This window comes from Paralichthys olivaceus, chromosome 7 (assembly GCF_024713975.1).
Source record: "Paralichthys olivaceus isolate ysfri-2021 chromosome 7, ASM2471397v2, whole genome shotgun sequence".
Lineage (NCBI taxonomy): Eukaryota > Metazoa > Chordata > Actinopteri > Pleuronectiformes > Paralichthyidae > Paralichthys > Paralichthys olivaceus.
In genome coordinates this window covers 4,134,386-4,254,050 of record NC_091099.1, presented here as the reverse complement: position 1 = coordinate 4,254,050, position 119,665 = coordinate 4,134,386, and the positions used below count along the sequence as shown (strand labels likewise).

The 119,665-nt window shown below is 41.8% G+C and overlaps 8 protein-coding genes and 6 non-coding genes across 41 annotated transcripts in view; 5 read left to right on the top strand and 9 right to left on the bottom strand.

Moving 5' to 3' along the window:
* Positions 1-3,465: 3,465 nt before the first annotated feature.
* Positions 3,466-34,598, top strand: cbfb (core-binding factor subunit beta). 11 transcript variants are annotated; one of them, XM_069528705.1, is made up of 9 exons: positions 3,466-3,618; positions 3,823-3,959; positions 4,491-4,577; positions 10,814-10,930; positions 11,919-11,948; positions 22,378-22,494; positions 23,067-23,162; positions 24,398-24,467; positions 30,085-32,577. In XM_069528705.1, exons 2-8 carry the CDS (start codon positions 3,882-3,884, stop codon positions 24,425-24,427), a joined length of 555 nt encoding a protein of 184 aa, XP_069384806.1. In that variant the 5' UTR covers positions 3,466-3,618; positions 3,823-3,881; the 3' UTR covers positions 24,428-24,467; positions 30,085-32,577. The 11 variants fall into 11 exon arrangements, with proteins under 11 accessions (XP_069384806.1, XP_069384804.1, XP_069384803.1 ...); XM_069528703.1 differs by lacking the exon at positions 24,398-24,467 and having other exon boundaries at positions 30,090-34,598; XM_069528702.1 differs by lacking the exon at positions 24,398-24,467 and having other exon boundaries at positions 30,085-34,598.
* A 1,112-nt stretch (positions 34,599-35,710) lies between these two features.
* Positions 35,711-49,518, top strand: phaf1 (phagosome assembly factor 1). 2 transcript variants are annotated; one of them, XM_020102175.2, is made up of 16 exons: positions 35,711-37,057; positions 37,534-37,616; positions 38,170-38,253; positions 38,441-38,484; positions 38,870-38,949; positions 39,049-39,143; positions 40,839-40,903; positions 41,209-41,321; positions 41,579-41,712; positions 41,924-42,007; positions 42,639-42,721; positions 42,902-42,945; positions 43,112-43,161; positions 43,566-43,624; positions 43,762-43,834; positions 44,137-49,518. In XM_020102175.2, the coding sequence occupies exons 1-16, from the start codon at positions 36,994-36,996 to the stop codon at positions 44,230-44,232; spliced, it is 1,251 nt and encodes a 416-aa protein (XP_019957734.1). In that variant the 5' UTR covers positions 35,711-36,993; the 3' UTR covers positions 44,233-49,518. The 2 variants fall into 2 exon arrangements, with proteins under 2 accessions (XP_019957734.1, XP_019957733.1); XM_020102174.2 differs by having other exon boundaries at positions 35,887-37,057; positions 40,806-40,903.
* A 1,946-nt stretch (positions 49,519-51,464) lies between these two features.
* Positions 51,465-55,545, bottom strand: b3gnt9 (UDP-GlcNAc:betaGal beta-1,3-N-acetylglucosaminyltransferase 9). The gene is made up of 8 exons (XM_069528701.1): positions 55,407-55,545; positions 54,100-54,213; positions 53,852-53,965; positions 53,655-53,774; positions 53,000-53,341; positions 52,373-52,614; positions 52,029-52,284; positions 51,465-51,936 (listed from the first exon to the last, which is right to left on the bottom strand). The coding sequence occupies exons 3-8, from the start codon at positions 53,963-53,965 to the stop codon at positions 51,604-51,606; spliced, it is 1,407 nt and encodes a 468-aa protein (XP_069384802.1). The 5' UTR covers positions 54,100-54,213; positions 55,407-55,545; the 3' UTR covers positions 51,465-51,603.
* A 1,560-nt stretch (positions 55,546-57,105) lies between these two features.
* Positions 57,106-66,114, bottom strand: bbs2 (Bardet-Biedl syndrome 2). Of its 3 annotated transcripts, none has more exons than XM_020110869.2 (18): positions 65,978-66,114; positions 65,038-65,172; positions 64,641-64,868; positions 64,421-64,546; positions 63,930-63,992; positions 62,733-62,810; positions 62,471-62,575; positions 62,195-62,281; positions 61,912-62,047; positions 61,305-61,444; positions 60,987-61,116; positions 60,720-60,891; positions 60,373-60,502; positions 60,087-60,206; positions 59,650-59,787; positions 59,254-59,366; positions 58,596-58,744; positions 57,106-58,102 (listed from the first exon to the last, which is right to left on the bottom strand). In XM_020110869.2, exons 2-18 carry the CDS (start codon positions 65,152-65,154, stop codon positions 57,996-57,998), a joined length of 2,139 nt encoding a protein of 712 aa, XP_019966428.2. In that variant the 5' UTR covers positions 65,155-65,172; positions 65,978-66,114; the 3' UTR covers positions 57,106-57,995. The 3 variants fall into 3 exon arrangements, with proteins under 3 accessions (XP_019966428.2, XP_019966429.2, XP_069384858.1); XM_020110870.2 differs by lacking the exon at positions 65,978-66,114 and adding an exon at positions 65,592-65,612; XM_069528757.1 differs by lacking the exon at positions 65,978-66,114 and having other exon boundaries at positions 65,038-65,485.
* Positions 63,090-63,161, bottom strand: trnap-agg (transfer RNA proline (anticodon AGG)). The gene has a single exon. It is a non-coding gene; the product is annotated as a tRNA-Pro (tRNA).
* A 1,144-nt stretch (positions 66,115-67,258) lies between the features above and the next one.
* Positions 67,259-67,330, bottom strand: trnap-agg (transfer RNA proline (anticodon AGG)). The gene has a single exon. It is a non-coding gene; the product is annotated as a tRNA-Pro (tRNA).
* Positions 67,331-68,846: 1,516 nt separating this feature from the next.
* On the bottom strand, positions 68,847-68,918 carry trnap-agg (transfer RNA proline (anticodon AGG)). Its single transcript has one exon. It is a non-coding gene; the product is annotated as a tRNA-Pro (tRNA).
* A 1,160-nt stretch (positions 68,919-70,078) lies between these two features.
* Positions 70,079-70,150, bottom strand: trnap-agg (transfer RNA proline (anticodon AGG)). Its single transcript has one exon. It is a non-coding gene; the product is annotated as a tRNA-Pro (tRNA).
* An 851-nt stretch (positions 70,151-71,001) lies between these two features.
* Positions 71,002-71,073, bottom strand: trnap-agg (transfer RNA proline (anticodon AGG)). The gene has a single exon. It is a non-coding gene; the product is annotated as a tRNA-Pro (tRNA).
* Positions 71,074-72,133: 1,060 nt separating this feature from the next.
* trnap-ugg (transfer RNA proline (anticodon UGG)) lies at positions 72,134-72,205 on the bottom strand. Its single transcript has one exon. It is a non-coding gene; the product is annotated as a tRNA-Pro (tRNA).
* A 50-nt stretch (positions 72,206-72,255) lies between these two features.
* setd6 (SET domain containing 6, protein lysine methyltransferase) lies at positions 72,256-75,105 on the top strand. Its single transcript, XM_020102153.2, has 9 exons — positions 72,256-72,461; positions 72,954-73,034; positions 73,182-73,326; positions 73,415-73,556; positions 73,644-73,838; positions 73,945-74,086; positions 74,180-74,360; positions 74,448-74,584; positions 74,676-75,105. The coding sequence occupies exons 1-9, from the start codon at positions 72,435-72,437 to the stop codon at positions 75,012-75,014; spliced, it is 1,389 nt and encodes a 462-aa protein (XP_019957712.2). The 5' UTR covers positions 72,256-72,434; the 3' UTR covers positions 75,015-75,105.
* A 1,257-nt stretch (positions 75,106-76,362) lies between these two features.
* Positions 76,363-97,539, bottom strand: cnot1 (CCR4-NOT transcription complex, subunit 1). Of its 14 annotated transcripts, none has more exons than XM_069527774.1 (49): positions 97,389-97,539; positions 95,487-95,784; positions 95,266-95,373; positions 93,709-93,801; positions 93,344-93,412; positions 92,208-92,262; positions 91,562-91,765; positions 91,290-91,458; positions 90,988-91,114; positions 90,601-90,711; positions 90,178-90,348; positions 89,842-89,969; positions 89,256-89,496; positions 89,003-89,122; positions 88,561-88,683; positions 88,293-88,444; positions 87,968-88,118; positions 87,478-87,691; positions 87,225-87,365; positions 86,628-86,752; positions 86,184-86,470; positions 86,029-86,106; positions 85,646-85,901; positions 85,389-85,529; positions 85,119-85,298; positions 84,873-84,989; positions 84,671-84,781; positions 84,434-84,511; positions 83,937-84,114; positions 83,476-83,645; positions 83,057-83,353; positions 82,754-82,894; positions 82,362-82,466; positions 82,090-82,209; positions 81,654-81,848; positions 81,416-81,558; positions 81,185-81,293; positions 80,859-81,028; positions 80,428-80,659; positions 80,092-80,340; positions 79,802-79,965; positions 79,557-79,674; positions 79,323-79,424; positions 79,024-79,197; positions 78,608-78,757; positions 78,325-78,505; positions 77,878-78,010; positions 77,660-77,794; positions 76,363-77,315 (listed from the first exon to the last, which is right to left on the bottom strand). In XM_069527774.1, exons 2-49 carry the CDS (start codon positions 95,586-95,588, stop codon positions 77,237-77,239), a joined length of 7,197 nt encoding a protein of 2,398 aa, XP_069383875.1. In that variant the 5' UTR covers positions 95,589-95,784; positions 97,389-97,539; the 3' UTR covers positions 76,363-77,236. The 14 variants fall into 14 exon arrangements, with proteins under 14 accessions (XP_069383875.1, XP_019957711.1, XP_069383870.1 ...); XM_020102152.2 differs by having other exon boundaries at positions 85,646-85,891; positions 86,028-86,106; positions 87,240-87,365; XM_069527769.1 differs by having other exon boundaries at positions 85,646-85,891; positions 86,028-86,106; positions 87,956-88,118; positions 93,709-93,807; positions 97,389-97,530.
* A 1,581-nt stretch (positions 97,540-99,120) lies between these two features.
* Positions 99,121-107,390, top strand: LOC109638917 (nuclear receptor coactivator 5). Its single transcript, XM_020102099.2, has 9 exons — positions 99,121-99,314; positions 99,480-99,566; positions 100,694-100,767; positions 101,011-101,134; positions 103,107-103,306; positions 104,607-104,885; positions 105,031-105,192; positions 105,294-105,539; positions 105,715-107,390. The coding sequence occupies exons 1-9, from the start codon at positions 99,253-99,255 to the stop codon at positions 105,750-105,752; spliced, it is 1,272 nt and encodes a 423-aa protein (XP_019957658.1). The 5' UTR covers positions 99,121-99,252; the 3' UTR covers positions 105,753-107,390.
* A 12,241-nt stretch (positions 107,391-119,631) lies between these two features.
* znf423 (zinc finger protein 423) overlaps positions 119,632-119,665 on the top strand; it is a 128,726-nt gene continuing 128,692 nt past the window's right edge. The window contains exon 1 of one of the 2 annotated variants that reach the window (XM_069527954.1): positions 119,632-119,665. This exon is cut by the window's right edge and continues 1,141 nt beyond it. The gene's annotated coding sequence lies outside the window, so the exon portion shown is untranslated. The other variant, XM_069527955.1, reaches the window with a different exon arrangement.

Here is a 119,665-nt window from a genome sequence, read left to right as displayed (position 1 = left end):
ACGAGAAGAGACTTGAAAAGGAAAAGACACGATTTCAAAGGAGCCGTGCGCAGTGAGCTGTGCGGAGATGAGACCAGACTGCATGTCAGAACTCATCGCCATGGCAACCACAGATTATCTGATTAATTAATGAACCTTTTACTGCTTCACGTCACCAGCTACTGTTGTTAATCACTCACACAATGTTTGGCCTGCAGCTAGCACACACACACACACACACACTCACACACACACTCACACACACACACACACACACACTCACACACACACACACACAGTTTGAGGCAGGAGCTCTGTGTGTGTCTGAATGGGACATGATTTGGTGGAAATCAATGACACGGCATCATAAAAGGATTCAGAGCATATGCTGCAGCCTGAGGCCTCGTTTCCAACACTGGGAACCAAAAGTAATGATTAAAACACGGATCCTCTCATCCTGCAGAGACGCTTCACAACCAGGACACCAATATATTTGTTAAGTTTTATTAACTTTAAAGCAACACTGTGTAACTTTTACTGAGCAACAGCGCCCTCTTTCATCAGAGAACAAATAAATTGAGTTGAGCTCTGACTGAGCTTCTAGATGTTAGAAACTAACCAGACGTCTTCAGTTCTCCTCTGTTAGCTCGTGTGTGTGTGTGTGTGTGTGTGTGTGTGTGTGTGTGTGTGTGTGTGTGTGTGTGTGTAGGGGGGTATTTTATTAAAGCCCCATCATGTGTGTTTTATTTTCTCTCTCTTTGTCTCAGGGGATCTTGTCTATTCACAAACAGCAACAAAGCAAACAACTCGTCAAGACAGAACTACACTTGCGTGAGAATGCACACACACACACACACACAAACACTCCACACATAGACACACACACAAACACACACACACGGATGCACACACACCTTCAACCTGACGGTTCTTGTTCGTAGTTTAATTAGGATCTGTGTGTTTGATTATGAAACTCCCCTTGGATGATAGTCATATTTACTTTGTGTGTGTGTGTGTGTGTGTGTGTGTGTGTGTGTGTGTGTGTGTGTGTGTGTGTGTGTGTGTGTGTGTGTGTGTAGGTGCAATGTCACAAAAGGTGCTGTGCTACATTTCAGGGGCGTGTTTTTATCTGCCTGTTCATTGCATATCCAAACATTCAGTCCTTTTTATGTTGTAGTGCCAAAACGTCTCAGCTGCAGTAAATATAAATTATCTGTCTCTGAATGTTTTGCTTCCTTACATAATAATATATATTAAAACTTTACTCTACTACACTGTGAGGTATTTGTAGCTGCAGATAGGCAGATACTTACACAAACTCAGTTTGAGATGTGACAGTGGGAGGTGGCACATGTGGACATGATAATATGAACGATGATTCAGAGCTGGTTTGTCAGAGCTGGTCCTTTTTTCACAAGTGTCACAGCAGGAAAACCATCAATCATCAATCATCAATGCTCAGTTTGGCAGAAGTGCACAAAAAACAGGTAAAACTAGAGAAGGGAGCAAACCTCCGCCAGGGCCAACTGTTTCCTTAGATTCAGTCAAACTGCACTAAATTACACGCACTCACAGCTCTCAGTCCCAGTCCGTCCACTATGTTCATAAATATCAGTTCCCTAAATATCGCAGATTTTCTTCCATCAAGTTCCATAAATTTTATCTCTGGGAAATTCATAGAAATGTCAAAAAAAACAGCAAGTCTTGAAATGTTAAAGACGGCGCTAAAACAAATTCATGGATCTGCCCTTTAGTCCAGATCTGCTCCGAAATGAAAATGGGTTCTTCCCGAACCCGTGTGCCATCCTTCCACCAAGTTTAGTGCTAATCTGTTTTCACGTAATCAAACCAACAGACAAAACAAATCTCCGTCAACAGTGTTTCAGTTCTATGACGAGTCCCAGTTCATCGTGACAGTGAGTCGCAGTCCAGTCCTGAAGCATTTTGACATTTGCACCTGTGCTTTTCTAAATGCCATGGCTGTGAAGGAGGTCGTCATGTCTCACTGTCACAGGTCAAAGGTTACAGAGACGTCTTTAATGTAATCAGCACCATGCAGTGTTCCTGCAGCAGGATGTCAAGGGAAAATGGCGGCTGTGAAAAGGCAATAACATGCCATTCCATGCATGTCTGAGCTCCTCTGAAGGTCCAGTATCCCCGATTGTGAAGTCATTGTTCCAACTGATGTGTTCATGTGTCTGAAGGTGGAAATAACATGGTCGCTCTAAACAACATTATCTATACCCCTTCTCCTTTGGGGGTCACAGGAGCTGGAGGTGGGTACATCCTGGACGGGTCGCCACCTTATCACAGGGCAAACCTTAATGTCGGGTTCCATTACACCTCAGAGCTCGGCCCTCAGAACGACGTCACACCCGAATAACCCGAGTTCCAATAATGTGATGCATTACACGGCATTTCACTCACACTAACAGTAACGGTGAAACGTCCACAGAAAGTAACTGGACAGTTCTATGTGTACGACACATTAATGACAGAAGTGTTGATTAACATTAAAAACTACAGCCACTGTTACTTTACTACTCTTCATATATACGGAGCGGCTATCTTGGATTTCGAAGTTCTGTGGGAACAAAACTGACTTGAGTGAGTGAAGTGAACATTAATCATCCATGAAGGTTTTTCTGTATCTCACTCAAACATCCACAAACACTTACTGAGGATTTAAGGATTTTTATTTTATCACAGGATCACACACACACACACACTCTTCCTCCCTGAGGCCTTTTTCCTGTTTCCTCCTCCCTCCATACACATGCTTCATCTATGTCTCACTCCTCTTCCTCCACCCCCTCCTCTTCTCCTCACATAAGGATCCTATAAAGTTGAGGTCCCAAACTTTGACGCGTGCGCAGTGGCGACTCCGAGTAACGCGTGTGTGTAGTAGTATTATTATTGTGAATGGGGGAGGGGAGGAGGGGGAGGAATAGGAGGAGGGAGGAGGGAGTGGGGGGGGGGGGGCGGTATTTTGGGTGTACAGTCACAAGAGCGACTCGACGGAGCCAGGAAGTAGACTGTTGATGCCTTCAAGTGCTTCTCCAAAGTGCCGAAATTTTAGCTTTTCATCAAAGGCATCGAGCGGAACGAGGAAACAGATCAAAGAGACTTTTGAGAGTGATGCAAAAGATTTAAAAAAAAAAGATACATATAAAAATATAAACAAACATTTAAGAATATTCTAGTTTGGTTGTTAACATTTTTTTATTTGTGCCCTTTATCCATTTTTCTTTACTTATTAAACTATGTCCCCTTTGTTTTACGGAATCATGCGCATTTAAAAACGCGAAGCCCTAAGCCCTTTTTCCTCATGGAACATTTCTGTTTAGGCACAGTCTCCTTCCACGAGGACCTGGAAGTTGCAGGTAGACGCAGGCGGAGCGCGCACTCGTTTGTGGCCACTTGCTTTGAGATCACACGCGCGTCAGGGACGAGAGAGAGAGAGAGGGAGGGAGGGAGGGAGGGAGGAGAGAAACACACACACACAAACACACACACACACACACATTGAGCTTCATCTATCGCGGTGGGTCACTTAATCTGAGCCATTTGGAGCCAGAGGCGACCCGGAGCGCACAGGAGCCGCAGCCAAGGATCAGATCATCACAATAAAGATCAGCGGTGATAATCACACAGAGCAGCAGCAGCACATTGCTCCACACAGGGAACACACACACTCACACACACACACACACTAACACTCACACACACACACACTCACACACACGCTCAGACACGGAAGAGGGTTGAGTGAGAGAGGAGGCTGAGTGAGCGGAGGACGCACAGAAAAGTTCAACTTCTTCTTCTCACCGGATCGTTTTTTAGAGACACAACCAAACAGGACAGAGAGAAGCGGAGGTGAAGACTGAACCAGGCTGGAGACGATGCCGCGGGTAGTTCCGGACCAGAGGAGCAAGTTTGAGAATGAGGAGTTTTTCCGCAAGTTGAGCAGAGAGTGTGAGGTGAGTCTGTCTCCAACACACTGGCTCCATTCACTCACACAGACACACACACACACACACACACACGGCGGAAATAAAGAGAGAAGAAGCAGAGAAACATGCGGACTGAAGTCTGCTTATAATTCACTTCGTCCATTTTTATTCTAACAGATAAATAAAACCCTAAAAATCAATAATCCAAAATAAAAGTTTGTTTCCGGTGAAATCTCCTGATGAGAAACGCACCTTTCATCCTGATTCTTTGTTTGACTCTTTTTTTCTTTTCTTTTTTTTAAAAAAAAACCTTCTTCAATTGAGTTTTTCTGTCACTACTTTGCTGCTGTGTGTATTTTTCTAAGAAGGTTCCACTAAAAGCACAAACGCAGGATGATGCCTTTGGCCTGAAACATTGAAATTCTTGTGGCTCATCTTTCAAATTACACATCACAGCATCCACTCACTGTCACACAGCCTCAGTCCACAAACACACGTTGTTCAACTCTCTATACAACTGTGTGTAAAAGTGTTTTCCTTTGTGTCTTTTCCGTGTAGATTAAATACACGGGGTTCAGAGACAGGCCCCATGAGGAGAGACAAGCTCGCTTCCAGAACGCCTGCAGGGACGGACGGTCAGAAATAGTGAGTCCACTCTGCTTTGTCTTTTTGAAGTTTCCAAAGAGAAGACTGATCACTGATCAGTTACTCTGCACAAAGACAGAAGTCCAGTCATTGTGTGCATGTGTGTGTTCATGAGGATGTCCACAATGACACAGACAGACCTCACACGTCTAATCCCCTCTGTCCTCTTTGTTGTGGGAACTTCTTGGCTTCTCTATGATTGTGTAAGCTCTCGACCTTATGTAAATGAGATAATGCATGTTGTGATTTGATGCTGTACATTTTACGAATGGAATCAGATTTATCGATTTATCGGTTGGGCGATAAAAATCGACCGGTATGAGGCTTTAAGGGACGCATCGGTATCTATGATTATGTTTGCTGAGGTGAAAACTTGTATTTTATAGAATAAACAATGCAGAAAAGATGTGAGGATATTTTAATATTTCCGGTTAAAAAATGTGGTTATTTTCTTAATTTAAGTTCTATATATTTGCTGGTATTTGTGTTTTCTTTTTATTTATATTGATTTATAATGAAGTTTAATGTTAAACTGGAAAGTATTATATAATTTCTCTGTCATAAGTGTTTGATAACAACATTTAAGGAATAATCACCTATTTTTAATCGGACAATTCGTCCGTATTAGGAGTATTTTACTTAGTGTCAGCCCTCAGAAATCCTGATCGGTGAGGTAGTAGTACAGATATTTTGTGAGAAGTAACATCACTGAAGGAAAATAATGAAACAAACTTCTCCTCAAGGTTGTCTCATTTCTATCATGAGAACAGAGCAATCAGCTCAGTTTGTGCAGCACTACAGTGTGTGTGTGTGTGTGTGTGTGTGTGTGTGTGTGTGTGTGTGTGTGTGTGTGTGTGTGTGTGTGTGTGTGTGTGTGTGTGTGTGTGTGTGTGTGTGTGTGTGCGCAGCAGGAAGTAGACGTGTTATCAGACAAGCAGACCCACCAGGCTTAACTTCACTCACAGACTCATCACTTCTTCCCTGTAGATTGTGCAGCTGCCGTCATCATCATCACTTTGTTTTGCAGTAACACACATTAACATGTGTTAAACCGTCTGTGCTGACAACAAACTCTGTCAGAGCTGTAATTTGGGGCCTAAATTTGTTCACCTGAAGTAAATATCACCCGTCACGTCTAATTTTGGTAAATTGACAACATGTCATAGGAACGATCAACAACGGATTTCTTTAAAGTGAACAGATTAAGACAAAACAACACCCCTGCAATAAACACCATGAACTGTTACCATCCTATTTTCTTCAGTATTAAAAATACCGAACCTTTATGCTGAGCTGTGTTTTTCATACGTGATTTATCGGACACATGATTGACTGATTAATAATCGAGGGAAAAACCACAACACCACCCGATAATTAAAATAATCGTTATTTTGCAGCCAGATTTTTTGCTTGGGCTGCGAGATGCTTCGGTGTTGACTCAGAGCTGAGGTCTGACTCTGCGCCGCGTCACACCACATATATGAAGGAGCAGCCATGTTGCGGCAGGAGATAGTTTGTTGTCACGCAGCTTAATCGTCTCCCTTCAGTTCCAAACCACACTCGTGTGCAGCCACGTTTTTCAAGCGCAACCGGTCGCTCGAGCCCGAGGTGGATGTGAAGAAATTAAACTGAGCTTTTATGTCCAATAAAAACACGATGGTGTAAAATATATTCAGGAATTTCTCTAAGGTCCATGAATGATATCAGCAATACGAACAGCCGTGTTTATCATTAGCTGCTCCACAGAGGTTATGTTGTCATCACTGTTTGACGGTTCGTCTTTCTGTCAGCAGGATTGTGCAAAAAATGATTTTGTTGAAACTTGGTGGAAGGATTGGTCAGAAAATAACTTATTATCTTTTAATGTTGATCTGGATCAGGAGGCAGATCCAAGATTTCTTTCACTTTCTTTCACATTGAGAGATTCAAAGCACAAACTTCCACCAAAGCCCAACAGTCTTCTTATCAAACCACATTTAAAGTCACCGGATCTGGATCTTTATTTGTCTGAGGACCAAATATCAGTTTCCTAAATATTTCTTTAATGAGGAAATTGTGAAAATGTTGAAAAAAAGCCTTTTATCACAACGTTAAAGAAGGTGAAGAAAATCCTTCATCGGTTCCCTGACCCGGATCTGCACTTTAATTTCATCTGTCCTCTCCTGACCAATTTGTCCTGTAATATTTACGTAATCTTTACAATCGAGCTGACAGAAGCTGATTCCTACACATTTTCTTTCACTTAAGTTTGTCTGATTTGAACAATACATCATCCAACGTCAATAAAAGTAGTTCAGAAAACTACTTCTTATTATGTATTTGACTTATTTCCACCACTGATGAAAAGAAGCATTTGTGTTCAAAACATTTTAATATAACGTGTGTGTGTGTGTGTGTGTGTGTGTGTGTGTGTGTGTGTGTGTGTGTGTGTGTGTGTGTGTGTGTGTGTGTGTGTGTGTGTGTGTGTGTGTGTGTTTATTCACTGACCTCCACAAGTGCGGCTGAACCTGTTTGACCTTTTTTTTGTTTTGTTGCAAAAAAAAAAAAAAACCCAAACCGCTGGGTGCAGTGTTTGCGATGAGCAGTGTATAACTTTAAAGCGAGTCCGTACACATTCATATTATCATTATGTAATTACTGTAGGCTCACAGTGTTTGTTTGAAACTTCCTAAATCATGTCCTTGACAAAGGGTGAGGCCGGGCGAGAAGCCTCCAGGCTCCTGGCACAGACGCACACAAACACATGGCAACTTCTGCCGTCTTAGTCACCCGCGAGGTATTTTTCACAAACATGCTGTCATCATCGCCGGAGGGGGGAGGAGGGGGGGAGGGGGAGGCTACATCTAGATTTACCATCTTTTAGTGGGACATGATGCGTCTGTGTGTCTGTGTGTCCGTCCATCTGTCTGTCTGTCCTCACTGTATTTATAAGCCTCCTCTGCTGTGAGAATGGAGATTTTAATGGTTTGACGGCAGCTGTGACATCATGTCGCTGATTTAACCATCGGCCAGACGCCGCTAAAAGTCCTTCTGCTATTTTCATGGCCGGCGCGAACAAGTATCAGACACAATGAGACTCACACACGCAGCTCTCAAGGATCACTTCTGTTTTTATAGACGAGACAGACTGACACAAAAACAAACAAGCAGCGAATTGCGGTTGGCTTATCGACCGAACGCTGAATTTATCCGATGTTTTTAAAGTCGTCCTTCACTCAAAGATGTTTTCTGTTTATTAATGAGTCAGTTCGACGTTCGTGCAGAGACTGACACTAACGGGACGTTTCCACATTCCACCTGGACGAAGACTGAGAGTTTCTCTGTGCTCACCTAAAATCTGACATCAAAGCCAGTTTGGAGGAAGTGATGGTCGGAAGTATTTGCACAGAGATTTGAGTTTTAATGATGTAGGAGGCGTCTCGAGTCGAGAAGTTAAACTTTTTTATAAATGAAAACTATTTGCACCTTTAGCGAATCTGGATTTTTCATGGGGGGAATGGAGTGAGTGTGACTTTGAAGTAGTTAATTGAACTTTTATTGTGAGAAAAAAAAAAACAATGCAGACACTAATTAGCATGTATTTTTATATATATATATATATATATATGCCATAAAAGACGTCTGGACATCTTTCTTGTCCCCATAGACAAAACTTATTTAAAGTTATGATGACAGATGACTAACACAATTTTAATCATATAACTTTATTTCTTGTCTGTAGAAATAGCAGATGTGCAAGTTAAGGACAAATGATTTGCAGGTGAAACCCGTTAAGTAAATAACTTAAAGAGCTCAGGGAAAAAAGACTGAACACTGAGTCTTAAATAGTCTTTAAACACTTAATACTGTCAACATATTTATTTTCCGCCTTCGTTAGTTAAAGCAAAAATGCTGTAAAAATAAATAGATGCACTTTACGTCTTCATACTGAATATGCTGCATGGTTTTTGCACGTTAAATATAAATAACATGTGGTATGTCTCGTTTTAGAATAAATGTATTAAATATATAAACCTTGTATTTCAGTCTTATCCTCTGCATTATATTGTTATGCGGTTGTGTTAGTACTTTATCACGTAAAATGAAAGTATTCTCCAGTTTCTAGGAATCTGGAAACATCGCACACACATATTTGTGGCTGGAATCACAGGGCGACTCTAAAATGCTCAGGATTGATTTGATAAATGAGACAATAATTCAAAGTAAATTTTCTTCTGCTCAGCTCATTAGAGATGAGTCACTTTCTAAACTACTATTGATTTTCATGCTGCGCTGTGTCTCCCTCTCTCTCTCTCTCTCTCTCCCTGTCTCTCTTTTTACTTCCTTTTATTTCATTTCCTTTCCTTCTTTTCTTTGTCTTCTCTTCATCTCACTTCCATTGCCTTTCTCTCTCTCTCTCTCTCTCTCTGCACTTTCTTTACATTCATCATGCCGTCTTTACCGATATTGTCCGGTTTCCCCTGGTCCCTCTTCCTCTTTTTTAGTTTCTCTCTGCTTCACTCACTTTTGCTTTCTCCTCCTTTGTCTCTCTGTTTCCCTCCATCTCTCTCTCTCTCTCTCTCTCTCTCTCTCTCTCTCTCCTCCCTCAGACTCTCCTTCCCTCTCTTTCTTTTCCAGCAGTAGTAGGCAGCAAATTGGTATCAGATGGTTGTAATCCAATACTTCAAATACAGCAGAAACGATGACTCGGTTGTTCTCTGAGCTCTCCTTTCAGTGTGTGTGTGATCGTGTGTGCTCATGTGTGTGTGATCGTGTGTGCTCATGTGTGTACGTGTGTGTGAGACGTTTTCTTCTTTGTGTGTCCATGTACACACTTAATAATTTTCAGCTTTCTCCCTCCCCTTTATTCCTCTCTTCTTCCGCTCTGTGTTGCTCTCTCCTTCATCCAGTGTTTCTCTTGCATGCTCTCTCTCTCTCTCTCTCTCTCTCTCTCTCTCTCTCTCTCTCTCTCTGATGGGGAACAGATTTGACAGGGTGCATAATTCATATGCTTCTAGCTTCAGTCGCGGCCCTAATGCCCTTAGTATTGATCTGTCCCAGCAAAGACAACACAAAACACACACACACACACACACACACACAACACAAAGACACACATGCATTAAAAAAACAGCCATTTCTAACTTGATTTTCTGTCTCTCTGTAATTCATTGCTTTCTGACTGTAATAGAGAAATGCATTCTATTGATTTTATTTATGTTTCTCTGTGTGTGCTGCACAGACGTTTGTGTGTGTGTGTGTGTGTGTGTGTGTGTGTGTGTGTGTGTGTGTGTGTGTGTGTGTGTGTGTGTGTGTGTGTGTGTGTGTGTGTGTGTGTGTTTATCTTGAGAGAGTCATTTTACAGAAATCAGAAAGCGAGTAAAAGCTCCATTATGATGTGATTACATGTGTGTGACGGGAGCAGGGCAGGAGTTCACTCTGAGCTTTTGTTTTAAGAAGAGAGCGGTGAGACCGAGAAGAGACTGAGGGCGGTCGGTTTGGAGAAAGGAGGGAAAAAAAACAACATTTATGTCAACTTTGTCAAATTTAAACCATTCCAGACCCATTTAAGATATTTAAACTTATTCAAACATTCAGTCAGGTTTGCAGCAACCATCTGAAAACGTTTATTTGAAAGCAGTATTTCAGAATCTTGAAGTTCTGCTGCAACTTATAGCTTCTATCAGTTCAGTATATTATCTCCATAAAGATGGATGACCTTGCGAAACAGAACATTTCTAAAAATAATTTTTCAGATCGAAGCGGTTGAGTTTACTTTTACGGAAGTTTGAGTCAAACGCCCCAAAATTGGATATTTCCCATAATGCAATTCCACTATAATACTTCATTAGTCCTTTATGAAGCCAAAATACTCAGTGTGGGTGCGGCCATCTTTGTGGGCTTGACCAGTCGTGAGTCATTCTCAGCTGTCAATCATAATGTTTCACCCTGTTTTTAAAGCAACAAAAAAACATCAGTGTGATAAGAACTCATTTAAATGACAGAAACCAGCTTGTGGAAAACTTTGACGTCTATTTTGACAAATGTCCCATCTGTTAATGTGGAGGAGGTGACGTTCATGACCCTTTACTGCAGCCAGCCACCAGGGGGGTGGTACATATATTTTGTTTTAAACATTGACTTTTATTTGTCTAGTGACTAAAAATACACTAATGGGATTGCGATGATGTCACGCTTGTGTTTGTTTTGGAATAACTGACTTGTACGCTTCCCCCCCCCTCTCTCTCTTTCTCCAGGCCTTTGTAGCTACAGGTACCAACCTCTCGCTCCAGTTCTTTCCAGCCAACGTGCATGGAGATCAGCGACAGGTTCCCACAAGGGAATATGTTGACTTTGAAAGAGAGACAGGAAAGGTAGGACGAGTGCAAGACATCCACACACCCTCTCAAAGACACACACACGTGACGCACACACACATTGCTCTCTGTTTCCCCTCAACTGTTGCAAAGGCCACGCAGCCTGAGTCGCAGCAGACAGACGGTGAAAAGAGCTATTGTGGTTAAAATCAAAAAACATCTTCCGTCAGTCATGTGACCTTGGTTCATTCCAACTCGATGTTTGACAGAAAATAGCATTTGCAGAAACACGTCCGTCTCTTCCTACTCTTTTGCTTTCTGTTCCTCTTTCATTTCAAGAAATGAAAACGAGTCCAACACAGAGACAAAAAAAAAACTTTGTGTGTGTGAGTTTAAGAGTAAAAAATCGTGAGCGTCATTCTCCTGATCACACGTGTGAGTCCGACATGTACGTCTCTCATTAAAGCTCACAGCTCTGGACAGAAGGCAGATTATTGTCGGGGGGGGGGGGGGGCATGTTGAAGTAAAGGGTGCAATTAATCTTGATCACTTCTCGTTCTGCATTTAGTGTCATATGAGTGTGACGCTATTACAACACACAATCGTACAGAACCACATGAAATCACTGCTGAACGGATCCAGGATTTTAAAAAAAACATTTCAAAACAAAGTGAAACAACTCAAAGAGCTCAGAGGATGTTAGTTTGCTGCTGTTGTCACAGTGATGTCCACAATACAGTGGAGCTGCTGCTGTGTTTATGTGTATGTTAATTGTCTCCCCTGGCGCTAAGTGTGTGCCTGTGTGTGTGTCTGTGTGTTTGTGTGTGTGTGTGTGTGTGTGTGTGTGTGTGTGTGTCAGACGGCCCTCCACGGACACTGGCCAGCTGAAATGAATGCCGGCTGGCAGCTCATTAAAAATGCATTCTGGGAGAATCAATAGACCTCCGTGGCCCAAGGCTGACGGACTAATCTCTCACACTGTTAATTATTTAACACAAGTGCTCTGATAGTTGGTAAAGGTGTGTGTCTGTGTGTGTGTTTATAGGTGTCAGACAAAGACAAAAAGAATGCGCGTGTGAGTATGTTCGACAACATCATCTTCTTTGTCACCTCAATTATGCTAGTTTTAATGAGGCTAGCAGTTACACACACACACACACACACACACACACACATCTGATGATTCTTATAAACATCTCTGTCATGTGCTCTTTTCATCCACAATCATCTATTGAACTGAAAAACAAAAGTCATGCTCCTCACATGTTTTTTCAATCCTCCTCCAAACACTGAGTCACAAGTGTAATGTTTCACTCGTACTTCTTTGTGATATTTTTTTAAATCCTTCTTGCATGAAACATGAAACATGACAGGCGAGTGCAGGATGTTTTTTCATGAGTGCGCTGCACTGTGAAAAGAAGTTGAGACAAATTCACTCAGCAGCAGAGCCAGTGCAGAGCCTCTAATTGTTTGTTTAGTGTATATTTTTAACACACACACACACACGCCCTGCTACTGCCACCTCTGGACCTCCCTGCAGAATACAACTGTCAGACCAGGGCAGAAATCTTGTGTACGTTGCAACTTCTTCTCTTAATTACTGTCGCTGCGCACACACACACACACACACACACACACACACACACACACCTCATGCATGGGGATAGTTTGAGCTTCTGCAACACAAAACAAGTTTTTATTGTGTATTCTATAGAACCTAAAACTGTTTAATGTAATGTTAAAAGTAATACGTTTTCCCTGTTTGAATTTTTCGCTATAAATATGATTAAATGACCATAACTGAGAGATAAACTGACGAGGGACAGAGAAGGATGAGACGGTAGCTCATGAGCTGTGATTCAGACCCAAGCTTTAGTCCTGGCCCCGTCTTTCTTTATTTTTATTACTTTCCCCCCACATGTTTTCTCTCTCTCAGATTCCCCTGCTTCTTCCTCTGTTTATTATTCTTGTGGCATTTAATGTGCACGTCCATGCTGCACGTCTCTCTCCTCCATCCCTCCCTTCTTCCCTCTTTCCACTCCTTGTGTTTTTCTGCACGCATCCTCGTTCCCACCGTGCATCCCCCTGCTCCCTCCATCTATCGTCTCCTCCCTTGTTCATTCTCATCCCCCCCTCCTTCCGTCCCTCTCTCCCGCCTTCGTTTTCCAAACACAGACGGTGCCAAACCAAAAGGGTAGCGCAGCCAGGTTGAACTTGGCGGCTAAATATACTGTGTGTGTGTGTGTGTGTGTGTGTGTGTGTGTGTGTGTGTGTGTGTGTGTGTGTGTGTGTGTGTGTGTGTGTGTGGAGGAGGGGGGTAGAGTAGAAGCACAGTGCTAATGGGAGCCAGCTGTGGTGAAGGTTAATTTTAGTGCTAGCTGCTAACTTGCTAGCAAGCATTAACCCTGTACTGGACGTGAATTGTTGCATCGACGGCCTTAGATCCAACAGACTGAGGTTGTGTTGTTGTGTGTGTCTGCGATGACCCTTTATTTGGGTCAAAGAACCTCACGTTAACACAATAACACAATCAAACCGACCGACTGAGCTTGTGAGACCAGCAGCTCTTTGTTCTGTGAACTAGAACTACTGTCTTTACTCGATGGGCAAAAAGGTCATTTATGTTAAAATCGCACCAATGATGTCTTTTATTTGCCACTGACAGGTTCAGACACTTATTAGACAAGTGTCCATTTAGTTTTCGCCAAATCAAACTGGTGATACCCTTCATTACAAAATTATGGCGGCACGCCATTTTCTACTTTGTCCCGCCACAGTTTAATAATGAACCAAAAACATTTCATAACAACATAAGAGCACCCTGGTGGTTGAACTAGTTTCTGCATCTAATAGCTGTGTGCAGAGCTATGTGCCGCATGCTCACACTATCGTCCATAAACTTTTACCCATCCACGCAGACGGTCACACCTCAGGGTTTCAAAGAGCAGTTGTGCATATACCCGTTCATTTATCTCTCTCACATTTAAGTAAGTTTACCATTTCACTCTGACATTCATGCGCATGCACGTGCACTGCCCCGCTACCACCGTAAATCATAAATAATTTCATGCAGTTAGTTTATTATATTAATAAAACATTTTCTTTAGTGAGTCACTTTTGTCATCACTCATATGCGTTTTCCTGTAGTTCTTATAAAAGTTTGTTCACTCTTCGTGGCCACTCTCCCTGTGTCCTGAAGGAAGAACTGATACTGGTCACTCTCACTCTCTTCAGACGTTAACCACTGATGCTGCGCCTAATGCACCACAGCTTTTTTAAATAGGTCCAAATAAAGTGAAGTGAACTTGAGCGTGGAGCGCTTCTGGTGAAACATGTTCAACTGATTAACATGTCAGCAGCAGCTACTGCTGATTTTCATTATGCTCCCATTACATTTTCACTTAAGTGTCAAAGTGAAGGGAACTTAACCGAGCCGACTGTTCTGGGCACAAACGTTTTTTTTAACCAGGAAAACACGTCGAGATGTGGTTTGGAAACTGTCTCCGTTCAAATCGTCTGCTGCTGGAAAACTCAAATCTGAGGATGTGACTTTGGACAGTGAGATTAATAATAATAACAATACTGGTAACCCACAGGAATCAGGTTTGGAAGGTAGTCTCTATGCATATGTGTGTGTCTCTGTGTGTGCATGATGGTGTGTGTGTAAGTGTGTGTGTGCAGCACCGCCCCTGCATGCCGATGAGACGACGGCGCCAGACTGACACATGCAAGTCTACACACAAACATATAAACAGTAAACAAGAGCGAACACAGAGAGAAACGAGTGAAAAGAGGCAGAAAGAGACAAAGAGACATTAGTGGTCATGTGGAGGAGGAGTGAATGTGAAGCAGATGACGGTCTTTCAACTATATGATGGAGGAGGGGAGACTGCGGGGGGGGGGGGGGGAGTTCAAAAAGCAGAACCGAGAACAGAAACACACACGTGCAGAGATTCATTCATTCTCAATGGTCGGTATCTACAACGTTTATCATCTGCTTGTCAATTTTTCTTTTAGAGTTTTTATCTTGACCATTAAACAGCTTCAATAATCTGCAAGAACAAAACATGATGTGAATTTTTTTTAATCCATCATCCGGTAAAAACCCTCACGCACAGAGACCTTAGCATTGTTGATTGATTATATTGGTTAAACCTGAAATTATACATTTTGGTGATTTACATTTTGTCATTTCAAAAAGTTGTTAGGCCAAACAAAGTTTTCTTGGCGTAGTTCATTCTTCACACATTTAAATGCACATAAATATAAGTGACTGATGTTTCTGGCACCTGAAGAGTCTAAATCTCAACCTCCCTCTGGCAGCTAGTTGCTAACATTGGGCCCAAGATCAATGCAGCCTCAGCTCACAGAATCAAACTAATTCAAAACAACTAACTTAAGTCCAGTAATCATGTTCTGTCATTTAAATAATTGAATCCACTGTTAATATAATCACTCTGAGTTTGATCACTTTAAGGGCTTGATAATCATGAAGTCTTTTAAACCATATTTTCGGTTTGTTGCCTTCAAATTGATTTGTCATTTCCCAGCTTCTATTTGCTCTCCACAGCATATGATTAGATACCGTCATTGTCCTGGTGGATGAAATAAATTAGAGTTAAAGAATTGGCAAATATGGACACAGCTGGGAACTGGGTAAATATGTTACTGTACAGTGCAGCTCCACACCTAGAACAAACTTTACTCTACAGGTCGGATCAAACACTAACAAGAAGTTAGTAAAAACTATGGTTCATCTATTCAACCACCTGTACAACACTAGACCCTGAGTGTTCAGTGTCATAGGATTAAGTTGTTCCTGTTTGCAGTCTAGCAGGTTATGATGTTGTGTTTAAACATGGCGGCAATTTCTTCATTCTTTATTAATGTTCATTAAAATTCTTCAAAACTTTGACGGCAGTGAAATCTCTCTCTCTCTCTCTGTCTCTGTCGAACACACAAGCTCTAAAATGATTCCTTATCTGACGTCTGTATTACCCTCTAATGTATTCATCAGCTTCAACCCTCCTCCTCTGTCACATGCATATCCACTTCAAGTGTGTGTCTGTGTTGGTGAGTGTGTGTCTGTGTGCGCTGTGCAGTGTGTGGTGTTATGTTTCCCTTTGAACGGAAGCTATGCCATTAGTGCGTGATTTGTCAGTGACATCATCAAAGCCAGGCCACTAATTGGTTCCCTCTGCTTCTGCTGCTGTTCTGCATTCGACCGCCTGTGTGTTTGTGTGAGTGTGCACGTGTGTGTGTTTGTCTTGTGGATTGTGATTTTCATCTTGTGTGTTCTGAGTGATTGTTTGCTACATTTCAGTGCTGCGTTTCTAATTTAAATAAGTATACATTTCTTTTCCTAGTCTCCCTGAAGGGACGTTCATGAACGACAAAACTTCTTCCCTGTAACACACACACACACACACACACACACACACACACACACACACACACACATTGTCTGTCTCCTCCCACAGAGTCATATTTACTGCTCCAGGCCTCAATTACCACACCCACTCCCATAATGCACTGCAGCAAACATACAGACAGGGTGCTCTGTTTATATGCTCTATGTGTTGGCATCATTTTATGTCCGTGTGTGTGTGTGTGTGTGTGTGTGTGTGTGTGTGTGTGTGTGTGTGTGTGTGTGTGTCAGTATTGTGAAGAAAACTCGAGCCACAAGATTCAGACAGAAGCCTGCCGAGCCGTCAGTCCGGTGTGAAATCCTGCATGTGTGTGTCAACTTCATTCCTCTATTCTTAGTCCGTCTCTTCCAGTAACTGTTTGCTGAACTGCACCAAAGTACACAACACAGTTCACCTGTGAGGACGTGGACGTGTGTGTGTGTGTGTGTGTGTGTGTGTGTGTGTGTGTGTGTGTGTGTGTGTGTGTGTGTGTGTGTGTGTGTGTGTGTGTGTCTGTTCGTGGGTTTAAAAGGCCAAATCATGTTTCTCTCCCCTCGTATGTCTCAACAGCCGTAATGGCCGTCCCTCCCTGAACCTTGATGGTGTTTTAATGAGTCAAAGTGAACAACATATGAGACATGAAGATTTGAGCTCCCGTCTCCAGCGTTAAAGTCCTGCTCTTTGTCCATACGACAATTTGGGGTTTGACCTCTTCTGTGAAAATTATAGTGAGTGCCACAAAAGTCAGCAGTAATTTACAAACAAAATCAAAAACAATTTAAGATTGTTAACTTTAATTTCATTGAGTTTTGTGTATTTTGGAGCTTACATTCGATCTTTAGTGCAACTGTCTTCTGTGTGTCTCTCTCTGACTCTCTGGCTGCAGACAGAGCTACCAAACCAATGTGTGGATTTGCATGATATTTCCATGTTCGTGAATGTCACGGGAACAAACTGTGGCTATTGGTCCTCCTGCGCTCACAGAAACTTTGCATGGCAAAAACTCACATTATGTGTCTGCAGGCAGTTAGAGGCTCAGACGAGGCAATGGAAACACGAACTGCCAGTGAATAAAATATTTTTACAAAAAGAAAACACGTGACACGACAAAAGTTTTTCAAAAGTCTGAACAAAATTAGTCTGTCTCATTGCGACACCGTCATGAGGCTTTGTTTCTGTTCAGTTTGACACCTGTGTGTTTCATGTTGATTTGCAGCCATTCTAATTACAGGGTGGGACGTTAGAAGAAGAGAGAGTGATCATGCAAAAGGAGAGCACCGTGCTATTATACTTGCTCCGAGCAGGTGGTGTGTGTGTGTGTGTGTGTGTGTGTGTCAGACAATAGGCCAGAGGAGAGGACGTTTGGCTGCATTCATTCTGGGATTAGGAACAGAAGGCCGGTAACGTGCTTTACCTCCACCTGCTGCTGTCACACCTGACACACACACACACACACACTGATTATAGCTTCACACTCTGACCCTCTTTTTTCTAGTGATTACTAGTTATTTGTCTGCTTCAGGAACAACTACTTTTATTCAGGGTTTTAATGTGTTTTTCATGTTGCACCAACAGACTATTAAGTAAATTGTTCAAATGTGACTGGGACCACATGAGAGTGGTGTTGCAAAATAATATTTTCCCCCGTGATGTGGTCACAGTGACTGATACTGTAATCTATGTCCTCCTGCTCTTTTCTCTCTTCTCTGTTCCCAACAGAGACAGACAGACAGAACGACAGACAGACAGACAGAAGGACAGACAGGCAGGAAGAAAGAAAGAACGAAAGAAAGAGTATGAGTTGTCTGTGACTGGCTTCTGACTCAGACACATGCACAGAGATTTATTGTGTGAATATCACACACCCAGATTTTAAGAGATAGATTTCATCTTTAATCTAAATAATCCACACACACACACACACACACACACACACACACACACACAGTTACTGTGACATTCATTGATGTAACATTCTTATGGATAATAACATAATTACTGCTCTAAATCATTTGGTGTCTCCAGCTGAGAAACACACACTCACACAAACAAGAAAGAAAGAGGGAGGAATTTAAAAAGAAGAATACTGACATCTTTTGACGTCTTAGCTTTTAATTTGAGTGTGTGTGTGTGTGTGTGTGTGTGTGTGTGTGTGTGTGTGTGTGTGTGTGTGTGTGGGAGAGACAGACTGTCACATTTCACAAGGGTGAAAACACAGATGCCCATTGTGATGGTACACCTCACGGGTGCTTGTGTGTGTCTGTGTGTGTGTCTTTGTCTGTGTGTCTGTACATGTGTGTCTGTGTGTGTGTGTGTGTGTGTGTGTGTGTGTGTGTGTGTGTGTGTGTGTGTGTGTGTCGCAGTGGGCGGTTGTGCTGACTAGATGGTTGGCAAGAGCCTGAATGAGAGTCACTGTGCCAAACCATCCCTTTACATCTGTGTCACAAAGTCTCTGCCAACACACACTCTGCCTCTCTCTCTCGCTCTCAAACACACACACACACACACACACACAGACACACACACAGTGCAGGAAGCCCTCACAGTCGCTCTGAGAGTTTCACATCAGAAGGGAGAGATTTGATTTGCTGACACTCTGGAGCGTATCAGTGTGTGTTTATGTCTCGAATTGAAGAAAATAAGATCAAGCTGACAATTCGAAAAAATCCCAATTCACAAAAGTGCAAACACTCACTCTTCAGTGTATAAGAGTAATTCACAGTGATCCACAGGCTGCAGCAGGCCAGACATTTGCAATCGACAAAATTCGATTTTGCCATTTTAGTATAATTTCACCTGGTTTAGCTCGAACAGTGAAACAACTCGGTTGGGAAAAAAAATCCTCCAAATTTAGGCCGTGATGTTTTGCAACACTCGCATTGTGTTTGTCACGGAACCTCGGAAACATGTGACGCACAAGACTGTCGACAAAAACACGATCTAAGTGTTCGGAGCAGAATCACAGGACAAACTGACGTGAGGACACACAACGTGCACGACAGATATGTGATGAAATGAAACATGAAGTGTCACAGCGAGCTGCTGCCGGGTCACCACGAGGTGGTCGTTAGGCGTTAACTTCTCTACTGCACTCAGTTTTAAAGTGAGTCTAAATTTCCACTGCATTTCACCCGGCTTGTGTTTCTCATTCACTCACTGTGTGTGTGTGTGTGTGTGTGTGTGGGTGTGTGTGTGTGTGTGTGTGGGTGGGTGGGTGTGTGTGTGTGTGTGTGTGTGTGTGTGTGTGCGCAACCCCCTGGTAAATGGATGTGGGGGTTGACATGGTTCTCTCTCAGAGGAAGTCTGTGGTTGGGCCATTTCTACATATTTTCCCCTCTCTCTCTCTCTCTCTCTCTCTCTCTCTCGCTCTCTTCCTTCTCACACACACACACACACACACTCACAGAAAAACATTCATGCGAATAAACACAAAAAACCCACAGTCTCTTGGGGTGCGGTCTCCCCTGCAACCCCGGTGCAGTGTGGGTAGCTGTGGTAAAAAAGAGAGACTGTCCAAAAATAGCCTGAGTAAAAATGCAGGAACGTGGCGATCGGCCGGTGTCACACAGAAAATTCTACTCATCTCTGTGTGTTTGTGTGTGTGTGTGTGTTTTGGGGGGAAGTGTTAGACTTTGTTAATTAACTCCTAAATACTTGTTTGCTCTGATAAAAATACCTAAAACTTTTTACCCTGGGAAAAAAATGGAGTGTCTCATCTTCACGGAAATTAGTGTCGTGGGAAAGAAGAAGACTGAGAGAGAAAGAGAAGAAGAAAAACAGCAGATTACATTTTTAGTTATTCCCTCAACATTTAGTCTTAAATCACAAATGGAATGCAACTAAATGAAAAAGTCTCTTTACTACTTTTTGGCCATTTCAGACAAAATACTAATTTATTATATATCACCTTAAAAACTAATTTGGAAAATGTGTTTGCAGATAGTTGCTCATTTAAACATCCAGCAGATCTGGAACAATGTCTCTGTATGTATTTGGAGTCATATACTGATACTGTAATATTGATTAATTGATTGATTATTAAAATATTGGATGCAAAACAGTGCTTTTTGAGTTACCTGGATAAGACTCAATTACCCAGGTAACTATAAGTAGAGATACGTTTTCAATAACTAGAATATCACTCAGTAGAGCGCGTACCTCCGGCAATCAGTCTCCTCATCAAACCATTTAGATTTGGATATTTCACACACTCAGACACGTCAAATCAAGATTTTAAAAAATTGGCAGAATTAAATAATTGTTTGGCCTCCCCCTGCATGCTGCTTATGAACAAATAAGATGGTCGTTCAGATGTTAGATACTGGACTGTCAAGGTCACGGTTGAGATATCTTTAAATAAAACAGAGCTATGCTGCCACAAGCTGTGTGGAAGTTGATTTAAGGGCATTTTATGTATTTTGAAATTGTTCTAAGACTGGTGTGTTACCTCCGGAGAACATTCAATCGCAGCTTCTCTCCCAGAACAAAATATAATTTATTGTCCCGACAGTTAAGTTAAATCCACATTGCACCAGCGTGGATTAACCTCCAGACGTTCTGGCAAATCTAAACAGAGGAACAGTTCTGTGATCCCACTCATGAACACATTCCCCTCGGCTCAGGAAAACACACACAGACATGTACACACTCACATACTTGGTGGTTACACTGCAGCCGTCCTGGCAAAGAGCCACAGCCATGTAACATAACCAGGAGAGCAGAGGGAGACAAAGTACGCCCGACCCTCCTCCGTCTGTCTGACTGAGCTGCTCTTTGTGCTCGAGGAGTTGAAGGTTGTTCATAGAATATAAGTGAAATCCTTTTTCTCCCTGTTGTCTCTCACACACAAGACAAAATAGACGCCACACAAGGTCAAAGAAGACAAACACGGCTTCTGACCGATAGTGATGCCGTCCTCTTTTTGTTATTGTCAGATTTAACCGAAGTAAGAAGAGAACCGAAACTATAAACACATGTATTTTCAATTAATCACAAAGTGAAAAACGGGAACGACAGGATCATTATCCAAGGATAAGAAGATAATCGTCTTATATTTCTTGGAAATATTTCCACCACCGTATCAGACCCTGAGCAATGGCTATAAAAATGAAGGCGCACATACAAGAAGTAAATTGGTCTGAGGCACATGATATTTAATTTTGATCACTTTGCCTCGACCCAGTCCAACACACACTCTCACATCTTCACTCCAGCAATCGATTGTGCCGGGCGAGGTTCTGACGTAGTTGGTGGTTTTTCTCATTCTTAGCAGTCACAGCGAGGGGGGGGCACACAGAGCCTCGTATTATTCTGGAGGAAGAGCCGAGCGTCTCTCACAAACTCTGTGTCATATAATTAAGCTGCTGCTCCTGCTTTAGGCGAATGTATGATCAATGTACGGACAGTGTGTGTTTTTGTTTTTTTTTTACCCGGGGTCATGAGAAGCAGAGAAAAAGTCCCAGTGTGATTCTGAACAAGTCAAACATCAGATTTATTTTCAACAGAAATCATATTAACACTTTAGATTAAAAAGAAAAAAAAGAAAAGAGGAGCAGGATTCTCAAACCTACAAAAACAGCAACTTCATTTAGAATCAACAGAACAAATGTCTCACACAGGATCATAAGACTGATAAACAAAGATGGACGAATTGACAGTTTCCCAAAAGTGAAGCCAACATGTCACGCACCACCTAGTGGATGGCAGCACTATAGGTCATTTAGCCCTGCCTCCTCCATGTTAGTGGATGGTAGTTGTTATTATACTGACGTTTGCTCAAGTGTTCATTTGTACTGTAACTTAGTTATTTGATGTTATTAAAACTGTGGCTCCAAATGAGCAAGATAGCAGCGTTTGTATCTGGGATATGTTGTTGATATCTGGATGGTGAGATGAAGTAGAAGAAGACAAGTCGTCCATCTTGACACACACAGTCTTTGCTTAGTGCCGTTTTTTTAAATGTGTTGCAGTACTGACAATAAAGTACAGCGCTGCAGGGATGTAAAAAATAACTGTAGCTGGCATCTCTCTCTCTCTCTCTCTCTCTCTCTCTCTCTCTCTCTCTCTCTCTCTCTCTCTCTCTCTCTCTCTCTGCAGGTCTACTTAAAAGCCCCTATGATCTTGAATGGGGTGTGTGTGATGTGGAGAGGCTGGATCGACCTACAGAGGCTGGATGGGATGGGATACCTGGAGTACGATGATGAGAGGGCACAGGTAACACGTCTTCTCACATTATGTGTACGCTCAAGAGACAGAGCAAAATATACTCAACGTCATCCTGTCGCCTCGGTTTCCTCTTAACAGCTTGGTTGTTTCCAGAGCGTAACAGAAATACGTTTGTGGTTTTAAATCTCACAAACGGCCGCACCTTAGTTTCACATCTCATTGAGAAAGAACAGGTCAGTACGCCAATGTTCAGGAAAGCTGTGAGTGAGCTGGTGTGAGATTCATCACTGGAGATTTGGTCCTTGGTGCAAACCCCTGGATCATCTGGCGGCATCGGGGTGATCGCCTGCACCCGCCAGCTCACTCTTCTCAAACTCTAGAAAAGTACGATTCCAGTGTCCAAGTGTGAACGAAGATACGGAAAATGATTTAAGCTAAAAAGATCATTGGAAATGTCGACCTGGTGCATTTCCCTGTGGATTGAGCTTTTTGATGCTGTCGCATTCTTTATAAAACACCTGAATCATTTAACGATCAAAAAGACATGGAAATCTCACTTTGTAAAATAAATTGTGTGCTTGTATCTTTGTGTGTGTGTGTGTGTGTGTGTGTGTGCGCAGCATGAGGACGCTTTGGCTCAGGCAGCTTTCGAGGAGGCTCGACGCAGAACCAGAGACTTTGAAGACAGAGACCGATCACACAGAGAGGATCTGGAGGTGAGCGGGCCTGGGACTGTTCTCTCCTCCAAACCCAGTGGAGTGTTTCTGTGTAGCTCCAACTGAAACTGGACAGATCCGTCACGGACTTGCAAAGCCAACCTCAAACTGTATTTCAATTTTGCTGCAATATTCTGATATAGGAAAAATACACTGAGACCTGAGGAGCAGAATTTCACTTCAAGTCAAAGTGTAATGACAAAAGACTGAACTCTTCTCTCTAACCACACCCAGCAGTGACGATTCAGTGTTGCTCTGAACACACTCTGATATTCTGCATCACTGGAGGTCAAAAATAACAGGAACATGAAATGAATGAATAATTAATGCATTATTTCACATTTCTGGGACATTTTTTATGTTTAACAAATGGGAACCGACGACAGTTCAGCTCATTTTTCATTTAAATGTAGAAATCGGTTATATAAAGTTATTCCTGTCACAAATGTCTATGAGCCTTGGCAGACCACTGTAAGCAGAGGAAATTGTAGGTTTGCAGGTTGGCTTTGCAAGACTTGATTTAACCAACTGGAAATGTATTATTCTCTGATTTACAGAGAAATAAAAGAACATAGCATCACATATGCAGCTTGTCTGCAGTTTGTAACTTGCAGCCAATAAGGAAAATGGTTTTAAATGAATTTAGCTGATGGAAATATATATGGTTTAATGGTAAATATAATATATTTAAACAAGACTCAACAGTGTTTTATTAAAGCCACAGAGTCAGATTTCCAGTTTGATCTTCTTTCCTTAGTGCTTAGGGTTGTGTGATGTGTGGTTGTGTGCATCAGTAATTAAATGGTAGGTTTAGTGCATGATCAGTTTGACGATAAATCTAATTTGATAATTGATTTGATTTCAGTTTAATAAGCTACTGAATGACTGGTTCAGTTTTTGTCAGGTGTCCCAGAAGCCTCGAGGGGACGTAGTTTACTGACTTTGTGCCAGATTTAAGTGGAAAAGTGAAATAATGATTGTTCAAATGAGGAATTTGTTCTAATTTCAGTTTCTAAATTGCATGTTTGCAATGATCATTTACCAGTGATACTGTTTGCAGTGTCTTATATATAGATTCAGTAATTTACATGCTATATATACGTTTGAAATTTATAACCGTCCCATGTGCATTTCAATACTCGAGACAAACTTCCCAGCGAGGCTTCTGGGAGATCAGTGACCTCCTTCCTAAGACGACGCCCAACGAATGAACCCCAAATTGTTTATTTTTTTAGGACCCTGTGGTTTCTAAAATCTGGGACTGATGACACACAGACAGACAGACAGCCAGCAGAAAGGAACAGGGTCTGTTTCCTTCATTTCTCATCATCTGTCACACTTTCATGCACTAAACCACCCTGTGTGTGTGTGTGTGTGTGTGTGTGTGTGTGTGTGTGTGTGTGTGTGTGCGTGCGTGTGTGTGTCTGAGAGGGAGTGAACAAGTGTGTGTCCACCTGTTTGATTTATATGCGTACATTCTTGTGTTTGTCTATTATTTTCTGTCTGTGACCACAAGTATTTTCACAAATGAGGTGCGTGTTTGTTACCGTGCGTGTGTGTGTCAGTGTGAGTGTGTGTGTTTGTACATGTTTGTGAACGTGCATGCTTTTCTAATGTATTCAATGACATAATATCCACTCCCGCGTATTGTAATGCGTGTGACAGAATCAAAGGGACGAGATGATTTCATAGCTCACTTGGGCAGTTTGCACAGTTACACACACACACACACACACACACAAACACACACACACACACACACACATCAAGACCTACCACAGCTTTGCAGCACATGGTCCTGCTGAAATTAGAGAGTGAAAGAAAGGCAGCACATGAAGAGCAGAGGGGGGGGGGGGGGGAGAACTTTCATCTGACTAATCTCATGTTTCCTCCCCGAGGCTCTCGGAGGAAAAAAGGAGAAAGAAAGAAAACCTTGTGTCTCCTGCTGAATCAATATTAGCGCCGCCACCGCTATCTTTTAAAAAATCACATCGCTTTATCTCACATGTAAAAATACATCAAAGGATGGAAACCACCCGTCAGTTCAGGTTGTAGTCTGGTCCCGTGCATCACAGACATGACTTAACTAAAGTTCACCTGAACGTCAAGGTACCAGAACAGGTCCATTTTTATACGTATTTGATTTCTTCTTGAGATATTGAGCTATTTTGAAGGATGACTCTACAGCGCCCCCTACATGTATATTCAAGGTGTAGAAAGTCATTAAAAGTCTTTTACTTTCAGAATTTTGAGTTATGACAGATTAACTCCCCGTGAGTTGAAAATAGTTTTGTTTGGCGTCATCAGAGCCAGATGTTCTTAATTAAAATCCATATTTAATCTTCAATCTTAAGCTGTTGTCTGACCTTTAATAAACAGAGGCCGTGAACTTGTTGTGTATTTGACCACAGAAATAAACAATGACAAAATAATCAGCAGAAATATTCATGTTGTCTTGCAGATAGTTAGACGTGTTACTGTGATATTTGTCTCATGAGGAGAAGCTTCTTTGGGTGTGACTGAAGATCTTCGCTAAATTACTGCTCAGATTCAGCCTCAGCATTTCTGTGGTCTGAGCTCCATCTCTCCTCCTGCCTCTCCTTCTCCCTGACTCTCTTCATCTATCTATTTATCTCTCCATAATTCAGAGGAGCAGCGAACATCCTCTGTCTGTTTGATAGAAGTCACAACCTCACGACCAAATCTGCGTCGTCTTCGTTCCATCAGTTATTTTCCTACTCTACAGTTTAAATGTGTCACATGTGATCTGTTATAAATTAAATATAATAATCAGGTTGAGAAGAAGAAATGCAGCAAAAATAGCAGAGACAGTAAGATGATTTTTCTTTATATTTCAAAAAATACTATAGCATCATCATTTTAGTATAGTTTATTCTTCTGCACATAAAAGGCTTTCACTGATATACAGCTTGCGGAGTCTCATATTCAGATTTAACATTTTGAGCCGACATTTGTGTAGCAACACTCAGAGGTCATGATTTAGCAGCCAACAACCGTTGTCTTTAAAAAGGTATAGTGCCGTATAATGGCGTCCTGCAGTAACAGAAGTCACACTTCCTCTGCGTGTGTAGTACTGATCTGCACGTCGATCTACACGTCCTGTTCATTGACCCGTGACTTGGGCAGGTTTGAGTCAGCTTTCTAGAAAACAATGAGGTTTGCTTTCAAAGTATGCAATAGGCTGAACTGCATGCAACAGTGATAACTAGTCCCCTCAAAGGACTTATTCAGAGAAGAATTATAAATGGGCAAGAATGCAAAGTGAACCATAGAAGTGAGTTATGTGAGCGATGCATGTGTTGTGAGGCATTGCACAAATGTGATGGTGGGCGGAGAAGTGGACTCTGACACAAATTTGCAAATGAGACCCGACATTTTCTAGTCTGCATGGTCGGTACCTGGATCTTTTTTTGGTGATGCATTTGATTCTTATGTAAATAAAGATGGACGATGTGTCTCTACTTCCTCCCGCTGCACAAACGTGAAGCAAAATGGCTTCACACTAATCAAGGAGTGGATCCGCAGAATCAAGGTCCCGGCAATACACGTGTTTGACCAATCACGAGTCAGCTGTCGATTAGGTTTCAGAATCACATAACAAACCATAAATACACCGAAAACACTTGAACCGACGTCAGTGGATAAGAAGGAAATGATGGAAAAAATGTATTTGACGAATATTTAGCTTTTTGTTTTGGCCCATTCACTAACATGGAGGAGACACAATTTAATTTACTTTCACGTCAAAGCATTTTATTTTATTCCGAGATGCTGTTGCTTGTGCGACCCCTAGTGGCAGGGAATATTGTGTATTGATAACCTCGCTCTCTAATCCACATTTAAAACACTGATAGGAAGATTCCATCACTCTTGACATGTAGCGGCACATGTAGGTTTTCTTTAAGATATATTTATGTTGTTTTTTCCGTGTGGCTGTTGAATGAATATAAAGATGTTTCCCTCTCGATTCCTGAAGCCTTGTCATTGTGGCAGATAGAACATTTTTCATCCAAAAGCAGCAGATATTCCAGTCACTGAAGGTCAGAAGGTGCCTGTCAGAGTGATGGATGGAAAAGCGATAGATCAAGAAGAAATGTGCCTTTTAACTCTCTCTCTGTCTCACACACACACACACACACACACACACACTCCAAAGTGCTCCGCAGTAAGAGATTTGGTGGTGAATGATGAGCTGGCACTGAAAGCATTAATATATCATTAGTATTGATCGCAATCAGACCCCCTGCTTTGAGAGACACACACACACACACACACACACACACACACATACACACGCACATACACATGCACATGCACACACACATTCACAGACACTTTCAGATACTCTACAGGCACATATGAGCACAAAATCGCAGATAAGCAAATCTGGTCTACATCACACACACACACACACACACACACACACACACACACACACACACTCTTCTCCAGTATTGAGTTGTGGTGAGGAGCCCTATAGTGGCCCTGCAAGCTTCCATCTGTGTGTGGATCGATACTGAAAGCTCCTCTGTCCTTATGATTAGCAAAGACCACTCCCTTCATTTCTGCAGAAAACTTGGATTCTGTCTTGTCCGTCTCAAAATAGCATGTAATCGAGAGAGTATAATGTAAACTGACAAATTACCATTTGCTAAAACAAGCAAGTGAAGTTGTAAATCTTCTGGTGTGCAGAAGCGGAGCACGTGATCCGAGGGAGAAAAGCGTGAAGTGAAACTGAAGAGTCCTTTTTCTCAGCAGTTAGTTTAACTCGTCAAACGTGGGTGTAGCTAATCACATCATTATCACTTGTTAATGTTATTAGTTCCACCAGGAAAAAAAAAAGCTCTGACGCTGACAAAGATATAACTTAGAAACATTTGTTCCGAAAACAAATTCAGTTAAAATCATCATTATAACATTTAAATTGTTAGTTTTTTCCAAGGCTAAAAAAAGAGAATAGCTAAATCAAACTATTTACCCATGAAAATATTTAGTCGTTTTTCAGTTCACTTAAAGCAACACTATGTAATTTTACTGAGCAAGAGCGCCCTCTTCAGCCACATGTGGTGATTCATTTAGTGTCTGTAACGGAGCTCGGACACTGAAACATAACTGAATGGTGGATATTACCCATGATCCCCAGCTTTCTTGAACCAGAAGTCAGAATCCACCAAACTCTGCTGGTTTCCTGCAGAATATTGGAAATAAACTCTGGTTTTCAATGACTTCTACATCGTTTTAACTGATCTATGGTTCAGCTTTACTCTTCAACTTGCTGGACCTGATTCTGACAATTGAAGCTGCTGATCAGTCAGTTGCACACTTCTCACAGCAGATTACCCACTCACCAAAGTGACATAGAACAAGAACAGACATTCAGGGTGAAGGAAGTGGCTCCATTCTCCATATTCCACATCACTAAACTCTCAAACTAATCTTGAAGCTGCTATTTTAAGGTGAAAAAGTTGCATCGTTTTTCTTTCTTTCTTCTTGCACCGGCTCTGAAATTTGCCCGCGAACATGCTGCAGAATCATCCATTATGAGCGCAGGCACACGGGGAGGACCACAAATGGTGCTGTACTGAGGAAACTCATTGTGACGCCACTTTCATCCAAAATCCAGTCGCTCTAATTGAGCCACACATGAATATTTGATGGCAGCAGTTTTGATAAAGCTACAGAAAGCTTTCCAGAGGAGGCAGACAGAAACTGGAGTCAGTCTGGCTGCGAGGAGTCAAAATGGTAGCATGACATACTGTACGTGTGTCTGTGTGTCTGTGTGTGCGTGTGCATGTGACTGTGTGTACGTTGCTATTACCGTGAGTCATTGAGATGACACAAACTACATTCCAGTTGAACTAAGCAACCCCTTTACTATCTCTGTCTGCATTTCTGTCTGCTCTGCTCTCCGCTTCACCTCTGCCCACACTCTCTCACCTCTCCCTCCGTTTCTCACCCCGTTCCCCCTTTTGCTAAATTCTCCCAGCTATCACTTAAGTGTAAACACATAACCACAAGTATTTTTTACAGCAGCAGGGGGTCGTGCCAGGAGCTCACACAAATACACGCACACTATACCCAGTCATGAAATATATTTAAAGTCTTGTCATGCTGATGGCCTCTAATGATGACCTAACGTGTGTGTGCATGTGTGTGTGTGTGTGTGTGTGTGTTTGTGTGTTTGTGTGTGTTTGTGTCAGACAGCCTGCGTGTCTGCCAGTTTATATGTCTGCCTGTATGTCTGCCAGCTACCTTGACGAAAATATCAGCAACAGTTAAAGAGTGTAAACAGTCGCACGTACCTTACTGTAAAGCGCTCTGGCTTCCTCTAGTGTCACTTTGAGGAACTGCAACCTCTGTGTTGTCGTAGCCTCAAACAAACCTGAGCTTTTTTTAAAACCCAGGAACCAAACTGTCGTGTGCACAGTTATTCTTACCTGTGGGTTCTAGTTGTTTACTGTCCAAACTCTCAGCGGTAAAACCGGCATCAACACAAACAAGTGCTGGTGAAAACGCAGCCTCCTTGGTGGAGGTGATAAAACACAAACAGGCGTGTGTATTTATTTTAGCCGTCAGTCAGTGGCACTGTTATGAAAGAGTGAAAGAGATTCAGCAGGTGCCACAGATGATTCTTTAATGTGTAGAGAGATTCTGACACGTAGACGCCGGCACATCGAAAAACAACTCAGGAAATCAAAATGTATCTATAAATTATTATTACCTAAGAATTATACTTAATTTATTGTATTTTTCTCTCTCATCCCTTTCTTATATCCTTTGCTTCTCCTCCCTCCTTTATCTCTCATCTGTCTTACATCACCTTCCGCCTCCTTCCCTCTTTTTGTCCCTCCTCCTCTCTTCTCCTCCCTCCTTTCATACTTCCATCCCTCTCTCTCCCCAGTCCAGACGACAGCAGGACCCCAGCCCTGGCTCAAACATGGCCAACGCTGACGTAGAGCACAAGATGCGCTGAGGAGGAGGGCGAAGATGAGGAAGGAGCGGAAGGAGGAAGAGGAGGAAACCGGGTGCTGGCAGTCTGTTCACTTTCAACACAATCAATAGAAAAGAAAAGCTTTAGACCAATTGCTCATCATTATTCTAAAAAAAGGTTTTCACATGCCAAGATTATTTTGAATATTTGAATGTAGAGGGAAACAAACTTCCTGAATTGATTTGAATTGAAAGTGAATAAAAGCTACAGACAAGACAGATTAAAAGGCCACCACAGACCTGGACAAAAAGTAGTCGAATGTAATTTAATACAGAGGAAGGAACATGAGCATATTGTAATTGTGACACATCCAGAGTCTGAGTTGTTTCTCCAGTTAGACGAGAGTTTCAGACATATAACAGAAAGTTCAGATATTCTTTGTCCAGGTCTAAAAGGATTTGATAGGTGTGTGTATGTGTGGGGGGGGGGGTGAGTTTGGAGTACCAAAGGTATATTTTCTATTAATACGAGACGTTGAAAATAGAAGGAGAGGAATTTCAAGAGGTCATTAACAGGAGGAGGTGGAGGAGATACAGAGGCTTTATTTGGCTCAGGGTCATGATCAGGGCTTATTGGTCAGGATTACAAGTCGAGCACGTATCAAAAGTGAAGTGTTGACTGACTAAACACTCAGCGTTGTGCAACACTTCACATTCGTGAACGTGCCCTTGTCAACCCCCCCCCCCACCCCACTATACCCAGTTCACTTCCTGAAACCTGCTGTTTTCTGAGACCAAAGTTCACTTTGCTGGAGAGGGGAGGGGGGGGAGGGGATTATAGACGGGAGGAGAGCATCCAGAGAGAAGTTTGTGTTTGCTGTATTATAATTTGAATTATTTCTTCTTGCCGTCGCTGCGGTGAGACAACAAAATGGCACGTTCCGTCACAACGACCTCGAGGCGGCAGGGTTAACAAAGAAAACTGCTGCAAACTCCCGATATCTGCAGCTCTGGAAGCAATCGTGGAAATGATGAGGTGTTTATAGTGTTGAGGGAGGGTGGTGGTGGGGGGGGGGGGCTCAATTCAAAATGTCCTTTGTCTTCCAAGGGGTTTTGCACTATGTGATACAATCAGTCTTGCTCTCCACATGGATTTTCTTTATATGCATGAAACCAAACACAGGCCTGCTCCTGTGTTCTTTGTCGTTCCCTATGCAGCTTATTTATCTTCAGAGTACGCTCTGTGCAGCGCTTTGGTCAGGAAGACGTGGGTGATTCAAGGCTTTTGCGCTCAGGTTCATTTTAACATGACATTGCTGTAATCTGGATTTACTTTACTGACTTTGGGGATTTTGAATTTCTTAGAAAGCTGGAGGAATGATTGCTCCTTTATAGGCTGTGAAAAATATCAGACTTCAGAAGCCAAATAACCAATTTGTTAAAGAAGATTGCATTTTTTAAAAAGCTGAAAACATGTCTTTTTCTTATTTTATAATTACAATGGCACTCTGAGAGCATAGACCTCCAACAAGGCCCAACAGTTCAGTTATGAAACCACATTTAAACTCACTAGATCTGCATTTGAGATCGGCACCAGATTTCACATAATCATAAATATAATTTTATTAAGATCCTTGAATTATTCCCTGGGAATCTAAAAAAAGAAATATCCTGGATCCGCCTAAATTTATTTGAATCTTCTCTAACTCATACCACTTCATTCCACCACATGCTCATAACGACTTCAAAAACACACTCTAATCAATAAACGTTAATAACCAATCATCTCAGATCGAATAGACTACACCATCTATGGAACAGATCTGATTCAGTTATCGATCGATCACCCACAGATTCCTCATCACTGAAGGACTGGAAAAAGCCTCTGAATACGATTCCCTGTCCTGTTACAGCACTAGTGTAATGAAATGCTATGTTTTCTTCTCTTATTGTTTTTTTTTTTTTTCGTGTGAAAGTCATGATGTTTACTTTTTATATTACTTCTCCTTCTGTACATGTACTCATTATTTTGTCCATCTTTTGGCTTCGTTATGAACCTGTAGTATCAGCAGTAGGCTGTTTTATGTTAAGTTGAAAATAAGAAAATGTCTCCAGGCGTTTGGGAGTTTTAAGGACTTTTGTTGTCGTTTTTTTTCATGTTTTCTTTTTATCAATTGTCTTTTTATTGTTTGTTTTTTTTGTTAGATTTTTCTCTCAAGGAAATCCACTTCCTGGGGTTAAATACATTGAATGTGGATTGACTCAAGCCCTGTTATTAGGCGACATTTGTGTTTTTTATATTGTGCAACGAGAAGCTCATTTCATTTTTCCATTGTGTTTTACAGTTACAGCACTCAACGGTTTTGTTATAATTATTATAACCAAGAAATCTCTTTTGTTCATCCTTTTCTTTCTCGTCAGTATGACTTATAAAGAAGTTTAAGCTTTACATGAACTAAGAAAATTGTTGTACATTGTGTTTGTAAGAAACAAAGAAATGTTGTTTTTGCTGGAAACAACCATTAGAATTCAAATTAAAAAGTGAAAAATGTATTGAAAACTCAAACAATATGATGGATATGATGATACTACCCCAGCGTGAAAGGCTACAGAGAGGTTTAATTATTTTTTTCAAGAACTCAGAAAGTAGAACTGAAGGAAACTTGCAAAAATAACAAATTTGTTAGATTCCTGTACAGCCTCATTAACATCAACACACTAACAAGGTCTCCTCCGGTTTCCCTGCATCTGCAACTAAATCATCGAGCCCAGAGTTCAACAATAACAATGCAGAGTTGTCATCCTCACATTCGGATGCTACAGGAGGATATAATTGGGGTAACCACAGGTCAGGAAGTTAGGTTTCTCATCGGCTTGATGTCCTTCCCACTGAGACTTAAGAAAAAAAAGCTGTTATGTTCCCATTTTTCTTCTATTATAAAGTCAGCTGACCTTGTGACCTGCTGCTTCATTAAGGTGAAGAAAGTGGAAAACATACTTTCTGTCTAAAAGCTCAGTCAGTGGGATAAAGAGTGGATTTTTTGTGGCCAGGTCAAGTGTGTATTGTTAAGTAAAGTCCAGCAGGTGAGAAGTGAAGGGACGTGAATGACGGTGAATGAGGTGAACAGTTTGAAGGAAGCATGAAATATGTTGTGAGGCCCGAGATGAGTCTCAGATCAAGTTGGTGGAAGCTGTCGTAGATTCATATTTACAGTGGCTGTTTCCATAAGACTGAATCCTGTGTGCAAAATGTTCAAGAACCTACAAGCAGTGCAGGACAGCTGGGCTCTGACATCGACAGTAGTACAAACTACATATTTATATATTACTGGTCTATCGGTGTTAACATCAGTGGACGCTGTCAGAGTGTATAAGGTACAGTAGGTGTCAGAAAAAAAAAGTTTGGGGCTTTTATAAGTCATGAGTTAAAGGTTCAGTTTGTAATATTTTGTGACATCTAGTGGTGAAGTTGCATGTTGCAGCTGAATACCCCTCACCTCCCCCTCCCCCTCCACAAATGAAGGAGAACCTTCAGTTGTCATAGGAACTGTAAAAACATGGCTGCCTCTGTAGCGAGGACCCTCTCCTGATGTAAATATAAAGTATTTGAATATAAAGAGCCTGCTCTTGGGTACAGAAAACAACAATTTAGATGAAACACACTAGTGAAAACATCACTAGGATTATTTTATATATTTAATTTCTGCTGATAGATCTCTTTCACCTAAATCTTACACACTGAACCTTTAAGTTTATTCAAAGAAAAGTTAAGTTATACTTACACAACTCATCATTTTGATTTGAAAAAAGAGTTGAGGTCATTTTTTAAGTTGGTAAACTATTGTATTATTTCAGTGTGAAGGCGGGGTGACACAAATGCGAGGCGAATATCGCAGGTCAAAGTTCACCAGAGTTGAACTGCACATGAAGCCGCACTGCGATTTTCTTGCCTTCTCGCTCACACAGGTTGAAAGTGATCCATTAAGACAATGGGCTCAGCTGTACACCTGCCACATGACTTAGTGCAGCAGCCATCACTCTGTGATAAATCCTAGAAACAACATCAATACTAATCTGTCATTAGGAAGTGACCACAATGTCCCCAATAAACCCGCCAAGTGTAATATTATTATTATTATTAATATACTATTATTTCAATGATTATCCACCATAGTTGATACTCCATCCTTCAATTTTCTTAATGCAGGCATTAAGGCAAAAAATAAACCACGGTAACTTCTCTTTCTTTTTTTTTTTACTGTTTATCTTCTTATTTGTGTAAGTTATTTATACTTTGGCTTCATTTAGAGATCTAAGAAGAACTCTGTGATATCTCTTGGCTTCTAAACACTCTCTTTTCTCTGTGTGTGCGGTCTGTCTTCTCCTCTGTTTTAGGGTTGAGCTTGTCCTCTCAGAGGAATTTCAAATATGAGAAATTCAGTTCGAAATGTTAGATGTTTTTCTTAATAAACTTGTATGAATTTGTGTATTTGTTTCATTTTTGTACATTCAAAATGGTGCTTCGCTGACATCTATATATTTGTTGTTGTTTCTCCGAGTAGAGCTGGAAAAAACATCACACTTTTTAAATTCCTTTTACTATTTGCAGTTCGTTGTTCTTAGAAAGACGTGTTTTAAAGCTTTGAGTGCAACAAGTGACAAACTATTTTTCACAGATATGTCAAAACTGTGAGATTCTTTAAGGTTCTAGGCATTTGGATGAGAACAGAGTGAAATAAGGGTAAATCTCCTTCCAAGTATATTCATATACATAATGAAGTTTCAATTAATATTTGGAGAAGATGAGCTCAAAGTCTCACATGGTTTATGTGAATCATTAGACACTGAATAGCTTACATACAAATTCACAAAAATATATAATTTAGGAGAGGAAATACATCTGTATAGCTGAGGATGATAAGTATATTAGTAAACTGCCAAAATAAAATTCAAATTAGTAATAAAAATGCACTACGATAAAAATGTAATAAGAAAGAGGAAGGCGATGATTTCAATTTCCCCCCAAAATAATCATACTACTCGTACAGTATGTGTGCAGGTTTGATTGTCATTGCATTGAATAGACTCAGAATGAATAATTCATTGATTATACGATGACATTTTTTATTTTTAGTATCATAATATAATAAAACATATTTATGTTCCAATTTTAAGGTTCAGCAAGTAAGATTAAGTTGAAAGGGATCCATTGGCAGAAATTAAATATAAAATAATCCTAGTGATGTTTACACTATTGTGTTTCATCTAAATCGTACAAATTGTTGTTTTCTCCACCCTAGAGTTGTCGCTTTATATTTACATCTGGAGCGTGTCCTTATATGGAGGCCGCCATGTTTTTTTACAGTCGTCCAAACTGGACAAACTAAACAGCTTTTGAGTTTTTATGACAACTGAAGGTTTCCACTGTTTCTCTGTTGTGTTCGGAGGGGGAGGGTGAGGTGAGGATGTATTCCACTGCAATGTGCAACTCCACCACTAGATGTCAGTAAATTCTACACACTGATCCTTTAAGTGAGTGGTTGGCTAAATAATAAATAAAAGCTGTTGCGTACAAACAGATGTTTTAAAAGCTTCAGTTTTTTTTTTATGATTCACATTTATCATCAATAACCATAAATATTAATTAAAAAAATAAAAATAATGTGTTTGTTTTCCCGCCGTTCCTTTCGTCCACAGTGTCAGCTGACCGCGACGTCATCACGCAAACCTCCGAGGCGCCGCGTGTCGTACACAGGAAGTAGAATCGTCAGCTGATCGCTCGGCTGTTGTTGATGCCCGAAGTTGCTGCGGCTCGGAGCCTGTGTCGCTCGTCTCCGCTGCGGACATCGAGGACGTGAGACGGGGGACACGGTGGACATTGTTGCACCAGTCGACGACTCTAGGGGGACGAGAGGCGTCCAGTCGCGAGGGCTGTGAGTTAGCCGAGGTAGCAGCTAAGCTCCCGGGGGCTGGAAAGCTTGTCGGTGGAAGGAAGGCAGAAAGAAAAACAGCAGCTTGACGGGTTCTCTTTGTTTGTGTGGTGCCGGCTCTGAAGCGCAGTGTTCACCCCCTCCTCCCTCCCCTGGTGTCTGTGGTTCTCCTTCCCCAGCACAGACGTTATCTATGTTTACACTTCGTTAGCATCAGGCTAAAAAAAAAAAAAAGGCAGCAGCTAGCTCGCCAGCTAACGTTAGCACATAGCGCTGTGTTGCTTTCGTAACCGTGTGACAGTGTCAGATAAGGAGCCGAGGGGAGCAGCCTGGTTCTCAGGGGGCGATATACTTGTGCCTCTGTGTTTTTTCCTCATCTGTTTATCAGCGGATCAGGTCGGTGGACACGCGGGACTGTGGTTCAACGAGCTGGCTGTCGGGTTATTACTTTGAAATCTCGATTGTTGTTGTCCTTAACTTTGAATTTAAAGTTGTGTAATAAGTTGATTTCAACTCAAAACAAGCTGCAGGTTAAGTGACAGCTGGCTCTCCTGGTTGCGTCATTTGTTTATGTGCACGCTTGTCAGTCTCTGTTGGGTAACCTGTTACTTGTGATTTAATGGTTCTGTAATTGAAATCCGGTGTTTTTCTGTCAGGCTCAGTCAGAGCTGTGGATATCATTCCAAATATTTAACCTCGTCGTTCAGTTTTAATGTCAGCAACATGACGTGTGATTGAAGAGGCCAGTGTTTTTCCGCTGTAACTCATAGATTGAGTTTGGTGTCTTTAGAGCAGTGAGTAGATTAGAGTTTATCAATTGAAGTGGCCACCTTGATATAAGTGTGAGACAGTGCTGTGACCAGAGGACGAGCAGAGAGAGAGAGAGGAAGGGAGGGTCCCTCAGTCCCACTGTGTCTTGAGGTGAGCTGTCCCCCCCTCACTACTTGCCAATGCTGGATCTGGAGGTGGTGCCTGAGAGATCACTAGGAAATGAGCAATGGGAATTCGCCTTAGGTGCGTATTACAACCTTCTACCTTGCCATCCATTACGTTTAGAAACAAGAGGCCGATGAATGCAGATGTGATACTGATATACGGTGTGAACAATGTCTCATAATGATAAATCGACAAAGAAATGTAATTGAGGCTTGATGTTTTAACCAAAAACTGTATCTCAAATAAAACAACACAATTACAAAACTTTTTTTTAAATGTAAAACGTGAATATAAATGCACAACCTTCTGCATTCTTAATGTTGTAAAATAAAAGGTTTTCATCTGAGCACACACTGGCTGACACCATTATGACCGTGAAAGGCTCATATCATATTTTTTATCAGCCAAACCATATATCGGTTGGGCTCTATTAGAAACCTCTTTTTTGTTATCATCTTTGCATGTTAGTTTTGTTTTTTACAACGGGCTTAATCAGAAATCATGTAGCTTTCCTTCATTTGTGTGTGTGTGTGTTTACATGTCTGTGTTTTCAGGGATGCCATTGGCCCAGGCCATCTCTATTCTACAGAAGCACTGCCGCATCATCAAAAACGTCCAGGTGCTATACAGTGAGCAGGTAAGATGGACAAACTATTGCATGCTCTCTCTCCCTCTCCCTCCCTTTCCCTCTCTCTCTCTCTCACACACACACACACAACTGTTGATCAGCTTGTGCAAGAATCCTATTTTGGGCAACAGTGCAAGATTTCTGTTTGGTACCAGTAATTCCAGCTGTTTAATAATACCAAATATTTTCTGTTAAATTGCCATACATCGTGTTATATATAGTGACATCCCTGTTTACATGACCTCACGAAAACTATAGTCATAATTATATAGTAGATGTGAAAGATTGATTCTCTAAACTCGAATGCCAATCTTAACATTACTGCATTAATCAGTCAATATTTATATTAATTTTCCAGATTCAATAACTTTAAAAAAGAAAGCACTTGTTCATATTAACAAACAGTAAAGGTAATAAATGCTGCTGTCCATTTTTTGTGTGATGAAATATACATGTGTCTGCTGTTATATAGTTGGTGTGTCCTCCTCACGAGCAGCTGATAGTGATTGTCAACAAGCCTCTCTGTGTAATTAATTGGTTTGTTTATCTCTTTGTTATTCAGACACCACTCAGCCATGACCTTATACTGAACCTGACTCAGGATGGGATTAAACTGCTGTTTGATGCCACAAACCAGAGACTCAAGGTGAAAACTGTTGATTTAAACTGGTGGGAAAAGAGAAAGAAACTTGGGGGAAAAAATTGTATTCCTCCAGAGGAATTTAGCAGCAGCAGCTTTAGCAAAGATATTTAAACTTCCCGGACCTTGCTCATTAATATTTAACTAACATTTTGTTTTGTGTCCTAATGTTTCTCATCTTTGTGGGTGACAGGTGATCGAAGTGTATGACCTCAGCAAAGTCAAGTTGAAATACTGGTGAGTAGAAATACAATAATGTCACCCAAATGAAGTTATAGGAGTTAACCTGTTGAAAAACAGCCGGTTATATCCACTGGGGAAACCATGTCAGACTCTTGTTATATGTTATATGTCTATTTGTATTATTGGTGTTTTACTTTGCCATAGAGACCAGTTCCAAGTGAGATATGTCAACAGCTAATGGAGTCTGCTTGCTTTAATGGTATAGTGGGGTCCAAAAGTCTGAGACCACTCTCACAGTGGGGAAGTGCATATGTGTAAGATTATATTTCTTTTAGTGGAACCCATTTGACATCAGTGGCAGTAGCTGCTCAGCTAATGCAGCACAGCCTGTATGAATGTTAATAGATTTTACGCTGACTCTGTGTGTATTGTGTTTCAGTGGAGTCCATTTCAACTCTCAGGCCATTGCCCCCACAATAGAACAAATAGACCAGTCGTTTGGAGCCACGCACCCTGGAGGTACTTTACAAAGCAAAAACACACTTTTTAATGAAGCTACATTTTGATCGTACTTTTCTGTTTTATGACATGTTGTCCTCTCCACCTCTCACCCTCCAGTTTACAATGCCGCAGAGCAGTTGTTCCACCTCAACTTTCGGGGACTGTCCTTCTCCTTCCAGCTGGACTCTTGGAATGAAGCTCCGAAATACGAGGTGAGATTGCTGTGATAGATTTGCCCATCGGCCAGTTAAAGAAAAGCTGAGTGGACATTTCTTCGTGTCCAAGGGGAATTGGGGCGGCCTTGTGAATTTAAGTGATTACCCTTCACACAGACAGGCTGAGGTCAAGAGCTGTGTTTGCTTTGAGCACGTCTCTGAAATCCTATCAGCTCACTTGCATTGTACTGTGATCATAAATATCGTGGGATGCAGACACCTAAAGCATACGGATTTCCTTGGGTGTCAGTGAGACACCCCCCCCCCCCGGTGCGTCATGTCCAACATCATGAACACAACAACAACTTAGGCTCTCTCACCTCACCGTCTAGCCAAATTAGCCCTCTCACCCAGATGTCAGGATTCCATCGCTGCCGATTAGAGCCAGCACCGATAGAATCCTGCGTCTGCTGCTGAGTCATTTGACCTGGGAGTGAATGCCGATTATATCTTTTCGCATTGCAGACAGATAGTGAGTTTTTTTGGAACGGAAAAGGGGCTAATGACTCATTGCAGTGTAAATTAAGCAGTAAAGATTCTGACTGCAGTTGGGAGTTATGGGACTTGAGCTGGTGCAGGCAACATTAATTTATTGTTAAATTCTCCGAGACAAAGCAGATATTCAGCAGTTACATCGTGAAGTCTAATGCATGTTTGTTTTTACTGCTGAATAGAGAAAAGTGTCAGATTTGAGCCTGTGTGGCTTTATATTGATGTTTGAATAGGTGGACAGAGCCTGTTGTGGATGTCGTACTCTCTGTGTTGTGCAGCTTTGGAAGTCTTGGCTCACGCGTGTCATTAACCAGCTGTTCTGTCGTCTGCCAATTTCGTCTGCTCCTCTGAAAGCACAGATCACGTAGAAATGTTTTTACTGCTCCTGTTCACACATTTAGTTCATTTCAGTTGACTTCATACTTCAACCTGCTGCTCCAACCATAGACTGTCTATGGCTCCATCATATCTGCACATATTATTGATTATTTCATTAACCAATACTGTGCATCCTGCGCTCCATGTTGAGGAGCAGGTTGATTGGATTTGTTTTGATTCCTGCTCGTTTGTGGCCTGTATTTGTGTTCAGGCACAAACATGATGCGTTCAGCTTCTAGTAATATATAATATATTTATATAAAATATTAGCTTTTCTCAACACTCAGCGGTTTCCTGTGTGTATGACGACAAATAAAGGTCTGAGGTTATTTGTAAAATGAGCATATGATGATCAAACTGGCCCAGTGTAGACGCCTTATAATGCTGAGCAGATTTCTTTATTTATTCAACATTCCAAGTTTTTACTTTCATTTGATATGAGAATAAATCATCTACTGGTGTTTTTCATCTCTGCTGCTTTGTGCTGATGAATGCAACCTGGAAATACACAGACAATTGTGCACATTAATTAACCACTGTCGAGTCACAATGAATGTTGATTGGCTGTCAGACCTCTTGGATTGAAGGTTGCGAGTTGATAGAGACCGGAGGCGGAATGAAATGTAATGATACACATCAGTGAAAGGATGAAACGGTGGAGTCAGTCAGTCTCTCACTTCTTTCTTTCAATTCACTGTATCTTCTCTAAATGTATGTTAAGCTGGACACACAAACACAATACACCGGATTCCAGTTGCTTTACTAGTCCCAGTTGTTTTGCCTTGGCAGCCTAACTATGCCCTGGGTTTGGCCTCCCTGCAGATTCCCCACGGGGCCATGGTCAAGAGGATGCACATCTACACTGGCAACAACCTGCAGGAAACAAGGTCCATACACACACATGCACGCAAACACACACAGTTACGCAAAGTAAATGTTGCCCAACGTGTGCATAACAACATATAAGAAAATAATGAATCACATGATGAGAAATGCTTGAGTGTTTTGAAATCAGCGGCCTCACTGCCGTCTGATTTACTTGCTTGTTTGTTATTTTTGCAGACATATAAAGGTTTTGTAGGATATTTGGTAAATATTGGTCTGTAAGCTACAGGCAACACAAACACAAAACCTCAGGATTAAGAAATGTCGGTAATAAGGGGCTCAAACACTCTGCTCTCTGTTTCCTCAGAGCTCCAGCGATGCCGGTGGCTTGTTTCCTTGGCAACATCTATGCAGAGTGTGTCGATGTCCTGAGAGACCGGGCAGGGGCTCTGGGGCTCAAACTCCGCCTTCTCACTGCAGGTATTACAAGTCTCAGACAAACGATGACTAAGCTGAAGACGTGGATCAGAATGTCAGAGAAAAGTTTCCAACATCTTGTCGAATCCATCCCGTGAATAATTGAGGCTGTTTTGACAGCAAAGTGAGGCCCCAGTCAGTTTTACTATGACGTTCCTAATAAAGTGCCCAGTGTGTGAAACTGTCTGAATGTTCTCTTGTACGTGCTGTTTGAGTTTTCTTGTCATTTATCTGATGTAACGTTGTGATGTGATGTGTAGGTTGTGGTCCAGGTGTGATGGCTGATGCTAAAGTGAGGTCTCTCGAGAGGAGCATCTACTTTGGAGATTCCTGTCAGGATGTACTCGGTGCTCTGGGCTCACCACATAAAGTTTTTTACAAGTCTGAGGACAAGGTAGGAACATTTCAGATCTACACCCGGACGGCTCAGTTTTCTCCCCTTGATAGCTTGTTTTACCGCAGAGGAATTGCACCAGTTAATTACAGACATGCTACATTGACCATGTTTGGTGTTTTCTTTGCTTTCTTTCACTGGTTCCAGATGTGAATATTTTCACCTCTTCCATGTGACTTTCTGAATTCTTTACAATCCTTGTTTGTTTTAGATGAAGATCCACTCTCCATCACCTCACAAGCAGGTTCCTTCTAAATGTAACGACTACTTCTTCAACTACTTCACCCTTGGAGTGGTACGTGAGCTGGACTTGTATGTGTGTCTATACAGTCGTGTTCAGAGTTTTCGTACCCATATTTTTGTCACAGTTTTAGCACCAACTTGAAAAGTCTGGGTGAAGTGAACATATGTAATTAAGTCATGAACACCCAGCTTGTTCTTGCTAATGTAGTTTTTGTTGGTAGAACACAGGTAATGTTGCTGCAAAAAATGTGACCTAGCTGGTAGTTGCAGCTTACGTGTGTAGAAGTGGAAAAATCCAAACAACAAATAAAACTGAAGAAGAGAAATGAGCCAGTTTCTGGATCCTTGAACTGAATCTTTGTCAAATCAGCAACTGAATTACGTCTGTCTGTGACTTTTATATAAAATATCTTCAGCCTGTGACTTTTAGGGTCGTTATCTTCATCCTGTTTTGAGAATCTGTGCTGGGAAAGTAAACGAGACGAACTCATCTGCAGCCGCTGTTCATGTCCTCTGAATAAGAAGCCTGAGCTCCACTGCACAGTTCCCCTCACATGGATGGGTGTGGGAGCGTAGTCCCTCAATGTGCATTTACTCTGTTTACTGCAGATAAGACTGTGTTGAGCTGATCTGCTCGAACAAACAAGAACAAAGCCAAAAATTGTGTTTTTCTTATTTTTCAGGATATCCTGTTTGACTCAACAACTCACCTGGTGAAGAAGTTTGTCCTGCATACCAACTTCCCGGGACATTACAACTTCAATATGTAAATATCTTGTTGTTTAAGAAACTTTTTTTGTATGTTTATATTTTCTTTACCCAGGTTTACTTCCCCTTTGTCTTTTTCCACAATAGTTTCCACATTATTTCTCTTATTTCACGTCAACAATCGAGTCTCTTCTGTCTCTGTTTCACACACTTTTCATTGTGATTTCCTTCATTTCAGATATCATCGATGTGACTTTAAGATTCCACTAGTCATCAAAAAAGGTGAGACATTTTTCACAAATCAACATCATAAATAACTAGAATTCTGCTCGATGATCATGCTAACTAACAGACAAATGCCTCAGTGGAGGTCATGAGACTTTTGTTTGCATAAATAATGTGATTGAATTTTATTCTCATTTCTCTGATTTGTCTCCACGTTCTTTAGAAGGAGCTGATTCTCAGACAGAGGACTGCATCTTAACCACCTACAACAAGGTCAGTCGTGGATAGAATTCACGACAACAGCTACACTTTGTCAGATTGTCGATGTGTTTGCTGTAATTTCACACGGTGGCGCTGTGGTAGGGCTGTAGGGCTCTGACAGATTTCATTATTTTGTAATGTTTTATATAAAGGTAACCAGACATTTCTTCATCGTTCATAAATGCCATTGTTAAATTTCAGCCTGTAATTGTTGGGGTTGTTGTTTGGCTGCAACTATAACGAGTACATTTCAGATAACTGGAGCCTTTATTGTCCTCAGACCTGTGAATCTGGATGCAGCTCTTTTTATAGTCATTCAAAAATGATCCCCCTCTAGTTAGTTAAAACAGCATTGACAGAGGATAAAAAGCTTTTTCTCTTTCTCTCTTAAACCATTTTGTGTCTCTGTCTCTCAGTGGGATCAGATTCAGGAACTGTTGGGTCACCCGATGGAGAAGCCTGTTGTGCTCCACAGGTAAAGTGAAGAGAAACTAAATCGCACCGTCGCTAAAATGATTCGTGAGCGTATTTAAAATGTTGATTCACAAAGACAACATGCAAACCAAACGTTTAACAGCACCCAGATGATCATTATGTGTTTGTGTTGGACAGGTCCTCCTCAGCCAATAACACCAACCCATTTGGCTCGACGTTCTGTTTTGGACTGCAGAGGATGATCTTTGAGGTCAGAACACGTTGGTCTCTGTAGATATAAATGAGTCTGTGTGTGCGCAGCCTTATTTGAAAAGGAAAGGAAAACATTGGATGCTCAATATCAAGCTTTATTCCTTAACTTATTTACCAGCTGTTGCTATTTCAATTTTCTAAAATGTACAATTCATTAAGTGAGTAAAAACTCAAATCAGTTTTATCTTAGGTGAGTTTCATTGTGCCGAAGGAAAAGGGAACTGATGTTTTTCTTGATGTGATAATTAAAGTTGCTAAAATGACTATTTATTACTGTGCCTGTCTGCTTTCCTCTCCCAGGTGATGCAGAATAACCACATAGCGTCAGTGACCCTCTACGGTGCTCCACGGACCACCGGTCAAGCCCGACCCGAATCCAGTAGTAGTTCCCACTGAACAAGCAACCAGAACCGCATCCCATTCTGGCCTGTCCTGAATCTAGTACCTCTACTGACTGAACCTCTTAACACGGAGCCAGATTCTTAACCAAGCAGACCTGACCCAGGACAACAAAGCTATTCTTGCTCAGATAACGAACACTGAGTAGAAGCACAACAAGAACCCAAGGAACAACCAAATCAGACCTGACGCTAATCAGCTTCTCACAGTGGGTATTAGGATTATTCTTCCAATCAGACACATCCAGCATATCCCATGACATCCAGGATCTACATACATTATCGCAGTGCTGGAGCATTAAAGCTTTGAAATGAAACCAGTGAAAGAATTCCCTGGTTGTGTGGAAATATCACTGTGGTGCTGCAAACTGACATAGTGAAGAAATCTGCGCTTTCGTAGAGCTCAGCTGTTTCCTGTCTCCATCCTGTGACTGCATCCGCCCAGGACCACAGACGACCACAGACCGTAGTTTGGACGGCAAGGCTCCACCAGTGAGATGTACCGTAGATGTAAACCACGACAGTGTGGTGGTGAGACTGCGAGCGTTTGGAATTCACCTGCTGCACATTTTAAAGATAACAGTTGTGACGTCAACTCGGCTGCAACTGAAAACTGCTGTGGCCAAAATTCTTGAAGCAAACTCGACCCGCTGACTACACATCATCCGATCACACTGCCGAACCGTACCGCCTGTCTTCCTGCCTCAATTTCATAATCAGACCTGACTGGATCGGTCAAAACCCCGGAATGCGTCCAAATGACGAGAACCAAACCAGCCGACCAAGAGACCATCAGAGCCAAACACACAGAGGACTGTAACCAAAATACAGAAACACACAGAAGAATCCAAGATCCTGTTGAGGAACCAGACGCACTCAGACACCCTGAGTGCGTCTGGAAAGAGACGTGGCCCAGGACGTAACCCACTCCATGGACGAGCCAATCAAACCAGATGATCCAAACATCCCACATCACCTCCTGATTATTGTCGCCCTCTTCATCGTCTTACCCGTCCTTCAGCGTTGTTCAGTGGTGCCCTCAAAAGACACAGAACACACACACACACAAGCAGACATCAGCGAACATTATTATTCCAAAGCTGTTGCATGCAGCTCTGGACATCAGCGACTCACACTCACTAGTGAATATTTGCATGTGCTCGGCCGCTGATCGACATTTCAGGACATAAATTCAAGCACACTTACGCAGCAGCAGCAGCAATCTGTTCACTACTTGGTCGTTTCTAATATTTAAAACCTGGCTCATCTTTTTTTTTTTAAGCCTTCGCAGCGCTAACACAAAACACGGGAACACGCAGGCATGACACGAGGTTTGCATGAACCTGGCCGATGCTTTTGAATGGAAAGAGACTCGTCACAAGATCGAACCAGCAGCCAGCTGTGTAGATCTGATCCTGCATGTTGTGAGGGGCACAGACCTGGCACGCAGTTTAGTTTGTATTTCTCTCCGTCCTCTGTCACTCTTTCCCACCGATGACCATTTTCATTGTGATCAGTGTTGATAAAATCAAATCCATTTTGTACATTTGCACTAATACACACCTTCGTACTTGACCGGTCGATTGTGCCCTATACTCAGAGATGAAGTCGCGGAGACGTTTGGAGATAGAGGTGTGTGTGTGTGTGTGTGTGTCTCTGTCACAGGTCACATTTGGGGGAAATCTTTGTACAAAGCCATGTTCCTTCTATCCATCCATTATCTATACAGCTTATCCTTTAAAGCTTGGGTTGGTAATCCAGGGAAAGTGTAGAGTGAAGAGTAATGCCAGAGCGACGCAGGGGTGGAAGCTGGAGAACGGAGCTGATGGTGCTTACCACTGCTCCACCAGCCATGTTGTTTTTTCCTGTTTGGGTAAAAAGCTTATTTCTGGGTCAGTGGTTAAGTTTAGGTTTAAGTTAAATCTGCAGGAAATGAACACAAGTCTTTGTAACGTCCCCGAAAGTGACCTGTGACGTGTCCATTTGAACAGAGGAGTCCATGTTTGCCGTCACGTCCTCTGCCTCACACCCATCTCTCCCTCTCTCTCTCTTTTTTCTTTTTCTTGCTCTGCACTCTCTTCATCTTCATCCCTCCACGATGTCTGCGTTTATTTCTCTGTTGCCAAATGCTTATAGCCAAAGATGTTTCAGGAGGATTTTAATTTGATCCGCAGACATCATCACTGTAAAGTTTGTGTGTCGTCTCATCGCCGTAGTAACTCCTCTAAAATTCAGCTCCCGGTTTCTCTTCCTGCCGACAGTAATCACACAAAACAAGAGCACGTGACTCATACGAGTGTGGGTCCTGTCTGTCACAGGGAGGTTTACAGCTGGAGACACATTAACAATAGTAAGAACCTGTGTCGTTCCTGTTGTGCGTGTCTCTTGTGCAGTGGTTATCGTTGTCACAGAGCTGTCACTGAAATATTTACCATTGTTTCTCTGTGCGTTCGGGACATTTGACCCCATTTTGAAAAATGGGGATCATTCACTCCTCCGTGATGTTTGAGTGCAGGTTGCACCTCCCTCCTGTGATGTAAACATTTCAGTTCTTTTTGATTTTAAGCAACTGAATAAACTGTGTATTAATTTGAATACACATATTCTGTGTTATCGTCCCTTCACACAATCCCATGTGCTTTTCATTTTGTCACAGTTGCTTGATTTGTGATTGCGTGTGAATGCATCGGGGTGGAAGTCGGAGCTCGTTTTATTTTGTTGAGAATGAAATGAAAAAATGGGATGTTTTGTTTTGATGTCGCTTCATGTAGAACAGCTTTTAAAACTTCACAGTGTTGTTTTTTATCTTGTAAATGTTCACCCACAGCCCAGCTGAGTCAATGACTTCATCCCTCACAGACACCAGAGTGCGAGTTAGCAGATTCAATGAAACCCCCCCTTTCACTGTAACGGAAAAAAACAAATGTTTGCGTCACTACTAACTAACTGCTAATCATCGATTTACCTCTTTTTAGAATCACTATTAGTCTTAAGTTAAGTACCGTTCTTTTCGGCTCAGCATGGCTTTGAATTTAAAACCAGATTTCCTGTGTTTTATTGTTTTTTTTTTATTATTTTATTTTGGATGAAGATCGTTTTTGAATTTATTCTAAAGTATTTGGGTCCTAATGCTTCTGGAGTTGATGTTGATGTACAGACGCTGTAAATAGTTGTGCTCTTATTCTGGTGTCTTCTAATTTACATACATCTGAACGGCTCGGTACGGACACAACGGACTCAGGCTCTGGCTGAGTGTATTCACATTTCTTTCCTCGATGCTAATTCCATTAAAATCTCAGGAGGAGGGATCTGCTCATAAACGATCACTGGAAAGTTTTTTTAGTTTTTTTTTTAAATCTTGTTTTATTTTTAATTCCAGACCCCTTTGGTATCAAAACCTTTCCATGTGCGGGAGGCTGCGTGTTCGCAGATGTAGATAAACCTGCTTCAGAAACGCTTGAACTGCTCCTGAGGGGCGTTCAAACACAAAGCTCCTTTTTACGCAGGCGGTAAAACAATGATCCTTTTATTTCTCATTTGGACCGGTGGAGTAGACGGGTCAGATTTGAAGTCAAGCTTCAGTTCGTTGCTTGATTTTACGTGTTTACATCAGAAAAATAAAAAAATCTCTGGCTTCAGCTCTCTTGTTGCCGAACTCCCTCCTTCAGTGAGGTGATGTGGTTCCTGGAGCCAGGAGAGATGTTTGATCCGCTCCTTGATTCTCTGAGGCCAGGACTCTGGAGCTGATGTAAAATAAAGCTGCAGTATATTACAACATTTTGCTACAACTTGCTTTTGTGCAAACAAACATGAGAAATCAATGAGAAAAAAACAAACAAACACGAAACTGTTGAACATTGTGCCTCATCTCCCACCGAGCCTGTCTTTGACTTTTGTCTCTCTCTCCTCTGTTAAAAGGAAAAACTCCTTGTACATACGATTTGAGAATGCATTGAATTGCATCATTGTACAGTGTGTGTGTGTGTGTTACAGAGAATATCAATAAGCTAACATGGTGTCATGGCCGTCTCAGATGTTTTCAGTTTTCCTGTAGAGAAAGACAGGTTGGGTTTTCTAAGATGAGGATTTTTCAGGTTTTTTTTCACCATGTCAGTGTTTTTTTTATTTCAGCTGTTTCTCTTTTTTTTGTGTTTGAATCGACATTAAATACCCAGAACAGTGCAAATATTCACAGGCCTTTAAAGCTCATGATAGTTTACGTGGAATACAGGATTTTAGAAATGAAACTCTGCCAAAACAAAATTGAGTTGTGCAGAAGATTTTCTCTGAAAAAAAAGGAGATTGTGTGTCAGTAAATTTAATTAAAACCTGAGGGGAAACTTTTCTTTCTCTCCCTCCACCCTTCACAGAATTTGAATAAATTGGTAATTTCCCAAAGTGTCTCATTGGAAGCAGATGGATCAGAGAGCATTAGAAAAAAAGAAATGAAAAACTGAAAGTTAGAATGTGAGCGAAGAAAATCCAACGTTTGGGACAGAAATGTCCAGTCGTCACAGGAAACTGGGCCCAGCACACGACACACACATCAGATGCTGGTGATCAGACGGACAAACCCTGTTTGTTAACTCCAACACAGACAGTAGATGATGTCATCATGTTGCATGCTGGGTAGTTAATCTCGCTCCCAAACTCAGGTGGAAACATCCCAACCTTGTTTTTTTTCCTGATATTTTTAAATCAGAAAACTGAAATCTGGAACTTCTGTGTGGTTTTCAATTTAAAGTCTCTTTTTTTGTGTTGCTGAGTGGAGGAATGGATGATTGTGATAATTTATCATGGACAGATTTTTCAGTGTTAATCTCACACTAATGCTTTGTATTGTCTGTTCTTGGTATCATATGTTCTAACATGTCCCTTATTCTCCTCTTCTGTGGACTTTGAACCCATTGGGGCAGTTACGCTTAATTAAATCTTGTAAATTTCATTGGAATGTGGCATTTTATATTTTGAATACTTTAACTTTGTGTATTAAAAATACATGGATCCATTCAGCATGTCCACTGACAAAACGGCAATAACATTTGGATGTAGTGCGAGGAGACGGACGAGGTCGACTGAAAGCTTTGCTGGAGCAGAATATTTTTTTTGACGGCGCCTGATTGATGGTTGTTGAGATGAGCTGCTGCTGTGCGTTGTTTAACAACCTCGATGCAACATTTGGACTTTTCTGAAATCAAATGTTCACTGTTCATTGACGACAAAGTTCATTTTATGTGTGTGCAACCAGGATATGAAAAAATAAAATAAAAAATGTGGATGTCAAGGAGAATGGAATTGTTTTATTTCTTAATTTACACAACCTTGAAACTCAAACTTTTATATTTATATACTATTGCAAATTTTCCTTTGACTTTAGCTGTAAACTCTGATGAAAATTACAAATATTTTGTTCTTCAAATATAAAAAGTATATTGCATTTTAATGCCAAACATCATCTTTAAGTTGATCTGTATTTAAGCAGATTTACAATAGTCCAGAAAGAACTTTTTATAAATGAAGTTTCCAAAGTCCAGAGTTTGACACGTAATTGGACACTTGGTCTCGTTAAAGTCTGCGAGCAGCTGTTTGCTGTTTAAATGTTGGTTCATGCACGAAAAGAGCTGATGTGGCGCCGAGTCGACTGAGGTGTTGTGAAGAGGTGACCGGGCAAATTAATACGATAATAATGGTAAAACATTAGCTTGTTTGGCAACACTACGATAAAAAGTAAAGTGCAAACCTCCACCAAGGCCCAACTTATTTAAATTGGCTTGATCCGTATTTTCATTTGCACACAATCATAAATATTTGTCTCCCAAACCCGTCTGATATTTTTCATTAAGATCCACAAATTATTCTTTTTTACGAAAAAAAACCTCCTGGATCTACCCCCCCGATCCAGATGCACACCAAAATCAGTTTGGACCAAGGAGCACAAGTCAAGTCGATGAGCAGATGGTGAAGACAAACCTGTTTATTAGGGCTGCAGGACGCAGACGGACGTGTTTCCTGGCCAACGATCAAGAGACAACTTGATGAGAGAGGAAACAGCTCATGGACCAAAGACACCACCTCACCTCTCAAACATGGTGTTGGCTACGTTACAGCTCGAGCACGTGGAGTTTCCAATTCAGTCGTCAACGCTTGTTAGACAACTTTTTATCATTCGATTCTAAACAAACGCACAAAGCATCGAGGTGAGAAAGTGAAATATCGTCCTGCACCATCTGAGACAGTCGCAGCTCAGCCTGGGCTTCACATTTCATTAACAATGAGTTGATATTGATTTCTGTTCGGATACTTTTTAAAAACTGATAAAACACATTATTTTTGAACGTTTCTCTTTCAGCATCACAGAAACACGTAGACAGCAGAGGAGTGTAAATATGTAAAGAAAAATAAAATTAAACTAAATTAGAATTATAAAGAAAAAACAAAGTCCACAGTCTTCAGGGTCATTCAGACGTGTGTGTGTGTGTGTGTGTGTGTGTGTGTGTTGGTCCCAGCTGGTTCCTGCCGTGCAGCTGGTTTCCATTAAGGCATTTGTTGTTCCTCCAGGGAAACAGATATAGTCACCGTCCATTTGTCAATTTCTATCCAGCAAAACAAAGAGAAGAGCAACGTCTCTGCAAATGATTCACATCAGGAAACAAAACGTCTCAGCTGCTCAGCCGTGTTCACAGCCGCGTCCTCGGAGTCTGACATTTAACACGGTTGTGGTCTCACACACTTTAACTCTTGGATGAGGTTAAACCGGCTAACCACTCAATCTTGAGGTGAATTCATAATTTGAGCATCTGCCAGTCCTCCGGGCTCCACTGGGGTCCGCTATGGTCCTCATGGCGTGAATGTCGTCAAGAACCCCGTCCGCGTGCAGCCTGTGTTTGTTGCCCGCACGCGCTCCAGGTACAAATATCCACACGCTGGAATAGAACGGTTAGTGGGACCGACGCAGACGCTTATTTTAGTGTGAAAGGAACCGTGAGCATGTACAGACTCACAGTGGAAAGTATGGTCAACCTTGAAGGTGACTGTAGCAACACAACACATTCTGATGCGATTACACATTCAAAAGTCCAGAGATTCAAGGTCTCACGTGAAAAATCTTTCTGCATCGATCACCAGCACAGTGTGAACAGAGACACGGGGCTCACGTGGCAAAACCCTAAATTCTCTTTTGGATTCAAGTTTGAAGCATATTTGCCGATTAATTTCCCCCGAGTTGATCCGCCAGGATCTGGATAAACTCTCACATGTCTCAGCTGTGAACACGTCATTATGTTTTTTGGTTGGCCACAGATCCGGCATGAGCGCCATTTTGTACTCGCCGGCGCTCTTGCAGATCCCACTCAGTCCCTGCAGGAAGTCCTTAATGCATGATGAACACCCGCTTCTCACCGTAGTCCGTATCCTCGGCCATCTTCCCCCTCCACTTAAAGGGTGAGGGCGTCTGGCTGCTCCGGTTGTGGCAGCTCAGGTCGGGGTCGTGCAGGAGGTTCCACATGAGCCAGATCTGCGGGACGCTGAGGCTGTGAACCACCATGAGTTCTCTGTAGAAACAGGGGTTGAACGTCTGAAGGTGGGGCGCCGCAGACGGCCGGGGAATCCCAAAGGTCCGGAAGCCCTGGTGACGTGACGGTTTGACACCAATCAGCTGCAGGCACATTCCCAGAAAGACATCGTCAATGGGGAACAGCTCCACCTAGAGGACGCAAAGAGACGATTGTAAATCAAGGAAATCGAAAAGCAGAAAAACTTCTTCTGCCTCAACTTCTTTTTCGAATTTTGAAGCACCTGTTGACACGCAGAGCTCAGTCTCCGAGCCGTATGTCCCGACATCACAAACCCTCCTCCTCCTGCGTAATTTGGGTACAGACCCCCCCCGTACACAAACTCCGGCACATAATATTTGGAGCTCCTTCTGCGAATGGGTTTGGCGTGAATGATAATATCACCGACAAACAGATCCTCATCCGGCTTCTGACCTTGTAGCATCTCCAGTATGTTCTCCACATTCACATACACGTCAGCGTCACCCTTGAAAATGAACCTGTACGACAAAGGAAAATAGAAAACGTGTCATGTTCGAGTCACAGGCTGAGAATGTGGAAAAACACATACTGACTTTAAATACTGACTTGACTTGAGGACAGCTGCTGTTAACCCATTTCAGAAAATGTGTTTCCTTCAGCGTCAGGTTGAAGAAAGTGTCCTCAAAGTCCCAGAGCAGGATGTCCCGGAACGTCTGACTCTCGTAGGTGAGGAGGCGATCCCACAGAGGCAGAGCAGTTCGATTCCTGGGAACCCCTAGCAGGAAAACCGTACGAATGGTGACGTCGTTTGGGAACAGTCCCTCCTTACCCCATGTCCGACGCACCACCTGCAGGAGTCGAGGCAGAAGAAGAAAAGGTTAGCTTGGGTTTATGATGAACAGAATCTTGCACCGATGGGGAGGAGTATCAAGGTACCGCCGATACATGTGTTCCACCAATCGCGAGTCAGTTTTATCTTTCAATCGTGACTTTCACCCTGTTATTATAGCATCAAACTACCAATGAAAACTAAAGTTATCAGAACCATGAACTTTTTGGGACTTTTTTTTACTTTTTGTTTGGTCCATGTCCCATCTGCTAACAGGGAGGAGGCAGGGTTTATGAACTAAACTGCAGCCAGCCACCAGGGGGCAACAGAGATGTTGTGAGGCGGTATCATGTGCTACAGACAGACTATGATCCAAAACGAAACAACAACACGTCATCATTTACCTGACGCTTATCAAAATCTGCCGCAACGGATTTGACTGCGATGAGCATGTAGGGAGCTTCGCCTCCTTCTTCCTCCTCTGCTCCTCTGATGTGACACTTCTCTGGCTGGTTGATGAGCAGATTAAAGTTCCTGTTGTCCTTCGCTTTCAAGTATCCTTCAAAGTCAAACGGAGGCATCGTGGGCAGAGGTTTGGCAGCAGGTTTGGTCGGCGCAGCATTCTTCCGTCGGGACTTCGATTTCCCCTTAGATTTGAGCAGAGGTTTGGATTTGGCCTGAGGAGGTTTGGACTTGGACTGGGGCTTACAGGCGGGCAGCTGTGGCTCTGACGGGCTGGAGGGGAACTTGAATATGAGACAGAGGTAATTAAAGGAGACATTATACTTTTCTTTATAGATTTTTTTGTGCATCCAAAATCCAAAGACCTTAGAATTGAGCTAAAACCAAGTGTTTCAGACAGAGGCTGAAAGGAGGAGCAGCAGCGATGTGTTCTCTGAACATTAGAGCAAGTAAATAACACAAATTAAAAAATGATGAACCTGGATATGAGCAGATTAAAGGCTTGAAAGGTTTTTCACGGACCAAAGTGCAAACTTGGTGCAACAAAACACGCAATTGATTGTGATACCTTCATGCAAACAAATGATCGGGTCATACCTCTTGAGACTCCCGGCCCCCTTTGGCCCCACTGGCCCCCAGCAGTGTCCGACTGGAGCTGGTGGAGCCGTGGATCTCCAGCTTCCACTGAGGTCTGTCCCACCCGGAGGAGATCGCCACCTGCAAACAATGGTGGCGTTAGAGGGAGCATTTGAAATGTATGATGAGTCATGCACTTTGACTGTTTCCGTCCTCACCTGTCGAGCGTAGAGCAGCAGACAGAACAGAACCAACAGCAGCATCGTGCACATCACATCTCCCTTCACATGGAGAATCCTCCTCATCGTTATCATCCTCCTCATCATCGTCATCTTTTCAGAAATCAGAAATTCAATCCTTTTTTTATTAATCCTATGAAATTCACCTCAAACTTTACAGCTTTTCTGTGAGACATATATTCCACTGTTGTTTTGTAGCAGTCAGGCGTGTGCTTTTGTTTTCTCACCTGTTTGATACGGGGCTGAGGAGTCAGATTGATTTTGTCCTTGATGCAGATCACTCACATCACTGGATGTATGTCCATCGTCTCTGTCTCCGTCCTCCACTTCTGCTCAGACACCTGCAGGACAACAACAAAAACAAGATAAACCAGGACAAACCCACAAATTTACCTTAGTGAAGAAGATGAACTGTTCTGGATGTCGAAGCTCTGGTTTGAAAGGTTTTGCTCAACCTGTCTAATGCAGTTAAATCTTATTTTGATAAAATAAGATAAGATAAGATAAGATAAGATAAGATAAGATAATCCTTTATTAGTCCCACTATGTGGAAATCTACTGTGTTACAGCAGCAAAATGGGAATAGTGACATACACACTTAGTAAAGATGAATATAAACACAAGGAACCATAAACAATAGAAATATGTACATTATAAATAAATATAAACAGTATAAAAGTATTGCCTATATATGATATTGAAATTAATAAGATATATTTAACATACAGTTAAATGTTAAATTCATTGAATTAAGGTTTAATTAAAGTCAAAGTTGACACATTTTAAAGAACTGAATCAGTCATATTAGCACAACATAACAATATTAACAAAACTGATATATTAAATTATAAAAAATGAGGGTTTTTTATGTGAGTAAACTATTTTCTTTTTTCAGTGTAAGAAAAGATAAGATTACATTTTACTAGTCCCACTATACAGAACATTGCCTTGTTATGGCAGCAACATGGATAATAAAAATATACACAGCAGTAATTTTCAGAATATATGTCACAGGATTGAAAATGCACAGGCGGAACATGAATATTGCACAGTTCATTAAGTACGTTTCATGTCATCACTTTCATTATTCACGTCCCACTAACAAGGTTTTAACAGATCACAGATTGCAACTTGTACAATTAAAGTATTTGTTCTGGATTCAGAGTTTTCCATGGACCCACTTCTGCGCTCAGCAGGAGGGGGAGTGTCTGCGTCTTATGTAAGTGAACATGAGGGTACAAACTATTTCAAGGAACACTGTGTCCCAACATCCATGTCATGAAGAGCAATTTTAACTAAATGACTCTGTGAGTGTAGAACAATGAGGAACTGACCACAGATATTATTCCACAGCAGCATATGTCCAAATATGTTGTGTGTGAGGAACTGATCCCAACATCTGTCCTGCACCTTCAGGCAGGAAAACAGTTTGAATGCTGCACGTTTTGTATCTTATCAACAATGAACCTGCAGGGTTTTATAATGTTAACGTGCAGGAAATGTTTCTCCATTAATTCAAGTCATTCAAACTTACCAGGCGAGGCAGAGGCAGAGGAGGAGGAGGAGGAGGAGGAGGAGGTCAAAGTGAAAACATCTGTGCTGCTGCTGCTGCTGAAGCTCCTCTCTGCTCAATGCACAGGAGAAAGTGAAAAGTTCCAGAGAAAGTTTTCAGAAGAAAACGTTCAAGTGAGGAAGAGAGGAGCTGCAGAGTGTGTGTGTGTGTGTCTGTGTGTGTGTGTGTGTGTGTGTCTGTGTGTGTGAAGAGGCAGAAGATGAAACAGCAGATGTGACGTTTCTGAGCGGAGCTGCTGCACTCACGATGCATTCAAGTGCTGTAGGAAATACAGACATTACAAGTTGTCTGGTGGAGAAAGTGTGAGCGTGTTTGGAGACAAGAGATTTTCAGGATAAAAGGACTGCGGACATAATTCTCGTGCTTTTCCACTTACATCAGCAAACCAGAGCAGGACATTTCTCCAACGACGGCAAACATGACGATTTCCTGTCTTGTATGTGAACGTTTAAAGGTGCAACTGACGAGTGGACGTTATCACTCTGTCAGCCCAAATGATTTAATGATGAGATAAATCAACCAACACTGAAAAAGGTGCAGACAGAAAAACATATGTAAGGGAAATAAAACTTTACATACAGTAGACTGTCAATAAAGATGGACGATGTGACGACTCGCTAAAGTGAAGCCAAAACGTCTTGGTCGCTCCCTGGTGGCTGGCTGCAGTATAAGTAAAATAAATAAACCCCGCCCCGTCCTAGTTTGCAGATGGGACATGGATCAAATTAAAAAACAAAGAACAAGATGGTCCATCTCCTGATCTACTGCGCAGACTCCGGCTCCAATTAACATTATCTCCACAAGATGGTAACATTCATATACAGGATGTAAAGGATCCTAGTTAATAACAACAGTCCTTGTATATTGGTCGACCGCTTCATACCTGACAACTACGAAGATAGAATCCAAATGACAGAGCCGACTAGAAGCACTTTAATGCAGCATCCCCCCTTTTTTTAAAAAAAAAAAGAAAGCTGACCACGTGGTTTAAACTGGCGCTGAACAAACCAGATGCCAACACAGCAACCAGAGGATGGAAAAGAAGAGCAGAACAGAGAGGGACAAATGGAAGGGGAGGGAGAGAAAGAGAGGAATAAAGTCATGAGTCATGAGTTTATTTCTTCGAGGATTTCCTCAGAGATCAGGTCCAGCTACACAATCACTGGAGTGACTGTTGCACAATGAGGTTGGGAAGCAAAAAGAAAGAGAAGTGCTGAAACACAAAAGAAAAGGCAAGAGGAGGAGGAAAGAAAGGAGAGGAGAGATGATGGAGAGAAGAAGAGAGAAGAGATGAAGAAAGTGCATGATCTGTTTTCAACGCACTTCCCCCGGTTTTACTGTATCGACCTGTGACAATTGTAGTGGAATAATATATTATTAACATTCTGGTCAAATTAATCACTATATGTTTAAATGAAGTAAATATCTTTGATGTATTATTACACAATATGAAAACATGAAACCACTTTTCTCCAAACAACGTCTACGTCGTACGTTTGATAAAGTTACCGACGTTCGTCTGTTCTACAGTTTAGAGACGGAGAAACCGTTTCACCCTGAGACTGAAGCAGAAATCCATGAGACAAAAAGAGGACTGTTGATATCAAAGGAAGAAAACATTCCTTAATGATCCTGAAACAAAGTCAACGGTTACACCAACTTTTTTAAAACAAGTTCATTTAATAATAGTTTCTCTTCTAGCACAAACACACCATTACATGTACATCCTCTGCGTACTGTCTATAAAAGGTAAACAAACACACAGCGTCGGGTCCTTCGTGACATTCGTTAATTTAAAATATAGTTTTCTTTGGCTACAAACACGACACGAACACACACCAGCTGGGAGCGGAGACCTGAGAGAGTGAGTCGTCTCTCAGAACCGCAGACGAGCCAGCAGGTCGTCGTGTCCGACAGGAAGCTGCTCTGTCTGTCTCGCTCCAGCTGTGCTCTCTCTAAACATCAGTCAGCTGGATTAAACAGTCTGAGTGCTGATCCAGCACGCGCTCATTTTCCTCTGTGGAAATAATCGACTGTAAATAAAGATTTTTTTGGATCGATTTCTGGATGGTGGGAGGAGGTGGAGACGTGTCATCCATCTCTACTTACAGTCAATAAGTTATAATCAATTATTCTAGAGCAGAGCTGAACTCAGATCAGATCTGTCCCTTTAACGGTTTGATCAAAGTCTCCACTCCCTGTTTTGGTCCAGCTGAACTTTCTTAACTCTCTACTCTCTGTCACTCCTACATTAATGTTGACTCTTCTCGAGACTGAACATAATCTTCTGTGGTCAGCATTTTTATTTCTGATCTTGCAGAATTTTAAGTTTGGAGGAGCTGGTGCCAATGTTGCTGCCAGGCTGTAGTTAAAACTAGGTAATGGAAAAAGATGGATTAAGGCTAAAACAGTGTTCTCGGTGCTCTCTGCTTTCAAGTCCACAGATCTTTCTTGTCTCAGGCTCATCCTTCCTGGTGTGATGCAGGAAACAGTTCCCCCGTTACAGTCCTCATCCGCTGCGCTCAGGAGCGTCCCTCTCCATCTTCATCCTCAGGAGGAGGCAGTGCCAGCTCTCATGATCCTGAACAGTGAGTTGACGTCATTGCTTTTGATGGCGTCTCGGCAGGCGGAGATCACTTGGTTCTTGGGTTTACCCACTGCAGAGACGGATGAACAGAGACGGATGAACCCAGATGATTTTAAACATTAATGCTCTGCTCATTGTCATTTGTGGCTGAAATCAGTGTTAATGTCCGTTTCTTGAGGTTGAGGTTTTCTCTACTTATTTACTCTCGTTGAAGACACATTATTAGTGGGTTTCTTGTTTCTTACATCACTGACATAGACAAAATAAATGCCACTGTTAATGGTCTCCTAACCAAACTTCACCCCAGAGCCTGAGCTGGAGAAGATGACGTATAAAATGTGGTCAAAAGTGTTTCTTCATTCTTATCTGATGTGCTATTTGCAGTTTGCTACCAAATAAAACCCACAGAAGACAGTGAAAGGTCTTTCAGTCAGGCATTTAGGGTGTGTTACTAAAAAGGTTAATTAGATATTAGAGTCTAATAAGACTGCTTTATGAAATGTGAGCTGAGGTTGTCACAGTGTCTTATATACACACACAAATACACACACACAGTGGCCTACCTCGAAGTCGACCCGCCCGCTGTATGGCCAGGTTGACAGACTTGAGACAGGCCAGAAGAGCGTTGTGGTTGTTTGAGCGAATCTTATACTCATTGACGAGGTCTCTGTTTAGATCATAGAGCTCTCTGTAGCGCTTCTTCATCACGATCCTACAGGAGGCAGATGTGGGAGAAAAGAGAAAAGAAATCGGGAAGGAGAAAGAGGGTGAAAAAGAAAATAAAACAAATTGCAGTTGAGCAGATATTTTTCAAAGTAGACATTTTGAATGGTCATTGCGTGAAAGGTAGAATTCAGACTGAAAATTAATTAGGAATCTTTAAAATAAACTGTTCCAGGGGGCTGTGATTGAGAGACCAGTTTAAAAGGTAAACTGTGGATCAATCATCACCTATGACCCACTATAAGTACGTGGAGGTGTTTGTCTGCCTCTACATTCTTATTTTCTATCGTCCAGCCACATGACACCTTCTCACAGGGTTATTCTGAGGTTTGTTCAAGTTAATTTGTGTAAACAGCTAATAAACAATCAGATAATACCTCTTTCTCTTCTTGAGCTGAGGAGGAGGGGCACATTTTTCACCGTGTATTGTCCATAGTTTACGTTTAACATACTTTCACTGAATTAAGTCGTGGAGCATGAAAACTTGCAGTAACTCACAGGTCACCCATAAGGCGAGCATCCTCTGCTTGCACCAGCATGTTCCTGATGTAGTTGGAGTGGTCGGCCATCTCTGCGGTCAACTTCTGATGGACAGAGTGGAACTCATCCACCTTGCATGTAGATATTAGAGACCCAGTATTAATGCACCACAGACGAAGAAGTGTTTCACTCATTAACAGGTAAAGGCTACGATATAATTATAATAAAGAAAAACAGCTCATGTATGTAGTAAAGACACTTCTGCATTTGATTAAACTCTTTTAACCAGTTGAGCAATGAAGAGACAAACTGACCTCACAGCCTTGTAAAAAGCTTCTTACACAGGATAACACTTTAGAGGAATAAGCAGCCAAACATGTTGGACAGAGGAGTCATTCAAAAATAAAACCAAACCTCAGTGAGTGTAGTTCTTAGCTCTTCAAAGTATCCAGGGAAGTCTGCTTCTGCTGACAGGTCCTCTATAGCCAGGAAGGAGGCCAGTGATTGGACCAGATCTCCTGCCAGGTCGATGTCATCAGTCCTCAGAGTGATCTGATTGGTCAGACAAGCAATTCATTATGTAACCGAGCGATTTGTGTTAATTTTTACACCTGTGAGCTGTAAATAAATGAATCAAGACACTAAAAACATTGGATGAGTTTAGAAATCATCAGTTTATAACGTAGATTGTTGGTTGTTTTATTTCTGAAGAAACGCCAGGTTCCACTGAGCTCACAGATATTTCAAAATACTGTAAAACACTGTGTTTATAAAGTTTGTGTTGAGCTATAAAGCTCAAGCGCATTGATTCATGTGAGCATAAAGCTCTTTGTTGCTGTGTGTTTGTGTACCTGTCCGTTGCTGGCCATGCCGATAGACAACAGTCCCCCCCCCCTCAGTGAATTAAAGGTGACATCGGGATTTTCTACTCCCTCCGGAAGCAGGAAGTTCTGATTGAGCCACATCACCACCTACATCAACACACATGGACACACGTGCAAATAATCACGTACATAAATCCAGAGAGATCAGATCGGATTTAGATCTAAAAACAAGATCATGGTGAATTATTGCTTTCATCATTTTATAACACTGATCAGAATCACTCTCTCTGTGAGTGACACTGTGACGGCTCACCCTCTGTGGTCGCTCACTGATGCCGAAGGTGACACTTCCAGTGGGCGGAGCAGCCGACGAGTCAAAGTTGATGTCGTACATAGAGAAACGCGGCAGCTGACGCGTGATTTCAAACACATGGAACTGTGTGCTGGAGAGACAAAACAGTGTTGACAATTATTGTCATCGTTTTCATGGTGCAATCACAGATATGGACAAAAAGTGGTTGTTATTACCAGGTCTCTCATGAATTTGCAGTTCTGGGCTGTGTTATTATCTCATTCACATCTAATAACAGCTTTTTGAATCCATACATGTAAGACATCAAGAAATTGTGAAATTACCTAAAATGTCAACACCCATCTTACCTCGTCTTCCCTCCCACGAAGGCTTTAATGTGCAGATCCACTGGGATGTCTTTTGGTGGGACGATGGGGACTCGGACAGAGCCCGACAGGTTCTGGACACTGGGGTGGACCACGTGGCTCTCACCCTCAAAGATTCCCTCTGCAAAGATGAGCACTGCGCGGATAATTGTTTCTGTAAAGGATTAGAGTGGGATTCAGGGATTATTAGTATGTAAGTATTTCACTGATGTGATTAAAATTCACAGCTCAGGTATTAGAAATCTTTACCATTTGGTGTTGAAATGCTGAGCTCAACATGAGCCTTCTGGGCCTCTGTAGCAGGTCTCACAGACAGCGCTGTCTGGAGCTGAGTGTTGGCCGGTATTACACCAATCCCACTGTTTGTTTCTGACACACCCTGAAACAAGAAGACAGTTTGTATGGATGTTAGCATAAAAAATTATATACAGCCAAGTGTCTGATTTTGAAACAAACAGATTTGCAAAAAAAAAAAAGCAGGGATGAGTTTTCACCTCAGAAAAAATAAATGTCTGGATGGATGAAAAGCGAAGAGCATGACATGTACATATAAATAGATGTGTGCACCTTAGCGTTCTCTTCATAGTTCCGTAGCTCGAGCAGCAGATTCTGTCTGCGATGGCTGAGCTCTCTGATGAGGTCCTGCTCAGCACTGGAGTCCATGAGATTCCCTTTCAGGTCCTTACTGGCCGGCAGGTAACCTCGAACTACAGGATACACACATTGATATGAAGTAGTAGAAGTAGTATGAAGTAGTAAGGAAATGGGAATTTTGATCTAGCACAAGAAAATCACACATTTATCACAAGTTAAGTTCAAATCATCTCCATTGTAGTGAAATGACAGCAGGAGTCAAAACATCAGAACCTCAGCAACTAAAACTTGAAATATCTGAATGGCTAGAAGCCGTCAGGGCAGTGGGAAGATACATCTTCTTCTGAGATGATTAACTGACTCTAAAAATGGATGTGAACATACACAACATACACACTTTTATCTTTATGACACTTATTGACGACATTACATTACCAGTAAAGAGCTAGTTTACATTTGTGATAACATGAAGACAGTTTATACACAGTATAAATATATTATAATCACAGAAACACATAAATGCATTTGTTCAAGAATGAGAGTAAAGGTCCATGTTCTACCAACATGACACGTGACATACCCTCTCCTTCTATGGAGGTGCAGATGAGTTGTTTCTGTCCATCCAACCTGTAGTCGCCCTCCACCACTCCCGCCACCGAGGAGGAGAGGTTGTCTTTGAAAATGACCTCCCCTGTGCGGTCGCTACGAGCATCAATCTGCATCGATACAGGGATGAAATGACAGAATGGACTTTAGCAAGAAAGACGAGAAATAAGAACTTAGTAGAGAAAACATGAGGAAAATCCCACAGCTGAAATGTGAGAGGTTGTTTTGTTTCTTGATACCAGGCCTAATAAACTGACCTTTCCATTGGACCATCCAGTGATAAGCTCCACAACACCATCAGCATCCAGGTCAAAGGCATGGATGCTCATTGCATGATTCTTAGACTGAGTGGGGATAGAAGAAAACCATTGTCATGACATCATTAACATTCTACTTCAGGTTAAAGTGGGGAGTTAATCAGTTGTGACCGTAATCATGAGGACTAAAATCATAAGATGTTACAGCATCTGTTCCCACTAAATGTCAAATTTCAGTTTAATTTACTGGTGAAAGCTCCATAATATTTGCAGTACCTTGATTCTCCAGTAGCGGGCGGTGCGGTCATAGACTCCAACAGTGCCATTAGCGAGGGCATAGCCAAACCTGCTGCCGTGCATGTGGCACAATGATGTTACAGTCTGTGTGAAGAGGAAGAGAGGGAATACTTACTCATCTCAAATAGTGTTTGTTCTGCACCAATGCAGCACAAAGCAGGTGAGAAAATCAACAACCATACAAAACACAATGTAAAGAGCTTCAAACGACAACAAAGCTTCGAACGTGGGCAATATTTACCTCATTTTCAGTCATCTCAGAAACAAGCTCGTCCTCTTTGAACACTCGGATATCAAAGTCCTCGGATCCAACCAGGAGCTACAAACAAACACTCTAAAATTAAATATGAATTGAATTTAACACATTTTTAACAGGACAGTGTACAGTGAGCTACAAGGATCTGGATTTATCTTAGTGCCTGAACTTCTCAGGTGTGATTAGTCTTCTCCTGTTTTCAGACGTGATTAACGGAGTGATGTACATGTCAGTGTAGCTTTTCTACCAACATCAGCTGAAGTTGTGGGGTTAGAGTTGTGTTCCTCCTCATCTCTCATATTAGGTTTGTTTGTTGTGTGAGACCCTCAGGGGTCAAAAGTAGGGCTCGTCCGGGATTTGAACCCGGGACCTCTCGCACCCTAAGCGAGAATCATACCCCTAGACCAACGAGCCGATGCACAACCGTTCACATCTGTGTTTTACCGAGTCCCAGAACTGCAATTGAACTTTTTCGAAGTGGAGATGTGGCAGTCTGGGTTTCCACATTTCATCTGGTCCAACAGCACCCTCTAGTGGCCTCATTATTTAGTTCATGGTGCGTGACAGACATGACCCAGACCTGTTCAGCCTTAACACTAAGTTTAACAATAATAGCCACAGACATATTTCACTCTTGTCCAGACTTTAGTTTTCTGTTCAGACCTTGTTAACTCTAATGCATCAGTCAAGTCTAATGTATGTTCAATGTATGTTACTGCCACTGGATGCTTGAATTTCTTTCGGGATTAGTAATTGTTATAATATAATTGATGTTATGATTGTGACAGCAAGGAACATTAAGTTGACATGCCATTTGTAGATGTGCGTTTTTTTCCAAATCTATGTAAAAATGAAAAAATAAAATGTTCTGTTTTCAATCTTTTTTGTTGTAGGAAAGAGATAGGGTTCAGTACAAACAGGGCCCAAACATTTCTTTGTATAAAGGTACGTATTCATACAGGAGAATAACTCATGCATCTGCTGTGTTCTTGGAAAAGTCACATTCGTTTGTCAACTCAGTGTTTTTTATTTCATCATCATCCTCTCTGTGTTCTTTTATAATTTAACACATTTTTAACAGGACAGTATACAGTGAGCTACAGGAAACAGGAGGCAGCGAGGGAACAATCAGACTGCAGACACAGTGGCCACACGGTAAGTGTCACAAACTGAAGGACTCACCTCATTTTTCCCATCACCAGTGAAGTCACAGAGCACCAGAGATCTGACGTTATCTCCAGTTACCTGAGAGCAGCGTGCATCATCATGATCAAAGAGATGACAATGTATGACAGGGCTTGAAGGCAAAGCATATTTAGTCAATGTACTTGTGAAAGATTCCTAATAAAACAAAAAGGATGGCATGAATCAGTCCTGTATGAAGCTAGCAAATGGTTTTAAATACAAAAATAAAAGGCACAAAAATGTGCACATAACAAAGACAGTAGTTAGATGAGGCCTGTTACTATTTAATGGTTTAAAGATTGTTTAGTTTCAGATGTGACTAAATACTGAACATTTTCAGGTTAGGAAATATGTCACACAATTGAGATTTTACGCAAAGCAAGATGATAAACCAGTCTTCCAAGTTAGCTGAACATTGTTCAGTTAGTCCTAGAGCTACTCGATGAAACTTGTGTATTCAGACTTTAAACTAGCGGGTCAGTTCTTACCGTCCAGAAGTGGTCATTGCCCTCATAGTCAAAGCCTTGCAAGGCACAATTCCCTCCAATGATGGCAAGAGGAGACGCAATGTCCCCAAGTTTCCCCAACACGATGGTATTGGCCCCATCTGTCACCTACAACACAGCAGAGACAGAATTTTTGGGGGATTTTTGTTATAGAGTATCAATCCAAACTCAGCCTTTCCCTTTTCCTCCCATCACCGCTCACCTCTCTGTAAAATACATCAGCATTGTCATGGACATCGTAGGCCAGCAGGTTGGTTTGGGATCCCACTAACAATGTGTCCCCAGTGGTGTTTGGACCCAGCTGTCCCGCTGTCAGACAAGTGACGGCCTGGTTGATGTTGAGCAGCGAGATGTCAGAGTCCTGGGTGCTCTGGCTCAGTCGATGGGCCACGGCTCTCTGACCGCGAGCATGAGGGTTGTGGATAAAAACCTTTTGCAGGGAAGAGACATGTTAAGTATGATGTGTAGTATAACATCATAAATTATAGTGTTTGTATCGTTAGCAAATGTTGTGTGATTGTAGTTGTGTAGATTTATATTGTACTCAAACTATGCTGTTCTATCTACTTTTTGATCATTAGAAAATCTATTTTCCTCACCTTTCCTGCCTGTGTGGCAGCAGTCAGACATGGGTGGACTCCATCAAATTTCCCAATAGTCACCATGCGAGGGTTAATCTTGTGGTTCAGCTTCAGAGTAAATATGGGGACCAACATGGTGCCTGCTGTGTGTCCCTGGTCAGACAGGAGCAAAAGAAGAAACCGGCAGAAAGACATGAATCCAGATCTATGTTTTCAGCGTCATATTTAAAACTAATTCAGACGTGATTAACTGAGCGATGTACATGTCAGTGTAGCTTCTTTACAACATCAGTTGAAGTTGTGGGGTTAGAGTTGTGTTCCTCCTCATCTCTCATATTAAGTTTGTTTGTTGTGTGAGACTCTCATTTTTAAAACACACGGTCACTACTGCACACGTGTGTCATCACAAACATGACACATGTATTAGTTATCGATCAACACACACACACACACACACACACACACACACACACAACGGATCAATAAATCGTTTCACTTCCAAACTGTTATTTTAAGGTGAAGACAAATAAAGATATAAATTCAAATGAAACGCGTGGCGAACAGAAGCTCACCGTGTGTATCTGCGTGATTTTGCTCCACTAATGTAATTACAGGCTTTACCGCAGACATCCAGTGGTGGGTCCCGTTGCCTAGCAACAAGAGTAGCAAGCTAAAGCCCTTCGCCTAGCTAATCTCCTCTGTCGTTTCCGGGGACGAGGCTATAGATTATTACAACAAAACACACACAAAACACACACACACACACACACACGCTGATATACAACACAGACACGTAGGGTGTGTATCGTTCGAAGCGAATAAAAAGGTAATTGTTTGATTTCACTGGAAGACGAGCTTCACTGGAGGACATTAGCATCGCTGCTAATCAAACTTCTGACGAGCCTGAACTCTAAGTTTATCTCTTCACACAAACACCAACACACACACACAGACTCACCTGGTCCCCCCCACCCCACCCCCTCCTCGGCTGCAAGTGTTGGTTTGCTGTTAAGTAATAAAAGTAGCGAGCTAACGAGCTAGCTACGTAGCAACAAGCAGCACGAGATCACGGTGGAATCACAACAATCACAACAACCGCTTCCGGTTCCTGTCTGCTGGTTTCAAAATAAAAGCTGCTAAACTTTTCGGTGATTTGCGAGAGGAGATACAAGTGTTGAATGAGATATTTACACGAGTAAAACGAAATGAAATGGAATAAAAGTTTAACACGTGAATAAAAAAACTATAAAAAGTCTCAGAAAACATGCAGGTTTTACCAGATCACCTTTAACCTTTATCCTCGGACAACTCTAGCTCTCGCTCTGTAGAAGTGACCAACTGTGTAAGAAGTTACCTCAGCGTAAGTCACTGTGTATCTGTTCAGACCTTGATACAGGAAAATAACTCCTCTCTTTTTCATCCTTTAAATAGATGCACTTGGTTCGACATCATCATCTGTAATACAATTCATCAAACTGTGGTCCCTCATCTCGTCTCTTTGAACAACACCATCGATGTGATTGCTGTCACATTTGCTGTCTGCATTATGTTTTGTTGACATGCCAATATTTTTTGAAATTTATAAGAATATTTTTTTCTTGTTTGTCACAGATAAGCTAATGGGACGTCTCAGGAAGGTTCAGGACAAACGAGGCCTGAACATGTGATGATTTATTAAAAGCCTCCTAAATAAAGGTAAAGGAGAATAACTCTCATCTTTTTTATATCCTTTGTATCTATCAGTCACATAAACTCTCTGGGTTTTAGTTTGATTCAATATCTACTCATTTATTGTATCAGTATGAACAATAAATTGACCTTAGACATTATTTAATCTTAACTTCACTAACACATGTAATTAAAAGCTGTAAACTGGTCATGTGGCATCTTCGGGCCCCTCATCTCATCTGTTTAAACAACTTCATAAACGTGATTGTCACATTGACTGTGATGTAGTTGTAGTGACAACATGTTGTCTCCTCTCCTGGCAGAACTAGAAACAAATCTTAATAACTGATTCAACACTTAATTCAATGTAAGGATCTGGATTTATCTTAGTGCCTGAACTTCTCAGGTGTGATAAGTCTTCTCCTGTATTCTGAAGTGATTAACGGAGTGATGTACATGTCAGTGTAGCTTTTTTACAACATCAGCTGAAGTTGTGGGGTTAGAGTTGTGTTCCTCCTCATCTCTCATATTAAGTTTGTTTGTTGTGTGAGACCCTCAGAGGTCAAAAGTAGGGCTCGTCCGGGATTTGAACCCGGGACCTCTCGCACCCTAAGCGAGAATCATACCCCTAGACCAACGAGCCGATGCACAGCTGTTCACATCTGTGTTTTGTCGACTCCTAGACCTGCAATTGAACTTTTTTAAAGTGGAGATGTGGCAGTCTGGGTTTCCACATTTCATCTGGTCCAACAGCACCCTCTAGTGGCCTCATTATTTAGTTCATGGTGCATGACAGACATGACTCAGACCTGTTCAGCCTTAACACTAAGTTTAACAATAATAGCCACAGACATATGTCACTCTTGTCCAGACTTTAGTTTTCTGTTCAGACCTTGTTAACTCTAATGCATCAGTCAAGTCTAATGTATGTTCAATGTATGTTACTGCCACTGGATGGTTGAATTTCTTTCAGGATTAGTAATTGTTATAATATAATTGATGTTATGATTGTGACAGCAAGGAACATTAAGTTGACATGCCATTTGTAGATGTGCGTTTTTTTTTTCAAATCTATGTAAAAAGGAAAAAATAAAATGTTCTGTTTTCAATCTTTTTTTTGTAGGAAAGCAACAGGGTTCAGTACAAACAGGGCCCAAACATTTCTTTGTATAAAGGTACGTATTCATACAGGAGAATAACTCATGCATCTGCTGTGTTCTTGGAAAAGTCACATTCGTTTGTCAACTCAGTGTTTTTTATTTCATCATCATCCTCTCTGTGTTCTTTTATAATCTCTGTGTGAACATGTGTTTCAATCTGCAGCCTTGCATTTTCCGTTTACCTTAGAATTTAACTTTGGTTGTGTAGATTTCTGTGACTTGTCACTTACACACCACAAGTGACAATGACATCCACACACCAACCAGTCAACAGTGTAAATATCTGTCTCTCTCTGTGCCGTCATCATCATTTGTAATTAAAGGCTGCAAACTGGTGATGTGGCAACCTCGATCCCCGCTTGTTATCTATTTGAACTCCTCAGGTGTGATAAGTTGCCTAGCTGTTTTACAACATCAGCTGAAGCCTTGTGTTCCTCCTCATCTCTCAAATGAAGTTTGTAAGTTGTGTGAGACCCTCAGAGGTCAAAAGAAGGGCAAAGGAGGGCAAAATGGTAAAAGATAGGAATTCCCCTTGGTGACTGAAAAGTGACGACCTTAACACTACAGGCAACATCTGTACAGAAAGATCTGATTGTATAATGTTTGATCCTCTCTGTGTTCATTTATTGTATCAGTGTGAACAGAGGTTTTAAATTGCAGCCTTGCATTTTCATTTACTTTAGACATTAACTTCAGTTGTTGGACTTCTGTTTCTAGTCATCCAAGAATCCAAAAGTGTTTGTACATAAGAAAATGTCTGACAGAGATGAAGGGAGCAGCAATGACACATAATTTGATGAGTTATTGTCAGTCATGGTAGAATATCTGAGTAGACATATTTGATATCAGTCAGTTTTGTTGTAATCATAGTCCATGATGGTTAACTCAGTGACATGAAGCCTCTTTACATCTTGACCAACATCAGCTGGAGCCTTGTGTTTGTCCTCATCTCTCATATTAAGTTTGTTTGTTGTGTGAGACCCTCAGAGGTCAAAAGTAGGGCTCGTCCGGGATTTGAACCCGGGACCTCTCGCACCCTAAGCGAGAATCATACCCCTAGACCAACGAGCCAATGCACAGCTGTACACATCTGTGTTTTTTCTCGTTCCAGACCTGTAACTAAACTTCAAACTGGTGATGTGGCAGCTGGGGGTTCCATATTCAATCTGGTCCAACAGCACCCTCTAGTGGTCATATTATTTAGTTCATGGTGCATGACAGACATGACCCAGACCTGTTCAGCCTTAACACTAAGTTTAACAATAATAACCACAGACATATTTCTTTTAGATTTCTGTGACCAGTAAACTTGTTGTTTCCAACTTGTGAGCTGTTCTCACTGTAACTAATAAACTCTTAATAAAGGTAAAGGAGAATAACTCTCATCTCTTTTATATCCTTTGTATCTATCAGTCACATAAACTCTCTGGGTTTTAGTTTGATGCCCCATCTAATCATTTATTGTATCAGTATTAACAAATGTTTTAGATTTCAGCCTTGCATTTTTTCATTTACCTTAGACATTAACTTAAAGGTACAGCCTGTAGAATTTTGTGATATCTGGTGTTGAAGTGTCATGTTGCAGCTGAACACCCCTCACCTCACCCTCTCCTTCCAAACATGAAAAACAACCTGTGGTAGCTTCAGTTGTCATAAAAACTCAAAAGTATTTAAATATAAAGGGTCTTTTCTGGGGTAAAGAAAACTACAATTCATACAATTTTGATGAAATGAACTAGTGAAAACATCATGAGGATTATTCCACATTAAATTTCTGCCAATAGATCCTTTCACCTAAATCTTACACACTGGACCTTTAATGTTAACTGAACAAATTAAGTAATAAGTAATAAATTGCTGTAAACTGGTCACGTGGCATCTTCGGGCCCCTCATCTCATCTGTTTAAACAACTTCATAAACGTGATTGTCACATTGACTGTGATGTAGTTGTAGTGACAACATGTTGTCTCCTCTCCTGGCAGAACTCGAAACAAATCTTAATAACTGATTCAACGCTTAATTCAATGTAAGGATCTGGATTTATCTTAGTGCCTGAACTTCTCAGGTGTGATAAGTCTTCTCCTGTATTCAGACGTGATTAACTGAGTGATGTACATGTCAGTGTAGCTTTTTACCAACATCAGCTGAAGTTGTGGGGTTAGAGTTGTGTTCCTCCTCATCTCTCATATTAAGGTTGTTAATTGTGTGAGACCCTCAGAGGTCAAAAGAAGGGCTCGTCCGGGATTTGAACCCGGGACCTCTCGCACCCTAAGCGAGAATCATACCCCTAGACCAACGAGCCGATGCACAGATGTTCACATCTGTCATGATCGGAGCCCAGACCTGCAATTGAACTCTTCAAAGTGGTGATGTGGCAGCTTGGGGTTCCATATTCAATCTGGTCCAACAGCACCCTCTAGTGGTCTCATAACAGACATGACCCAGACCTGTTCACCTTTAACACTAAGTTTGTTTTCCTGCTCAGACCTGGAGCCTTGTTTCCAATTTGCATTTCACAAGACAACGCCATCAGTCATGTTTACAGTGCATCAGTTATCAATCAACAGATACGGTCTCTGAACTGACTGATTGATCGTTTCAGCTCTCATACTGTCAAATACAGTTAACCTCACCCTGACTGAATAACTCGACCACCTCTAAAGTGATCAGTGGTAAAAAGAGAGGTGACTCTCTTTTTACCACTGCTATTTACTTACAGGCAACATCTGTACAGAAAGATCTGATTGTATAATGTTTGATCCTCTCTGTGTTCATTTATTGTATCAGTGTGAACAGAGGTTTTAAATTGCAGCCTTGCATTTTCATTTACTTTAGAAATTAACTTCAGTTGTTGGACTTCTGTTTCTAGTCATCCAAGAATCCAAAAGTGTTTGTACATAAGAAAATGTCTGACAGAGATGAAGGGAGCAGCAATGACACATAATTTGATGAGTTATTGTCAGTCATGGTAGAATATCTGAGTAGACATATTTGATATCAGTCAGTTTTGTTGTAATCATAGTCCATGATGATTAACTCAGTGACATGAAGCCTCTTTACATCTTGACCAACATCAGCTGGAGCCTTGTGTTTGTCCTCATGAATTTAATTTTAAGTTTGTTAGTTGTGTGAGACCCTCAGAGGTCAAAAGTAGGGCTCGTCCGGGATTTGAACCCGGGACCTCTCGCACCCTAAGCGAGAATCATACCCCTAGACCAACGAGCCGATGCACATCTGTACACATCTGTGTTTTTTCTCGTCCACAACCTGTAATTGAACTTTTTCAAAGTGGAGATGTGGCAGTCTGGGTTTCCACATTTCATCTGGTCCAACAGCACCCTCTAGTGGTCATATTATTTTGTTCAGGTGCATGAGAGACATGACCCAGACCTGTAAACATCTGTAATACTTGATAAATGATAAACCTTGATTAAGATGAGCTAGTTGTGTTCAGATTTTGTTACTCACTGTGTAAAGTTTATTTTCACCTGTTTAATTCATCTGATTGATTGTAACTCGTAAGTGATGTAGGTCTGACATATTTATTCTGTTTCTGAAATTCTGAACTAAAATCTTCTGAGAGCATTTGATTTTCCTCATCATGAGCTGATTTATTGAATCAGATTGTATTTAATAAATAATGGGACGGTCAAATCCTGAAGACGCCTGTGTTCAAAATCGAAAGATGAACAAATGTTCATCTTTTTAGTCCCTGAAGTTTACATCTACATGTTTGAAACAGCTTTGGGGCAAAACCCATTCTTTGTGGGAATCCACTTATATTTCAAGCTATAATATTATTCAAAAATGAAGCTTTGATTTCACCTGTGAAGATTTTTTAGGTTCCCACCACTCATCAGACGAGCTACTTCTGCTGAGAGTTTTAAGAAACAACTCAAGACCTATTCTTGCTTTTAATTTCACATTTATTTATTCAAACAATAATCTTGCTTTTAATTGTATCCATTTTTTAAAGAGTCTTTATCTTTTTTTTACTTCTTTTTATACCTTTTGCCAGTTTTATGCTCTTATCCTAAGTCTTTGTTTTATTGCGAACATATTCTTATTGATCTCTTATCACATATCTTTGATTTTATTTAAAATTATATATAAATTTGGTTTAAAAAAGAATTGAGGTTTTCTTTCAGGCTTCTCCTTCAGATACCGTGTGAAGCTTGTGTCGCTCTCCGTCAGGGAGAAACAGATTAGACCATCAGATTATCTTGATTTTGTGGAAGGTCATGTGTTCGAGGCCCAGTGATCAAAGACCCCGGAGACAAAAGAAGGGCTCGTCCGGGATTTGAACCCGGGACCTCTCGCACCCAAAGCGAGAATCATACCCCTAGACCAACGAGCCGTGCTTACACGTGGAACCTGTAATGGGAGATAACCGCACAACAACCTGTCAGACAGGTGAGAGGAGGCGACTGGTGTGACTGCTGCTACTGATCATAGAAAAAAAACATCACGCAGACGCACATCGCGTGTGTCCCTGACCGCTTACCGTAGTTAGCTGTTGTTAGCATCGAGCTAGTCCACCTTCAGCAGAACTCGCACCGTCCACGTGTTGACGCTACGCTCACAAAATGGCAACAGAAGCGAAACGACTCAAGGTTAAAACTTTTCATCAGTTTGAATCTGAAAACAGGCTAGCGACGCTACACACACTCAGCCGCGTGTTATTAGCTGTACATGCTAACAACCACTTGCCCAATCAGTCGTGTGTTATTAGCTGCGCATGCTAACGGCCACACGCACACACACACACGCGCAGCTGTATTTGTTATTAGCTGTGCATGCTAACGGCTACATACGCTCACTCAGCGGTGTGCTAGCTGTGCATGCTAATAGCAGGGTGTTACTAGCTTCATGTGCTGTAAATTACCACGTGGGCTATCTAAGAAGTTAGCTACTTTCTGCTAACAGGAAACAACTTAGTACTTCACTGCTTGTACATGTTATGTTATGAATTCATATTGTAATTTAAAGCTTCCTCAGAGTGGAACAACCTTCAATAAACCATTAATAAACTTAATATAAACTTGATTTAATTGATAAAGCACAGTTTTTTTAACCCTGTGTGTGTGTGTGTGTGTTGTTGGCAGGTAGATGAATCCTCAGAGCTTGGTCCTCTGGAACATTTTCTACAGTGGTGCAACACAGTCAATCTGGTCCTCAGTGACAAGGTAAGTCAGGTCCTGTCCGACAGGAAATCAGTATTACTCTACTGAATTTATTGAAGTAATCAGTCTCTATGTGTTTCTGTGTTCGTCAGATTATCTGTAGTTTGATTAGTCAAGAACCTGAGGATGGCTGTGTCTCTCTCTCTACAGGTGTACGTGAGTAAAGAGGGAACGGTTGCAGAGTATGGGATGCTGGCTAAGGAAGACATAAAAGAGGGGGAAGTTTTATTCACCATCCCCAGATCAGCTCTTCTCCACCACGGAACAACCAAGGTCTCTGCTCTGCTGGAGAAAGGTAACTGTCAAAATGACAAATACGTTCTTTCTTCCACAAGAGAGACGATCCCTTCTTCTGTAACATCTGTTTCTCCTTTCCTTTGCAGAGAAGTCGTCTCTGGAGAGCTCCTCAGGTTGGGTTCCCCTGCTGCTGTCTCTGCTGTACGAGTACACGTCCTCACAGTCCCACTGGAGACCCTACCTCTCTCTGTGGACGGACTTCAAGACACTGGACCACCCCATGTTCTGGTAAGAAACTGCTTCCTAAGTTGTCTATGTCACGGCGTTAAATGTTTCTGTCGATGAAGTGTGAGTTTACAGCTTTCACCTGTTCAGGTCTAAAGAGGAGCGAGGAAGACTGCTGAAGGGAACAGGTATTCCAGAGGCTGTGGACACAGACCTGACTAACATCTGCAGTGAATACACAGATGTGGTCCTGCCTTTCATCACCAGGCACCCTGACCTCTGGAACCCCAACACACACACACTGGAGCTGTACACACAGCTGGTGGCCTTTGTCATGGCGTACAGGTCAGTGAGCATGAGTGAAGCACACACTCATGTAGATATTGTATCTGGGTTTGTGCGTTAGAAAATCTGCTCTGTTTGTTTACGTTCTTCCTGTTTCTCTCTGTAGTTTCCAGGAGCCTCAGGAAGACGAGGAGGATGAGGAGGAGGATGAAGAAGAGGAAAAGGCCCCCAACCCACCGATGATGGTTCCCATGGCTGACATGTTAAACCATGTGTCGAATCATAACGCCAATCTGGAGTTCACACCGGTGAGCACCCAGTTCAATATTGAGGGACTCATCTAGTTTATTGTTGAGTCAGTTTCTCATTTCTGAAGACGAACACCTTTTTCATTTTCTCAGGACAGTCTGAAAATGGTTTGCGTCCGGCCCATTCATAAGGGCGAGGAGGTGTTCAACACCTATGGGCAAATGGCCAACTGGCAGCTCCTTCACATGTACGGCTTCACAGAACCGTATCCAAGCAACGGCAACGACACGGCAGACATCCCCTTCAACGACCTGTACAAAGTGGCCACACGAGGTGATTGTAGTGACCACAGAGTCGACATAAGAGACGGAGACGTGTAGAAACCTCGGTGGTCTCATCTTCTTCTCCTCCTCCTCCCAGGTGTACAGTCTGATTTGGATATGCAGCTGATGGAGGAGATGTGGGAACTGTTGAGTCAGATGATGCAAGAGAAAGCAGCGTTTGTCTTTGGTAAACATGGCTGCCTCACAGACACAGAGCTGCACACTGCACTCAGGGTGAGCGACGAACCACAGCAGTGCTTTGATTGTAAACGGTATTTGATGAATTGCTGTTGTTGGAAACACAATCCTCTGTGTGTATCTTCAGGTGCTGGGCATGTCAAAGGAAGAGTTCTCAGATTTCAAAGAAAACGAAGGGTGGGAGGAAGACGACGACGAAGATGAGAAGATTTCCCTTGCTTTCTCTAACGAGGGTCTCCTGGAACTGAAGCCTTCGTGGAAGGGGCTGATCCATGAAGCGGCCCGTCTCACTCTGGGGTCGTACGGAGACGCTGTGGAAGAGGGAAAAGTCTCTGTCAGCGAGCGGATGCTGATAGAGGACAAGGCAGCGCTCGCTGGACTGAGCAGCCGGCAGCAGAACGCACTGCAGGTACGATACGGACAGAAGAGCATCCTGAACAAAGTGATGGAGCTCACGCAATCATGAGTTCACAGACTCTGTGGAAGCTTTTTTTTATCTCAATGAAAACTACAAGTACCTGTCAAAACACGTCAATAAATACTTTTTTCATGAAAAAGTTTGTTTTGTACTTCTAACGACACACATTGTTTATCTTTTGAAATGGTCTGAACATAAAACAGGTATATTCTTGACAAGATGTCTAATGTTTAGTGCAAAGTCGTCACCTTTGCACTAAATAAGTAAATGATTCATGAGTAAGCTACACACCACAGACAAGGCCAGTTTCTTATCTAAAGCACGAGCACCTACAACAGTTTGTTGGGCTCTGAGGTCACGTCTGTCCTGCGCTGACCCTCTCTGAGCTGGGCTGTCTGAACAGGTCAAGCTGCAGTTTATAAACTACAGTACATAAACATACTCTCCCTCGTTTCCAGTGTTTGGTTTTGTTTGGATTCTGATGTTTTCATTAAAATTTCCTTTATTTCTTTAAAATAAACATTTAGTTTTCTCGCTCGACTTTTGAAAATCAACTCAGCCTGAGACAGAACAGCCTCTGTTTACACCTGGAACCCAAGATTTTTAGAAAAAATACATTTGCACATTAGTGTAAACTGGGTGTTTCCCAAAATGAAAGTTAACCAACGCAGATATACGCAGTAACAGTGGAAAAGCTTCAGAGCTGCAGCTGTTTGTTCTAACCAAAGTCTGTAAATAAAGATGGATAACATGTCTCCACTTCCTCCCATTGACCAAAACGAGCCAATATCCTGGATGCGGATTCAATCATCTTGCACTGTTAATGTCATTTGGAGTCTGAAGTGGCGATTGTGAGGGAGGAGCTGCAGTTATTAGGTCCAACCAAAACATGAGCTCGACCAATCACGTGTCAGTCTCGGCCGTTAATCATGACACATCACCCAGTATTTATAGCATCAAATAACAAAATCAAGTAAATCTGAAACATGAACATTTGAACAAAGTGTGACAAGAAGTAAGTGACAGAAACCAACTCCATGTCCCACACCCTAACATGGAGGGGGAGGGGTTTATACTGCAGCCCACCACTTATCACACCAATCAATCAATCTAAATCTCAATTTAAAAATATCTCTTGGTGAGCTGTCAATCATGTTATCCATCTTTACACAGTCAGTAACATTTTCTAGTATCTGAGGTGTTGGAGCTCGATCAGGTTATTCAGTTTACTCAATGACATTCTCAGACCATTTCACATTTTGTAGTAAAAAAAACAAGAAAAACAAATGACAGTTTTTAAAAGCATAATAAAGAACAAGATGAAAAAGAGAGCGTGTTGCTATAGAAACATCTGGTACATTGACACCATCGGCTTGTCCTCAAAGAACACAGATGCTTTGCAGTTTGAATGCTTTATTTCCTGTATGTATGCATACTGCAGTTAAGTAGCAAGAACTAAAGGCAAACTAGAAAGGACTACAAAATACAACACACGGACCAATACATTTACAAAACATTCAAAATGTTACAAAATGGGCTGTATTGGTCCTTCTATTGTTGTTCTTCAATTTGGAACTTTGTACAAATTGTCAAGATACGATGTCACCGTCACTTTGCACAATTTTACAAGTGCCAGGGAGAGACTTCCAGAGCCAGCTTCAAATGGACAGACCATCAGCAAACCGTCTCCACCAACACACCGACACACCAGGGGTAGACCCCAACCGCACCTGGCAGACTAAACTACAGCTTCCTGTCCCACTCAGGGATAAAAATGAACCAAATCAAAGTAGCAGGCAGCTTTTTTTCTCTTCAATCATCTACCTTTCAGCCTCTGAAAGCAACAAAAAAAAACTTCAGAAAAAAAGGATTTGTGTGGGAGGAAAGCAAACCAAGAACTTTGGTAGTGAGTGAAAATATGTTTACATGTCTTAACATGTCAGGATACATTTTATTTGACATGTGAATTGTTCTCCACTTATTTACTCTCCCATTTTCCTTTTTTCAATATTTACATCAAAGCATCAAAAAAGTATATTAAACAGCATGTCCCAACCCATTCTCTCCGTCTCAATTCAGCCCCAACGGGATCAACAAAAATCTATATCTCCAGATCCATGAGCAGTAGTCCTTTCGTCCACATCTCAAGTGACTGTGGTTGCCAGTTTATCCAGTGCCAACAGTAAAGAGGGAGGTGTGTGCGTGTGGTGGGGGAGTGGGTCAAGGCCACGGCATCTCTCCCGAGGGCAATGAGCTGGCTGGTTCACATGCTAGCTGGCACCGGTGCCTTCCATCACCTGCTGGGCCTGCTTCTGTCCCATGCAGCACTGAGCTACAGACTGGAACAGCCTGAGGACGAGAGGGGAGACATTATAGACGTCTGTTAGGAAGAAGAAAAGTTCTTCACCTCCACCAAGGAGGTTGTTTTCACCCTAGTGGAACTGTTCGTTTGTCAGCAGGATTAGAGAAAATCTACTGAAGGGACTTGCACTTCATAGAAGAAGGAGACATGGGCCAAGAAATAACCCATTAAAATTTAGATTTTAAAAGAAGGGCTGATCCAGGGTTTCTTTTCTTCTTCTTTTCTTAAGGGGGCTGTCATTCTAGTTTCTTTATCATAATCATCAACACCATTCTTTAAACAGTTTTCTTCTCGTGCAGGTTCAGCACAATGAGTCCAACAGGGAACCTACTTTTCAATCTCAGGGGCACAGTGCACAAAGTCGTGGCTCCAGAACTTGAAGGCAGGATTCTTGATCAGCTCGATGAAGGTGATGAGGAGACCCCATGGGTGAGGCCTGTTCACAATCAGCCTCTCCAACAGAACCCTGGAGCGGGACACACAGCTTTGATTAACAAAGAGAAACTTAACTTGGTGATGGATGAATTTTCCTTTGTCGCTCGGACTCACCTGGTGATCTGCTCTTGGATGGCCTCTGTGTTGGCTTCAGCAAACAGATAGAGCATGGTGCAGCTGAAGTAGTGAGTGTGACTGTTGGGGTAACGCAGCTGATTTGCGATCGCGTTCAAGAACAGGTAACGCCCTGAGAAGACATGACAGCAGAAATATGATCAGAGGGCTTCTGGTTTTTATTGCAGAACATAATAAAATCCGGTTCAGAGTTGCACCAAATACAAACTCACTACCAAATATCACTGGTTAAACTTAAACCTCAAAACCACACAGCCAGAAACATTCCACGGCAGGTTACACCATCTTAAAAAGATGGTTTGGACAATGGCCTGAAAAGTTTTAGTGCCGACTAATGTTAAATATCTATCACATAAAGTTTTAATCTTCCCAGGACTCATCTACCATTGGATAGAAAACAGATATATTTTGATTCTGCTTCCTTACCCTCAGTGTCCAGGTCCACGGCCAGGTTCTGGAAGATGTCCATGTGTGCAGAGTGAGTGATGGTGCTCATGGAGGGTGTGCTGCCCTTGTTGTGGATGTGAGCGATGGCCTGTGTGCCTACGTACAGCACGAGAGCATTGATCAGCTGGATGTTGTAGCGATTTCCCGGCTCATTGGACACCTGGAGACAGAAAGAAATCATTAAAGCATTAATACTCATTAGAGAATATATTAATCCTCAGACTAACAGTAATAACGTCAAATAGATCGACACTGGTCTTACCTGCAGGTTGCTGCGCAGCTCTGAAAGGAAAGTGACTGGTGATCGTGTCTTCAGATACGAGTCCAGGTCCTTCTTGAACTGCGAAGGCATGACGCCTGTGAAGTTGGTGAGGATACGGGGAGCGATGTTGATCTCACTCAGCATGTCCACCTGCAGAAAAAATTCATGTGTTAGTATTCTAATAAATAATGCAAACTCGAGCCTGACCAATTTGTGTGGGCTAATATTAATATTAGGGAGTGAACATTTTCAACCAAACCAAATATAAAGAATTTAAATTATGAAAATAAACACATAAGTTAAACACATTTTATTATGTCAAATGTGAATGCACATCTGTAAAATAAAGGTTTTATATCATTTTATATTTAACCAGCACGATCAATCTGCTCAAATAAGAGAAAGGGAGAATGTACCTTGAGATTGGGTGTGAACGGATCCGGGAGCCTCATGTTGCGTGGGAAGGCACTGAGGATGAGGTTGCGGAGCTGGATGCAGTTGGGTGGAATAACATCACAGAAGCCGTAGTGATAGTCACACAGGAACTCTGGGAAATCATGCAGCAGGACCAGGAGCACTCGCAGTGTACCCTGAAACAACCAATAAAAAAAAAAATTAGAACAAACATTTTCATGCAACAAAACGGGACAAAAAACGCTTTTGTGGAACTTGTCTTAAGAGAGCGAGCTGTTGCTGAGGAAACAGGAGTGAGCACCTTGTAGAGGATTTGCATAGGTTTGTTGAGTTCTACATTCCTCAGGAAAGGGGCCAGGTACTTGAAGAGATCAATCAGCAGCTGTGCGTACATGGGCCAACCCTGGAAGACAACATCATTCAATTAGACCAAAATCCAAACATTTGGGGAAAACAGAGATTATTCTATAAAGAAAGTCAAATGTAAGCTTTATTAAAGTTAGTAAAAATAACATGGTCATTTCTTCTTGAATACCTTCTGCTGTGGTGTGTGCGCGAGCATCCTGGCAATGAAGATGCGATGGGAGATGAGTTCCAGCCAGGCGTACACAAAGCCAGGTGCTTTGGTGGGTCTCAGGATGTGGAAGGTATTGCTGCAGATGGAGGGGAAAAAGTGAATCCAAAAGACAAAATACCTTTAACCACTAACTATGCATTTAAACAACAAACTGAATATCGTCCTTCTAACTCAGTCAAGGTTGATGCACATGAAAGTTTTACCAGAAGGCAGTGAGTGTCTGGAAGTTGATGGTCTCCAAGACGTGTTCAGGAGCATTGAGCTCCAACAGCAGCATGATGAAAATGCGGTGGTATGGCAGCTGTTGGAATTCTGTCTGACGGACATCATGGTCCTGGATCAACACCCCAACAACGATACCCAGCACCTAAACGCAAGAATGAAGAATGTGATCAGAATCAAGTAAATCTATAACATAACAAATAACAGTTTGAGCAGAATATCCCTCTATGCAGATATATTTAGTGATTATATATATTATATCCTGTTGTACCTTGTTGAGGAGGTTGATCTTTGTCACTGTGTTGGTGGCCTCTCCAGAGTGTTTGACCAGCAGGGCTATGAGCCTAACAAAGGCATCCAGGTTGTGGTAACACTTGGCTCTGATAATAGCTGCGCTGGCTGCTGGGTTGTGCTGCTGCTCAGCTTGTGCCCGATAGCTGATCTCCACACACATTTCTGTGCACAGCCGGAAGAACCTTGTGATCAGATCATCTGTCTTTAAGATCCCCTGTCCGTGCATCTGGAGACAAAAGAGGCAGACGTGAGGTTAACATGAGGAGCAACGGATTTCAGGGGATTTTTACAGAATTGATAATTCAGTGTTTACCTGTCCAACAAAGGCAGAGAATGCTTTGGTACTGTCCCTGCCGGCAGCAGCTGAGTGATACAGGTTCACCCATTCCCTCAAGAGGTACTCTGCTTTCTCCCTCAGGCCTGGGGGATCGTCGTATTCTGAAGCCTGTGAAATCCCAGAGTGCATCATAAAGTTGGGTCCACCGTGGGCCCGGTCAATCATGGCTTCATAGTTGGAGCGAACAACATCCATGAGCTGGGGAAGCCTGAGGAAGAGGACACAACGACCGTCAGTTTTGAAACAATATTGAATACAGCAACTCCATGTGCATTTACTAAATTAGCTTAGGGCATCATTCAAAGTGGCAGAAAATCCACAATAGTGTGGCCATATTCTCAAATAGAACTTGAAACCAACAGACAACAAATTATAAACAAAGATTAAGCATTGCAGCAGTTCTTTACCCCTCGGGTGCGTTGGCTCTGGAGTGTGCACAGGTCCTCATCAAAGTCTCAATGGTGTGAAAGAGGTCGGCCTCTGTGACATGGCTGACACTGCGTTCATCCACAAGCAGCAGCTTCACCAACTGCATGGCGAATGCAACTGCCATGTAGTGCAATCCATTTTCCATTGACTGGAAGAAAACAAAAATCAAAGTGCAGGAATAAATCCAATGCTAATGTACCATCATCATTTTCATATTACAACAGCAAGTCCCTAAACAAAGATGTGTAGAGATGGAAAATAAAATATCAACTGACGTTAACTACAAACTTTGTGTATTTTGTACCTGTGCCAGGTGCAAGTCATACTGCTGCATATTCACAAGATGGTTTCTGATCAGAAGCTCAACAGCCTCTACGTTGTATTTGTACTCATCACGGCATTCTATCAGACACCTGTAACCACAAACACCAGGTAAATTAGACACTTATGTTCATAAAACATCCTGTGTGTGGAGTCACCTTGTGTAGTACACCACAGGGAAAATAATTTGAAAACCAAATGTTTTCCTACTCACCTGGTGATCTGCTTATTGCACCACTGTGGTCCATAGGCACGTCCATCCTGCAGGGCTTTGAGCACCAGCAGGTGGCACTCTCTGTAGCGAAGCAGCAAGTCAGCATCAGCTCCACTAGTGGCATCAAGAAGACCTTCCACAGCCTGGGAAATGGAGAAACCAACTTAGTAAAGCAGGCCAATACAAATGAATACTAGGACTTTAGACTTAACTGGAGCAATAGAAGTAACCACCCTACCTTCTGCAGGAGGCCAAGTGCAGCGATGCCGTCCCTGGAGTTACGTGCCAAAGCCACAGCCTCCAGCAGGCTGCGCAGGGCCTGGGTCAAGGGGTTCATGGCAAGGGCAGGGGGAATGGCATGAAGATGTTGCTCCAAGTCTGCCATGCACTTATCGTAGATCTGAGCCACATCATCTGTGGCCCATGCCTGTTGCTGTAAACAAACATACAGAGATATGGGATTTAGTTCTGAGGGTTTAAAATGGCAATATTCACCTGTGATGCTACTTTACCTGGCATGACACATGGAGCACTTAGTGAAGTGTTAGCCATTTCATTTTCTTAAAGACTGTATTGTATTTTTTAAGGAATACAATTGGCATAAATCAGAAAATAAACATTCACAATAATTTGATTGAGCACTGAAGTTGTTTTAATCGTCACCAGAGCCTCACCTTCATGGGCTGAGCCAGGAAGCCAGTGGGTTGTGAGAGATCATTACTGGGCAAGAAACCGGGAACATTTCTGGCAAACTCCTCATATACAGCCAGTTGCTTCGGGTCCACTCCTCCTACCTGAAACATAGACATGAATTTTGTTCAAATGTGTCCAGGGACTGACGACAGCGTGAAAAAAATGCTGAATCATCATAATCATATTGGAAATCAGTTGAATTAAAACCTCTTTTCAATGGTATTCAGGAAACTGGATGTTCCAGTGATCTTACCTTGAGTCTTATCTGCTCAGGCATACGTTCAGCTTGGTAAGTCAGAACAACAGGATCACAATAACGCCGTCCCTCCTGACGTGCATGCTTCCTCAGCTCAAACTCCTAGAATAATAAATACCAGATTAAGAAATCTTACAATTTTCATTACAGATTATAGTTTAAAATGTTTATGTAAAGTGAACACAAAAGATGAGAATGGAAATAATGCACTTTCCAACACATTGGGGCTTGTTGTTGAAGCAAGCCAATATTGTCTTTGACTTGGACGTTGACCAAATATAGATTTTCAGTATAATTATTATCCACTATGCTAATTAATGACTTTATAATTCCATGCTGATGTGACATTGTCCACAGTTGATGGATAAGAAATGCATTCATAGTCTCACTGTGGCCAGTCTCTTGTCCATTTCAGGACCAGCCTTCTCCACAGCTGTTTTCTGAATGAAGCAACAAGCTAATTCACAGTTGTCTTGAGCAATCCGAGCAGCAGCCTCTTCCATCATTTCCCTTTGTTGTGGGGTTGGTGCCTGAGAGAAGAAACAGTTTAAGTTAAACAAGTGGGAATGTTGCCAGGTATCAGAGGAAAAGAAAGGAAATGTGGGTGTGTGTGTGTGGGTAAATAAATATTTCTCCATTTCTTATGGTTCATTAATAATTAATGTTGTGTGCCTCCATGTTCTTCAGCTTACCCTAAGAGCAGCAGCAAAACTGTTCTTCAGGTTGGTGGCGATGCTCATGAGCAGCGGCTCACGGCAGGTGATCATGGCCATGCCAGCGGTCAGGTTTCTCATCATATGATGGGCAGCGACACGCATGCGGGACTCCTCTGAATCCAGGGCAAAGTCCTTCCTGATGATCTGCTCACAGGTTGTCATAGCAATTTTAATGGAGCGATCAACCACAGGATGCACTAGCTCCTGGACGGCTCGCTCTACTGATTGCCGTACACACTGCTTCAACTGAGGATGGGCCTGTAGCAGAGGGATCTGAAGAAAGGTGAAGAAAATATTTTTTCAATAGGAGAAAGAAAAGATGGTGCGTTCGTCTTCAGTGGTGTAATGATTTCATTAACATCTCTGCCAGAGGTTTGCAATTATTTAAGACTTACATTGACATTTATATTGATGTGTGGAGCCAGGCCAGCCAAGGCATACACATTGATGTCATGGTAACTGAACTGTGGGGTTGGGGGCCCAGTGGTTGTGCAGGCGGTGGTGGTGGCAGCTGGGGTTGAGGGAGGAGCTGCGAATGGGACAAAGTCTCCTGTTGGACAAAAAACTATAATTTGGTTAAAATCAGGAGAATGAAGCAGACTGTCCACAAACATTAACAGAAAGCAAGCAAATAAATAACAATAAATAAAATGCATTTAAGATGGAAATGTAGACCAAACGTAGGACAAGAGGTGAATCCTAACACAGACAAGTTAGCCTATAATTTAAGATGGTGACATGTTGGTTGTTGATTTGTGATATAAATATGCATTTAAATGATTATCTCTAACACATTCTAGATGTAGGAGCAGGTTGAGAACCCCCCAAAAAGGGCAAACAAATTTGTAGTATCTACCTGTGGTAGAGACTGGTAGCAACTCTTCTGGGGGTTTTGCCTCCTTCTTTGGTGCAGAAAGTTGTTCCTCTAGACTCTTCAGCTTCTCCTTGTCCTTCAGGAGGTTTCCTGGCTTCAGGTCATTTATGTCCAGAGACAAGTTCTTACACAGAACTTCAATCTCAAACTTTAAGTTAAGCTGCAGAAAAACAAGAGATCAATGTGAGCAATACAACTACACTTGTCTACTAATTCCTTTTAGTTCAATGACACCTTTGTACAATTATAAAAGTTTGAATTAAGTTCAACTGGATTTTATTGGAGTTATTGGTAAATGCATAATAGCCACCTCACAACATTAGAGTTAAGGCCTGTTTTGGCTTAGAGTTAAAATACAGATATGATTGGATATGACTCGTTATGTGGCAAGATTAGTGCGAATGAACCACCAAACTAATATTTCAATGAAATCAGTGCTTGGGTTTCTATGGCTACTAGGGTTAGGAGTATTTTTTTACCTTGAGGTCATGTTCCTGATGAAGCTCAGCAAGGACATTCATGATGGCCATAGTCCAGGGATTCTGGGGCCTGAAAACCTACAGCACAAAAGAAACACATTTCTTAATTCATTGAGGGGGGAAAAAAATCCAAGATGTTTCTGTCTGAAGTAAATTACATTAGTTTGATAAGGACAGTTGTATAAAGCAATGCCATTTGAATGAAAATGTTTTTCAGCTGCTTTCTGTGTTGCTCACCATGCTCCGAAGACTAGATTCCAAAACCTTGGCCACAAAGGGAACCACATAAAGTAATTCCTGCTGGCCTTTCACATAGGCTTCTAGAAGCAGAGACTTGACTTCCAGATCCTGGAAAAAGGAAAAATAAATTCAATAATCTGAGAGGAGACCCACCCCATAATGACACAACAGAGCCAGTGAACTTGTTTCAAATTCTTACTGTATAGAGGATAGGCTTGTTTTTAGCCAGTGTAATCATCCCCAACCAGTGGCCCAGATTCTTCAGCAGGGAGCGATCAGAGAAATTGGCAGCTGCCTTGTCCGAGGTCAAGAGCACCTGAAAAAACAGATAGAGAAATGTCAGTATTTCATAAATGTCTCTCACTGGTCCCATGTGAAAATGGCCACTGAAAAGTTTTACACTAAGAAATTAGGCAACAAATAAGTGTAGAAAAATGTATTTTACCTTGATGTTCCTGTAAGTCTCATTGAGGACCATCTTGACAAACTCTGGGTTCTTGAGAGTGTCCAGAAAGTTGGAGTACAGACTGTGGAAGTTGGGCTCTATGCTGACACGCTTCATCACAAGGTACTGAGACACCCAGGGCATAAACTCATCCTTCACAGTCTCTTTCAACTCCTCCACCTGAGAAAAAGAACATATGGCAAAAAAAGGTTATTAAAGTTTGATGTTTTCTTCCGACTGCAGTTAATGTTTTTGTTAGTGTCCCCTTACCTTCTGTGTCATGTTGGACTGAGACAGGTTGTTGAAAATAAAAGCTATCTTCTCCTGGACATTCTCTGGAGGCTCTACAATCCTTTCGGTTTGGTCAGTGGCCACAAGCAGTGTGTCAATGTTGGTAGTGTTTATGGAGGGCTGCAAGTTGGAACAAGGACAATTTCACTTTAGAATTGGGTGTCAAAACTTTATACATGTATGGTTTCGTGCATAAAAATGTAAACCAATTGCTAAGAGTGGACAGTCAAACTCACAGGCACATCCTTCTTGAAGCTGCTGGGCGTTGGTCTTGTTATGGTGGTGGTCTTTGCTGCTGTGGTTGTGGTCGTTGTGGTGGTGACGAGGGTGCTGGCCGGACCAGGTTGTGGGGCTTTAGGGCCACCAGGTTGCTGCGATTGAGCCTGGGCTTGAACTTGTGCCAGTGCCAGACTACCAGGTGTGGTGATGGAGCCTTGCATCTTCACCGGAGGGTCCCGTGACTGTTGGCCATACTCGATATACTGCACACACAGGATATTGAAAGGTACAGAGCGGGAGATTTAATCTATCTGTATGTGGGATACCCTTCCTGTCATCAAAGAGGGGACAAATTTAAATTTAAAAAGGTTACAAAGTAAATTAAGGAAACCTGATTACCTCTTGTAAATGGTGGGGGAACTGCAAGAAGTGGGCAATTGAAGCCAAGTGTTGACAATACTGAGGATAGTCCTTTAGTCTAAAAATATAACATACATTAGCAATACATAAAACAACAGTTGCTATGTTAAACCTTTTTTTAAAGCACATTAATACCTGTTTTTGAACCTATCTAGGGCAGCTATTCCAAAGTAATACATTTTGGATCCGTAGGGTTTTCTTAAGGCTTCAAGGACATATCGGAGGGCTAAGCCAAGGGCCATGTAGGTGACAAGACCCTTCTCGATAATTCCACCAAAAAGGCAGGCAGTGATGTGCAGCTCCTTGTCTGGGTACTGGGGGAAGAACCGATATTCCTCAAACAGGTTCCGAAGCATGCAGTTGAACACCTCTCGCTCCCGCTTGATGGTTGAATCCTTGAACCTCTGCAGCATCTCAAGTACCTACACAATAACATAGTTGGAGATGAGTGAATTTGAAGCACAGTTACATTTGGAATATTGATGAGTAGACCTAATAAACAGTGGCCAATTTTTCATGAACAAATTCGTTTTCGGTATGTTTGTATATATGCAAAAAAAGAATAACATGGGTACATACTTCATCCACGGACATGGTTGGGTGAGGTGGGTGGTTGTAGATGCGCTGGAAGTAACTGTTTGCTTCATCATCTATCTCCTTGCTAAAGTGCTGGTTTGCCTCGGGCCACACCTGAGAAAGGTCAGCTGGAAGAAGACAAGCAACATTTAATCATCCATTTTGTTGAATGTTGTAATCCGCAACTGGTGCAGCATGAGCAAAGTAATTGGTGAAATTCATTGCACAATCAAGTAAAAACATCAGGCACCCATAAGATTTCTAAATGATTGAGTCAGGTTAGATCTCTTTTTGATGCTTAAAAAGTCGACAAATTACACTGAAGTGTGGCTGTCAGCATAAGCAGACAAGGAATGGAAGACTGATCTGTATTTCCTCCACAAGGAACTATTTTTTTTTAAGTTGTATTGAGAAAGAAAGTTAAGTCACCTAATTGTGGATAGTTGGGTCTTTTAAAAAACTTTCATGACACCAATGTTCATCAAAACTTTAGAAAATCTGAAATTTGGAAATTCAGGACAATAATCATAATAATAACTGCAGAGGAAATACAGTGCTGAGCAGGGCGGGGCTCTCAGTCACACCACTACCACCACTTACAGGCCTTCATCTTACTCTGCTGAAAGGTAGGTGGATTCAAGCCTGGTGTGCTCATCTTCCTGGTGCCAAAAGGGTCAGTGCTTACTGTTGGCATCCCCAGACTAGAGCCAATACCAGAGCTGATGCCTGTGCTCAGGGGACCTAGAACAAACGAGACAAAATTATATATCTAACCCGAGCTTTGCTATAATTTGCTGCTTTAACTACTACTACATATGTTTGTATTGAGAAAGTAATCCAATAAGCATCGTACCAGAGTCCATACCAGGGAGCTGTGAGGACAGACTGCCAATTCCCCCAAATGGTGTGCTGGGGTTGGGGTTGGACAGTGGGGGGAAGGCCTTAGCTGGGGACTGGGGATTACTAAAAGCTGAACTCAGTGAGGTGGGGAAACCTTGCATGCTCTGGGTGTGTGAGGTGGCTGTGCCCCCTAAGTTCAAGGAACCCATGCTTGAGAGAGGGTCCATCTAGAGGAGAGCAAATAAAAAAAAGAAAAGATGATGTGAGGATTAGTCACTGGTACAAACCTGACAATGTTTCAGGAACATATTTATGAGGTTAATTGCTATATCAACAAGTAAACAAACATATTTGTGGCAGAACTATGACACTTACCTAGTTATATTTTAGGTTTCTCAATTAAGTGAGGAATACAGATCAGTTTTGTTGAGCTCAATTTCTCACATTTAAAAAAAATCTAAGTTTACATGGAGACGCATGATATAGCTTACACATAAAGGTACCTGTACAGGTGAGATGGCATCCAGGCTGCTGGTGCTGGGGGCACGGCCCTTGGGCATCACCCCTGGTGGTGGCTGCCGAGCTTTATTCATCACATTGCTGCAGTTGGCAACCATGGTGAGGATAGTCTCTGACAACTCCTGGGACACACTCCTGAGGATGAAAAGACCACACTAGTAAGTATGGAGTGTCCTCAGTCTCAATATCTCTCATCTTATGGTCAATATAATCAATCTTGAACTGATCAGGGCTGGCATGGTTGGTCATTTAAACGAATCATACAAACTTATCGTACAACATTGCTAAATAAGTGGGACCGCCACTCACCCAGCACAGGACTGCAGGCAGGCCAGCATGGTGGCTAAGGTCTCTGGCGGGAGCTGGGCACTTTTGGGCTGGTCCTTATCAGGGGCCAGACCTCCCATAATGGATGGGCAGCGCCTCTTTAGGAATGTCACACACGCCTGGATAAAAGGTTCCTGAAACACAAACATAACACAAAATTATAGTAAAATACAAAGTTCTCATGGTAATGATAAAATTAAACAATCTGCATTGAAGTTTGAGAATAACTGCACTTAAATATAAGACATACCCCATGCTCTCTGATTTTGTCAGTCAGCCATTTATCAAGTTTGAGGTATTCACGGCGCGAGGCAAGTGCAGCGAGGTCAATAACAAAGGCAAATGGAGTACCATTCAGCAGCATCGATAGAGACTGGAGAAAAGAAAACATACTGAGCATCTTGAATATATACACTCATATAAAGATCAAAGCACCAACTTTATTACTAAATCTCAATGTCTCTGAATCTTACATTTGTCATTCTGTCTACATAGGATATATAGCATATCCCTACAACCTCTAAGCTGTGGAAGGCTCCTTAAACATAGTTAATCATAAAAAAAGAGGAGGAACAATGTAATAGTTCCATGTACTTTGATGCTATTACCAAATGATTCTGCTTTGTTTTATTATCTTCATATGGGTGATTATTTTGTCTAACCCTAACCCCTAACCCTTTGTTCAAACAAACCTTCAAGTCCTGGGCCACATCCAGGATGCGAGACAACTTGGCTTGGTCATACTGCTCCCCTCTCATGTACCACTCTGCCATCGAATGCATTATTAACTGACGGATGGATGGAGACTGTCCCTAGAAAAAGAACCATAAGATTTTCATAAGTATACAAGCAAATTAAAACCTTAGTACCAAAGGAAAAAGAAAAACATGATGTCTTGAGTTGAAATCAACTCGTATTTATAGAAAGATGGATTTCAACACCAACCTGTCCATGCCAGGCGTAGTGCAGGATAATGGCAGAGTTGGGGTGGTTGCCCAGAAAGATGGGCATTAGGGTAGAGATGAGCTCATGGCGCAGTGTGTGCCAGGAGGTGGAGATCTGCAGTAATGCCAACACCAACATGTCTGGGCAGTGTTTGATTGGGAAGCTGAACAACTGCTTCACCTGCTCGTACTGGCCCACCTCAGACAGCCTGAGCAGGCTCTCGACCAGGTCCAGACTTTTCCTGTGAACAGTTTGTGACACTCGGTCAACCACAATATAGAGCTACTGAAACTGAGAAACAGGTGTGTGTTTTTATTGTTCTATCTTATTTCATGTCATTTCATGTTGAGTTGCATTTTATGTATGAAAGTTGCTGTATCAATAAAATCTATTACATTATTATTCTAAACATACAAAACAACGCATCCCAAATCATTTGAGGGATGTAAACATTTAAAGGCCAAATCACATTCAGTGGGGGAGCATTGCTTCAAATGGGCAGCTGAACGACTTAATCAGACTAGAAACCCTGAACAAAATGTCAACCCAAGAAGAAATATACATGGGTGAGCTTAAAGCACCGTACCATGTGGCAATCCCCCTGTTGTCATCCTCTGGTGGGGCCTTGAGGATGTCAGTGGCCACATTGTGACAGGGGTAGTCAGCGAAACAAAACACTTCTGGACTCATCAGAGAGTGTTGAATGAATGACAGCTGAATAAAAAACAAGAAATTAGACATTTAAAGAGAGCTCCACGGTAAACAATGAAACAGCATCACGTCTACACACAAATCAATATTATGATAAGCACTGGAATTAATTAATTAATCTTAACTGTTATTTATGACAGAAAAGAGGTATAGGTAATACTATCATTCAAGCCTTCACATTATTCTGCTGGAGCAGATATTGGTCAGTTACCTGTCCCTCTGCGTGTTTCCATGGCCGATAGATGAGATCGACAGGGAAGACCTCGATTCCCAATCCCCTCTGAATGCCATAAACCACAATTTGCAGGCCTTTACTGTCACGGATTATAAAGCCTGCATGGTCCAGTTCGTACGTCACCTCTTTGAAGTTCAGGTTGGGATTCTAAGAGACAGATGAAAATCAAAAAGTTCCTTAAAAAATAATCTAAACAAAAACTGATTTCTACAACATTCAGTATCAGGTGTATGAAAGACTATTGTATGTTTTAACTTGTTTACTGACTTTGAGAAAATAATCTTAGAGCAATAACACAAATTATCAGAGTTGTCTGTTGCAGTGTATTGGAAATAAACAAATATTACTTGGTAAAGGTTATGCCAATCTCTTTGCAAAAAAAATGTATGGTTCACTTACAACTTCTTTGACAACGTCGATGAGAACCTCGACATTCCATGTGTGTGCCTGCGAACCATCGTTCTTATCCTTACCATCACTCCAGATACCACTACCTGGAGCAGAGATGGACTGTAGAGAAAACACAAAAGCAGAAAGTTAAGCTTTGTTATACTGAAATATTAAGATCCAATAAGCCAGCTCTCCCATACCAGTAGGAATTAATATTTTACATTTTAAAATGATTGAATCCCAAAACATTCAAGTCTGAGCTTCTCTTGTCAATTTTCATTTGAAGCTTTTTTCAGCAAAGAGCTCTGCTTGACCCAGCAGATTTTCCACATAAAAAAAAAAAATCTGAGAGACTATATAGCAGCCCATAGCCCTTCCAACAAATAAACATCTCACCTGTAGGGGGATACCATCAGTTAGGCCAGAGTGTGTACGAGCCATCATGCCCAGGACCCTGGCTACCTGGCTGGCCGTCACCTCCCTCACCCCATATTGGAGGATTATATTTCTGCACTCATCCACACTGGAGAGACAAATGGACAAACACACATGGGTTGATTATGAGCCATATACTGCAGCATTTACATATAGATTAAAATAACTCAGACACCATTGAAGGATGTGTAAATCCCAGGTTATTTAAAATATTTGAATGTTGGTTGTGAATGTAGCTTCAAAGATGTTTGTTATGAATTCACCTTGCACAGAAGCCATAGCCAACTTCTTGCATGAATTCTGAGAGAGAACTCTCCATCATGGTCTTAGCCAACTCCCCCGAGTCTGGTAGGATCCTGTCCATGAGAATGTCCCGTTTTTCAGGGTACAGCAGTGGTGCGAGCACCACAGGGCAGCGCTCCTGGGGGAAATCTGAAACAACACAGTTAAATAAACAAATGCGGCAGTGCCCCACTGAATAACAGGACAGGATTTGAGTGTAGATTTGCAACCAACGTGAATTGTTCTTCCGTACCTCGGCAAAGTGTCTTCAGGAAGGCGTCAATCTGCTCTTGCCCTACCCCACTGGCTCCCTTCTGGCCAAACAGTAGATGGGAGAGCAGTAGGTGCAAGACCTCTATGGCAATGTCTTGAAAGCCACCTTCCTGGTTTCCTCCGAGATCAGCGTCAACGTATGACCGCAGGAGATCTGGAAGTTTCTGCTTGATGAACTGTGCAGCTAAGATACAGTCAAAAACAACTAGTTAAGACTAAAAATGTGGTCAATATAAAACAACTTCAGATACAATAATAATACTCCTTTCCGTCCAAACGTTTTAATCATGAATCAATTCAACATTGTTCATTCAGTTTCTCTTTAGTTCATGGTGCTTCTGGTGATTTACAAAAGGCGCCTTGTATTTGTGGTCGAGTAAGTTCAATTTAAGAATGCTGCTTCACCAACAGCACAAGTAGGTGACTACAAAAGTCTTTTGTTTAGGGAGAAAAGTATATTTACGTCTTTCATATTTTCGTCAAGGTTTAATGCAAAAAAATCATTCCAGTTTGTGCATACCAGTAGTGTTTCGCCTTAAAAATATTTATGGACAATATGGAGACTTAGAATTCAGATCATGTTTGACACAGGTTTAAATGTTTCGGGTTCTACCGGCATTACTTACCAAAGCCACGAAGGTCTGTGTTGCTGGAATTGAGCAAAGCAAGTCCAAATATCACCTTGGAAAAAAATAAAATCCAAGTTAACACACTTATTGGAATATAGATCCGATCATGCAAGACCACATTTGGAGGATGTGTGGGCCTAGCGTCTTTTAGCAGTGTGAACGCGAACCTCCTACTCAGCTGACTTCCTCTGACCTGCTTCAGTTTCACTATGAATCACACTTCTTCTCTTTTTTCACGGTGCAGCTGCATGAGATTCATTTAGACTGTCCTGGCTAATCTCTTTACTTATCTTTCGCTTGCTCAAGCTGACACACACACACCTGACACATTTGACGTACATGTTTGTTTGTGGAGCATCTGATCAGAGATTTAATCACAGGATGCATATGGGGCCACATTTGAATGCCAGGTGTGATCACACACACTCAGAGCAGTCAACATGTGATCGGATCACAAAACTACATATTGATATCAGGTGGGTACCAAAAACAAACCATGTACAATATGACAGGGTTTTTCCTCCTTAGAGAATTGCGAGGCGGCTGACAAAATTCTAGTACAGTGGAAACAACTTATAGTGATCACTTTTTTCCCCGGCCAAACTGATAACGATAAGTGGTTGATTACTATAAAAGTATTGTATAGCTTCTGTATGATAGTCTGGGAACTTGAGAGAAAGGTAACGGCGCACGCGCACACTGACTCCACTGCTCACCTATCTCACTGACACGAAGACAAACACTGTCATCGGACCCATGAGTAAAATTAGACTGGGTAAAAACGGAATTTGTAAAGTTAGACAATTTATTGGGCGCCACGCTCAGTTTGGCTCAATTCGGTTGGATGGCGAATGTTGGAGAGACACAGAGAGGAGCAGTAAATTACTGACAGACATCAACCAAATATGTAGGAAAAGACCCAAAATGATCACTGTAAGCAGACTTAGTGGAGCTGTGCATGACTCCTGTGGCTGGGCCGTGTACACTCTGGACAGTGGAGCTGTCTGGGGTCCCTGGGTCCGTGCCCTGACTCTGTACCACCCACGCCTAATTTTCACTCAGGAAAAACCCTGTATTACCATGTCCCTTTCAGTTAAGTGATTAAGATATCAGACTGCAGAGTCATCTCTTACCTCTTGGACCTTGCTGAGCTTAAGAACTTTACTCAGTTGAGTGAATAAATGGGCAGATGGCTTCAAACTCTGGAAGACAAATTAACAAACGTTGACATCAATTCCTGTCATATATCTGGAAATGAATTTCCAATTCTGAGTACACATCTAAGGTTGTTTAAGCCTGATACTGAAACTGAAAGCCAGTGCGATTCTATTTAAGAGATTTAGACAGAACAAAGACAGTAACCTATAATGGTGTTTTAAACAGATGCATATATGCTTTTAGGTAGTTTGTCTTAGCTAAGCTAAACATTATTCTCTTCAATGACATACATTCAAGCAACCATATTGATAAAAGTCACATTCCAGCATCTGCTCCTTACCTTCTGGTAGTGTAGGGGATTGTCTATGGCGTAACAAAGAGTTGAGATAAAGTTTGGCTTTGATATCAGCGACACACACTCCTGGATCAGAAACTGTGTCTTGGGCAAGTTGAAAAGCAAAACGTACCGAGAAGAGAATACAGAGAACAGAGGCAGGTGAAGAACAAAATAAGTCTAACAAGTATCAAATCACATGTCTGCCTAGTCAAAGGAATTCTTGCATGAGAATAATAATCAAGTAAAAACTATCAAGACTGTACATCAAAAATGTGCCAATATATAAATCCATTATGAAATACATGATCTCAATGGACATTATTTTGAGATGTATGCATTAACTAAGAAAGAAGACACCCTAATGAGCAATAATGAGAGGACATGAGGAGTTTGTGATGAAAACTGCCCAATTTAAAGGTGATAGTTGCAAAACAGCTGACATTTAAAGTGCATACTGTTCAATGCATTTGAATGAGAGCACTACTTTGTCAAGTTGGGAGGATAAAGGCCAGTTTATGAACAAGCTCTTTAGACAAGCCACACCAACCATGTCAGAAATCCAATGCGTTTGTAGTTGTTGGACAAACTGGAAGGCACAGTGAAAAGCCAGCTGTCATGTTGAGGAGGGTAATTTGATACCATTGAAAAAGTGGGATAATGATGCAGTCTTTCATGGAAAACTGTGTTTTGCACTACTAGTTGTTAGTATGAAGAAAAAGAAGTGCACACTCAGCACTGCTGACCAATCATGGCATGGAGTGGGTTTGAATGTTGGATCGCTGGCTTTGGACAATAAGATAAAAAAGGTTGAAGAGACTGAAAGGTGGGGGGATTTCTGATTCAATCCAGCCATCCAAAATGAGTATATATATTTCACATAAACAACAGTCACCCAAGGTCACCCACAGCCATACTCCTAGTTTCCAACATATTTAACCAGCAGTTCTATCAAAAGACTGACTTTAATGGTGCCACCTGGGTTACTGATACACGCTCACATTTCTCCCTGGAGTTCTAAAGATGTTTTCAGACATGGCTCCTGCGTAGTTTCTGCGGACTTCATACTAGGAAAGTCTGCAGAAACCCTCGCTAATACATTTGCATTGTCGCTGCAGAAAAACTCAGAAGAATCTTCAGAGTTCAGAGCATATCTGAAATCAGCTTATGTTTAATGATGGCTGGAATTTTGTGTCCATCAACACTTAGCATGTAGTAAAACAATATTGGAATGAGTGTCTTAAACATTAATTTCTAAAGAGAATATGTTTAAACTGTGCTTATATCTAAATGCTTTAATTTATTATGTTTGATTTCAGTCCCTTGGCTATGTGTACAATCTTAATTTGAATAAGAGACATGTAAAAAAGTATTTAACTTCCAAGCAGAGCAGGTGAACTTTAGTCAAACTGAAGTTCATAATTTAAATGCAAAACAAATGAATAAAGGCTGCCCCTGAAACGCCTTTTTCCTTGCTCAATGAAAACAATTACTTTTTACCACAACTATTACCACTAATGAATGAAAAAATATAAACTAGCAATGTTTCTGATCATAAATTACCTGGTGAAAGTCTTTGCCACTGCTTTTACCATCGCCACTGAAATCCACATGGGAGAAGAGACAGCGTAATAGATGCCTGTCTGCCTCAGGACCGTGACGATTTACAATCTGGGAGAGCACAGGAAGCACATCAATACATGGACACCAGGATATTTCGAGACACCTCATGTTGATGAACTATAACATCTCTGTTGACACAAAATGTTCTTAAGGGCACTTACATGTTGTATTTCTTGCTGGCTGGCTCGGTAGTTTTTCTTTGTTAAATTGTCCGCCAGATAGCTGATTTGAGACAAAGCCAGCGAGAGCGAATCAAGATTCATTGCTGGTTGGGGCGGAAGCAGGCGGCCGAGCACGGCGCAAAATCACCATTATTCCCCTTTAGTCACTTCAGTGATAGGTTACTTCTGCTCCCCCCCCCCAAAAGGTGTGAAAAAAAAATCGGCTTCCAAATGGGTTTTCCAATCAGTGGCTCCCGGTGGTAAATAAAGTCCTTCAGTTTAAAATCGAGTTCAGCATCTGGAATGAAAGAGAGATTTATAAATGTTATTTATTTAACAAATCAAAAGGTTTTGCAACAGGAACAAATAAAGAAACCAGAGACACAATTTTCTAAATTCTCTTCTAAACAGCACAAAACTTAGTACTGTAGTCTCAGCGCCAGGCAGGACTGTATTTACCATCCATTGACAACATCAAGTACTGTGACAGGCTTTGAGGCCTACGTGCATGGCAGACCTGGAGGTGCAGTGAAAAATATTTTAACTTCCGCTGCCCTGAATCTATGTGCTAAGATAGTCAGCACAATTTTAAGTTTTAGTCGAGTGTGCTATCTTCACGGCGATAGAGCTGAGTTACATAATAAACTCGACGTGCCAGTAGCCTGTGCTAGGCCTCGGTTGTACCCTAATACTTGGCACATCGATTCAAAGCTTGTTCCGTTGCTCACCGCGCAAACAAACTTCTCAGCGTTTAATAGCACATTCACTACGAAACTTGCATTCACTAGTTCAACTGCACGCAGCTTTGAGAGCAGCTAGCACCAGGATTTCATGGCGAATAATGGACAGAATATCCCCCACTGGGACAAAGAGCAAGCTAATTGGAGTTAGCTAATGTTGACGGATAAATACTCGCAAGTTATCTCCGTGTAAATTACGAGTTTAACGGCCGTAATCTCTGCCAGACGTCTTGGTGACACACGAGGCGATGGTGGTAACAGATTAAAAACTAATGGTGAATATTTTAGGGACACTCTCTTGTGGCAAGTGGGGCCACCTAGCTAACAAACCGAAGCTAACATCACCATGACGCTGGTAAACACTCGCTCGAGAGAAGTTTCAGTTAACGTTAGCCAACATGTCCACGGGCAACATGAGCTCGCGTTAACGCGAACAAATAATTCCGGATTCGCAAACCATTCCATTGTGCAGACCTTCGTTCGAAATTCGCCCCTGCTCCAGGGAATCATTTGGCCGCGGTCGATATCTCACATTATCCACCAGAATCTCTCCTACTCCCTGTAGCCCTGCAAGCTAATGCTATCAAATTAGAATATACGCGAAGCTAGCATTAGCAACGCCGCAACCTGGCGTGTGCGAATTAGCAAACGCGGCCGCTAATTTATTGTGCCCACATTTTAAATGGGCCGTTTGACTTCTTCGACAATATAAAGAAACCTCGGGTCCGCTGCACACGCCTCGGCCGTGGACGCGAAGGCCGCGACTATTGCGGGTAGGGGGGTTAGCGAGCTAACATTAGCATCAGCCTTGTTTAACGCTAGCTTCCCCCGGATGGGCTCCGACTAACCTTTGGGCTTCGCTAACACGATAATAGCAGCCGTTGCCTTTTAACGACGCGCGGACGTTCCGCCGAGCCGCCGTCGACGTTGACCCGAGCCACAACGCCTCCGGTGCAAGAACACTACGAATACCCGACGAGAAATGTGGCTAAATTCAGGGATTGTTACTTTCTCGACGGGACCAATATGACAGCAGCTCTTCAGCAAATATCCCCCACCCCGCGCTGATGGCTAGCGGCCATCCTCCGTATCAGTATCGCTGCTCGTGCTTTACGCCAAACTCCTGCTAACGGAGGTTTACGGGACGCATCGTGAGTCTCACCGCGCTTCCCAGGGAGTGGATCAGATGTTCATCCCGCCTCGCTCCTCGCAGCAAACTTGTCGAAACAGTAGAGTCGCTGTGCCTCCACTTCTGATTGATTTTCAAAATAAAATGGCGACTGTCACCGCCGCGGCGCGCTCACGGTTCGAGTGCGTGAGCTTATCCGCGCGACACGGGGCGGTAGGTGCACGCCGGTGTTCGACACCTGGTCCGAGCAGCGCGTCGCCATGGTTACCTGTTCTTCCTTTTTTCTGGAGGTGCGTTGGTGCTTAGCAACGCTGCCTCCTGCTCGTCAACACCTTCAAAAGTGATGGTGAAGCGTTAAACCTGACGCTGATTCAGATCTTTAATTGTTGTTTATCCGAATGTATTGAATGGACGTGGATGTGCTGGTGCATGCTGAAGTAAATTAATGTGTTTTTTTTATTATTATTTGCTGCGTTTTAAATCTGGCATAAATCATCTCTTCTCATTTTGAGATGAATGTTTTTGTGCATTTTCCTTGTTTTATTAAAATAATTTAAGAAGAAGATAAGATAGACTTTATTCACCCCACACTGGGGAAATTTGGACATTACAGCAGCAGAAAAGCATTAAGATAGAGAAAAATAAAATGAAAATAAGAATAAAAATATACATATATCAAAAAGATTCACCATACTCTTGTCGTTTTTTCAATACTCAATCAATCAAATTTTGTTTGAACAGCCCGTAATTACAAACCACAATTTGTCTCATAGGGCTCAACAAGGAGCGACATCCTCTGATCGTAACCTTCAACACGAGTCAGGAAAAACTACCAAAAAAAAACCGACCTATTAACAGTGGAAAAGAAAACATAAAAACCTCAGAGAGAGACACACGTGAGTGATCCCTCCCCCAGAAGTGCAAAGGGTGCTGTGTGTAACTGAACATGTCAACAAATAGCAGTATTTACAAAATTGATCAGGAGAGTTACAGAAAAGTTTGTAACACAATGGAAATCTTTGTCGATGTTTTAAGTATTTATACATAACAAAATGTCTGATAGAGATAAAGGGAGCAGCACTGAAAAATGAATTGAGGAGTTATTTTCAGTAATGGTAGAATATGTGCCTAGACATATTGTATAAACACATTTAAAATCATCCACCACAAATATTAAAATATTAAAAGTTAGATTTTGATCACACATTTTCATTTATGACTGTGCTCTCATTTGTACCCACTGTTATGTCCTCACTAATCTGCTCATTGTGTGTCATCTGTGTGTCTGGCTGTGCTGTTGTTCTCTTGTTTCACACTGCCATTTCTATCTTGTCTTACTGACAAAAGCCTAGAATTATGTTTTATTACCTTGCCTCCAACATCATATGCAGGTTCTGTTTGCAAAAAATGTACTTCCAGTACCACGACAAGTTCATCATCATGATAAAATAACCAACGGATCCCGGCTTATGGTGAGCGATGTATAATGTATACATGTATATATATAATGTGGGTTGATGTGATGTATAATATTAATAATGTGGGAATATGTGATGCATATATATAATGTGGATATATATAATGTGGATGTATGCGATGTAAAATTTATATATTGTGGACAAAGGGACATTTTGTCATAGTTGTAGAAAATTCAAATTTGTTCCTGTTGAATTTCACCCTTTACACCCATGACCGACAGGTGGCGGTATTACACGTGTAGGCCGGTTTGGTCGGAGCAGCAGCCGCCAGAAGAAGAACTCCTCCCCTTCCTCCTCATTCTTCTCCTCCCAGTGGAGGCAATGGTGGAATAACGCCTGGAGGAAACCTCACGTCTTCTCTCACACCGCTTAAAGACAGTGTCTCCGCGTGTCTGGGTGAACTTACAGGTTATTTGAAAATGTCGTCTTGGCCGAAATCAGCCGCAGGTTCCCGGCGAGCTCCAGCGAACCCGAACGGAAGGTAAGCCGTGTTGCAAATGTAGCATTAGCAGCTAGCATGTTCGGTAGCAGCCACAACACAAGTCAGTTGTTGTTGTTGTTGTTGTTGTACCGAGCGGTTTATAAAGTCATTCCACAACTTCAAGGGAGAACATGTCTTGTTATTTAACATTTTTTTGCGATGCAGTGCTCAAAAACGGCGGTTTCGGAGAGGAGCCCCTTACCCCGGCAGAGGAGAGGAGAGGACCGAGGAGCTCAAGGATGTGTTGGACAGGTACACACTGATCACCGGGTCCATACAAGCGTTTACACTCACTCACTCCAAACCACCGCTGTGTGACATGAATCTGCACAGGTTATAATGACAGTGATTGAGAACACAGCTTTACTGTAGAGGTGCTCCTGTTTCCAAAGTATGTGTTCAACAATCAGATGTGAGGACGAGAATGTGTCATATATATTATATCGCACATGTCATCACACAGTGCAGCAGAAGAAAAATATTTCAAATTATCATACACCCTCTTAGTTCAAGACAACAGAAGTCTGATGAGGCCGTGGTCACATTGTTTCCTGAGCTGATGATAAGTAATTGTCTGTAACTGAGGACACTATAGAAAGTAGAGCCTGACTGATGGTTTCAAATTTTTCCATAAGGAATATGTTTTGTTGTATTTATTCTTGTTCTGTACATTTGGCTGTATTCGTGTTTTCATCTTATTTATAATTATTTATTTTAAAGTAGATGTTTAAACTGTAAAAATATTAAGCCTTAACTACATTTGGGTTTGATAACAACATCTTAAGAATTATTGCAATTGTTTTTCCATAAATAAGGACATTTTACTTCCCTAAAGTCGGTATCAGTCCTTAAAAATCCATATTGCTCGGGATTTTTGTGCCCGAGAAAAATGAGCTAATGCCACTTTCACTTAGAGCTGCCCCCTGATTTCTCTGTGGACAGTTTTCATTGAAACAGTTTTCTACAAATAAATGTTTCTCGTTAAAAGTGTAAAAATTTTTGTAAGTTAATTGATTTTAAATAAAAAGTGAACTGTGTCAGAGAAAAAAAAATCTATCCTAAAGGAAATTGAACCAAATAACGTTGTATTAATAAAAACATCTCTGATACTTCATCAGGATTTGTGATATCATAACACTGTATGCAGAAGTGTGGCCAGCCCTAGACAAATAACATATTTTGTTAAAATATTTGTGAAGTGGTAACAGGTGCACACAACCCTTTCATCAAAGATGAGCCTTTGTTCAAATGTCAGTGTTCTCTTATTTTTAATGTTACGAACTTCAGACAGTAATTGTGGAATCTGTAACAGTTATGACACACATACTTAATCAGTTTTTAGTAATACCACTATTTAGTAATCGCCACTTTTCTTTCAGCTATGAAGAACGAGAGCAAATTCAAAACTTCACTGGAAGTGTGAAGTTTGAGGGATTCAAGCATCAGTCAAATGGTGAGATGTTTTCTTTGATATTGTTCTAAATGGAAAAAATAATACAGATGAAAAATGTGTCCATATAAAAATGAATCAAACTTTATTTGTTCAATAATTACGTCCCAATATGTCGTCCACATGAAATCCAGTAAATGTCAAAAATTGGGAGACGTACTTCAATGAATATAGATGCACTGTTGGTTGCAAATTAATCAAAATATAAATTATCTTCCTTCATAACACCCGCTCTCACACCCTCAGCTAAACCAGAGAACTCCACTCCAGCAGACAGACGTAAAACCCTGTACCAGAAGTTCTACAGACAAGTGCAGGACGAGAGGAAGCCACCCGACTGCGTGGTCATGTCTGTCACCAACCAGTGCCTGTGAGTACTTGAAAAAACATTTAAAACTATAAGAAGGGAAAGTTCTGTCCGGCTGAATGATCTGAGCAATTTGAGGAGAAGGGCCTTGGTAATAGAGGGGACCAAGATTCTGATGATCATTTTGGTTGAGGTCCAGAGATCCTCTAGGGAGATGAGGAAAGTTTACAGAAGTACAATGTCTGGAAGAAACCTGACATGCTGCTCATAACTGAAAGCAAACAGTTTACTCTTGTATTAATGAGACCAGATGATCCAGTTTCACACGGTCTTTCAGGTACTTTCCTGTGTTGTTCTAGCCACTCTACCATGAAGCTGCAGACAAGTGGAGTGTTGAAGTGATGATTGGATGGTTGTCCTTCTCCTAAACTTAATCTCGTTTAGATTATAGCATTGTCATTATGGGTGTAGATTGATGAGGGGAAGTCTACTGGAATTTAGGACAATGTGAAAAAGTAGTCTGAATATTTTTGGAATGCACGGTACGTATAAAAACCCGACATCTCAATCTTTAAACGTCAGAAATTGTGTATTTATTATGTTTCATTCAACAATAATGCATTTTATACTTGGTATAAGTTTGCACTCACACATCTCAGTATTCTCCTCTGGCTGCCAGTCTTCTGCTGAATTCATTGTATTAGTTCTGTTCATGGTCCAACCTACCAAGATATTGTTAGTTTTGTCAGCAGTTAGCAGTTTTGAATTGTTTTAGATTCAACTGTTGAACATAAACAGTTAATCCTGTGTGTATGTGTATTTGACAGCAGCAAACAACAAGCTCTTCACCCATCAATCATGTTGACAAAAAAAAACAACAAGAGAAGGAAGCCTCGGGTTTAAACCCCTTTTTAAAGAGTTGACAAGGAATCCTCAGGACATGTTGCAACAAAACAAGAAAGATAAAACAGAGTTCCACAAACACAAGATCCGAATTTCACCAACTTCATTTAACATACATTGTTATTTCTGTTCCAGGTTTAAAAGAACACATTTTTATTTGCCCTTCATGCAAACTAGACATTTACACAAAAATCTAGTTAAAAACCTCAAAAAAATGTCACTAGGTTTTTCGTGCAATAAATGACCCTAAACTTGTTTTTTTTTATTGCCTGCCAATGTTTTCTCACATGTTAACTATGAAAACTGGACTTTGTTCTAGTCTTGATGTAACAGTAATTAGTCAAATTGCTATCCACATATAAATGAACATCATAACCACAGTCTCATAAGAAAAACATGTAATCACTGCCTCCATTTTAATGCACTTTTAAAACTACAAATGGGTTTGTCACACATTGTCAAACACACACACACACACACGTTTCTACTGAAGTCTCCCATTGAAATATCCTTTCATAACTTTCTTATTCACTGAACATATTTAACTTAAATCACACTTTCTCAAAAAAAGCTTTTTACATACACTTACATGCTGCATACAAAATCTAATGTTCTTCATTTATGTTTTTAAAATACTACTTTTGTTTTTTTAAGGTTCACGCTGGACGCAGCACAGACTATAAATCCAAAAGACTATTTGCAAATCTGAAGGAAAGAATGACTGTATTTTACTAATACTGATTTGAAACCTGCTTATGATAACAAAACACTCTCAAACTCTCTGTAAGTTTAAAGGTGGTCATGGCAGTTGTATCTGATAAGATCATTTTTACTTCAAATGAATTATAATTGATCTTTTACCTTAAATTTAACCTAACACACACTATAACACTTCACTCAAGACATGAGATGCAAAGATGTATATCAGTGCCACCCAAAGCTCCACGAAAACCTAAATCACCAAAGAGTCACACACAGAATCCACCACAAAACGGAATGACGACTTGTTGGTTAAGAACATTTCAAATTAAGAAATAACCTGTTCCTCTCACAGATATAATTTAGGGTTCTCTTCATGCCAGTTGAGGTCAGTCAATGTCAAGTTAACAAAGTGTTTCTCTTCCTCTCAAAGGGATTACCCCAAATCGCTAAGCCAGTGCTTGCAGGAGCGTGGCCTGTCAGTGGAAATGCTCTACCTTCAGGCGGAGACGGGCCTGACCCGGGCCCTGCAGGATGTCCGAGCAGAAGGCTCCCCGTTATGTATTCTGGTGGAGCAGACAAACATAGCTCTGTCCTCCTGCACTGTTATCATATTCTCAGACTCTCTCAAAAGTAAGTCCGTACCCCTCGTACTCCTTCAAGACCACCTCAGTAACAACCCTCCATCCCTCTCTTAGCCTCAGCCCAACGCTCTAATGTGGTTTACGTTTATTCTACGACATCTTTGAACACAAAATCTTCTACCGATTTCTTGTTAATCCAAATGAAAACAACTAATGCAACCATTAAAACACTCAAAACTACAATTCTGCACTCAACTGTAAGATAACATTTGTATTCAAGTCAATCAAATCACACAATATTCCACCAGTGACTGTTGATTAAAGATGGTGATGTCATTGGGAGCCAGTGCAGCGCTACAGTGTCAGTGGAGCCGTGGTAGTGAGGTACCACCGACACAAGAGCTTGACCAACTGTGAGTAGGTGTCGGCTGCTTTAACTTCTTTTTGTTGCACTAAATAAGTGTGATAAGAACCTAAAATGGAAGAATCCCTCTTTGAGAAAATGTATTTAATGTTTCCCTTTTCCTTTGGTCCATGTCCTAACTGCTAACATGGAGGAGGTGGGGTTTAGGCCGTTTACTGTAGCCAGCCACCAGGGGGCAATCAAGATGATTTGGCTGCAATTTTGGGAGCTGTCACGTTAACCATCTTCATATACAGTCTATGGTGTATACACAACGAGTTCATTAGAGAACATCACATATCCAAACATGCAGTTCTGTGCTTCACTACTACAGTTATTTCACAAAAACGGATATTTTAAAACCACACCATGCACAAACAAAATACAAATAAGAACTACGCATCATATAAAACAAGAACATCAAAACTATATAATGATGCTACGCTGTAAAGCCCACAACCAAAAAGTTAAAACAAAGTAGACAAACCTTTTGTTTTAGTGTAGTTTACTCAACCAAAAATAAAATCAATGAATGTAAAGCAGAAAAAACGAGGCTATTTATTGTTGATAATTTAAATGCACAAATCACCTAAAGTGTCATTGTGCTTTGACAGCACATCTGAATGCACAAAAAAAATATTTTGTCCAGAAACTTCATTGAACAAAGATTTAAGTCACTGATAAATGTTCATCTTAACACAACTTGCATGCCCCTCATCACCCTTTCATCATCAAAGACACACAATCAAAACTACCTTTTCAAAAACTGCGTTCGCTGATCACAGCTCGTAAAAACAAAATGGATTTCAGAATTACTTGAGTGACCCGTAAGAACGCCACTGGTTATTCCGCTACATCTACGGATTTAGATTTGTCTTATTTAAATTCTTTCTCCCCCTTCAGTCCACTGACCCCCTCACAACTAACCCCCTCATTTCCCTCTCAGTCCATCGCAACATGCCCAAAGACCAGGCCATGGAATTTGTTACAGCCGAGCACAGTCGTGGACTCGTCAAAGAGCGCCCACCGAGGGACCCTGCGGACATAGCAGCACAGGCATCGCAGCAGCTGGATGATTTTCTAGAACGAGAAAAGATTGAGCGCCACAGTGTTCCCACCGAAACACGCCAGCTCCTACACCTGTTAGCCGAGGGGGTGCATCTCTACCCTGAGGAGCTGGAAACCATCTCAGAGTACGTCAGGTCTCGACAGGCGCACATGCAAGGTGATTACAGGGAGTCTCTGGAAGAGGCTGGTGCCGTGTCAGTTTGACTGACGGCACCTTTAAACTCTTTATCTTTTCCTGTTCTGTCTTTTGGGTCACGTCTTCTCCGCCTGTTGTGAGTCTTCCATTTATCTTTTCTGTCCAGCCTCCAACATCGAGGGGGAGAAAGGGAGCATGTTACCTCCAGGACTGGGGAAACCACCCCCTCTACTCCCTACTCCACCCGGACCCCCTCAGCCTCAGCCTGGAGACGGGCCCATGATTGACCACTCCCCACCTCCACGCCCACCTCTCTTGCCTTCACCAGGTTAGAACAACGGGAACATTCAAATTTCCCAAATAAAATTCAGGATGTTGGGACCATAAAATGTTTCATTCATACTATCCACCCCTCCTTTCTCTTTTAAGGCTCATATCCCAAAACCAAACCTCCGCCGCTTCTGTCCTTGCATGGACTTCCTGGTCCATCACTAGGGGGCCCATCTTTACGAGGTCCTCCACTACAGCACAACCTCTTCAACGGCCCCCCAGGGTCTCGTGGGCCCCTATTGCACCATCCTCCTTTATTTCACCCAGGTCCCAGGGGCAATCACAATATAAGAGGCCCCCCTCCCTCCCTAAAGAGTTCCCGTCCTCCACTTCTCTCTTCTCCAGGTGGGTTATGTAACTTCCTTCAGTTTGGTCTTTAGTCTTGTTATTATACATCTTTGTATAGAGTAGTTCGATGAATTCTAACAGGACACTGGATATGAAGCAAAGCTTTATTTTGATTTAATGTATATTTTCTGTCTGTTTCTCCTCCTCTCCACTCCTCTTGTTCTCTGATAAGGTCCCCCTCTCCCACGACTGAGTGGCCCCCGACACTGAGAACAGAGACACACACAGGCTCAAATGCAGTGTTACACACCCAGACTACAAGTACCAGCAGTCTTTCATTTTACCTAACTCTAGAGAAGAAGACTCCTGGCTCCTGTGTAGGATTCCTCTTGTGACCTTGAGAAAAAGTAGAAAAGAAGGTATTTAATGTCTGAGATTCTCGTCTTATTATTGTGGACGGATTGACGGAGGACAGCATGGAGTATTCTGATGATGATGATGATGAAAATGTTCAGTTTTTTTGTCTCTAACCTTAACTCTAAAGTCCACCCTTAAATATTCACGTGTCAGTTGGTAATTTGATCCTCTGTGGTGTTGGTGTCAGTCCCGGTGACGACCTGCGCAGGGTAAACATTTACTGTCTAGTTTATTGAGTCAATTGCACAAAGAATCCTGGAAAAATTCCTGGAAAACTGGTTCATATTTATAAAAACAAAAAGGCCATGGTGGTCACATGATGGCATTTGGACATTGAATTTTTCTGTAAATGATGAATATAAATAAGTTGTCCACTGTTGTAAACAGTGTTTCAGGATGGTGCTTAACATTTGACAGGGATTCTCCTGAGGAGAGAAAACCCACACTGATTAAAAGTTTGTTTGTTGTAAGCTGTGTTCTTGCCTCGGATTTTATTTAGTTTTTGACATCAAGATAAAAAAGTTTACTGGCGCTCACTCAGTCTAAAGTTACATATACTTCTTATGACGCCTTTTATGACAAATCAACATATATATTTTAATTTATTACCTTCAGTTTCAGTCGTGCTCATTTATTTCTTTACTTTGATGCTTTGTTCAAGTGGCACAAAGAACACAACGCTGAGAATGGATGCTCCCTCTGACGCCTCGAGTGTTTGTAATCTTAACTTTGTCAACCAGCTTAAAAAAAACAGATGTTTTTGTTACATGGAAGCAAAGAGGCAGCTTGAACTGTTTTGCCAGGATGAAATAAAGGAAGATGAACTTTTGTATATTCTCTGTCAATAATTTATGCAAAAACCAAGTGAACAAATGTCTCTTTGCAGTCCGACGCCTAATCCTGTTGAATTGTCACAAAAAGGATTCCAAAGCTTTTTGTTTCATTCCTTGTTTATCAGCCCTTCAGTCAGATGTTTGTTTAAATTTGTTCAGATTACCATGTTGATCTTTTCTCGTTAAAATTCAATGGAAAAACTAACAATTTTACTCCTTAACATTAATTTAACACTATTTTCTGTCTTCGTGCTGTTGATTGGTTTTATTTATTTTTGTCTCATTGTTTCAATATGTAGCATTTTCTGAGTTTTGGTTGTGAAGATTCATTGTGAGGCGTTTGTGAACTGAATCACAGCTTGTGCTTAATACACGCCTGTTTGTTACTTGGCTGGTGACAAATCCTCTGTATGTGTTGAAGATTTCTTTTCAGTGCCGTGAAACCGGTTGCGAAGCCGCCCACGTTTAGTTTGAACCATCAAAGTGTGAAAGATCATCGCGAATACAACAGAGAGCACAGATCTGAGAGGGAAAAAAACTTTTCTTTTAAACTGCTCAACATTTTGTCCAGTTTTGTAGATAATTTTCAAATCCTGTATTCTCTTTCTTTTTTTTCTTTTTTTTATAAAAACAGTATAAAGTGTAAATGTTCAACAACTGTGCTGTGGAGTGTTTGTGATATTTTCTTTATGTGCAGCACAATCAGGGTTTAATGGGTACACGGGGGGAAGAGAAACATGTTGGAATAATTGTGGTTTTTCTTTTATTCATAAGAGAATTGACCATTAGCATTAACATCAGTATAATTGTATTACACATCCATCCATCAACTGATACTGATTTTAAGGAGTGTAAAACTTCTGATGCTTATTTATACATCACATACATTCACAATGCATTTTCAGAGCATTCAGGCAAGGTGTGGCATCAGGGTAGAGCATGCAGGAGTCATGTGGATCGAGCCTCGCCTGTGCACCCGCTGGAATCTAGATGTGACCACAGTTCAGGTTGATTGTGATCTTGACAAACCTGTTGTTCTCTCCCCCCCCCCCCCCCCCCCCTCGTGCTGTGACAACCTGCCACGTACAGTAGGAAGTAGTGAAAGCCCGAAGCTAAATCTATGAAACATTAAAGATAGAAAAAAAAAAACCCAGAAGAAGCAGATTGAAATATTTGACCTGCAGGATAAAGAGGAGAAATGTCCACTGGCCGGATCAGCAAGGGTGAAACTGTAGCTTTTAAACACTAGATGGCGACACACACCTGCTCTTCTTTCCATACAACCCAAGGAATTTCATCTCCAGAGACCTCAGCCTACAAACTGAATCACCCTCAGACTCTAACACTGCTTTTAACAAACAGGTTAAAGTTATTTTTGTAAATGTCTGAAATGTGTATTGTTTTGAATTTCTTTATTTTACTGACAGGACAAAGTTTTTAAATGTGAGGTTCCTGTAATAAGCTTCCTGAACAATGACTGTGTTTATTTCTAATGCATCTCTATCCATGTAAGGTTTTTTTTTTTCTTGCCATAGAGTGTGAATTGATTTTAGCTCACTGTGTTTTTCCATAATATTTTAAGACAAATGCATACCAACACACACAGGGGGAATCTGCCTGTGTCTCTTCCTCCTCCTCCTCCTCCTCCACCTCCTCCTCTCTTCCAGCTGTGGGTGCACTGCTGCGAGGAGCCATCAGCTCAGGAAGTAATGGACAACTGTCTCCACCTCATTACACCAGCCTACACACACACACACACACACACACTGGACACTGTGTGGTTAAAGTTAGTGTTTGTGTGCAGAAAAACAACGAGAATCTTAAAATTATATTTAAAGCGTCTTCGTCTGCAGGAGACCAGGATTTCTCCAATTCTATTGAGTGTGTGTGTTAAATTACAAGATTCTATAAGCACAAGTTGTTTTTACTCATTTGTTATTTCCAAAAGTATAAATTTAGTCTCACTTCAGAATGTATCAGTGGATTATTATTGTTGAGGCATTTCTATCACTTCAGTGTTGCATGTGGTGAATCAGCAGAGAGGAGTCGAACGATGTACATAGTGATTTTCCACCAATGATCCTCAGGTGACGAAAAGACAAAAGAGCAAGTAAATGAACTGTATTATAAAATATTGAAACTCTTTCTTTCTTGTTGTTTCTATGCAGTTCAAATGTCTTCAGGTAAATGTGAATATAATGTTGAAACACTGACACACTGGTGTGATTACAACAGAGTGTGAGAGTTTCCACTAAAAATATATTCACAGTAACTGGTGTGGACATATATCGTCTGGAGCCTGTGGAGATAGCTGACGTCAGCATCTCCACTGAATTCATATCTTATGATTCAGGTTGATTCAGTTTACAAATAACATCGTAAAACTTACACAAACCTTCTGTTAATAAAAAGCAGAATACAGCTAAAGCCTCATATAATCGCTTAGAATTAAATTCACATTTATTTGACACTTATTCTCACCACCTCGGTTTACCAATGCACTTTATGAATGTGTGTGTGAATTATAATAAAGAGTTTCATAAACCGGCCAGACTCGTCTCCCATTCCCTTGTTGCTCTCCCCTCACCTTCTTTTCTCTGTGCCCCCCCCCCTCCACCCACTAGCTCAATATCCTCCTCCTTCTCCTCCTCCTCCTCCTCCTCCTCTCTCCCCTGGATATCAATCAGAATCTATCACTCCACCTATTCCTGCTGCTGTTGTGTCAGAATTCACAGGAACTTCATCAAATGAGAAACTGTTTCATTGTTACATCGAACCCTGACTGTGGATGTGTGTGTGTGTGTGTGGGTGTGCATGCATGGTAGAATTAATGGAATGCACACACACCTCCTCACCACCCAGCCTCATGTGAAGGCGTGCACACGCGACCGGCACGTTCCCTCCCATCACTGCCTCCACACACACACACACACACATACATACACACATTAGGGTGTTAATTGTTGTGATAACACCTTCCAATAACAAGGCTCTAATTATCAACATGTTTGGCTGTTGGAGTGTGTATCTGGCACTTGTCTATGGATCATGGGGTGAGCGTGTTTGAGTGTGTGCCAGTATGAGGTGTGGCACCAGGGGAAGAAGGTTTGATGATTTTGAAATATGCTGAATGTGTGTGTGGAGGGGGGGTGGGGTGGGGGGGCTGTATACTCTCATGTTTGGGGCAGTGATGTCTCAGTTTCAATCCACATTTGCATATGACAAGTGATCTTTTGTCCTCTGCACATCTTGGTTTACGCGCAGACACACAATTATCAGACATCATCTCTCGTGTTCACGTGTTCAGCAAATATGGCATGAAATCCATTTTAACCCGCGGAGCCTCTGCTCTGCCCCGGAAAGCTGGAAATAAAGAAATGTGTTCACACTTAAAGCTACCAGAGGTCCTGGAAGATGAGTGAAGATCACTCCAAAGAGCTCCTATCTGAGACCTTTATGAATTATTCTTTATTAAAGCAGGAATATTTGACATGGGGAGTAAATATTTAATCCACTGTCGGTTAAAGGATGGGTTCATATTTCTGAAGGCTGACTTAATACAACAGTCAGTCTGGTGCTGAGGGCTCGCCAATGAGATGTCTGTCAAAAAAGTTCAACTTTTTCCTGGATTCTACTATTTACTTTTAAACACAAATGTGTTTGTGATTATTACAAAAAAAGATAAATCGATAATTATGATAATTATGGAGTTGAAAACTCCCTCTTGTGATATTGTAAATCTCTCTGCTGTGTTTTCATGTTTGACATTTAACCTGCACCTGCAGCAACACACCCCCACTCAGTGCAGCGCCTCAACAACTGGAACATCTTCTTAAAAAACACAGAACAAAGAGATCCAGGTTTCTGTTGTATTTGTCATGTGAAAGCTCAACGTTATGTGAGATGTCTTTGGTTGTGTTGTTTCACCTGATCCCAGACAGCGTACAGATGTGGGCCACTTCAGATGTGAACCTACAGCGGCCCATTTGTAAAATAGCAAGAATGATTAGAAGTGGTTGCAGCTGATCATTGAGTATAAATACTAGATTTTCTTATGTACAAATACTTGTATTGACACTGATGACTATTGTGTACTTGTGAGGAGCGCTGGAGCTCAATATTTCATTTACTTTAATTCATACAAGCAAACATGAGAAAAGATAAATAACAAAACATACTATTCAAGATATAATATTGAAATCCGAGATGTACATAGAATCAAATAAACACAAGAATGCTCAGCCGGGTCTTCTCTCTCTTCTCCCAAAGTTTATCTAAAAGAAATATTGTTCGATTGCTTCGATCATATCACGTTGTCCACTCGTAATTCCTCGTCATCTCATTCGTCCTTGCTCACCCTCTGGTTTCTGCACTGACACACACGTGCTGTATAGATGCTGTGTGCAGAAACAGCAGAGCTCTGTGTAAACGTCTCAGGATAAAGAGGCTGGCTGTCTGGGCTGGCTACCTGCCTGGCTAACTGTTTGGCTGGTTGGTTTGCTGGTTCAGCCGCCTGCCTGCCAGGCTGCAGCTGGGTGTTCTGAGTGCACTGCAGCTGGTTGGTTTCCTGGCTGGTCGACTGTTTGACTGGCTGACTGAGTGAGGAGCTGGCCCCTTGCCTGACTGCCTGGCTGGCTGCGTGCCTGGTTGGCAAGCTGGCGGCCCCAGCTGCGTCCCGAGCCAGGCCCCTACGCCCCACCAGATCTTAATTGGGTTAAGTTTGTCCGCCACAGATAACACTTCCTTTTTCTTCTGAGAGTACGAAAACAAAAAAATGGCCTGGCACTAATGATGCTCTTTAACGGGGCTCTTTTCTGTTTAGGTAGAGGGAAATTAGGAAGAAGGGGGTGAGTTCCCCACAGAGAGCGACTGTTGGGGGAAATGTAGCATTGTTGAGAGCCGAGCGCTCACTGAGAAACCAGAGTACAAAGAAAAAAGAGAACGAAAGAAAGTCCATTTGGTTTCGCTCTCGTCCTGTCACACTGCCACTGTTCCTTTTTAACAAACCCTGGGACTGAGGTAGACAGAAGCCGGAGAGACGGAGACACACACACAGGAATACAGACGTGTCATTGTATGCATGTACGTGCATTCACAGCATACACACACACACACACACACACATTCAAAACAAATGTAAAGAAATTGTTCTGTTGTTCCTCAGAAATCCAGCAGAACAGTTTTTGACAGACACAGTTAAAAGATGAAGGAAGGTAAAATATACAAATAAAGAACTATGACGTATGATGCACATGTGTATCATCATGTTGGGGTTTAAAAGAGAATTGGAAATGTTTTGTAAATTTCTGTATCATTACAGAACCAACAATACTTTAAAGGTTTAGTACGTAACGTAAGTCAGTGAAGCTCTGACTCACTGAACTGAAAAACAACTGAATAGTGGATATTACCCATGATCCTCTATGGTAAATAATAAAGATAAACGCTGGTTTTTAATAACTTCTAAGTCTTTATAAGTGATCTACACTTCAGCTGTGACTCTCGGTCAGTTCCGCTCTTCTCACAGGAGATCGTAGCCACTCACCAAAGTTACGTAGAACAGACGTTCAGGGTTGAGGAGTTGGAATGAAGAGGAAACTTTCTCCATATTCACAGTTCCTGAAACATCTGGTTTTGATGCTGCTATTTGAAGGTAAAACAAGGTGTGTAGTATAGGGTAGTGATGCTTTTCGTTTCTCAAAACAGCCAACAATCTGAATCAATCAAAGAGTTATAGCAGCTTGAGAGAAAATGTTTACATCTGCACAGAACCGGGCCAGCTGTTTCCCTCTGCTTCAGTCTCTATAATAAAAAGCTAAGCTAAGCTAATCAACTGCTGAATAAAAAAGTGAATAAACATATTTCTCGAAAATCTTTTCAGACTTTTAATTTCTCAACTACAAACTCTGAGAAGTGACTTGTGGTTTTAAAGAGACGTATTAAGACCAAGAAGTCAAACGTGTGAACACAATTCTAATGAATCTCACCTCCATTCATTCAGTTCAACACTCGAGCCTTTATTTTCCCCCAGACTGCCACAGAGGCCGTCTCCCACATCAGCACAAACACCGCATCTCAATTATTTCTTATTACCAACATCCTTCATCCATATGACGTTCATCAGCATCATCATCATCGCACTCATCATCACAAGCAGTGTTATCATCATCATCATCATCACCATCATCATCATCATCATAACGATGCCAACAATAACCACAAAGATGACGCTCAAAGTCAAACCAGTGTCTTCATCAGAAAGATCCCAATCACCACAAGTATCATCATCATTACGACCATATTTAGAGTCTTTGGAGATTTCAGACAGCTGGAATCCTGCACACACACACACACACACACACACACACACACACACACACACACACACACACACACACACGCACACGCACACACAGAGAAGACGTTTGGCAGGTGAAACCTGGGTACAGAATAACCGTCTTGACAAATATTAACAATAATGCTGATCTTTTCCTGTATCTCTGTTCTGAATATTATTAAAAACTAACTGCAGGCTAAATATTCTTACTTGTTCTCACTTTCATATGCAGCCTACACATGCACACACACATACACATACACACACACACACACATACACACACACACACTTGCACCAATTGCTACTGCCCCCTGTGAGTGCACACAGTCGCTCATGCATACATAACGCACAGTGGTTTTGTGGGTGCACCGTATGCATCTGCAAATCCTCAGAATTTAAATGTACAGGTTTGTAGATAAGTAATGCAGAGGATCCACATGACTTGTATCCATGTTACTGATCTCTACCAGCATAGAACACACACACGCAAACACATGTACACACATGTGCGCATCTCTGTGCACCCAGCCCACATTAAGTGGAGACAAAAGAATGTGGCTTTGCAGTATTTAAATCAGTTATGTCTAATTATTCCATGTAAAAATAGCTGATATCTAGGGCAAAAGCAACGAGATGGAACAGTGTTGTCTGCAGAGGGAGAAGACCTGGTGGAGCTGGTGAGAGTTCAACACAGCGGAGGACAGGGGGAGAGAGAGGTGGGGAGGGAGAGAATGGAGAGAATGATAAAGAAGATATGGAGAGATGGAGGGAGAGAAAGAGAGAGAGAGTGTGTGTGTGTGTGTGTGTGTGTGTGTGCTCTGGGCTACATAAATATAACATTAACTCTATCCACTAGTGGCAAGCAGGCGAGCAGCACAATGGACCAATGTTTAGAAGTGCTTTGTGAGGGCGTGGAGAATAGACTGTGCTACCTCCTCACCTCAGGAATATCAGGCTTTGATACCAGCGAGATGGAGGGAGCATGTGTGTGTGTGTGTGTGTGTGTGTGTGTGTGTGTGTGTGTGTGTGTGTGTGTGTGTGTGTGTGTGTTTGCAGAACCAAAGATATAAGCAGAGTGAATTCACCAAACACATGAAGTAATTCTGCAGGTTCACTCCGATGTGGAGACCCTGCAGTCAGCTCTCAGATGTGTGTGACCCTGACTCCGCACTCAGCATCCAGTGGGTCGCATGTTTGCAGAGGATGCTTCCACACACACTCGCTCTCGGTGTCATGTGACCGACGGCCATGACACCGTGTTGCCACCGGTCCACATTTCATGGTCCGCATCACTCTGTGTAGTTCAAAACCCTGGTGCTACTTGCGACCAGCCCACAGACAGTGTGTGAAAATAAACGTGGTCTCTGGGTTCGTAAAGTGAAGCCATTGTAGAAGTGCCTGGAACCTGTATTCTCTCATTAACCAACAGAGGGCAGAGAAGTCAGTTTCAATGGATTCACTTTATTTATAAACCTTTTCATGAGGAGTTTATTGTGTCAATATGTAGTTTAAAGTCTCCTTCAATACAGCACAATGTTCATTTAGTAAGTTATCGGTGATTAAACATGGAACGGATTGGTACTTAGATACTCAAATGTGCCTTTATCACTTCTTCCTTCCCTCAGCTGCATGGATCCTTCTTCTTCCACCCTCCTTTCAGCCAACGGATGCCCCGAACTCCCCAACCCATGCCTTTGTTTCCCATGTTCCCCGTCAGCTATTTTGGTTCATTCCCACACATCCTCTTCCAGATCGTCAATGTCACTGAGCCTCTCTCTCGCCAGCCTACCTGTTCTCATTCTTGTGTTAATATCTTCATCAAATGTAACAATAATCTCCATGGCCCAGACCAGGGGTTTTCAAAGTCTGCGAGCGTGCCTGTGCGTATTTTCACTCAATCTCTGGATGTCTATTTGATCATTTCTATGTTATTTCATTTCAGAGACACTCAACTATTGAGCAAAGACAGCTTGATATTGCTTTTTGACATAACGTCTGATGACACCAAAGTCTGTCCTAAGGCATTTATTGGTTTATGACTCCGGAAGGAAAATTCCCTTAAACCAATGTATCTCTGAGCTTCTTTGAACAAAACACACACTTTTCCGCTCATGTAAAAACAAAAGTAATATTTTTGTTCACTGCCATTCATAGAGCGCCCCCTGAGGATGCTCGCCTCCCACTCTGAAAACCTATGGCCCAGACGAATAAGCTGAATCAGACATTGGTTACCAAAAGAAAAATATAGAGAATACCAGACTTATCTTTTAACTTCTCCCTCCTCCAACAACCGTTTCTACCAAACTGGACAGTCTGACCCCAAATGTTCCAACGATCCTTGTGAGTTATTATGAAACGACAACAAGAAGAAGAAACTTCCAACCAGTGAGGGTTGCTCATAGTTATAGTGTTATTCTTGACTCTACCACTGTGTGGTGCCGAAGTTAGAAAGTAAAATCCTCACGGTGTCTTTCGTAGTTAATGAACGAAATGTTGATAAACACCCAATGTCGCGATATTATTGAATGTGAAAAAGAAAATCTTGGAGATGAAATGAGTTCTTCCTTGACCCATAACTGACCCCAAGTTTTGTGTTCATCCATCCAGTCGTTTTTGCATCATCCTGCTAACTAACAAACAAACGCAGATAAAAACATAACCTCCTGAGCAGAGGCAACAAAAGAGTTGAATGTCACGTTCTAGAAAGTGAGTCAATGTTCCTGACACAAGGTGCATGAGGGGGAAGAGAAAAAGCCACAATTCTATATGTTGTTGTATATTGAAGAACTTTATTGTTTGTCCAACGGGTTTCAGCCTCCATCAACTTAATCCACAGATCAGATTTTATATTAAATTTTACATATTTAACAATGGCCAGTTTAGATTTCCATCTGTTAACCTGAGTTTCAGTTGAGTATTAATAAATGCAAACTGCATCTTCACGCTACAGAGAGAGAACTGCGTGTGCTGTATGTTGATCAGCACAGTATTTACCTCCTCTGCAGCTGTACCTTAACTACAGTGCTGCTATCAGTAGTTCTGGGGTGTTTTTGAGACAAACCCTGCATGCTGATAGTTCGGGCCAATTTGCTCTTGTAGAGTTTTCGAAATCCAAACTCACACGTAATTAGTTTTTCATCCGTCTTCTAGTTCGAGCAGCAGCCATCGGAGACTGCGCCCACAGAGGTCAGAGCAGCTGGGGTCAAAGTTCAACAAAGTTAAACTCTCAGTGCGCCCCCGCTCTGTGCGTCATGGATATCTGCACGAAGCAGTCACAACACACCACGCTCACAATGATGCCTCCATTATTTTGAGCACACAATAGCTATATTTTTAAAAATAATGTGAGTACACTGAAAGTCAAAGGCAGTGAGGTATTTTCTCTAATTGTGATTTTGTTCACTGAATTTAAAATGTGTTAGATTTTTTCACTGTAAAGTTTCTGTTGGAGGAAGAGCATTTCACAGTGGGTATAAGATTTGAACGTGTGAATGTTGAGTCTCCGCACAATGTCACGTTCAAACCCAAGTGCATTCTTTGTTTTGCATATATTCATTCATTTCTTTTCTCAGGGCGAGCATCCCCAATTTGATTTTGATGCTCTGTACTCCTACGGAGTTAAATACATCAGGAATTGGATCTTGTATTTATTCACATTGGAGTGCCGTTTTAGAAAACTAAGAATAAAAATCTTTATGGCTTCCTGACCTGGAAAGTAAACAAAGAAATGAAATGAAGGCAAACATGCTATTGACAAATGCACACAAAAGTTAATGCACAATATTTAAACGTAGTGCATTAACTGTCTGTCATGGGAGTTAATAGCTTTAATGGTAAATGGTGAGAATAATTCACTTAATTATTTAGGCACACAGGAGATACAGAGCTGCTGCTGCTCAAGATGATTAAAATGATGATGATGATCCCACCCTTCCACCAAGTTTTGTGGAAACACATTTTGTAATGAACCAACCAATGAACCAATGAACCAACCAACCAAGAAGTCAATGAACCAAACAATGAATAAATGAATCAACCAACTGACTGACCAACAAATGAATCAACCAGTTCAGTAACCAACTGACTGATTCACCTGAATGTGAAACCAAGTTAACACAAAGCAACTATCAGAACAAAACATGTAGCTCTGTTTACGTATTAACCTGGTCTAATGTACAGATAATAGTTAGTAGTACTATGAACAGTTTCCCTGAGCGTGTAGTAGTAGAGTTTAGTCAAAGCTTGTTAAATTCATGAGTGAGTGACATATGCTGTATGCATGGGCAGATCAGAGGTGTAGTGTTTTCAGTGAGACAGTCTCAGCACAGCAGCTCTTGAAGAATGAATTCATGCACGCGCACACACACACACACACACACACACACACACACTTCTGACACCTCATTTTCTGTGTCATAATCTCGTTGCTTTCACATTCCACACCACTGTAAAACCCAGCTGCTGTTCAGGTATGAAATCTTTAAGCCAAATCCCCTTCTTCTGGGGCTGTAATTCTACATCTGTCCCCGGTTCACTCCATTGATGTCCTGTCTGTATCGGCTCCCACTGCATGTCTGTTGGCCGACTTATTCACTGGCTGCTACTTGATGTTCTCTTGTTGTGTGTATAAAAAAGCCAAATCCCTGCAAAGATGACAGGGGGTGTAATCGCTAGCTATGTGATTCAACAATACGACTCTTAGAAGCTATTCAGAGTGGGGCCTGTCCTTGACCCTTAAGGAGCTTGTAATGTGGGCTTTTTTCCCACCCTTTGTATCTACCGGCAGAAACAGGGAGGGGGGAGCAGGGCTGGATGGGGGACCAACCACTGGGTGAGGGGTTTTGCCCCTCCATGCCAGCGGCAGGCACACTGGGGGAGCTATGGATGTGCGCACACACACACAAACCCAGAAATGCACACACTGGTTTCCTGGCGTGCCCTCATTTCATGGGGAGGGAGAGGTGAAGGTTGGAGGGTGAGGCAGGGGTGGGTGTAGGGGACGGCACAGAGACAAGAGCCCCCACCCCCTCACCCACACACCTCCCTAAACCCCAGCAGGGGGTCATTCTTAAAGGCTGCTCGGCCTCTCCTTGGGAGGACTGGGTTTTGGGTGGGGAGGGCTCAATCTGCGGAGGGCAGTGGTCCTGCTGGTCAGCACAGGGAGCTCCACGTTACCCAGTTATCCATGACAACCAGAGAGAGAGAGAGAGAGAGAGAGGAGGGGGGGAGAGTCAGAGAGACACAGGGAAACAGAGGGAGAGAGAGAGATGGAGGGGGGGGGCATGGAAAAGCTCAGCTGCGGTCAGAGAGCGCTCAGTTGGAGCAGAGAGTGAAGAACAAAGCACCCAGTGATTTTCATTTTTTCTCTCTTTGTCTGCTTTATATTGTACACAGACATGTCCCGCTCTCCTCCAGTGGAAATAAAAGAACTGAAGAATGCTCACAAACACACACATGCACACATTCACACTCACACATGCACACCATATGCACTCACACTTTTCCATGGCTAATTGAATTATGTTTGTACCGTAAGTCAAACATTTATTTTCACAGTGAAGGAAAGTGTCCTGCAATGCAAAAAAAAAAAAGAAGAAGCTGCACAGACAAAGGTGATGCAGGAGACAGATGTGTACACTTTAAACAAACAGCTGCAAACCTGGACATGACTGCAGCACAAAGGTCTGTGACAAAGGTCCATACACTCCTGAGCGCACGTCCCTGGATGGACACAGACCTTTTTCGTGTGGTCTCCGTCTAAAGTGTGGAGAATGTTCATTACACACGGATAGGTTCTGCTCACCCTAAACGAATAGGCTTAAACTAATCCTGCAGGAAGCTGTCACGGAGAAATGAATCCACCTCGGATAAGTAAAAAAAAAAAGATGAATTCTCAAAAGAAGGAAATAATGTGTGACATTCTAAAAATACTGTGAGAGGAATGTTGTGGAAGGATGAGACTGTTACAGATTGAATCCATGCCTCTGTTTCACATTCTTCACATTTCAACAGATGCAAGAATTTTGGGTGATTTTCCAACAAGCGAGCACAAGATAATATCTGGAGAGTTCCATTGTTAGCTCCTGGTGTGGAACTTTGGTTAACAGAGATCAGGAAGATGAGTATCTCGACTCTACCGCAGTATATCGTGGTATTTCCTCACGTTTGAAACCATATTTTGTATTTCTTCTATACAATCATTTTCATTGACAGCGGTTTATGATGATACACATTCATTAAAAGTCGTGTAGTATGTGATTGTAGTATATTGACTGTGTGTTCTGTGGACTCAAACACTCCCCCCACCCCTCCCTCTGCACAGTGGTGATTAGATAATGAGTGAACTTACATTTTTTTTGGGTGAACTCTCCCTTTAACCTGCTCAAACCTTCCTCCACCTCCCTCCTTCATTCAATCCGACCCATATTTTCCCTCCACCTCTTCCCTGCGTATTCTCCGGGTCCCTGTTGTAGTAGTGCCGCTCGGCCACGTCTGGGCGCTGTTGCCTAAGTCTCCCTCTGCCTCCCCTCTCTCTCTCCCCCTCTCTCTCTCCATCCGCGCTGCCTGCCTCTCTCCTGCCTCTCTCCTGCCTCA

What these genes read in the sequence shown, in the direction of transcription:
- LOC109638917 (XM_020102099.2), top strand. Translation starts at nt 99,253, where the DNA reads ATGTCGTCTTGGCCGAAATCAGCCGCAGGTTCCCGGCGAGCTCCAGCG. An exon ending in TCGACAGGCGCACATGCAAG is followed by an intron (nt 104,886 to 105,030) that starts GTGATTACAGGG and finishes TTTTCTGTCCAG; the next exon opens with CCTCCAACATCGAGGGGGAG. An exon ending in ACCTCTCTTGCCTTCACCAG is followed by an intron (nt 105,193 to 105,293) that starts GTTAGAACAACG and finishes TTCTCTTTTAAG; the next exon opens with GCTCATATCCCAAAACCAAA.
- cbfb (XM_069528702.1), top strand. Translation starts at nt 3,882, where the DNA reads ATGCCGCGGGTAGTTCCGGACCAGAGGAGCAAGTTTGAGAATGAGGAG. An exon ending in TTGAAAGAGAGACAGGAAAG is followed by an intron (nt 10,931 to 11,918) that starts GTAGGACGAGTG and finishes GTGTGTTTATAG; the next exon opens with GTGTCAGACAAAGACAAAAA. An exon ending in CACACAGAGAGGATCTGGAG is followed by an intron (nt 23,163 to 30,084) that starts GTGAGCGGGCCT and finishes CTCTCTCCCCAG; the next exon opens with TCCAGACGACAGCAGGACCC.
- cnot1 (XM_069527767.1), bottom strand. Translation starts at nt 95,588, where the DNA reads ATGAATCTTGATTCGCTCTCGCTGGCTTTGTCTCAAATCAGCTATCTG. An exon ending in GCTCCCTGGTATGGACTCTG is followed by an intron (nt 87,366 to 87,477) that starts GTACGATGCTTA and finishes CGTTTGTTCTAG; the next exon opens with GTCCCCTGAGCACAGGCATC. An exon ending in CGTGGACCTGGACACTGAGG is followed by an intron (nt 78,011 to 78,324) that starts GTAAGGAAGCAG and finishes ATGTCTTCTCAG; the next exon opens with GGCGTTACCTGTTCTTGAAC.
- b3gnt9 (XM_069528701.1), bottom strand. Translation starts at nt 53,965, where the DNA reads ATGACGATGATGAGGAGGATGATAACGATGAGGAGGATTCTCCATGTG. An exon ending in TGCTGCTCTACGCTCGACAG is followed by an intron (nt 53,775 to 53,851) that starts GTGAGGACGGAA and finishes CATTGTTTGCAG; the next exon opens with GTGGCGATCTCCTCCGGGTG. An exon ending in AGCAGCTGTCCTCAAGTCAA is followed by an intron (nt 52,285 to 52,372) that starts GTCAGTATTTAA and finishes TTTGTCGTACAG; the next exon opens with GTTCATTTTCAAGGGTGACG.
- bbs2 (XM_069528757.1), bottom strand. Translation starts at nt 65,214, where the DNA reads ATGTCTTTCTGCCGGTTTCTTCTTTTGCTCCTGTCTGACCAGGGACAC. An exon ending in CTGGATGGTCCAATGGAAAG is followed by an intron (nt 62,048 to 62,194) that starts GTCAGTTTATTA and finishes GTATCGATGCAG; the next exon opens with ATTGATGCTCGTAGCGACCG. An exon ending in ACTATGAAGAGAACGCTAAG is followed by an intron (nt 61,117 to 61,304) that starts GTGCACACATCT and finishes TTCTTGTTTCAG; the next exon opens with GGTGTGTCAGAAACAAACAG.
- setd6 (XM_020102153.2), top strand. Translation starts at nt 72,435, where the DNA reads ATGGCAACAGAAGCGAAACGACTCAAG. An exon ending in ATCTGGTCCTCAGTGACAAG is followed by an intron (nt 73,035 to 73,181) that starts GTAAGTCAGGTC and finishes CTCTCTCTACAG; the next exon opens with GTGTACGTGAGTAAAGAGGG. An exon ending in CTGGACCACCCCATGTTCTG is followed by an intron (nt 73,557 to 73,643) that starts GTAAGAAACTGC and finishes TCACCTGTTCAG; the next exon opens with GTCTAAAGAGGAGCGAGGAA.
- phaf1 (XM_020102174.2), top strand. Translation starts at nt 36,994, where the DNA reads ATGCTGGATCTGGAGGTGGTGCCTGAGAGATCACTAGGAAATGAGCAA. An exon ending in TGGAGCCACGCACCCTGGAG is followed by an intron (nt 38,950 to 39,048) that starts GTACTTTACAAA and finishes CTCACCCTCCAG; the next exon opens with TTTACAATGCCGCAGAGCAG. An exon ending in TGCAGAGGATGATCTTTGAG is followed by an intron (nt 43,835 to 44,136) that starts GTCAGAACACGT and finishes TTCCTCTCCCAG; the next exon opens with GTGATGCAGAATAACCACAT.